Source organism: Lepisma saccharinum, chromosome 2 (genome assembly GCF_977018435.1).
Source record: "Lepisma saccharinum chromosome 2, izLepSacc3.1, whole genome shotgun sequence".
Taxonomy (NCBI): Eukaryota; Metazoa; Arthropoda; class Insecta; order Zygentoma; family Lepismatidae; genus Lepisma; species Lepisma saccharinum.
This window is the reverse complement of record NC_139230.1, coordinates 117,677,957-117,822,135: the sequence shown is the minus strand read 5'-3', so window position 1 is coordinate 117,822,135 and position 144,179 is coordinate 117,677,957. Positions and strand designations below refer to the sequence as shown.

The following is a 144,179-nucleotide window of genomic DNA, read 5'->3' as shown; positions in this document are numbered from 1 at the left end:
ACCGCCCGAGGGGACAAGATGGACGAAGAAACAGCAGGGATCCTCCACTCGGGTACCAGTCCGGGCGCAACTATGAAATGAATAACAGAGAAGAGAGAAACGAAGGACCTTTTGTCAACGCTGTTGTTACAAGTGCAGGTTCCGAGGGTTCGAACCGAGGACCTCTGAATGCCTGACTTCAAGCCGGTGTACCCGTTCCGAACGAGAGCCTAGGGGGGACGCCTGACATGACCACGCATGCTGTTGATGTGTTACAGATAAATAACGTCGTTAATGACATCGAAGATGATACTTTCTTGAGGGATTCTCATGAGCACGGTTATTCAGATACCTGCGAAACCGAAGTAAAGCAAATTGAAGCGAGCTATTTAAATGAAATGCAAGGGAAAGAAAAGCAAGTTTGTTCTATTTTTGATAAAATGCTGCAAGAACCAACGAATGAAGTGAAAGGGAAAATGAATGTGACACCTATCGTTTCGGTTAAGATCGAGGGTGAGAAAATAGACGCCTTGGTGGATAGTGGTGCGTCTGTATCATGCATTAGCGAGGAGCTATGGTTGAAATTACTCGCAGCGAATACCAACTTGCCTTGTTTAAATGTAGGAGGACTCAAGATTGTTTCGGCTTTTGGCACAAAAGCGGCGAAAATTATCACTCAGGCATATTTAAGCGTGGAATTCGATCAAGTAAACGTGCATGTCAGCTGTTTGGTTATTCGAAATCTGGTTAAACCATTCCTTTTGGGCAGTGATTTCATGGAAGAGAATCAGGTGTTGCTAAATTATGAGGATCACACATTAAGCTTAAAAACCGAGAAGGGGTACACGGAAATGAAGTTTCTAGCAGGAGAGGATGCAACGGTATCCACTCAAATACAGCATATAATTGTTGAGAATGAATGTACGGAGCCTATATGTCACTGTGCAAATAACGCGGGAAATATCATCCCGATATCAGGGAATAGAGAGGATTTACAATGTGATGGTAACAGCGACGATGGGATCTTGCGTGATATTGAACAAAGAGGTCACGATAATATTATAGCTTATATCGCTGAATCCCAAGGGGGGAAGCAGATAACGGTGACGTCACCTGGTGATCGCGGAGAGAGAGATAGTCACACGTTACAGTCAGGGGAGTGCACAAAGGCTACGGAGAAGGAAATTCGTGACCGTGTTGGAGATGCGCCTGGGTTAACGCAGGAACAAAAGGGACAACTGATGGATTTGCTCTTACAGTACAGAGAGTTGTTTGATGAAAAGCCCGGATTAGTGAAGGGTTATGAGCATGCGTTGGAAATAGAAGATGACCGCCCGTATTCGCAGAAAGTATATCCTGTACCATATGCTTACAGATCTCAAGTGGACAAGCAGATTAAACAGTGGTTAGAATGGGGAGTGATAAGAAAGCAGAGCACGTCATACGTGAGCCCCTTGACATGCGTGCGAAAGAAGGATGGAAAAGAGTTACGCCTGTGCTACGATTCTCGTTCGGCGAACATGCGTATAAAACCCCAGTTTGACAAGCCGCCGCCGATACTTGAAGTGTTGCAACAATTGGAAGGAAAGAGGTACATAACCTGTTTGGACACAACGTCATTTTTCCTGCAAATTCCAATTAAAAGTGAAGACCAGAAGTACTTGGGCTTCATTCACAACGGAGTTACCTACGTGTTTCGACGGTTGTGTTTTGGCATTAAAACAGCGTTGGCGAGTGCGATTAGGTGTTTGGAACGTGTTTTAACCGAAGGAACGGAATCGTTCTGCGCGGTTTTCGTCGACGACGTGGCGATAGGCAGCTCTACGTGGGAAGATCACTTGGAGCATCTGAATACTGTGTTCGGGAGAATGCGGGGTTGACACTCAGATTAAAGAAGTGTAATTTCGCGCGAGAGGAGGTATCTCTGTTGGGCTGCAGAGTGACCCAGCAAGGCATCAAGATGGATCCACAGAAGTTGGAGCCACTGAAGAACTTCCCGAGACCTACCAACGCGAAGCAACTGAAAGCGTTTCTAGGCTACATTGGATTCTACAGGGTGTTCCAAATAAAACACGCAGAGAGGATAGCACCTCTACTTGAGTTGCTCAAGAAGGGCGTTCCTTTTAAATGGGAGGAGAGACACGAAGAAGCGTTTAGAGACATTCAAAGAGCGTTTCAGTGTGATGTCGTGTTGAGACACCCGATTCCAGAAAAAAACATTTTACTTGGAGACGGATGCGAGTCAACATGCCATAAGTTCGATACTATATCAAGTGGACGAGGACAGCAATCCGAGGTTAATTACTTGTCACAGCCGCACATTAAATCCCGCCGAACGCAATTATTCCATCACTGAGAAAGAATTGGCAGCAATTCTGTTCGGAATGCAGAAGAACTTAGTTTATTTAGCCGGAAGGCATTTTGTGGTTAGGACAGATCATCTGGCACTTAAGTTCCTGTTCACTGCAAAATTGACGAACCCACGAATCTGCAGATGGGTGATATTTCTTCAATCGTTCGACTTTCGAGTTGAGTATGTGCGTGGAGAGCTGAACATGGCGGATTACTATAGTAGGTACCCGTTTGCAAGTAACACAGATGGCAACACTGCAACCAAGGAACCTTTCGAGCTTGTGGCTACGGCTATTCATTTTCGCCCGCCCGTAGCTCTGGTGCGCTGCATGAATGAGCTACCACGGTTACAAAGGGAGGACCCGATTCTGGGGGAGGTTGCAAGACAAATTGCAGATTCGAATGGCGGACGTCTCAGTGACGCAATGTCTCGTTACGAGCTGAAAGGGGATATTTTATGTAAAAAGGAGAATGGCTTATACAAGATCTGCGTTCCAAAACACGTTGGTACGCAGATAATTGAGTTTTACCACGGAAGAGGGCATTTTGGCCAGCAAAAGACGTACGCAGCCGTGTCGGAATATTTCACCTGGAGGAAGATGAGATCCGACATAAAGAGGTTCGTTAACAGCTGTGACCTTTGCCTTCGCACTAAAGCGCCACATGCAGAAATTAAAGGGCCTATGCAGCCCGTTTTGGCCAATCAAGTGGGTGAAATTGTGAGCGTGGACCTTTACGGACCTCTCGTAAGAGAAAAATATGGCCTCCAATACTGTTTGGTGCTTTGTTGTGTTTTCAGCAAGTTTGTGGTAATTTACCCTTTGAAGAAAGCGACAACACGAACCGTTCTGAACAAGGTCTTAAATAATTATTTAGTCATATGTCCGGGAGTGAAGACATTCTTGTCAGATAAGGGTACACAATTTTCGGCCAAGAAGTGGCGTGAAGAGCTCACCGAGCGCGGGATAGAAGCCCGCTTCATCAGCAGCAAGCACCCGGCGTCGAACCCAGTGGAGAGGTGCATGAAAGAACTGGGAAGGCTGTTCCGCGCGTGCATCAAAGTGAAGCACAACGAATGGCCTAATTACGTTGCGGATATCGCCAAATGCATGAACCTTAGTGTTCATTCCTCCACGGGATTCAGTCCGTACGAACTCTTCATGAACAGGAAGCCGGACAGTGAAGTAAAGCGCCTGTTCAAACTACCAGAGCTCAACGACGCTCCAAATTACGAATATAAGCTCTGCAAGGCGAGGGAGAAATTGAAGATGGCGGCCGATGCAAGGAAAAAACAGAGGGACAAAAGGAAGTCCACATGCTTCAAACCTGGAGACCTAGTTCTCAAGAGGACTCATGCAAGTTCTAATGTGGACAAAGGGATATTCCGTAAGTTTGTACACCTCTATGAGGGCCCATTCGAAGTGAAGAAGGAGGTGTATCCAAACGCATATTTATTGCGTGATTGCATGAAGGACAAAGATGCAGGGGTCCACAATGCGTCGAATCTTCGTCCATACCAAACAACGGGAGTTGAACCTGGAACTGCAAGCGGAGTTGTAAACACCCGCCAGGTATGCGCTTTTCAGAGCCCATAAAGACCCAAGAAGAACCTCCGAAAGAAAACCCCCCGTCGACGCGGTGTGAGAGGACATCGGGGAGGAGGGTGTATGTCTGGGGACGACCATTCCTGACCTGGAAAGTGAAGGGATCCCCATGACGTCAAAACAGCTGGAAGGTTTTGTCTGGCAGACCGGTTAGTCCTTTCAAAACAAGGAAAGTGAGGATTCCCGTCAAGTAACCACCAGTTTGTTTACATTTTGAATCGTTCATTTATATTGTGTTTTCTCTTTTAATCTAATTCCAGTATGTGTAATTGTACTTTGTCTAATGTGTTATTTTGTTTATGGAATGTAATTTTGATACTTATTTGTGCTTTTCTAATATGTGAGGGATAATTTTGTTAATGTGTAATTGTCAGGGGTAAGATGGGGCTACTGCCTCCGAAAATATGTCGTTTTCTCCCAGTGGTGTTGACACACACACTGTGAAAAAAACGAAGGGGGGATATGTAATGTACAGCTTTTTTCTGCAATATATAAATATAAATTTTACGTGTGTGTGTATAGGTATATTCTACATTGGCCTGCCTCGTTGCTCGTTCTCTCTGCCGGTTGAGGAACGCGTTCTTCGGCACCCTTGTTCGACTACAGGAATGCTTTTTATTGCGAAATCCACTTTTCCCAATTTCACGGGTACGGGGTGAATTCTTTCTAAATATCGGCATGCACCGTTATTCCACCCCAATCATGCGCTAGCCTCTCCCGGTCTTCAACCAAATTCTGTTTTTTGTATTAAAAAAGGAGGCTAATTCCTTCGTTACTGACGACATGTCGCAACGTAGGACCGACGCCTGATCTCTCCTCGAACCTAAGCGCCGGTGGGCATCGTTTTGCCGCTTCTCCTGTCCAGAAATGAATAGGGAAGCCTTGATTCATTGCTTTCCGCACTTGCGTCCAAGGAGGGGTCTGTTTTTTTTTGCCGAAAGGTGCCATGCCAGTGTTGCCAACCACGTTTCGCTTGCCCGCAGCAGCGATCGCAAACCCCCTTAGAAATTCACCATCTACTAGGTACATATCTAAATTATACTTCATATTCCGTATTGAAAACGTTCCTTCAATCACAATCGGCATGAGTTCAGTGTAAGAATATTAATATGGTGTTTAGGGGTAGTTCAGCTTGTAAATGAGAACCATGTATTTGTTATTAAAGGGGGGACTTTGATATTGTATTAAGATGTGTGTATTATTTTATTGATAAAGGGTGAACGTTTATGTTCAATGAAACAGTACATTTGGGGGTTAATTAATATAACTGCCCAAGACATGCAAATGGAATAGTGGGGATGAAGATTTTGTTCATCGGTGTGTGCGTGTTTGCGTGGAGGAGTCCCTAGAAGGCAGCACCGGACGGTAAGGACATCTTTGGGGCCCCGACGAGCAACAGCCCCAGGGCCGCTTTCAGCAGTACCACGGGTCCAAGTGTGTCTATTGGTTCCCATTTCGATTCGGTGGTCATTCCTAAGGAGGGGATGACGCCAAAATATGTGGCAACCCTGGAATCGAAGGGGGCCGGAGGAGGACAATTTTTGAGAGAGAGGAGACAGTTGACTTAGAACCGCGGTGAGATAGAGAAGGGAGTTTCTAGACACTTAATGTACTACCGTTAAGTTATACTCAAGTAGTTCCGGGTGATATCACTTGGGTGATATAAAGAAGTACGTTTGAACTGTCGGTCACGTATGTGTTCGAGTGCCCGTGGACTGTGACACCGTACGGAAGTGTAACCTCGCGCACTGACCGCAGTCGTAGTGTCGTTGCCCGAGCTTCCTTCCCCATGCTGTCGGGACTCGACCCGAGGACCCCACCGTGACCCTGCACACGGACCAGCGCTGGACGGAGGACGACGTAGATACATCGGCCGGACAAGGTAGGATTGTGGCCACCATCCCCACAACAGTGATTTTGTGAGTGACAGTGCGCAACACTATAAAAGGGCCCAGGGGGGAATGTGTTGGGGTACGTTGGCCAACGTAGATGGTTGCTTTATGTTTGTATATATATCTTGTGTAATAGGATCTGTAGAGTATTTTCGTGTGTCTATATAATATATGTATAAAGTCGACTATTTGCTTTTCTCCAATGCATCACCCTCTTCTAGTGCAGAGCTCGTGGGCATTGGCTGGCGACTTGGTGAGGTAGACGAGCATATCAAAATTCATTTCAACTCCAGCGACTTTTCGCTTAGTATCCATGCTCTACCGGCGCGTCTACCGAGCTACAGCCGCAGCTGTGCATCACACTTGGAAGAAGCATGAAAAACAATATATTCTCTACATTTCGCAAAGCAAATAATATACGAATTTTCGTAATAAGTAAAATGCAATAAATAATTTTTCGGTTTAATAAGAAATAAAAATCGCAGAGTTAACCGAACGGTGAATCGAACACAGAATTTTACAACCCATAAAATGCCTTGTAGCCTTTGCCATGAAGTGATGTAGATTCAAGTAATACAATTTCATGCAAAATCGCACGTTATAAGATTGTTCAAATATATTAAATCAATGTGTCCATGAGTTATTATACTGTCAGCCATTTGGCACATCTCGCTACAAAATCTCAGCACATCACCATTCACTAGTTAATCGAATTGAATATTGATTCACTTCACAGTTCAATGTGCAACAATAGTTTCGACTCATATCACGTGAGATGTAAACTCAATTCAATTCTCTCATTGTATGTAACTTGTATGTTGAGCTCATGTAGAAATATCAATTGTCAGCTCTAAGCTAAATTTGACGCTACAATCACTTGATCAACTCTTGCGTCTCGCTGCCAGACATTCTACGTTCCTGTTTGCTCCAGGACGCTTTTGCATTTCATTATCATTTTTTTTTCCTCTGTTTCATTCTCATCGTCGTTATAAACCTACGTAATTTCTACTGTTTACAGTAGATAGAGTCTACTGTTATCAATTGTAGTACTCTACTTTGTCTCTCGGAAATCTACTCAAAATCAATGATTCCCTACTGAACACTTTCAGTAGGCCTAATGTGTAATTACAGTTGAGGAACTACAAGTGAAATATTCTCTTCAGTACTACATGTAATATTGCATGTAGTGTGTTTGAATTTGAATTCAAAATTTTGGGTGCGTCAGCACTTAGGCTATTTTGCACCTGTCACTTTATACGGGGTCCAGCCCCTTAGCAGAACTAAAATAACATAACTGTAACGTCGTGTTGTAACTAACATATTAAAATATTCTGAATTCGGTTAAAGGCTGAGGTTGTAAAGAGGCACTCAGCACCCACAAGGACCAAACACAGAAAAACACAGAAAATTATACTGACCATGGGACCAGTCGCCAGAACCTCGTTCGTCTGCAAACTGAAGTCCAGGGTGTACTACGTGGAAGCAACAACTGGGTGTACATACTTCGTGGAAGGTCATTCCTTACACCCTTGCAGTGTGTTTAGCTCAGCATGTTAGCTGTAAATATAACTTTTTATTCCTCCTCACTAACAATTTGTTTTTATATCTATTTAAAATTTAAACCAACATCACTTCCATGTAGTACACAGTGAACTCCATTTTGCAAACTAACGAGGCTCTGGTGACAGGACCTACTGTCAGTATAATCTTTGTAGGACTGCGTGTGTGTTGTCCTTGTTTGTGCTGACTGTCTGTCGCTTTACAGGCTCAGCTTTTAACCCAGGTAAGGATATTTTAGTTTTCAGACACGCTTTTATTTTTGTCATGATAAGGGGCTGGACCCCGTATAGCTTGACGGGTGTAAAATACCCTAAGTTTTCAGGTACACAAATTGTAATTCAAATTTTAAAAAATCTTAACATAGATGTTTCAAAACACCTATTGATCTACTGAAACCAGTACAGTAGAGAAACTGCAAGTGAAATTCATTTATTTAGTATAGTGTATAATATGTTAAGTTTAATATTTTGGCTGTAAATATTGATTTCATACCCCCTTATTATTGTTTGTATTTATATCTTTTTGAAAATCTGAACACAATAGATGTTTCAAAACACCTATTGATCTACTGAAAACAGTAGACAAAAGTTTCATTGGAGTAAGTAGAAAAGAGTCATGAAATAATACCCAAAGAAGTCAACCATTATGAATTAATGTTACATACTTTTTTTATTTCACTTTCCAAAACCTAGGAGCTCGAAGTAATACATGGCATGTGATTTACTAGACAGTCTGCTTTTCTGTGATTGAATCGTCGTGCCCCGTCGGGGATTACTACCGTTCAAGGTAAAAGGGGAAGGGGAAGAAATCCACCACAGTACCATGACGTATGAAGTAACATGTTCACAGGCATCCAATACAACTGATATGGGTTCACCTGACCTTGGAAGTGTGGGAAACACGTTTCACGCTGGTTTCCAGAATGCTGTGGCTAAATCTGGAACTAACGGTGGAATAAGAAATAGTTTGTAACATTTAACAATGACATTTCGCATTTACAAAATATGAGATATGTAGACTTTGATTTATTTATTATAGTAGACGGTAGAGAATTACTTACCACGAAAGTCAAGTTCTAAATTGCAGACATCAAAATTTACTCCAGGTTGTAAAATACATTTGTGATAGACAGCAGATAGGTTAATAAGGTTTACAAGATTGCTAACGACTCTTAAGACAAACGTTCAACGAAGGTTATTGAGTGAGAAAATGGGAAATTGTTAAAAATAGCGGCCTAGTTGAGTGAAGATCGAAGGTTCGAATCTCTTATAGAACCGGCTATTTTTTGACACTAATTTTTGGTGCATAATATATTTAATGTATTGTCGACATTTATCAGAAAGAAAATATGAAAACTCTCCTCCTCCGTAACGGTTCGGTCTAAGACTCTGTGCTTTGGACTCCGACTGCAGCGGGACGGCATGGATTCGAGTCGTTCTGGGTTCTCGGCCTGTTATCTGTATAGGACCGGTGGCAACCCACCATCGTGAGGAAATTGGGGAGCTACGAGTGACTGGTGTAATATGGTTTCAGATATCTTCTATAACGGCTGAGGGTTCGACGTGCTGACCAACGTCACATCGTTGCCAGTTGAAGATAACTCTAGGTAGGATTGTGGAAGGGAGACTGACAGTCGGGAGATAGCCCATGCCCTTCAAGGTTTTAAAATATGAAAAATATTCCTTCCGTAAATCTAATTTCTCGTCATTGTCACGTGAGATTTCTTTTCAGTATGACTCCTGCAATACTAATTAGTTCCTAAGTAGGATAATGAGATGGACAGAGAGATATAAAATTATGAGTTCACTGTTTAAAAAATAAGCATTAACACATTTCTATATTCACATAACTCTTTACAAATTCCAAACCACAACCTCAATTCTCGAAGCTGTAGCCTCTCCATGTAAAACGATTGTGTCGTAAATATAGTAGATTTTGCTTAAATGTTTTGTGACATTCATACCACCTTTATTTCATTTGCTACAAAGGAGCGTTTGGGTGTGTATTTTATAAAGAGGCGCGTGGGGATTATATTTATAATGCACATTGAACGAATTGGTCTTAACTCATAATAATGCCGTAACAAGGAACGAACTCGTGGGGTAGTGGCTATCGCACTGGGTTGTCACTCTAACGGTCGTAGGTTCAAATCCCCACGGTGGCAAAAACTTTTCGTAAGCTTTGTTCGTTCCCATTGTTACTATTTGAATTAGTCTTCTTTGAAAGTAACAACGAAAGATTATACAATTAACTCTCTCTCTTTCAAAATGGTAATATGTGGACAGGTTTCTTATTGTAAGAAATGGAAATTTTAGTGGTCTCAACGCATCTAAAATCCAAAATACTAGATCGACGTTATTTTCTACTAACTAACTCCCTAGCCTCCTTAAACCCGAAGGCTGCAGCAACACAGGCCTTCCATCTTTCCCTATTTTGAGCAAGTTCTATATACTCTTTTCCATCCCTACCGATTTCCCTTAGGTCCATCTCAACGTTGTCCCTCCATCTTCGTCTTGGTTTTCCTACAGGTCTCTTACCATCAGGTTTCCCAACAAGAATCCTGTAAACTCCTCTTTCCTCTCCCATTCGTGCCACATGGCCTGCCCACCTAAGTCTTCTTGATTTAATTATTCTACTAATATCTGGACATGAATACAAATTATGTAGTTCTAAATTATGTAACCTTCTCCATTCACCTGTCTCCTCATCCCTTTTAGGTCCAAATATTTTCCTAAGGATCTTATTTTCAAATACTCTCAATTTATGTTCCTCTTTCAATGTAAGGGACCAAGTTTCACACCCATATAATACTACAGGCAAAATTACTGTTTTATATATTTTAACTTTTAGATTCTTAGATATTAAACGAGAAGACAAAAGTTTATGAAGAGAGAAGTAACATGAATTTCCTGAATTAAGCCTACTTTTTATTTCCTCTTTAATATAATTTTCATTTGTTAATATTACTCCTAAGTATTTGAATTTGGAAACTGGTTCAAACGAGTTGTTATCAATAATTAGATTTTTATTATTACCTAACACTTGGTTTCGGCCTGTAAGCATATATTTAGTTTTCTCTTTGTTAACTTCCAAATCTCTTTAGCACTTTCGAAAAATATTTTAGCATTATAACTAACTAACTAACTCTCTAGCCTTCTTAAACCCGAAGGTTCATGGCTGCAGCAACACAGGCCTTCCATCTGTCCCTATCTTGAGCAAGATCTATATACTCTTTTCCATCCTACCGATTTCCTTTAGGTCCATCTCAACGTTGTCCCTCCATCTTCGTCTTGGCCTTCCTACAGGTCTCTTACCATCTGGTTTCCCAACAAGAATCCTGTAAACTCCTCTTTCCTCTCCCATTCGTGCCACATGGCCTGCCCACCTAAGTCTTCTTGATTTAATTATTCTAATAATATCTGGACATGAGTACAAATTATGTAGTTCTAAATTATGTAACCTTCTCCACTCACCTGTCTCCTCATCCCTTTTAGGTCCAAAGATTTTCCTAAGGATCTTATTTTCAAATACTCTCAATTTATGTTCCTCTTTCAATGTAAGGGACCATGTTTCACACCCATATAATACTACAGGCAAAATTACTGTTTTGTATATTTTAACTTTTAGTTTCTTAGATATTAAACGAGAAGACAAAAGTTTATGAAGAGAGAAGTAACATGCATTTCCTGAATTAAGCCTACTTTTTATTTCTTCTTTAATATAATTTTCACTTGTTAATATTACTCCTAAGTATTTGAATTTGGAAACTGGTTCAAACGAGTTGTTATCAATAATTAGATTTTGATTATTACCTAACACTTGGTTTCGGCCTGTAAACATATATTTAGTTTTCTCTTTGTTAACTTCCAAACCTATCTCTTTAGCAGTTTTGAAAAATATTTTAGCATTATTCTTAATTGTATTCACATCATCCCCCAGTAAGTCTACATCATCTGCATATGCTAACAACTGAGTCACACCATCTAATTTTAGTCCTTCTTTAGTTTCTTTTACTTTCCTAACAGCATATTCCAACGCAAAATTAAAGAGCAAGGGAGATAATGAATCTCCTTGTTTTAACCCATCATGAATTATAAATTTGTCAGACATATTATTACCCACACGAATTTTACTTTCTGTTTCACTGGTGCATATATTTATCATACTAACAAGCTTCTTAGGTATTCCAAACTCTACTAATATATTATATAATTTATCTCTTTTGACCGAATCATATGCTTTTTTGAAATCAATGAATAGCTGATGGACATTTTGATTATATTCCCACTTTTTTCAAGTGTCTGTCTGATGTGAAAAATTTGATCTGTAGTTGATCTGTTACGTTTAAATCCACATTGATAATCACCTATAATTTCATTAGCATATGGGGTTAGTCTTGTTAAAAGAATGTTAGACAATATTTTGTATGTTGTTGAGAGTAGAGAAATTCCACGGTAATTATTGCAGTTCATTTTATCACCTTTTTTAAACACAGGAACAATTATGGATTCTTTCCACTGTTCAGGGATTTCTTTTTTATTCCATATTAAACAAATTAATTTATGAATTTGACATATTAATGAATTTCCACCATATTTAATTAACTCAGCTGGTATTAAATCAATGCCAGGTGCTTTGTTATTCTTAAGCCTTTTAATAGCATCTTTAACTTCAGTCAAGTTAGGTTCTGGAACTAAAGGTTCTGCTGTGTGTACTTCATTCACTTCTGATTTATCTCCTACATGGACATCTAAAAGGTCATTAAAGTAGTTCTTCCATCTATTTAGAATATCGCTTGGGTCAGCTAGAAAATCCCCGTCTTTATCTTTTATCAAGTTTACTTTAGGTTGCCACCCCTTTCTAAATTCATTTACACCTTTATATAAATCTCTGATATTTTTATTTTTGCTGTTTGTTTCAATTTCGTTAATTTTGCTTTTCAAGTAATCTCTTTTTTTACTTCTAAACGTGCGGTTAACTTCTCGCTTTATTCTATTATAATTGCTTAGATTTGTATCATCCGAGTTATTTAACCACCTAAGTCTAGCCTGATTTCTTATTTCTATTAGATTATGACATTCATTATCAAACCATGGCTTACTTTTTCTCGGTTTATGGTATCCTATACTTTCCTTAGCTGCTGATTCTATTGCATTACGTATGTGCTCCCAATTCTTGTTTACGTCTGTTTCATTTATATTTTCATCATCATTTAAATCCTGCAAAACCTCAAATCTATTTGACAGTTTAATTTGGTAATCTTTCTTAATTCTTTCATCAGTAAACTTTCCTGTATCAAATTTTAGAACTTTTAGATTTTGTTGCTTATGATTTATCACTGAGAGTCTTTCTCTTAATTTAGCAATTACTAAATAATGGTCACTGGCACAGTCAGCACCTCTATGTGTACGAACGTCAATTATACTAGTATGCCTTCTCTTATCAATGAGAATATGATCTATCTGATTATGAGTTTTACCATCTGGAGAAGACCAGGTATATTTATGGATATCTTTATGTTTAAAAGTGGTACTTTTCACAATTAAATTCTTTGAGGTTGCAAAAGTAATCAATCTTATACCATTATCATTACTTAATTCATGAAGACTTTCTTTACCAATCGTGGGTTTAAATGTCTCTTCTTTGCCAATCTGTGCATTACAGTCACCTAACAGAATTTTCATATCATACTGAGAAAATTTATCAAAGACCTGTTCTAACTCTGTATAAAAATCATCTTTAGTATTATCATCTTTATCTTCCGTTGGTGCATGTATGTTTATTAAAATAATTTTACACCACCTACCCTTTAAAACTGCATATGATATCCTATCATTAATAAATTCTACTGTTTTAAGAGCCGAGATAATTCTATTATTTATGAAAAAGCCTGTTCCAAAATTATGATTTTCAGTACCACCATAGAAAAAAGTATAATTTTTAGTTTTACAATTCCCTTCTCCTGGCCACCTAACTTCCTGGACAGCTACTACATCTAATTTATACTTCCCTATCTCATTAACTGTACACTGAAATGCCCCAGGCCGGTAAAGGCTCAGAACATTCCAGGTGCCTAATTTAATATCCTTATTCCTAATGTAGATCTTATCCTTAGTCCAGGGACCTCCCAAAGTAGTCCCCACCCGGAGATCCGAACGGGGGACTATTTTACCTCCGGAATATTTTACCTTGGGAACATCCATGGCCTTATATTGCTGTTTCTTGACATGTCTTTTTACAGTGCAGAGTTGTCAGCTCTACGCCTAACCCCCAATATGAATGGAGGAACTACTACACAAGACAAACACAAACATATTAGACAGCACAATTACTACACAAGACGAACACAAACACATTAGACAGCATAACTACTACACAAGACACACACAAACACATCACAACTATAACACAATATAAACACACAAACACCACAACTACTACACAATATAAAAAAAACAAAAACACACACACACACACACACACACACAAGAAAAAAAAAGAATCTCTTGCATTACAATTTGTTATTCCTTCTCTTTTCTAATTTTTCATTAGTGATCTTTTACCACTTTATTTGAGTAGGTTACTCGGAAAACAATTTTTTTTTCATCACAAAAAAAATATAATTTTTTTACAAATTTGAAATACCGCGGCGAATTTTTCGTCGATCACAAAAAGAGCGATGCTATTGGATATATAGATAATTTAACATACGATAACATAACAAAATCACTATAAACATTAATCTTTTAATGGAATCCAAAATATTAACCTTATATATTGAGTTGTCTTCAATTTTTAACATTTTTCATAAAATTGCTCCGTTTTGGATTTCGGAGATAACTTAGCTAGCATAGCAAATACGTTCCATGTATATGTAGGATTTCTATCGTATACATACAATGAGTACACACACACATGTAGTAAATGTTTGTTTATTGAAGTACTTGGGACTTACCCTGGGTGGAGTATAGTTGTAGCATTGACAGCTACGAAAGAAACACGTGCACGGCCATGTAAACAACACGAACATCCATCATCCACCATTAAAAGCCCTCCCACAGGGCTTTTTCCATCCCCGTGTTTAGCTTTTAACTTCTCAGCCACAAAACTTCTTTCCCTTACGCTTAAGTGCGTCCTCCGGATTCGACTTCTAAAAGATTACTTGCTTCTTTAAATATTTAATACTGTGTTCCTCGGACGAACGTTCGAAGGGAACTTTTTCGGGGGGGGAGCAATTGAGGGGGAGAAAGAGGAAAGTCACTGGGGTTCCCGCAAGGAAATTGGAATTGATGGCGGGCGTCCGGTGATTGCGACAGTGTTGCAACATGATGAGGTTTTTCTGTGCAGAGGGAGAAAAGGGGAAATTTTTATGGGTAAGTGCAGTAAAGTTCATTTTCGTTTTGCTAAGCTACTAAATAAGTAACCACCTGTTCTTCTTCCCAAATATGATATACAGGATTTGAGCACATTTCAAGGATGAATAAAAAAAAAGAAGAAAGTAGAGTGCCAATGTTTTGTTTGTTGTCTTTTATAGACATGTCCAAGTCGAACAGTTTCATTTACAACACATGCGACGAATAGATTTATCCGGGCTTATCGTAAAAGCGCCTCTCACTCGATTCATGAAAATTCGGAGACCAGGAACCTGCCAGATGATTTCCTATGTTCGACACTTCTTGTATCATTAATTTGCTGATACGAACGTTTTATGGAGTTCTTTCCAGTACGATTACGCTTATACTATGAGCCAAAATGCCTTTGCATAGCTAGTTATTGCAGATTTGGTTTCATGAAATCAAAGAACGCTCTTGTACGCAGTGATGTGCCGTAGACTATAAGTTTACGTCTACATGCGTCGTCTACACGTAATCTACGCGTAGATTACATTGGGTTGTAGCTTACATAGACTACGTAGACAATCTAAAGTGCATTAAAAATAATTTGCAAGAGTTTCATGAAAGGAAAGTGACATTTTCAACTATATTGGTTCCTAACGAACTGACAAGAAAGAATTCTATTCACAACAAAATTTATCTTCTCATCTATCATCAACTATGGAAAAAGATAAATAGTATACAAAAAAGACAACAGATGGCAGTCGTGAGGCAAAATTAATCTTTTTCCTATAAAACACTAGAATATTTCCTATATTAGGTTTTTTCCTAGGTGAGAATTTTTTCGAATTTGGAAGAAAGAGTATGAAAACTTCTTACACATCAGTAACTGATACGCAGTGTAATTTTCTTCTAATTCCACGGCGTCCTTTACTAAGTTATCACCTTTCGCCATGTTGTTTACATAGATCACGTCATCTACGTGTATAAAATAGTCTACGTGCAGAATGCAGACTATCGTTGTTCACGCGTAGACGCACATCACTGCTTGTACGGTAACCATTTTGGTACTGAGGTTCCTTACCTTGCCACCGTGGCGCCACGTACAAAGTCATATAGCTGCTTTATCATTTGCAACTAAAGAAAGTTTGCTTCAATAGTGTGTTGTTTTTTAATTCATATATCAAATACGCTCAATAATTTATAATTATCCTGTACGTTTGGCATCTGATACCCTCACTGCTCTCCAGAGGAAAAAAGTCACTGTAATTAAATCTCATTGTGTGTGATATGTAGGAGTGGCACGGAAAAAACTACTTCATTTGAATTAGAAAAGCATGTTTGGTTAAGATTTTTTTAACCACAAACGAAATATTTGGTATTCTATACTGAACAAGATAGTCGATGTTTAGTATCCTATTATTTTTAAAATACAAGTATCAATTTAAGTCCAAAAACACTCGTAAGAAACCAACTACTTGTCACTGAACTGCAAAATACTGAATATTTGATGAAAGGGGCACTTTCGGTCATGGACTGGCAACATTGGACCACGCAGGTTTCGTCAAGAACGCTTAGGAAGCTGCCAGAGGGCGCTACAAGTTTGGTGCAACTTTACGAGATTCGTAAACGTCCTTCGAGGTTAAATTGCGAGTGCTTCCTTTCGTTCTCAAACGGGATTGTTACGGAGGACAAAGTGCAGTGAAATAATTCGTGAAGAGACCCCACTCGTGACGATTTTAGTTCCGCTTCGGTTTCCTCACTCAAGGGAGAAAGTGATAAACTGTTTGTTCAAGCACCAGTTCCCGTTCAGGAGGTTGCTATTTACGTCATTCTGTGTGTCCTAAATGTCATGCTAAACGTGAAAAGTGAAGTTTCTAAGTTCTTGCCCAGACCAGTAAACGGGCACCAGTTTGGAAACATTTCCCCGCAGTTTACAAACATTCTCCCCGCAGACATTATTCCTGCAGTTTTGAAACATTCTCCCCGCAGTTTTGAAACATAATTCCTGCAGTTTTGAAGCATTATTTGTTCAGTTTTGAAGTATCATTCCTCCAGTTTTCAAGCATTTGCAGTTTTCAAGCATTATTCCTGCAGTTTTAAAGCGCTTTTCCTGCAGTTTTGAAACATTATTCCTTCAGTTTTTTTAAAACATTTTCTAATTTTGGATTTGGATTCAGGGCAAATGGACAATGAAAGAAATCGCAATTTCTAATGTGTAGTTAGTTTCTTACTGAGCCACAAATTCAACTTCCTACATAAATAAATATTATCTCCATGTTACTTTGTATATCTATCACTCATAGATTGACATTGTCACCATTTACAAAAAGCTATTTGTTTTAGCTTACTTAACATCGCGTCATCAAAATTGTCAGACCATGAACGGTGAAATAATGGACTCCTTTACACATGAATAAACTTAATACTCTGATAAATATATAAATTTTCCATAACAAGTGAAATGTTAATTCTGTGTAATAAATATAGTTCTAAAATCAAATTTAGATTTATATTCACCTTTTTAACACTCAAATGCCATTTTATATATTGCGTTACGTATCAGATAATTTAATCATGAATGGTGTTTAAATAATATAGTTTCAAAGTTCAGCTCTAATTGTTATTGTAAGGCAGCTATCATCCACTCCCCTGGTACATGTGTGTGTATTATTTCTCCTAGGACTTCAGAGCTCACTGAAAGGCACAGTTGATGTTGGATTTGGATACATTGGGAGTAGAGGCAGTTTCTGCAGTCCTTCCCACATTGGACAATGGCGAGACCTATCAGACTGCCGCCAGTTTTATGTATGTGACTTCAATCCAGATGCACTTTCCACTTGTAAAGAACTGACAAAGAATGAATCTTCAGCCAAGGGGAAGGAGAAAACTAACAAGAAGGATGCATCTACCTTGGTCAAACAGCATCGAAGTGAACGGGAGGATGATATGGATGGCTTGGAGACTGAAACGTTTCTCAGTCCCTGCATGGCAATGACAATTTTCCGATGTCCTGAGGATTACATTTACCATCCAGAAGAAAAGCATTGTGTAGAAGATGATTTGGAGCATTCAGAAGCATGTACAAGATATTCCAAAGTTGTAATTTAACAATAAAATTATTGCTGATTGACATTATCAATACCTCTATAAATGTACCCTTCACACTAGCCTCAGATGAAAGAAAGCAAAGACTCTCTTGCATTACGAGATTCAACCATTTTGCCACAATGCATTTTCCAAGCTTACAGTTTTTCTTCCCCTAAAAACTGTAGGGAAAAAGATTACTACCCTTGAAAAATTAATTTGAACAGGAACACCATTCTTCACTAATTTTGTGTAAAAGGTTTCACCTGACCACTCTTTCACTTTCAAAAGGATGCTTAGCTTGGTAGACAGAACAGGCAAATTGCTCAACGTGACTAGCCCTTGTGAAGCTGAGATATTATTTAATGTCCCCAGTAACTTCTTTCAATCATCGCCACAAAAATATTATTCACTCACTGCACTATACCCAAGACTTGACGAGATTTCGGCCACTAGTGAGAGAGAAGTCCTGGCCTTCGTTGGTTTTCTTTGAATTGAATTGAATTGTTGCTTTAAGTCCACTTTAAGCACAGAAGGGCTAATCGGGACTGGACCTACAGTTTAAAGTGGGATCCAAACGACCACTATGTGCCTCCACCAAGTACCGAACCCGGCACCCCTCGACCACAAGGCGACGACATCACCACTGTGCCATCAGGGTTTTCTTATTTTTTAGCTGAAGTCATAAATCATCCACGATCATTCAACTCCCCAACTTCAAAAACAAAATTTTCTTCTCACCATGGTTACACATTCACCCTATGGCAACACTATTAAGCAGGGTTTCGGAGCGAAGCAGATCAACGCTCCGGCTGTTGCCCACGCTCCAGAGCAAGGAGCGAGATTCTAAGAAATGGTTAGCTCTGCTCCGGCTAAGACATCGCTCCGCTCTGGAGCGAGGAGCGTAATTTTAGAAAATGGTTCATTCCACTCCGGAGAGAGTGCTACCTTGACACGCTCTACTCCGAAAAAAAATTTCTCACTCCGCTCCGGAGCGAGACCTTGTGATGCTCTGCTCCGGAGCGAGGAGCGATATTCTAAGAACTTGCCCTCTCCACTTCAGAGCACTCCAAGGTTGGATAATACGAGTGTATACAGAAAACTAATGATCAAAGGTTCCGAGTACATTAGTAATTTTGTTTGAGGAATTTGTAAGGCATTTGAACATCGCCCGTTATTGTTGTTATAAAACTGATTATTACTAAAGCTAACGGCACGGAAACAGTCCAATCAAGATCACGTCACTTACCTACAGTGTTGCCAATAAGCAAGGAATAATCTTTACACAATACACCAGGGAAGGAACAATCAACCGCATACGTACAACATGCCATGTGTCAACTGTGAAGCGTAGAAAAAGTGTGGCAAACTTGGAGGGCCAGGGGTGTGGAGGAGGCAAGGGGAAGCTTCGATCTTCACTGGACTGTTTTCGTGAAGAGCGATATTATTATTATTATTACTATTTTCATTATCACTTTTACTACTCTACTACTACTTCTGGGGACAATAATATATTTCAATAGCAGGTGTGCCATCTGTGGTTTTATAAGTTGAGAGAATGGAACCTCTCTCTCATTTCCTGCCACCAGGGATCATGACTGAAACTCATTTCGGTTCAACTTTTCAACTTCTGGTTCGGGCTAAGCACTTCAGCATATCGGCCCGACGTTACAGTCTACGCCACGGTAGAAGTGAGTTATTCCGGAATATTGGTTCCAGTATTACTGGCGAAACTACTGCAGAGAATCCATTCGGTCTTCTAAAGGCCAGGAGTGCACATAGGAAAGGCGAAGCAACTTGTACAGAGCAAGATAAAAGGCAGACAGGTGTTCATGCACAACACTCACTGGTGCATGATTGCCATATCTTTCTTTTAAGCTTGTTATGTATGATACTTTGAATGTAGTGAAAGGGAAAAGTTTAAAGTAATTGGAAATTCAGGTTGCTAATTTTAACTTTTCGATTTTTGAATGTATGAAGTTGAAAATCGGAATCATGCTTATTAATGTTACCGTAAACACGGCCAATTAGGAAACGTTTTAGCATTATTCTTAATTGTATTCAAATCATCCCCCAGTAAGTCTACATCATCTGCATATGCTAACAACTGAGTCACACTATTTAATTTTAGTCCTTCTTTAGTTTCGTTTACCTTCCTAACAGCATATTCTAAGGCAAAATTGCATAATGCATCTCCTTGTTTTAACCCATCATGAATTGTAAATTTGTCAGACATATTAATACCCACACGAATTTTACTTACGTTATTTTCTACAGAATTCTAAATCCACGTTATAAACAGATAGACTAATGGGGCCTGGACCTACAGTTTAAAGTGAGATACGAACCACTATGTGTCTCCACTTGTTATCCTGCACTGAACGTAAAACAAACATCTCCCCGCCCCCATTTTTAAAACAAATTTACATTAAATATGGTATTTATAAGATAATCATCATTGATTTGATTGTTTTTATTACTGAACGTCAAATAAAACATTTTCCACAATCACCTCTTCGTCCCATCTCTCCCAATATCTTTCTGTCCCTCTCTTTTCCCCCTTCCCCACCCCCACACACATGTATCAAAATAAATATTTTCTTAGGTTTGTATGTGTATAAATATAACATTAAATACCCCCAAAAATACTATTTATTTTCTACTTTCCGTCACCCCTCTCCCACTCCCACAACCCCTCATTATTATTGGCCTTCGCCAGACCAAGTGGTAATGTATCGATGTCTTGTAATCAGTGTGTCCTTTGCCAAGTTCCAGTCAGGTCTCATAAGGTTCCCTCTTTTCGCGAGAAATAACGAATTAACCTAATCATTAACTCAACAAATAAAAATGCATCTCTAAATTAATTAATGAAAACTGTTATTACACCCAAACCACTATTTTATCCTAAATGTAAATGAAATGTCATCTCACGTAGTGAAAACAATGTGAAAATTGTTCTAATGAGTGATATATGATTATCAAACACATACATGAATACATTATATTAAGCTCGTAAACTATAATTGGGACAACGTAATACTAATTTGAAACGATTAAAGGCAATTAAAACGACAAAGTAAACTTTTGCGAAATCTTTCTGCCGAATCGCATTATTGAAACAATATTTAACCAATGGGGACGTTATCTCATATTTGAAAATGCTGCATTGGTTGAACTTCCTGTGGACAAGACCGTGAGTCACGCCTCCTGCTTATCCGAATCGAGCTTCACTCTGATTGGAGGATCGTATATTTCACAACACATCCTTGTTTCAGAGCTACCAACATAATTTCGTAAGACGTTGGACTTAGAAAAAGTCCATGCGACAGAATTTTTGAACATGACTGTACGTACGTCACACATGCGCACATGCATTCTGGCAGAGTTGCCAATTCAAATTGGTAGATACAATATGCGCCACCCTATATAATGGAACGAATGAGAGAACCCTGCTAACACTCATGCCATTGCCGGTACTTGAATGAGGAAATAACAAACAGAAAAAAAAAGTTAAGGTTCTTTAGATGTTGAATGTCCTCATACTTATAAAAATTAATTTTTAACACCTGTAAGACCTATTCCTAAAAATAGTTATTCAATAATTACATACATTTAGCTATATACGTATATATATATATATATATATATATATATATATATATATATATATGTATAGGTTGATTGGTAATTCGACCTATTCCTGGAAAGGGGTAATACTAGAACCCATTTGCAACAAATTTGACCCTATGCACAGGGGGTTGGAAATCAATGAGTTTCGAGTTATTGCAGTTTGTAGATTCTAGTGACATATTCCGACTTGCGACCAAAAAACTACTAATTGTGAAAAACTACTACACCCTGGACACTTAATCGAAACGTTGCTAACAGCTGACGAACGAGTGACTACTGGGGAAAAAAATCATGTCCAGAATTCCCAATCCCACAGAAAGAAACAGTCATTGGAGCACACGTCATGAAGAAATGTGGAAATTATCGTTTGAATTGAAGAGGATTACTAAAAAAAATGGTAACACACTTAGCGTAAAAATTACGGAAAAAACTTCCTTGTTTCACAAGCTCTCTAATAAGACACAAATGTTGTCAACTGGCACACGGGTTGAGGGAAAAATCTGAATAAAAAGCGGAGAAGGCGCGTTGTAGACCTCTTTGTAAAGTGAAAAGAAGTTGTCGGTTGTGAGAAATAAAGGAACGAAAATGAGTGAAATAATAATGTTATTTACCATTCTCATGATTCCAGGTTGTCAGAATTAACTGTCACAAAAACTACAAATCCTGTTCAAATTGCCTCCCCCGGTTACGTATGCAAGCACGTAGCCTGCGGCGTACTTCAGACACAGTCACTCGCCTTGACACTCAGTCTCTTATGTATTGGATGGCTGTCACAATTCTCTCTCTCAACTCTTCTTGGGAATCCACTTGTGTACTGTAGACTAACTCTTTCATGTGACCCCAAATGTAAAACTCGCATGGCGTCAAATCCGGACTCCTCGCCGGCCAGGGAGTCGGGCCGCCTTGATCAATCCATCGCATGGGATAATTGTCGTGCAGCCACTGTCGCACACCCCGGAAATAGTGGGCTGGGCAGCCATCATGTTGGTAAATCATGCCCCTTCTTGTGGCAAGCGGCACATCCTCTAGCAGGGTCGTCAATTCTTCCCTTAGGAAGTTTCCGTAGGGAATGCCGTTTAGGTATTGTTGCAGAAAGAATGGCACGATCACATTATTGTGGATGATTCCCATCCACACATTTAGTGAGAATTTTCTCTGGTGAGCCTTTTCTTTAGAGTTTTTGGATTATGACCCTTAGGAGCCCAAAAATGCGCACAATGAAAATTTGTAATACCATCGCCGTCGAATTTGGATTCGTCCACCCACAGAATTCTTGTCAGATGATGGGCGTCTTCAGTGTCAGTATGTAGTAAAAATCGACAAAATTCCATCCTTCTGACAGGATCTCTCTCCTCAATAGAATGCACTGGCGTGTAATGGTATGGATACAGTGGTGCTGTATGCACAGTGAACCAAACTTTCCATTGAGTCAAGCCAAGTCGCCTCGCCACAGTTCCTGTTGAACTATGCCGTCTGCTCGAAAACATTGCACGATTACCTCCTCTTCGACAGGATCATGAACTCGGGGTCTGCCAGCATCCCCTTGGCGTCGTTGAACCGATCCCGTTTCTTGAATGCTCCGATATGTCGTACCAAACACGCTCACGTCAGGTAAAGGGTGGTTAGGGAAACGCCTGTGGTAGTCTCTTCGTGCTGCAGCGGCGTCACCATCACAAAACCCGTAACAATACACGATATCCGCTTATTCTGAATTTTCGAAAGCAGCCATTTGACACGGAAGCTTGTTACGTACCTTTCACTAAATTCAGGAATTTACCCTTCGCTCCGCATGTCGTTGTCACAAGACTCTTATCAATTACAAGGCGTGGAAAACAAAACTTACTGTTTCACCTTTATACAAGGTTTATTCTTGGAAACACACACTTAACAGCAATTAAATAAACTTTAAATCACATATTGCAAATTTTCAAGACATCTTTACACTATCTTTCCTAGTTGGTATGGTAAGTCTTGCTTGTTGATAAATCTATCAGTTTCTTAAATGTTGCCAGGTCCTGGAACATCAAGGTTAGTTTATTTTCTATCTGACACTAGTTGTCTATGACATCATAAATAATTGCCAACTTCTTTTCACTTTACAAAGAGATCTACAACGCGCCTTCTCCGCTTTTTATTCAGATTTTTCCCCCAACCCGTGTACCAGTTGCAGGGGTGTCGCCAGAATGTTTCGACCGGGTGGGAAGAAACTGTATATTGATAAAAGGGTTTTCTTTTATGGCATTAGCTGAGTTTGACAAACAAGTATGTCCACCCACCCCCTCTCTCTCACACTCGAGATTTCCCTCTTACCTTGTGTAGAAAGCGATTTGGACACAAGGAATTCATCAAACCTAATCATCGTATCCAGAAATTCGTATCTTTTTACAAATCATTTGGGCTGTAAGTGTGACCTTTTCGAACACACTCATATTTCAACCTTCCTCCTGAATAGTACACCCTGGAAACTGTATTCTGTAGACAAATGAGTCTCTGGCGCCTGTAACCGCAGTCAAGATAATCCTCTTGGTGTGTGGCTAATTGCGTGTTTGCGTTCATCTAATTACCATTCAACCTTACTGTCACCATTGATCAAAACTAGCATAAAATGGACTTGAAATATGACAATGAGTCAATCAGTATTGATTACTTTCCGCAAATAGAATATTAATAGTTCATAGCACTTCCAAAGTTGAGGTAGTGATTTCAACTCCACAATGCTTCATTTTTTATCAAAACAGATAACTCCACGTACAACGACATGGATTTATCTAAATCTCAATTTTTTTTGTCCGTACGTGAAAGAAGTAGTTTAAATCTGAGGCCAATCCATGGGTGCCCAGAAGGAGGGGGTGTAAGGGTGCACGCCCCCTTTAAAATGGGTCTTACCATAAACTTATATACATTGGACACATATATTTTATTTCAATCACAGTAATTTATGATAAATATTGGAAGAGTGCTGCAGGAACATGATGGCTTCAATTTTAATAAGTGTTTTTTTAGGGGTAGCACTATTATCGGGGGGAATATGTCTCGTTTGCCTCCCCTTGAACAAATTAGCATGCTTGCCCCTACCTGGGAAAAATGCTGTGGACCTCCATGGGCCAATCATAATAATAGTGTAATCCACCTCTTAAATGGACGCATCTCATATTATGATAAAATGATATGATTGATGTAGTTATTTCTGTATATCGTCTCTCTGATCGCATAACGCTCTCGTCTTATAATTCAGGGGTCCTGGGTTCAATCCCCAGTGGAAGCCCAATGCACACTCGTTAGGACTACAGCTTAACATGAAGATATAGTGACAATTAGCCTATTTGAGCATGTAGACCTTCTATCTTTTTTTTTAAAAAAAAAAAACTCGCTCCTTGATTATTTTCCCGAATATTTGTTATTTTTTTTAAATTTGGCTGCCTCATTATAGGTCACTGACACCCTTAAGTCGAGGTTTCTTTCCATCCCTTCTTTCATCTTCTTTGAAATTCATGTAATCATAAGAACTGCATAACTAATAGTGAAAATTTATATGTTGGAAGAGAACTTGTAAATAGTGCTAGCCACTAATGATATCAGATCAGTAACTCTATAGATTTTTCCAAACCTACAAAACTGTTACATCAATATTTGGTCATCTCGGTAGGGTAGTGATTGTGCTTACTCGTTATTAATTAGAACAAATTAAAATTGTAATATTAGAAACATTGCATTATTTGAAGATGACAGTTAAGTAAAAAAAACTGTGATAAAATGAAGAAAGTGACACATCAAATTAACCGCGGAGTAGTTATCGCAGTGCGTTATGATGCCAGAGGTCACGGATTCGAATCCCGGTCTGAGAATGGGTGTTTTTGTGAGTGTCCCTTCATCACTTTCATCACCATCATTTATACTCATCATTGCTATTATGGCAAAGAAGATGTTTTTATTTGTTTATTACTTTGATCATACCCAGGCCGAGATTTATGTGGAGGTCCGGTGCTGACAACATCAAGAACTCACTCCCATGTATGCACAATTTCAGTTAGTCTTTAACCTTTAGCCCAAGTCATGCCAAATGGATAGTCATACTTTTAATACTTCCACTTTCCTAATATCTTTCTTTCTTCAATATATGGCTGATTTCAAGGCAATTTTTCTTCATTGAAGCCTGGGAGCTGCAACCTCCAAATCCTTCTAAATCCTGATTAACTCTTGATCATATAGCAATACCTCATAATTGTGAATATCCAATAAAACTTACTAAGCCTGTTGATTGCTTCTAATCATAGCAGTGTTCATTAGATTACATTTAAAAAGAAAGAGTTCTGATAGTGCCTCTAGCTTTCCAATGACAAAATTAAGGAAGTAGAAAGAAAAGCTAAAATTAATTTCATTCAAGAAGAGATTTGCTCTAATCTTGCAAACTTACTTATTAGACAAAAGTTTCCCCAAATGACAGCAAAGCATGTTATAGGATGAAACTCGTGAACTTTCTAGTATCTACAATATTCACAAGGAGGACCAGCCTATACTTACAGAACCATTTACATTTCCCTAATGCTACATATTTATTTTGATTGGGTGGGCAATCGGGTGGTACAGGAAATTTTGAGTGGGCGCTTGCCCACCCCTGTCGCCGTCCCTGGCCAGTTGACAACATTTGTATCTTTTTGGAGAGCTTATGAAACGAGGAAGTTTTTTTCCGTAATTTTTACGCTAAGTGTGTTACCATTTTTTTTTAGTAATCCTCTTCGATTTAAACGATAATTTCCAAATTTCTTCATGACGTGTGCTCCAATGACTGTTTCTTTCTGTGGGATTGGGAATTTTGGGCATGATTTTTTTCCCCAGTAGTCACTCATTCGTCAACTGTTAGCAACGTGTCGATTAAGTGTCCAGGGTGTAGTAGTTTTTTTCACAATTAGGCCTAGTAGTTTTTTGGTCGCAAGTCGGAATATGTCACTAGAATCTACAAACTGCAATAACTCGAAACCCATTGATTTCCAACCCCCTGTGCAGAGGGTCAAATTTGTTGCAAATGTGCTCTAGTATTACCCCTTTCCAGGAATAGGTCGAATTAAAAATCACCCTGTATATTCTTTTCGTTACCGTTTGAACCTCCAACAACCACGAACAATCTCACATGCACTGATTACATCCACTTGCCATTCAGCAGAGCATTCATAACAAGTAGCAAGTTGGGCGACTCATCGACTCATGATTGGCAGTGGCCGTTTTTGATCTAGTCAGATGTGCGGGTACCCCTCTCCCCTTACGATTATAGAACACACCGTAATAAAGTAATCTTGCGATCTTGCTAAAGAAGGACATTTACCTGAACATTGAACTTCCCCAATGGACTATGAAAAATATGTTTTAAGGAAACTTCTTTTTCATATTTTCGGTCGACATGCGCCTACCTTATTATAAAATCCTGGGGGGCACTACAAGGAGGACTAAGGTCTGTATTGTTGACTTTAAGCCATAGCTCCACTGTCCCGTAGTTTCTGTAATGTTACATAAATATTTATTTATCTATATTTTTCTGAGTAAATGCTCGTCGTCACACACACACACACACATTAATTTAATTTTAAGTGTTTCACTAAACCAGCTGTAGTTCCGAACCAAAAGCCGCCACTGCCAATATGTGATAATAATTGTGAAAATTGTGAATGACCTAAATAATGTAAGAAGTGTCAAACACAAATAAATGTAAACACAAAATAGGAAAAGATGCCTCATTCTAGGAAATATATTCACGGGCCGCCATTGATCTTTTTGCACGAAAATTAGTCATTTTTAGCGTAAATAATACTAATAATTGTAATGCAGACCTTTTGCACTGTTCCAAACTACGGCTTTACACAACTTTTCCTTTCTACGTTGCACGTGGTTGAGCATTCTACGAAATTCAGTCATTACATTTGCGCCTGGCATTTGAAATTGACGAGAAAGTCCTTCCGGAAGCGATAGAGCCGCTCCCCTCTCTCCTCCTAAAGCAGGACTAGGTATTTGACAACAAATGAGTCATTGAATACGTGTGCCGCTCTGACCCTTCGCCTTCTCTAAGCAGCTGCAGAGAACCTGCATTGCCGCCTTATTCACAAAGTGTTGTTTTTGTTTTTGCGCGCGGAATGCAAACATGGATCTTAGGAGTAGTTGAGTGTGGGAACGTGGTAGCGAGTCGCAACTTGCGACACTCCTTTCCAGTATGAGCCTGACGCCCGAAGTGTGTGTTCTTGCGTTGTTACCTCCCGGCTGGAAATTCTCCACATCAAGGTAAAGTTCCAATAACTTGTTGCATGGATATTTAACCTAGTTTCATACAGTTAAAATTGCACAGAAAATATACGTCAATTTTCATTTGGAATCTTTAGTACTGTTACATGCGCTGCAGTCAGTACTGATGATGACACAAGAAAGTGAGTGGAGACACTAGCGTACTCAGGATTTTTTTCGCGGGGAGGGGGGACTTGTAAAAGTGGATAATGCGTAGCCGCGTTCCAGGGGAGATACACAATAAAATATTTCGTATGTTTGGAATTTTTCACTGTATTAATATTCCATTTCTGTACTGGAATAATGTAACTATTAAGCAAAATCTTTTTTTTTCACGAATTATATTTCCACTAACTCCCTTTCTGGACAGCATGTCAACGTAACTTAACTACTCGTTAAAAGTGACATAATATCTGTACGGCGTTTTTTAACGATGGTTTACAATGCTTCGCTTTCCTTAACGAATTCAGTTATCTGTTAATCACCCATTTTACATTAACGTTCTTAACATTTGATTGATTGATTTGCTTTATTTTACTTCGCTTTTCGTGCCACTTTTTTTGTAATTTGCGAAAATGGGGATGAGTGATGATATGATGAAATTGATGAATGGACACTCACAAATATTCATGCCTAGGCCAGGATTTGAACCCGGGATCCCTGGCGTCGTAGCGCGATGTGCTAACTACTCCACCACGAGGGCCGGCTAACGTTCTTAAGAAACTCATTGTTAAAATGTACATAATTCTAATGCTAATGTAGGAATGCAATAGTAGCTACAAAAACAACAGTTATCAACCAAATACTTTTAATTGTTAATTTAGTCCTTTCACAACAAGTTGCAAACGGTGTTCATTCTCAGATCAAGCAAAATGATCGATGACTTCATCGTTGGTGATTTCTAATGCCAAGTCTCTATAAATAAGGAGTAAAACAAGTCCATTGGAGACCTGACTAGCAAGATACCGCGATACATTCATAAACTGACATGTAGTATCGGTTTTCTTGAACCACCTTTGAATGTCATTCACTAATCAGCGTTGCCACTGACGATACACTACTAGCATAATTTGCTTGTGTTACAGACGATATTTTGTGGTCCTCAGAATGTTCATGATGTTTTAAGTCAGTTCAAAATTAATGCTTTTTTCGAGTAGTTAAAACTGATTAAAACTTGGGACGATTACACGACATGAAAGAAACAGAAATCCCCTATGTTCAGATCGGACCTGGAAGCTTGAACGTGTCACACACAATATGTACTGAAGCAAATTTAATTGAGTCAATTTGGTATTATAAGCAGGAATGGCAATAACATACAGAATGCATCACTTAGAAAATATGTAAATAGTCATACTCTCAGAAGTGAAAACCCCAGTTGGGAAGCTGAAGGGGGGAGGGGCGGAGAACGTGACTGATGCACCCGTCCCCTGCCCCCCTGGCGACGTCACTGATGCTACTGCCGTTTGGCAATACTGTTAGCCTTTACTTCTTTGTACTTTCCTGGAACAGTACAGGAACTCTATTCGTTCAGCATTTATTTCAGAAAGATCCAGTGTTGACTTGTTATAGAGCTCACATCTCAATGAAGCACAATAGTGAAGGCCGGATCCTGGCGGATCCGAAATCCGGATCCTAAAATTTTTCGGATCCGCTGATCCGGAATTTTCAGATCCGGATCCGGCACTTTTGAATCCGGATCCGTTTTGCCATCCAACATTCGCTTCTTTGGAAAGTAAGAATGTGCTTAAAACATATTGTTACCTGCTAATATATATATATATATATATATATATATATATACACACATACATACATACACACATAGTGTGTGTGTGCGCGTTCGCGATTTGTAATTAATTAATACTCTTACAAGGTAGGTGTAAGTTTCTCCCTCCGAATTACCATGAAACTTGGCAGGTGTATAGAGCCCCCCCCCCCAAATGTCAAGATGAGAAATTGAAGTGGGGATCTGACCCCGAAACCACGTAAATATGGCATAGGAAGAAACAGGGGGCATAGGGCCTCTCTATACACCTGACAAATTTCATGGAAATCGGAGGGGGACACAGGGGTCAGATGATCCCCACGTCAATTTGTCCTCATCTTGACATCTGAGGTGGGTTTTGCCCCCTAAAACAGTTTTTTTAGCCGAAACAAAAAAAAAACACGTATTTCTTCCTTTGGGCCCCTCTATACACCTGTCACGTTTCATGGAAATCGGAGAGGAACACAGAGGTCAGATCCCCACTTCAATTTGTCCTCATCTTGACATTTGAGGGGAGGTTGCCCCCTAGAACAGATTTTTAGCCGAAACAAAAAAAAAAACAAGTATTTCTTCATTTGGGCCCGTTTTACACACATCTGCCAAGTATCATGGAAATCGGAGGGGGACACAGGGGTCAGATCCTCACTTCAATTTGTCTTCATCTTGACATTTGAGGGGTTTTTCCCCCCTAAAACCGTTTTTTAGCTGAAACAAAAAAACACGTATTTCTTCCATTGGGCCCCACTATACACCTGCCAAGTTTCATGGAAATCGGAGGGACACTGGAGTCAGATCCTCACTTCAATTTGTCCTCATCTTGACATTTGAGGGGGTTTTACCCCCTAAAACAGTTTTTTAGCTGAAACAAAAAACACGTATTTCTTCCTTTGGGCTCCACTATACGCCTGCCAAGTATCATGGAAATCGGAGGGGAACACTTAGATAACCTCCCTTGTTAGTCTTACACTTTGTAATTATATAACACTGCATATATTATAATGTTTTATTTTAATTTGTAAAACTGTAACTGTAGAACAATTGTATAATTTTTGTATAACATTTCTATCTTGTTATATGTGTTAAAGGTTTAATCCTGGAATGGAATGTCTCACATTTATGTGTGTTTCCATTTCCAATACATTCGAATAAATACATATTCGTTTCAATGGCATTTACAAAATCATCTCTGACATTTTATGTTAAACAAGTAATATTATTTTTGTGCACGAGTGTGTTAGCCGATGCCTAGCAACGTATTTTAGGATCAACACTTGAAAAAAAATTCTTGTAGGACTAACTAATGAAAAATTTCTTTGTAATCGAAGATCATAATACCTTTTAAGATGTGGTAATATTATAATGGGATTGAGATACGAAACTCTCGGATCCTGATCCGGATCCAGATCCGAAACTTTCGAACTCGGATCCAAATCCGGAATTTTCGGACCGGATCCGGATCCGAAACTTTCAGACCCGGATCCGGATCCGTTTGGCCATCCCTAATCCGCGCGACCATTGACGGAAGCGTTCTCGGACACCTAGCATTTTCACAAGTAGCCGGCACACGTTTCTAAAAACAATATTATAAATGTATGAAGTGGGTTTGTCTGGAGCATGAGACAAACCTGTTTGTGAATCTTGTGTGAAAGAGAATAATGAAAGTAAGAATCTAAAATGTGTGTTTTTCTTTCGTTTCACTACATTCAAATGTAATTCACTAGATTTAGTATTTCTTCCCTCCTGTAATGTGTTAAGTGAAATAACTTATACTTTGAAAAGGACATTGCCGCCATAACATCAGATAAATTTGTGCATGTAATGGGTAAAAACAATAATATTCTATGGATCATAATAATGATACGCGCGACCAATGACGAGCATTTTTTCCGCGCGGTGTTAAAATGAGCTACAATTAACATTTTAAACCCTCGATTAAAAAATATAATTGGTTGTTGGGAATCATTTGAAGGGGGGATTGCACTTTTGGTTTCCCCGACTTCTTTACTGCTATCGTTGGCAGTACATTTGCTGTAGCCCCATCAGCCACCCCCCCCCCCCTTGCGTACAGTACTGACTGGAGAGACAGTGGAAACATTTTCCGCGGTTGCAGTCAAATTTCGTTACCCGTTGAAACCAGATGAATCATACGTGCTTGAGCTGTATGCATCACTTTTATCTAGTTTTAGATCTACCTTGTCCAGCCGGTAAGCCGACTAATTGCCATGCGGGTTTAATTCCCGCGGTGGTTGATTTCAGGTAAGAAACATAGTGGGTCTGGGGTTCACGCAGCTTCTAATAAATAGGTACTTGGAAGTGGGAGGGGGAGAGGTAGTCGGGAAATGGTACTGATCACATCACCTCTACAAATGGCATAAATTGTGAATATGTGCGGCCCTAGCTTCATATCCCCATATGCTTGCATGGCATATTGCAATGTGTAGGGGCCACTCTACATCTCATCTAGATGTGCCTGTATTTTCGTGTATTTATTACTTACTTTGTCTTTCTGCCACTTTCGGCTAATCACAACGATGGACATGAAGAGATGATTAAGTGAAATTCATGAAGGGATTGTCACATGCCAGAGTAGGAATTCGAGCCTGGATATCTCGGAAACGAGACCACGAGTCGACCACTTTACATGCTAGCCCATTGAGGCGGCATCTATTTTTTCCTGTTTGATAGCTGTACTATGGCGCCAGACTGGTTGGCCTAGAGGGTGGTCTGCCCACTTCCCTCCTGATTACGTCACTGACTCCATTTCTTTTAATGCACTGTGTGTAAATATTTTTACTAATTTGTTAAAGTTTAGCTTGTATTCACATTTGTATTGAATTTTGATTATTTTACGTAATTTCACCCATTCTTTAGATTAATCATAATAAAAGTTGTAATGTACTCTGTATTTTAAACGGTGGTTATGAGCATGCGTCATGTCGTTTCCTACATTTTCGAGAACTCTTAACTTGCTGGAACCGGTTAAATGTAAATTTAAAAATTCATATTTATTTTTTTCTGGAAAATTAACGAAAAATTATGCATCAAGAGAGATAGCCATATTTAATGCCGTATTCACTGTATTCGAGGGCCCTCTAATAAATGAAGCTGCCAGTGGAAGTATGACACACCTGGCTTGAGTTGTTCAATGTGGCAGAGAAGTATGGGTGTCAACGTGAAGCGTGTAAACTTTATATTTTGTTCATAGGCATCCACTGGAGTGGGGCAAGAACTCAAAAGTGTTAGGGCAAAAACAGTTTTCTTTCTCTTAGTAGACAAGGTTAGCATTAAGAGACCATAGTGGGTGGCAAAAAGTTGGAGGTGGGGGCAACAGCCATTGGCGGGAACGATTTTGGATGTGTAGTTTTTTCATGTAGGGTCATTCCATGTGAAATCAACCAATGAAGAGGCAGATTTCAACCTCGCATATTTTGATTAATTTGAAATTAGGATACTGAAAAAGACAACTCTTGTAGGTTCCGAAATTACAGGGGTGTAAGATGTGCGATTTTGACCATTTTCCCAACATCTTGTTAACTATATATTGCAATGTTTCGGGAGGGAAGGCACCTACAGTAGTGATTCAGACGGCGTTGGAAAAGTCTAGATGGGCTCTTTCGTGCGACACTTAGCATGCTTAGTTCAGGGTAAAAAAAAATTGAAGGAGGTGTAAAGAAAACTTTAACAGACGTTTTCTCAAAAGCTGGCCTTTATTTTTCTCCACAAGTATAGTATTTCGTACATACACTATTATACTTACTGTACAAAATTTGTAAGCGGGACGGCAATGGGATCCAAAGTTATGTTAGATTTTGGTTAGGCTAGTGTAGGATAGGGTAGTTTAGATAATGCATGATAACACGCCTTGATAGACAAATGCCTAGAATATAAACCGTAAAAGTCTAACAGAAATTATATATAATATTGTTTGAATTAAAGTTCATGGAGTTTATGTTTACATTCCCAGTTATTAGAAATATAGGGTAATTCAAGAGTCCGGTCCCATAGGCAACTCCGTTATTAGTGGACATAGCGAAAAATATAAATGGGGAAATTGTTGGAAAATAGGCGCGTTTCAATCTAAAGTATTTTAATTTTTAACCGTTGAGGTTGTACACTGGTACGAGTCTCATTGGTAGACGAAAATGCCACATGCTTGTCCCGTTATACTGTGTGCAACCGCACTGTACTGGTAAATGAAGAATTCATGACGATAAATGCAGGCAATGTAAAAAAGTAAAAGACTTGAACATTTAACGCGCATACCCTCCCTTTCAAAGACGACTAGAAAAGGTCAAGAGGCACAAATGAGAATCAGGTTACAATGCGTATTTCACACTGTGCCACTGAGCGTGTCACACATGCACATTTTTCTTAATCACGTCTGAATAACTTTTGTAGGTGGCCTTATTCTCGGAATATTGCAATTTGAAAATATGGATCTACAAGTTTGAATATTTCCTACCTCAGGTGACTTTCTCAGTATGCCAAATTTCAAACGAATCAAAAAATGTAAGATTGAGGACCTCGTGGAATGACCCTATAAATAAGTACTTGTTTCTAAAAACCTGTTATAAATGTATAAAGCTGTACACGAAACCTGTTTGTGAATCTTGTGTGGAAAAAGAATGATGAATGTAAGATTCTAAGATACCCTGTATGCATTTCTGTTTGGTTTCATCACTTTCAAAAGTAATTCACTAAATTTAGTATTTCCTCCCTCCTGTAATATTTTGAGTGAAATGGACTTTCTTGCTATAAAATCAGATAAATGTTGACAAATAATGGGTTAAAGCAATAATATTCGATGGACCCCTCGCAACCACTGAAGTGTTAAATCTTTCAGGTTGCAAAATAAGATGGGGGTTGTTGTGAGACAACCCACAGTTGTGAGACACCCACTCACCAACTATGTTCATGAGTTTATTGCTAAAGACTCCTTGAAGTGAAAACCACTTAGTTTTTGACTTCTCACGGGAAATGTCGGTCACCATATACATTTACGTTACTTAACGACTACTGATAGTTTCAAACAAATAAGGAAGATACAGCCGATCTCTTAATCTCACCTGGTTAATTTCCTCTCGACAAATCTCCCCTATTCTCCTACTGCTCTCTTCTAGATTAGTGTTGTCCACGGGACGAGACGGGACAGGCTTTTAAAAATTCGAGACAAGACGAGATTGACCATGTGTCATGAGACAAACGAATATTTTCGAGACGAGACAGGCCAAAGTCTCGTCTCGTGGGCAACACTATTCTAGATTCGTCTCTCATCTTCACCCTACCCTTCACCACCCCTTCCCATCTGTACATTTCCCCCTCCTCTGCTACTATCTCCTATATACTCCTGTTCCCTCCCCTCTTATCTTCGTTTCTCGTCTGTCTCGCTCCTCCCCTTCACTTTTCACCACTTCTCTTTTCTCCTCTCCTGTACTCTCCTATTCTCGACTTCTTACTTCACTCTGCTCTTCTCTACTATCCTCTCCTTTCCTCTATTCACGTCTCTGCTCTCATCTTCCCCTTTTTGTCTCGTTCTTTTTCCTCTCCACCCCTTTCCTCTCCTGTCATCTTAAATTTTCCTCCTCTCCACCCCTTTCCTCTCCTGTCATCTTAAATTTTCCTCCTCTCCACCCCTTTCCTCTCCTGTCATCTTAAATTTTCCTCCTCTCCACGTTCCATCACTTTTCCATTCCTCGCCCTTCTTCTGCTCTCCTTCCCTCCTCTCCCCTCATCTCCTCCCCTCTCATATCTTTTCACCCTTTCCTTTCCTTACCTACACCTTTCTTACCTTCTATCTTCTTCTCACCTCTTTTTCATTTCCTATAATACTGCGTTAATTTAATTTTAAATAATTTAGCTATCAAACTAACGTGTTCTTCTCTTTGATTTTTTAAAGATAATAATGACAATTCCATTGGATTCCGAGAGCTTTAACTATTCATTTATTGTTGTCTGCCACAAAATCAGGTTTTCCCTTTCTCGCTCCCCTCTCTCTCCCTCTATCTCTTTCTTCTATTAACGTTTATGCCTCCTTTTTTATTCTCTCTCTATTTCTCTTCTCTTCCGCGTCCTTTCTATTTCTTTCTCTTCCGTCACTCCATTTGCGGTCTTTCTTTTTCTTCTCTCTTGCTAGAGAGAAGGAGAGAGGAACAATACAAAGGAGAATGATGGAAGAGAAGAGAGAAAGAGAGAGATGGAAGAAGAGCAAGGGGAGAAAAGAAAAAGAGAATCGGAAGTAAGAAAGCGACAAACACTCAGATAGGAAGAATGATAGAAATAGAAAGACAGAGAGAGTGAAAGAGAAATAGCAAGGGAGAGAAGAAGAGGAGGAAGCCTTTATATCTCTCGCTTTCACTTTCATGAGAGATATTAGTAATATCTTGTTCAGTTCTCTCCCTCATTCCTCTCTTCTTCATCTCAATATTTTCAGAGGGAAGGAGAAAAGGAAAAGAAAAATAGAGGAGAAAAAGTAAATCAAAGAAATGGAGTGTGAAAAAGCGAAAGGGAGAAAGACAGACAGAGAGATTTCTGTTTTCCTTTTATCCTTTCTTTCTCTCTCTCCCCTTCTCTCAGTTTCAATTTCTCTTTCTCTTCTTCTTCCCTTCTCTATTTTTATTTTTCTCTCTTACCTTCCTCTCACTTTCTATAGGATATATAAAGGAGTAAGAAGAAGAAGGGGAGGAAAATCTCTGACAACTTCAGAGAGAAAGAGATAGAAGATGAAAGAGAAGGAAGAAATAAATTAAACAAAAAAGAAAAGACAGAAACCTATGTCTCTGCATGTCCCTCTCTGTGTTCTCTCTCTGTCTCTATCCCTCTTTCTATGCTTCTCTCTGTCATTTTCTTTCCTTTTCTGTTACCTTTCCTTTCTTTTAGTCTCCGTCTTTCACTTTTCCCTTCTGCTTTGGTCTGTAGTGATAAATTTTTCCTTGTCTTTCTCCCTCTCTCTCAAGAGAGTTCCAACACTGTAACGATGTAGGATTTAAGGTAAGAACTTATTTTTGCTTCTCACTCTGCAATCATTCCTCGTAGTTAGTTAGCACTTTTCTTGTCGATATTTCGTTCTTAATGAATGCTGATTCTTTCGTTGGGATATAGAGAAGGCAGAGCAACGGAATTGGCGCTCTGCTGCGCTTTGATGTGAAATAGCAAATGTATGCTCAGTTGTTTACCATATTTTTTTGCTTTTCGAAGCAAGTTAAAAATAGCATTCTGTGGATCATACTCTTTTGTTTTGAGTAGAAATACACGGGAAACGTCAGTAACGTACGATTCAGTGGAGAGAAAATCATTCGGTTAGAAAACTTCATAAGACTCACATTGTCACATTGCACGTCGTTGCCCACACTTTGGAAATACTGATCATGGTGCGAGGAGAACGGCTGGTGAGTTGAATCCTCATGTAACCTTTGTACACAAGAACTGGTAACCCTGAGGGCTAGTGCTAGTCAGTGTGGGCTAACAAGTGCTTGTAAATAGTTAATTACAAATGTAAATTTTAATACCTATAACTAATCATACTAAATTTTTGTTGGAATTTGTTGATTGATTGATTTGTTCTATTTTACTTCGCTTTTCTTGCCACTTTTGGCTAATTTGCGAAGATGGGAATGAATGATGATAGGATGAAATTGATGAATGGACACTCACAAACATCCATTCCCAAGCCAGGATTCGAACCCGGGAACCCTGGCGTCGTAGCGCGATGTGCTAAACACTCCGCCACGGGGACCAGCTGTTGGAGTTAGTACGATTCTTGCTAATTTATAATCTTTAGTATGGTTTGAATGCGTAAATTGATTGTAGTTATCATGTTCGAATTACGTTTGAGACGTGACTATCCAGATTAAACTCTCTTTACCACAGAAGCTAAATTATCCCGGAACGCTACTGGTTAGAATATTCTGTAAACACCTCAATGCTTACTTCTGATGAGGTGAAAACGTTACGTAAATATGCTAAAGTCTCTTAAATTATTGAGTTGGTAGCTGATAAAATTTCTGTACCCTGCATTATTATAATTGTAAATTATACAGTTTGCACTAATGCACGGAGTGAAAATATAAAGCAAATTCTTCATATTCGTTGGCAAGCAGCATTAAATAAATAAACAAACTGTGGAACCGAAAATTACTCCATCCATGTCCAGAACACGAGACATTAAAGCTATGTCCATCTCGTTTCTCTTTGGCATAACTGCTCATATGAATGGTATATAATAGCCTTAGGATTGAAATGCTAGTTGAGGTGTCTGTGCGCAAGGCAATTGACGGTCAGACATCAAGGGCTTACTTCAAAGCCTTTTTATTTATTTCAGTAGGGTAGAAGTTTCGAAGTGTGTACGTACATATTTTTTTTAAAAAATGTTCTAGTAGCTGCACATTTTGCTAGCTACTGCGTGCAACATAACTTTGAAACTTCTGCGGTGCAAATGTTGCATTAGCAGAGGAAATCATTTGTTTCCAGAATACCACGTTTGTTACAATGGCAACTATAAGTGCACATATGCCTGTTGTGTTATCAATATTCGAATAAATAAATGAAGTTCCCAATATTTTCATTCACATTTGTCTTGAATATACTGTTAATGCGTATCTCTTTCCAAGTTTATTTGAAGGGCTCAGGTGTTTTGCTAATTCACTGGGTTGAGATATGAATGTTATAATTGCAAAATAACCTAAGCACCCTAATATACACTAATCGTAAACTGTGCAAAATTTTGACTGTGTTAAGTGCTTCTCTTTGACTGTTATTATAATGGATACTTTTATTACTGTTAGGAAACACATCAAAATGGCAGAAAAAGCTGAGGGCAACTCTATTGTGCAGTATCTCGGCGAGGTTCTGGACAAGGTATGTAATGGAAAATGTTTGTAAGCAAATATATTTTACAATAGTGAAGAAATTCAGCATAAATGTACAACATTTCTGGTCTGTGAATGCTTCTCTTCTATTAGTTTATAACAAGAACCTGTCGGGAAGTGAAGGAGTTACGAATTCAAACCACCCTAAATCGTTCGTTTGAAATAGTAATAAAAATAAAAATACATGAAGCATTCTTTCCCTACTTTGAACCAATATTTTGAAATATTTTTTTTCTGGTAATGCATTGATTCTTATAAATGGAATTTCCCTTATTGAAGACACGTCCCTCAATCAGCAGATAATGGCATTACTTCGTTTAATCTGTTCATCTTACAATTTGAGACATAGGGTGGTATGGACTAGTGCTGTGCGATATCGGTTTTTCGATATCGAAGTTCGATATACAGTAGGTTGAATATCGATATCGACGATATAGAAAATATCGATATCGACGATATAGAAAATATCGATATCTACGATATTGAAAATATCAATATCGACGGTGCCGACAATATCAATATCAGAATAACAGAATCATGATGTTTTTTTGAAAAATGAAAAAAAGGTGTTCCAACTCACAATGAGTGGGTTCACTCTGTAGTTGGTCGTTGTCAACAAAGTCTCTTATCGAGGCACTCAAAATAAATTAGATTGAATGGATGGTGTTGTCGCATTCATCACGTACATGGTTGTTAACGAGATCCTGTAGCAGCCGTCGCGGGGCCATAACTTGGGATGTAAAGTTGAGGGATATTGCTTCTGATTACGTGGAATGCAAATAAATGCAATAACCAAAATGAAAGTATTGCCTGCTTTTGTTTTATGAAACAGTGGCTTTTTCAAGGGTGCTGATCATAACCCCCTTCCCCTTGGCTAGCAGAAAAGTAGGTCTGTGCCATTTAGTTTTTGTATCGATATCGTTAAAATATCGTAAGGGAATGGTTCGTTCCGTGATTGGTTGTTCTGAATCAGTGGTATGATGGTACAGTAACGGACACTTCTGGGTTTTAACCTTCTCGTTGATTTTCAACCAGAAGTATCCTTGACTATATCTGTTACTAAATTTAGGGTAGATTCTATGCATTTCCCAATTGGTGTCCTTTATTTCTTTTGCATCTCCATCTCTTTTAGCCAAGTGCTACAGCGAAGACAATTAAATCAACTAGTAAACATTCGTCTGAAGATACCGGAAAACCAGGAAAAACTTGTCATAATTGGCGACAATGGGCGTGCACAGACACTCTGGTTTGGGAAGGGGGGAGGCAAAAGGCAAGATGACAGTTTAATCGGAGATAGAAAAACCTCATTTCATCTCACTGTTTTATTGTATTGATGGGTATGGAAAAGGGGCGAACATAGAGTGTGTCCGGACGCACTGTATTAGAAGAATTCAATCATCCGTGGCATCAATGTTATTTTCCCCTTCTTTATTTTCCCTCTGTAGTTCAGAGACTATGCATCTTACAGAATATTAAAAACAATGACACGTAACATTTTCATTTTCAACAGTGACGGCGATAAGGTGCGCGTGGGGGCACTTTGCCCCCCATAGTTTTTAACACTTCCCCCCGTACTATGGCTACTAAATGCTAAGCTTGTCTACGAAGAAAAAGTTACCTGTCCTTGCCCTTCCTCCCGCACTTTTGTCACGCAATCGCGGTTACTGATTTCCAATAGATGGGTAATTTATTCTGAAAACATATAGAGGTAACACAAATTACGAATAATGTGTGCTGGAGTGTTAATAACAAGCATTTTTCTAGAGAACGAATTGGGATAGTCCAATTTCATGGGGCCGGCTCCCGTGGCAGAGTGGTTAGCACGTCGCGCTACGACGCCAGAGGCCAGCGTACAAAACTCTCTTATATATATTGTTGTAATCCCGTCTTACCTGGGATCTGAGGTCACGGGGTGCTCCGATTAAGAGGGAAGAGATATGGAAAGTTGAATGTAAAGGTTATTTACGCTTGTTCATACCTGGTAGGTGTGTGATGTTCTTGTCCAGATGCTTCTTGCAGACCGAATTGTGACTGGTGCAAAGGTTCTATCCTGCGACCCTTGGCTCACCAAACCGAGCGATCCCTCGCGACTCGTAGCATACTAGGCAGCCGTAACTCCGTGTTCCGTCGTCGTAGTTCTGTAGTTGTAATGTGTCGTAGAGTGTCCAATGAGAGCCAAAATCAAATGAGAGCGAGCTCCGGGAGTGAGCTCCCTTTTATAATCTTAGGCTTCGAAAGGTTGTTAAACATTTCGAACACGCTAGATCTTGTTTAGATCCACGCGTTTGCCTTTCAGTCATTGTTTTCACGGAAGTTACAAAGTTAGCGCATTCTTGGGATCGCCCGCTGGTCGGACAATTCCAGGAAATAAACAAGCGTGAATATTACCATGACGAGGTTTTCTCGGTTTAATAATCTCCATATCTCTACAATATATTTCAGATGAGAATTTCAGTATTTTAATTAAAGAGGATCCTGTCTTTTTTATGTGGGGTGTTATTTCTTATGTAATTCCTTGTATATATTTAATCAACGAAATAAATAGTCTTGTTACATATTTCTAAACTGAACGTCTGGGCTATCATTCAAAGATAAAGGAACTGAGTTTTCCCCTAATATCCATGGTAGAGAATATGGTAGTTATTTAATGTAATTTAAATCGATTGAACCGTTTTTGTTAAATATTGAAAGTGTAATGCAACTATTTGCCTGAGGAAGTAACGCAAACACATAACAGGTCGAGCCAAGGCAGGTTACTCTCCACCAGAAGCAAGTAAAGCATAACACTTTGGATAAAAATAAAATATTGTCACGTGACCTGGACTTTTACCTTGGAAATTTAAAGACATGTCACCGCCATGAATCGTTGAAAATTCTTTTGCACACCATGCTATACTGTAAACCATATGAAAATATCAAACTGGGACTGCAATGAGATCAGAAGATACAAAATAATAAGTATAACTATGTGACTGATAAAAGCATCATTACAATATACTAGGGTGAATCTATAAAATGTAAATGTATTCTGGGTCATGTTAGGAACATGTTAGGCCCAGACGAAACCATAGTTGTGTGTGTCAAGCGGAGGTCGCCATATTGTTGGCCGCCATATTGTTGGCTGCCATATTAAATTCAAATCAATCAGTTTGAATGTAAAGGGGGTGAGTGATATGACACATCAAATGAGCCTAGAATTTCACTAGAAATGCTGTGGTGAAGGTATTTCTAACGTATCTTTAACCAGAAAAAAATTATAAGATATCTGCTCATTACGGTGTCCAAATTCCTGTATGCACACTTGTTAACGTCTCTCACACTCAGCAACAGCATTATAAGCAGCAACTGTAAGCAACAACTACTTTCCTGTGGTCAATATCACTGATTTTTAGTGTATAGACCATTGTCTTCAAATGTTTCTGAAGGTAAAAAAGTCCTAAGGTCCAGGCCCGTAGCCAGGAATTCTTTGTAGGGGGGGGGGGCGAAGTCAATCCTAGAGGGAGCAAATTTTTAATATACGGTGTCACATTTGCAGATATAGCAGGGTACACAGAGGCAGTTGCTCCCTCCCCCAAAAGAGATAAGTAACAGAAAAGAGATATCTTGAAACTCCAACGAACAAAACAAACTTCGAGCAACATCAAATAGCAATATTTCGATAATGACCTTTCCAGATTTCCAAAGAATATAAAGTTTAACATAAATAGGCTAATAGGGACTGTATCTACTTGATATTTACAGGTCGATAATGTTAATGGACGATTAATATGTGCCAATAGCTTTAGGCCTGCCTCTCTGCAGAACTGATTCAGGGAGCCCTTAAAAATCATGCTTCATAATGATTCCCTCTAGTATGCAAGATTTTTACGCACAAAGGAATCTAACGAGAATCCAACAACACCATTGTGGTGTGTTATGGAAGAAAAATTGAATTAATTAAATAGTAATGGTTACATATTATCTACACTTTGATGAATTGTGTAAAAGTTTGTAATACATTTTTTTGTACTTGCTTAAACATTAAAACATGGGTTCCTTAGTCCACCACGGACTAAATTTCCTTCAAAGGAGAGACACTTCAATCACTACAGACAATGTTTGCCTACTGGTTATATTAACCATTTTGCAAAATATTGTGTGAATTATAGGTGAAATACATGTGTTTGACACCTGACAAACAAATAGGAATCCCTTGATTGATCAACGACTTCTTGGATTACAGTGTCATCATTAATATTTGATATTAAGTTTCATAGAAATAAATTGTTTTAATAGAGCGCCATGGCATTCTCTTTAACAATTTTTTTTTTATTTAGATCGTTTTGGCTCCCAAGGCTGACTTCCGCCGTCCCCTAGCTATGGCTCTGTACTTGGACCATAAGAATAGCAGATATTTTGCTTGCTAGCGGAGCGAGCAAGAAAGTTTTACGAAATGTACTTTTACTTGTATAAAATTTGTAATCGAGGAGGGGGACAATTGCCCCTCTGTGCCCCTTGCAAGTGCCCTTGGCCGTCTGGAAGAAAAATGCAAGGAACACGTGAAAACTAATTCCATCACGAGTATCCAATTGTCCTGCTATTCTTAGATTCTCCTAGTCTTGTTTTTTACTTCAATGTTTGCTTCCCCTAGAATAGACTGCCGTTCAAAGTGGGGGGACAATGCCCCCTGTCCCTCCGTGGTTGCACCACTGTTTACGAGTGCCTCTTCATCAATTTCACGTCATCATTCATTGTTGCGATTAGCTAGAAGTGACAGAAAATCAACGCTAAGTAACAAAAATCAAATATCCATTCCCTCTCTCTACCACATGAATCATTATTACCAAAAGGTAGACTTGGGAAACAAACATTTAAGCAGTGCCAAGTAACACTGTCACAACTGTTCTAGATACTGAAAATTGCGAAATCATTTCCCGAAGTCTGAATCTGGAAGGGATTTTTTTCTCCCAATTCTGGTACGACATTATACGGAATCCTACACACGTTAATAAATCACAAAATCAATAAGTGTCTTTGTTATGTTGCTACAGTAACACAGGATATAATTGTAAAGATTAGTGAGAATTCCAGATAGGAATGTGTTCTGAAATTTTTCACAGATGGGGGGGGGGGGCAAAGCAGGCTCTCATGGGAGCAGTTGCCCCCCTGCCCCCCTCTAGCTACGGAACTGCTAAGGTGTTAGATCTGGAGAAAGTACAGGCCTTTCAACAGGCTACCAATCCATCTACCGGGAAATATACCATGAAGAAACTACCACAATACTCCCATCATGTGGTCGCGCTCTGCTCTGTTGAAAATGTCTGGAAAAAGAACCGAATTCCGTAAGCAAGCATGAAGAACCGGTTCACATAACAAATCCAAGTAGCCCTCATCTCTTAAGATTCCGTCGTTGCAAATGAACCAACCAATCCAATTCTCCATGCATCATGATTCAGGTTTTACTCACTCATTCACTCACTCACTCCTTAGCTGTCTAATGTAGATTACCAGATCACAGGTATTGCATATTATTTTAATTTATTTCACCGTGAACATAAAATCAATCTCGTCACTGTAAAGGACTTTTCATTCCAAAGGGGCCGTCACATTGTAATTGTTTGAGACACCATTCAGAATATTCAACTCTTTCTTCCGATAATATAGGTTGGCCGCGGTGGCTCAGTCGGTAACGCGTCTGACTACCATGCTAAAGGTCCCGGGTTCGATACCCGGCCGGTTCAAATTCGGGAACTTTTCTAACGATGGAAGCGGACCCGGCGCCCACCCAGCGTCGAATAACGTGGGTACCTGGGGGAAACCCTGGGGGGTAAAGGCGGTCAGGGGCGTGATGTTGATCACATCACCCCCACTCACGACCGGATCAAGAAAGTGTGGGGCGTTACCCCCACACCCTCTATACGCTTTCATGGCGTGGTGCTAAGCACAGGGGAGCACTTTACCTTTTTACCTTTATCCGATAATATCGCTGAATGAAATCATGTGCAATGGTGGGTAAACTTTTATCCTGAGATGTCAGTGTAATATCGATGCATTCCTAACACGTTAGAGGCATTCTAATGTTTTTCTTCTAACAAATCAAAAAGGAGAGAATCTTTAAAAGCATATAATCATAACTTTTTCTGATTAAATATGCGTTGAGAAAACCTTCGTCACTGCATTTCTAGTGAAATTGTAGCCTCATTTAATATGTCACATCACCCCAGGGGCGGCCGCTCATAAGGACAATACGGACGCCGGACTGCCGTGTGTAACCACAAGTGAACAAACATTACATTAACATTTATATATTAGCTTTTACATTATCTGAATTGCAAATATTCCATTGGTTATAGATCGTTGGTTAGTTGGTTCTGTATTCATTCTTCCGCGACAGTTGTGAAGTTTGCACGCCACCATGCGGGGGAATACGAAAGTTCAAGAGAAATCAGGCGGGGCGCAGTCCTCCCACTTTACGAGACATAGAGCATTCTCAGGAGCACCCGCGAGGTTAAAGAGGGGAGCGAACTAAGGGAATAACACGCACAGGTCCAGTGCATGGGAGGACGGAGGGTTTTGTCGTCCGAAACCCACCCTCTAGGCGAAACTAGCCTTCTCTCCGGAGAACGGTAAACAATGAAGAGTTGCCAGAAGGAATGAAGTTAACATAAGAGAAAATTACCAACCGTTGAAAAAAATCATTCTGCATTCCATAAGTTTATTCACTTATGACATAAGAGTAGAGCAATAAATTACGCAATATCCAATGAGGAATGAAAATATCGGTAACTGAAAAAGTACAGACTCTTGCTTGATTTTTGTTATTTACCATCGCTTCCTGCTACTTTTCGATAATCATGCGGAGTACATCATGTAGAGTTAATTAAATGTTTTGATCAGCACGTTTGAAAAAAATTCCTGATAATGTGACAATGTTGTCCAATTTCTTTTCAACCCGGCTGTTAAATAAATTAGAAACTCGTCATTTAACTCACCAAGAACCGCTACAGGAACCTGTCAACTACAAATTTCTGAAAATTTGGCAAGATTGTCCGGCAACCCCCAAGCAAAAAAACGACCTAATCGGAAGACGATACTTAGTATTGACACTTGTTGTTTCTTCCTTTTACATGGAAAAGTGAAGCTTTTCGGTAGTTGTGTGCTGTAGTTGTGCATTTGTTGCGATGAACAGTGTGGAGAAATTGTTGGTGCGAAGTTTTTCTACCAGAACTCTGGATGAAAAACAAAACAAAACAAAAAAAAACTAATCCGTATTTGATTCTAGAACAAGTGTGCAAGAAGGGAGGTCGTGAGTTCACTCGCAAATTTCGCGTTGGAGGACAGAAGGATGAATTTCATTTACAAGCATGTCTAAAGAAAATTTCTGGTAAGTTTGAAGTTTTTACCGAGGAGTTTCTGGTAACGCAGATATCACCTCTCCAGTGAGATATTTATTTTGGTGCCCTATTTCACATATAAATTAGTCATGTTGGACAGAAAACTTTTCCTGTGTAACTTTTTTACTAGAAATTTTCACGATCAATGCACGTAAATATTCGTCATTGTGCTTATCAAGTTGTGTAAAACTTAATATCCCTTCTTCTGAATTTTCTCCTCTGTTAAGTTAAGATATGCTACGACGAAATCTGTTAGAATTCTATTTCTTCTTCGCATTACTGTTAAATAATTATTAATTTATTATAATATATGCAAACGTGCAAAATATGATATTCGGTAAACACGAACATATAAATTTTTTATTACGTAGGCTGTTACACGAAAATCATCATATAAACTCACATTACTAGTAAAGCAAATTTGTGAGCTATCGCCTCTCCACTTTGGTTCACCATGAGCCGCCGCTGCATCACTCCCTTTCCATTGAAAGTGATTGAGTTGAATTAAATATGGCGGACCTCCGCTTGACACACACAATTATGGTTCCCCTTGGGTTTAACATGTTTCTACCATGACCAATTGTACCCAGGATAACTTCTTTACATTTTATAGGAGGTGTTAATGGACTCTTGACTCACCCTAGTACATTGTAATGACGCATTTATCAGTTACATAGTTATGCGTATTATTTTGTATCTTCTGATCCCATTGCAGTCCCAGTTTTATTTCATTTTGTCATATGTTTTACAGTATAGCATGGTTTGCCAAATATATATTTTTCACGATTTTTGGCGATGACATGTTTTGAAATTTTCAAGGTCAAAAGTCAAGGTCAGGTGACTATATTTTATTTTTATCCAAGTAGGCTTGTTACATATCAGTGGAAAGATTGTCCAATTCCCTACACAATAAACTTTATTTCAGCTTTATAGGCCAAATAAGAGCAGAGTTACAGCACATTCATTATAGCTATACGAGCTCAAAGAGAGCAATTTCTTTCAATCTTGACCTTGAATCATTTTACAATTACAAGACAAACCAGACTTAAAATTTTCACGGCTACTAAGTTGCATGTATACTTTCAACTCCCCAGTCTCATGAAAATTGAAGATGGTCAGGTTGTGGGCTGTGTTTATTTCGTATGGAATGATTCGAAAGAAAACCTTGGGATGATTAGGGGGAGGCAAGGATAGGGAAAGAGGGAGGGAGAAAAGACTCGTGTACCTCTGTAGTACAGACAAATAAATGTTTTCAACTCCGTGCACGTAGCGTAACTTCCAGGGTAACTAACAACTCTTCTATGATTAACGTTGTTGCCCAATCATATATAATCCTACACACAATTAAGGAGGACATGTGCCAGTTACCTGACCAAAACGTCCAGCTCTCTGCAAATAAACCCTTGTGTTTACTCCACCGTTAGTGTCATACAATTCACAAGTCCACACACGCATTTTTGGTCTTTGGATAATTGCTCCTGTTGGAAAATAGTCACCTCGTAAATAAGTTATACAGTTGTTATGGGTTGTGTTAATTAACATTTTATTTTTAATAACTCGTCGCAATGTACCTCTCAAAGAATAAAGTTTTTCCTGTGAAACTGGTAAGGATGAGTCGTGCATAGTAGTACCGTGCGTCCATTTCGATCTTCAGCCGAGAGATCGGGAGAAGCGTGGCGGGCGGCGCTGACGGAGATGCCGACATTTGCGGCCTGTAATGCCCGCTTATTTTTATGGACATATGCAGACATTTATATAAATATTGCAAAACGAGCACTAACCTGTGTTATAAGAGTTGTTCAAAGTAATGTCCACCTACATTCACACATTCCTGGCATCGTTCGATTAAATTTTGATACACACGCAAAAGTTCTTCTTCCGTAATTCTTCCAAGTTCTGCCCTTATATTGTCTTTCAGTTCGTTGATGCTATGGGGGGGGGGGGGGTATTTCGGTAGACTCTATTTTTTAAGGTTCCCCACAAATAAAAGTCACATAAGGTAAGATGTGGCGAACGTGAAGGCCATAAACCTGTAGAAATTATTCTGTCATTAAACACCTCCCTTATAGCGTCCAAAGAATCAGTGGCGGTATGGGCTGTGGCCGAATCTTCTTGAAAATATCCATATTGTCTCTCATTATCTGAAAACAACTGAAAAAACGGCGCGAGTATTTGCGTGCGGTACCTCTCTGAATTTATTGCGTCTTCAAAAAATATAGGCCCTATTATTCTTTTTGCACTTACAGCACACCACACACCAGCACACCACACACATCATGTAACTGAACTTCGTGTATTATTTGGAGATGTTCAGTGCTCCAGTATCTATTGTTCTGTGAACAAACATGACCACGCAAGTAAAACCATGTCCCATCCGAAAAAAAATGTTAACTGTGAATCAACAATACCATCTACAATATTCTGCAAAACCCAATTACAGAAATTTACTCTAGCCTGAAACTTTCGTGCCTGTAGCTAAAGTCCTTCTGGGTCGGGCCGAGAACTAACCCCCCCCCCCCTTCGTAACGTTAACCTTGCGGCTGGCATTCCAATCGTCTCACTGACACAACACACATACACACTGCAATAACACAAACAAGTAACGGCAAGTAACCAAGAATAACACTTGCGTCTAGTCGCGAAGGAACAAAATACTCGAGCTCGGAGATTTCGGATCACAAGGAAACTCACGAAAACCATTGACTTTTAACGGTTTTGTCTGCAGCGTAATCTTGATACAGTGTTGCACATTCGAAACCTCCAAACGATCCCCATCGACACAAAACTCTTTCAAGGATATAAACTTAAGCAGGACGTTACTGGTCAAAACTGTGATTAAAATGTTTATTATCTGTGGTTCTTAACATCGTTTCTAAAGCGTATTTTTGTGTGTATATAAGGGCAGAACTCGGATGAATTACAGATGATGAATTATAATACAGGTTAGTGCTCGTTTTGCAATATTTATATAAATGTCTGGATATGTCCATAAAAATAAGCTGGCATTACAGGCCCCAAATGTCGGCATCTCCGTCAGCGCCGCCCGCCACGCTTCTCCCGATCTCTCGGCTGAAGATCGAAATGGACGCACTGTAGTAATACATATTAACAAGTTCTTATTTTCTTTTTAAATATTGTGTTATGTCATGATAATGTGGCTAAAATGTAAGAACTTTCGAAACGTGCAATTTCAAAGTCTTTATGAAAAGTATAGCTAAATTTCAACTCTTCCCATTTATCGCAGAGCTCTTTAAATGAACGGTAACAGTTTCGTATATCGGAAACACATTTCTTTATTTTACAGAAGAAACTACTTACGGAAATGAGTTTGTCTAAGGTTTACAACGTTCGTCGAGGTATTTTCTTTCATCGTGGAATATATTTGACTGGGAAATCATGTATTTTTCAAGAGAAATATCTCACCGACGCACAATTGCCATTGTTTTCATTTGCCTCCCGTACCTAAACCGGATGCAGCGTACGTTTCATGACGTAACCCCCTGTCAGTGTTTCTAACCCCTTTTTTTCACTATGCTTGCCTAACCTAACCAAATCTAACCTAACCTTATCGGAAATTGTTCGTGGGGCTATCCGTCAGGTATCCGGGCTATCCGTCAGCTACCAGTGCATAATGTACAATTTCCACCGGTGACGAACACGACAGTAGGTATTTCTTGGTGAAGAAGGTTGGAAACACTGCATACCCACAACTTGAGTCAAGATGTGGCCGCCATACTGTGTGTTACGGAAGCGAGCAAAGGAATCAAAGAAATCACTCTGTATGTGAAAAATTGTGTTTGTTTTCGTGTAAAGAGCATAATGGCACCTTGAACTATGTTCCGCAATACACAATTGGTAAGTACGAACCATGCGAAACAAAAAATATCCCATTTTAATGTGTTTCCGATTTACTAAACTGTTACCAAATGAACATACGAAGTTCAATAGAACATTTCTTTGGGCATCACTCTGTGCACGTGAAACTTTCATACATACTAGATCACGCCACTGCACTCATTAGCGATAACACCCAAGAGAGCTGTTACAATCCTTTCTTAGAGACTGCACCAAGTTGATTATCAACGATAAGAAGCTAACGCGGGGAAACCACGTCAGATTCCCGGCTTCTTGATTTGTCCAACAATGCTCGAAAACAGCTCTTCAATTAACCCCTGGAAGAGGTCTCCGGGGGTTGGGTAAATGCTGTCGGGGCGTGGTGCTGATCACATCACCTCCAACAGTTCACGGGATCGAGAACGTGTGTAGCCCAACTTCTGTACTCCCTATATGCCTTCATAAGGGATACGATACAAAGCACAGAAAGTGCTATCACGAGAGGCACGTGCCCGTCTGCAAAGGGATGACTAAATTCCATGGGAAGTAATGATCTCGTTATATCCCAACGTGGCGGAGTGTTTAGCACAGCGAGCTACAACGCCAGGGGTTCTGGGTTCGAGTCCATGGTAAGGCATGGGTATTTGTGTTTGTCTGTCCTGAGAAAAATCGAGAAAAAAATCAAATTGATATGAGTGAAAGTCGTGTGAATGATGTGGAATATTTCCGCATAGGGGCATTCCTTGAAAAAGAAAAGAAAAAAAGAGATCAGTGTTACGGCTTGACGGTCTGAAGGATGCATGTTCGATCAAAGAAGCATTTTTTTTATTTTGTAGTTACCAATGAAGCTCCAACATGTGTGTGTTCGAATCCGCATTTTGACGTTGTAACTTTTTTTTAAACTTGTGTAACTATGCATATTCTCGGACATGGAATGTGGGAAGTGCATACGACATGCATTTTCAATCCATAATTTGACCCCCTAATTTCTAAAAACGTCTTACATATTTTTTTCTTCACAAAATCATTTTACACTTGGAAACCAAACATGGAGCTGTTAGACCATACCTACTTTCACAGTGACTGTAAATTAGATGCCTCTACATTTTAAACTAAAGGTGATTTTGAGTTTGTTTACACAAGTTGGCATTATTACCTATTGATATGTTTAATTTAATCCGTATCTGAGGAGATATTGCTCTAGAATCCTAGAATAAGAATGAAACAGACGTTTATACTTTTACACAACGTATGTATACTACAAATGTAAATCGGGACAATACTGATTGGCCGAAAAAATATGTGCTAAAGGTGGTCGTAAGAACATTCGTCTTGCTATTCTTATACATAGCCACATATTTTAAAACAAAGTTATAATGACGTGGTTGTTAAGGATTTTCACATTTTAGTTTCCACACAAAGCAAGAACTATAGTGAATTCAATTCCATACACAACAATATGCTCGTATCAACTCTTTACGTCTTTTTTTGTATTTATGGCTCGTCCACATGCCTTTCCACACTTTCTAAAAGATTTAATGTCAATTATTTACTCTCAAAACCATTACATCTTTATTAAAAATAGCAGACGTTTCTAAATGTGCAATTAGTTCCATTCGAGGCATACACTAGTTTGCAGTGCACTGTAAAAAAGTCTACCATTGGTGAGAACCGAACCAGAGACCATTTAGCATGTTGGCAACTTATCATACCGACTTGACTATAAAGTTATATTTTAACAACATTTTATTGCACACTTTGACTTCTGTAGATAAAAAATATTATTAAATAGGGCTGGGGGAGATGACGTTCTTTCAATTTTTAACGAATGTTTGTGCGTAGTTAGGGACTGATAAATGTAGTATTGCAAAGTCGATATTTTCTTCTCTCACTAGGCATGTACACAGTGCTTACAATTACACGATTATATTCAAATGATAGACTACACTTAGAGTTTATTTTATTTACGTCTCATTTCATGGCTTCAAATTTATTAAAGTAATTTGGTATTCAGCAGTCTCAAAAACGTTTGCGATTCAACAGCGCCGATGATAAAACAGACCGTGACGGATTGGCTGTCTGACCTGGCGGCATATTTCTTTGATGAGGGTCTACAAAAGCTCATCTACCGCTACGACAAGTGTCTCAACAACTGTGGGAACTACGTTGAGAAGTAGCTGAATGTATACCTTCTGTCAAAAAAGTACCGGGAATTTGTAATTTGAAAGACCCGCGCTAATGATTTTTTTAAAACAAAATTTCAATAATTTGGTAGCACTGTACTTAATTACTATGCCAAACATGAGTGCGATCTGTCAACCAGTTTGTTTACAGCAGCTGGTTGAACCAGTCCACTTCAGTAGTGTATATCGATTTTTACAATGAACGAAATGATTTAACAAATAGTTTGCTTAAATTTTGTGTTGCGAACGGAATTTCGTGTGCTGACTCGCTAAAAATGTTAGAAAAGACTTGTGGTGAATCAGTTTTATCAAAAACACGAGCTTACGAGTTGTACAAAGTGTTCAAGGAGGGCCAAGAGATCGTCGAAGACATGCCTCGTTCTGGACGACCTTCGACCTCTTCAACCGATGAAAACATCGGAAAAGTGAAGGAAATTGTGCTCCATAATCGCCATTCCAGCTTAAGAGATATAGCTAGTGACCTTAACATCTCACGAGTCTGTTTGTTCGCATTTGGTGGATATTTTGGGCATGAGATGCGTCGCCGCACGGCTTGTACCAAAAGAGCTGAATTTTCTTCAAAAACAGTACCGTGAAGAGGTCTCTTTAGACATGCTGGTGTATGCTACGCCCTCCCTTGCCCGGGAAAACAAATGCTACCACTACCTAGATAGAGGCGGCAAAATCTCCCTCGGACAAGCGAAATAGCGTTACGGTCCAGGTTAAGTAAGTGTGTAGGAACCGGTGACCGACAGTGCATAGTGATAAGCCATATCGAATTAAAACAAAGACACATGTACTTTCAAATAACCACCTCTTTACCTGTAGCCGGGAAGCGGCTAGCTGCATACCTGAAAATCACGGGTAGCGACATGCATACGAAAATGATATAGCCCAAAATTAACATGAAAATAAAAAGTATATTCTATTCATAACCAACAAAAATGGAATTATTACAGGTCCCCACACTTGCACTCTCACATTCTCTCTCAGATTCAATCCTCATGGGGTCATCGACACAAGAAATTATACATGACATGTACAGGTTTTATGACGACAAGCCCAAATTATTGCATTCTCAATTAATTTTATCTTACTTTTTGTCTAATCAGGTCATTTGTGATTTTGCTCCAGTGCTACTTAAATCCTAGCCAGCCCTTACTTAAGTTCACCTTTTGTTTTAAAAAAAGAAACTAGTCGGCGCGGTGACCATACATTACTTGACCAGTATAAACAAAGGCGTCTCAACGGCAATTACATTCACGTGGGCGGACGTTTTCCTTTTACAAGACCTCACGTGGTTCCAAACATAACAAATAACCTCCGTTGAGTGGCGCAAACATATACTCTCTAGCAGGCGGGACTTAAACACTTCGCCGCGACGAGCAATTCACATTACCAGGCAAATACTTTAACAAATAATCACATATGCGACCGGACATAGCTAGCAGCGACACAGCGCTGACACATAAAAATGAACAAACCTCAAGTAGAATATGCAATTAAGCGGGCGGCGCTTTACTCTAATAGTACGCACTTTAAACAAATACAAAGGAGCACAAACAACAATGAATTTAAGATCATAAAAAAAATATCACAAGGAATAAGGAAAATTGACCTGAGACGAATAGATTACAAATGACAAGCGCGACGGGAGTTTGGTATGAAGTTCGAGTTGAGTGGGCGTTTTCAAAATGTCGACGAATTTCAAGGGCGTTCTCTAAATCAATCGGGCCGTCACGTGTTAAGGTTCACACAGATGAATACATTACCATCTCTCAGCTTCCGGGGTGCATCCTGGCGTCTTTATGGGCGATTGAAAACACATAGTATCCACGCGAAAGGTTTCCTTGGTCGTGACGATGAAGATGCAAAAAGGGTTCAAACACCGAGTTCCCCGGCTCCTCTTCCTCTCGGGATCGGTGGATCTCCGTGGTATGGCGCGGTTCGGACGTCGCATCTGAGCGGTCGTTGTAGGCGTCGTCGGCGTCGTCGGGGCGTCAACATCTCTCTCTACATCTCTCTGTCGCGGCTGGTAGGCGTCGTCGGCGTTGTCGGGGCGTCAACATCTCTCTCTACGTCTCTCTGTCGCGGCTGGTAGGCGTCGTCGGGGCGTCAACGTGGCGGATGGTAGGCGTCGTCGGCGTATCAATAGGGCGGCGTTCGACGTTCTCTCTCTCTCTCCATGGCGGCGGATAGGCATCATCGGCGTAGCTTCTTCTGACATCGGGCGAATCGACGTAACGCCCCCATCTCTCTTCTTCCTCTAGCCCGCCATAGTTTCCGGTTTTCCTCGTTTCTCAAAAATTATAAATGGCGTAAGGTAATCACGGAAACACGGTTTCGCTTCAACTTCCCCCAGCGGTTGAGGTAGGCGCACTCGTGTAGACTTACTGCCTAACACACACACTGGTGTTCGCACAACACAACAAAGTCCACTGTACACGAAAGGTAGCACGAAGGTGATCTCGTTCCAAGAATCGCGGCAAAACTGTATATGGAGAGGTAGCACGGAGCTGTTCTCGCTACAAGGATCGCGGTAAGACTGTGTGTCGAAAAACCATGTCCTTCGTTTTATTTAGATTTTGAAAAACGACGCTAGGCGATCGTTGAAGCGACGCTTCCGAAGAGGTCAGTCCACTTTGCTCTATTGTCTCCACACTAGGACGTACCGTGTCCGAAGTTGACTTGTGCGGATTAAGCTTCCGCCTGGCTGTCGCCCATAGCTCAATTGCAATCGCTGTCCACAAACTGATCAATTAGAACCGATTTGATCTGGCGTCCGTAATTGTCGCTTGATCGTGACGAAACTCCACACATCTGTCCTTGCACATATGCCGCTGCGCTGGTATAAGTTTCACATGAATCGGACCGTTGGAAACCGAGATATTTAAATGTTTGTCATTACGGTCGAATTTCCTAAGCTTTAGACGCATAGCGTGACCCTTCAGGTGCTCACCCTTAACACAAGCGAATGTCTCGTTCCTCCCGTCGGCTTGGCAAAAATCAAATATGTAATCTTACAAATTAAAACACTTAACACTTTGAATCAACACGTCTTTTTACCGCTACATACATGAATAATAATGATAATAATAATGACGGTAAATCTGACTGTCACACTGGATCGCGCCAATTCTGATCCCACATTCATGGAACGTATCATAACTAGTGACGAGACATGGGTCTACGAGTTTGACATGCAAACAAGTCAACAGTCATCAGAATGGAGAGCAAAAACCGAAATAAACACGTCAAAGTCGTTCAAAAGTCAAGATGATTCTCATTGTTTTCTTCAATATTCGTGGTTTGGTGCATCAAGAATTCATTCCAGAGGGACAGGCGGTCAATAAAGAATACTATTTGACCATATTGAAGCGTTTGCGTGAGAAAATCCATCAGAAACGACCAGATTTGTGGTAGAACAATTCGTGGATTTTACACGACTATAATGCGCCATCGCATAGAGCCACAGTTGTGACCAAATTTAGGGCCAAAAACACAATAAATACCATCGATCAACCACCGTATTCACCCGATCTGGCCCTGCGTGACTTCTTTATGTTCCCAAAACTAAAATTGCCACTCCAGGGTACCGTTTTGACTCGATTGAAGCCATAAAGCAAAATTCGTGGAAGAAGCTGAAGGCCATACCGGAAAGCGCCTATAAAAAGTGTTTCCAAGACAGGAATAAAAGCTGGCATATGCGTGTTGCATCAAATGGGGCCTACTTTGAAGGCGACAAAACAAATATTGATGAATAAATGAAAATTGTGCGTTTCATTTAACAATTCCCAGTACTATTTTGACAGAATATATATGAACAGCCACAGAGGTAATTAAATTTATTCCTTTGCATGTTTTCGTTTTATTTCAAAACGGCCCCTAATTAAAAAATAATCATTGTACAATTACATAACATTCAGATATTTACGAAAAATATTGTGACAATGTGACATTACCACTGGACCACACCATCTTTCTTGATCAAGTCCTTTGATGTCCCTATCCAATCAAGCACTCGCACTGATCAAGGAAAAATGAGCGAAATCACGCCAACAGCTTTGGCTAAAATCTCCACCTCGGAGTGTATTGCGACGAAACGCCCCTTCAAAATTCTTAATGATAACCACTACTTTCCGAAGCAACGAAATGTTTTCATTTTTTCACAAAGTATTTCAGATACTTGCGGGAAGAGCCTGCAGTCGTTGTTTCACCACGAAATCTTACTTACTAGTCATAAAAGAAAAAAATGCACGGGTATTGACAAAACTACCACTTCAGCGCCATCTGTACGCAGAAGTTTGAACATGACGGAGATCTTATATTTTCTTTTATTTACTTAAATACCTTCAATCGTAACAAAATTATAAGTTTCACAGGTTCTAGTGAATAAAACAATCTTTTATATCGGAAAATTTCTTCCTTACCGAATCTATATTAGTTGTACGGTTATCCATTGAAATTCGAGCCTATGCTTTAGCATGGCTTTAGAACCCCGTTAAGACTATGCTATTGGGGACGCATTTTAAGGATAAAGTATGGAGAGACGCAAATTTACAATAAGATATTTGTGAAATTCAAACATATACAGATGTAGGCTTTTCCGATGATTGTGACAGGTTTGTTTTAGAAAGTGAATTCTCAACTAACATTCTTTCTTTTTATTCTACTGTATTGTAGAACTGCTTGTGCTTCACATAAACGGCTAACGCTGTCGGTTTGTAATTAAGGGGTCCCGGCCAGTGGCGCAGGAACGTTTTTCATTTCGGGACTACAAAATTCAACATGGGGGCATGGGAATTTCCAATTTATAACAACACGGATGAGTTTCCAGTTATTTAATGGAAAACTTACATAAATATTTTTTATTTCTATATTTTATAGAATCTATGGTTATTTTAAAAACAGGCGTTAAGAAAATATAACAATTCCGAAACATATAAAACTCTGGATCTCTTTTCTGAAGTCATTTTGAATGTAATGGAACGGAAAATCAGAAGTTTGTAACATGAAAATTGTGAACAAAGGTACATCTATTCATTTTAATGATGTAGGGTGCGATTTGATGGAGGGTGACGAGGATTTCCCCTTCCCCTCACTTGGCACATCTGCCGCATTTGGGTAATCGCGAAGATGAAGGTGAGTGATGATATGGTGAAATTGATGAGGAGATACTTACAACTTACAAAGAACACCCATGCTCATGCGGGGATTCGAACCCGGGATCCCTGGCGTCCTAGGGCGCTGAGCTAACTACTTCGCCACGAAGGCCAGCATCATAGAAGTAACAAATGGTAAGTGACAATCTCGTGACATACATTTCTTTAAGGCTGTACTAAAGGCAATTTTGTGGTAATTTTTCGATAAGAGATGGCAGCGCCGTTTGCCATGGCAACCGAGGGCCATGTTGCCACATCTACGCGTAAATATAACCAAGGTAGATACATACAGGTTGGTCGATTAGGGTACTCGATGTGAGATGACGCGATATTGGTTAGAGGTGAGTTAGTGGATTAAAAATAAATAGTCGTAAATCAAGGAAATTGATAATCATGAGATTTTAGTTATATGTTCTTTTTACAGAAATAAGCAGATGAAGGTAGTAATAGTCGAAATATTAATATAAAATCAGTTGTTTTATATTAAGTATTTATTTTAATATTTAGAACGCAGAGAAGAAAATGCAATAATAAGTGTAGTTAAATATTAATATAAAATCCTTTGTTTTATATTCAGTATTTTTTTTAATATTTAGAACGCAGAGAAGAAAATACAATAATAAATGTAGTTAATTCAAACACGAAACGGGCCAAGTGAGGACAGTAATTGAAATAATTGAAAGCATTTTGTGAATTCGTTTGAAGCAAATGCTGCGTTGACTCAGGCACGTATCTAAAGGGGGGCTCAGGGGGCTCGAGCTCCCCCGAAAGTTTTCGGTTTACACTAGATAAAATGAGGCTTTTTGGTTTCTTGTGTGTGTGAAATAAAATAATGTGACGAAAATTTAAGGAGAGAAATAATCATCGAGGCAAGGTAATTTTTTTCTATAACCCCATAATTGATAATAGCACGTATCCAAGGTGGGGATAAGGGGGTCGAGCCCCCCCTCAGGAAATGTTTCAGTTTACACTAGATAAATTAGGATTTTGGTTTCTTGAAAAATGCGACGATAATTTAAGGAGAGAAATAATTATCGAGGCAAGATAGAGAATGGTCCATAACCATTTTATTGATAATAGCACGTATCCAAGCTGGAGATCAGGGAGGTCAAGCCTCCCCAGGAAATCTATCAGTTAACACTGTATAAATTAGTTTTTTGGTTTCTTGAATAATGTGACGATAATTTAAGGAGAGTAATTATCGAGGCAAGACGGAGAATGTTCTTAACCCTATTTTTGACAATATTGCACGTAAACATTTCTTGCGCTTTCATTGTTGTTGTCGCAGTGAACGCGATCATTGTGTAAAGATTTGTCATCATTTGGAAGCTGCACAACAAAGCCTGCCACGAATAGGACGATTCTTAGTATTATTTATTCTTTGGAAAGCGGGAAAGGAAACGTTCTAAAATAAGAGATTGAGTCGAACTACTGGTAATATTAACGAAACGTTTTATCTGCGGAACAGTCTAGAATATAACTAAGACATAAAAACCTGACGTCACTTTCCCGGTTGATCAGTACAACAGAATCGGTTAGGAATTTGAAAATGAAGAGGACTAGTGACACAATTTCCCTTAAACTAGCGAAGTCTACTTCTAGTTCCAGTTCGTGTCCAAAGTTGAAGATATTGACGTCTGTGGAACTCTAGGAGCCCCAGTGTAGTGCTAGTTCGGGGCATGAGCCGAAGAGATCGAAGGTCTCTAAAGTGAATATTTCAGGAGTAGGCACCGGATATTGGGACGGTTTATTAAGACATAAAAAAGTTACACAGATCAACTGTAATTTTATTTGTGCCCGGGCCAAATTTCGTGTATGCAGTCCGAGACTTTCATGGGATAAAAAGGACTTTAATTTAAGACAACTGGGTTCGACACACGTTTAAACACTTAACTACTGCAAAGGGACAGCCCAAAAGTATATGAATATCGAGAAGAGAAAGCAGGAAGATGTTGCATATGTATATATTTTAGCGCAATTTTCAGGCTCTGGCAGGACCCGAACCAGGGTATCTGGCATATTGTGCCGTTGCTCTACTGGCATACCCAGGACTTTCGAAGGGGAATGGGGTGTACGTATACTTTTTTGGTGGTCAGTCCTCATTTTGCCATCTTTCTCTGCCTTTGACGTTCATTTTTTTTAGAAATACTGGGCCAAAGGAGGGTTATGACCTCACCAACACTCACTCCGTTGGGCACGTCACTGGAGATAAATGAGTGAGCATTTTATCATATTGGAAGACGAAACATTAGATGTGTTGGGAACGGAAGAGTTTTCACTGGGCATTAATTGTTTCTCGATTTAATGTGTTCGAGAAGACTTCCTTTGTTTCGTGCCGATATATGACAAGAATGCGGAAGCTGTGACGGACAATTTTCAACACTTGCGAGCAGAGATGGCCATTTGACTTCGGCCTCGCAAGGGCCGGCCTCCGGAGGCTGGACATGTCTGCTTGCGAGTGCTTAGGCCTGAATATGAACAATTTGGTGGGTTTCAGCTTATATAAGAGCTAGTATAAAACGTGGGAAGACAAGACACATTATTGGTGTTTACGGTCGAATCAGTGAGAAATATTTGAGAACTCTCGCATTGTCGAGTAGATTGTCCATCCATTGTGTAACAGCTTCGTGAAAACACTCAAAGACACCAAAGATGTTTTGATGCCTGATGAGAAGAAACGGACAACATGTTGTGATAAAAATGGCAGCCTTAAACGGTGGTACTATTTAGTGGACAGTTGCTCCCCATTTTTTTTTGCCTCCGCACTATCGCCTCTTAATGCTAGGCCTTGTCTACCAAGAGAAATTAAACTTTCCTTGCCCCCTCCCTCCCCGTTTTGCCATCAAAAGGGCACCACTGGCCTTAAACATACACTTGTGAGGTTCTATCTATACCCCTTAAAAATATATTTTTAACCCCCCCCCCCCACAGAAAGGAATTTCTGGATATGTGCCTGCGTTGACTGTACGCATAATTTTGTATGACAGAACGTTCTACCTTTCACTGGAGAATTTATACTCTGCCCCGACTATGTCTGGTGCAGCAAGGCTGCACATAGCGGCAGATACAGAGGGGTGGGGGTCGAGTGGGCAGAGCGAAGCAGTACAGGATGCTGCGAAAGCTCGTAACTACAGCCGCTTTCCCCCGTACTACGCAATTTTTTTTATATACTATAACAGTTTTCCTTGGTCAGCATTTTAATGTTTTATTAACATGGAAACAAGGCTAAACAGTGTTACAATGGAAACTAAAGCTCAAATTACTATACTATAAGAAAATTACTTATTTGAAAACCTTGAATTGAGTCCATTTTTTTGTACAGATAGGTTATCCGGACTGGACCTACAGTTTAAAGTGGGATCCGAACCACTGTGCAATGCGCCTCCACCATGTATCGAACCTCTTGAGTACAAGGCGACGACGTTACCACACCGCCATCGGGAGGCCTTTTTTGAAAACTGGAATAAAGGTATACGAACAGCAGAGTGATTATTTGTTCCTTTCAAGTACAATTTTACACAAGTTGCCTCCGCACAAAGTCCAATGTCCTGTTTAACAGTTCATCACAAATTACACTGGTTTGTTCTGCAGCTGTCTTTGTAAGTAACAGTAAAATTTTCGAGTAACAGTAACTGTAAACTACTTACGTTATGAAGTTAGTACCTGAAATTCAGTTATTTTCCCACGTAACTAGTAACTAAATTGAAAGTTGGTTGTACTCTTCGCAACATCTTATTTGACCTCCCCGAAAAAATCTAAGTTCCGAATTCGTAAACTTAGCAACATTGATTGCACTTCGGCTCCAGGTAAGAGTAGCCAACTTTGAGTTGGTCTTTCCACTAGACGAAAAACGCTGCGGTGAAAGGGTTTCAATTTCGTACTTTCCATGAACTAAGACACAATAAACCGCTATTATAATACACAATCAAACAGAAATAATACATTGGAAAAATAACCTTGAGGAATTTTTACGATTCTGCTTGCTCGGCTTGAAATTGGAAGGGTTTGAAACACTGAATAGAGTTTTTCTCCACCTGGAGGAAATCGCCATCAAGTTTGTGCAGAAAGAAGCAAATTTGTGAGGAGGTTATGCGACATTTTATTTACAATACCTTGCATAATATCGAACAGTTCTCAAAAAATAATATTTTTCACGACTTGTCGAGAAAATGTGCTTGGAACAAAGAAGGTGGGAGTCTTCATAAACGTCAAAATGTTTTTAAGGGCATAACGTCTTCAAGTTTACGTAGAGCAGTTGGTTAGACGCTGCTATCCTTACTTTTCGTCAAGCGTGAAAGGTCGCGTATTCAAATCCCACCCTCTCCCCTTTATTTTTTTTGTTTGCTGTACAGAAACAGTTGATATTAGAATATTTAAAAAATGAATCCGATTCACACTTGGGGGACGTTCCTTCTGCATATTTTTCCCCTTAGAAGTTGCAGATTTCCAGGATTTAAAGTTATAACTTTTTTTTTAGTTATTGTTCATATGTTGTGTTAACACACACATTATGATTAATTCACAAATAACATATATGTATTCAGCATTCAAAATGGAATGTTATTTTATTTATTATATTGTTTATATTCTTTACTGACACCTAAAATATTGATTATTTTGATATACTAAAAAAAACATATACAGTTATGTTAGGTAGTGATGTAGTGCATTACTGTAACGAAGGAGAGAGTTTAATGAGTTCAAATTGCTAAGATTGGTAATGTTATGTCCGTTCGTTCGTAATGACTGTTGTCAATCCCCTAACCACCATCTTACCATGCGTCTAAAACTAAGGGTAAATCGCCAATTAACATAAGTAAATGGTTATTGCGACGGAGGCCGATGCGATAAGAAACTACTAATAGGTATTTATATAGTGAGTGACAAACAAAACATTCAAAACCTCATAATGATCGTTAATTCGTCACTGTTTTGTGTCTAAGATGTTTGTCTTATTTCAGCAGAAAGTACCAGTATCAGATCTAACAAACTTTCCCCACTAACTTTGTGCAATATTCGAAACCACCATTACAGACTTAGCTCTACGTAACTTAATTCTGTGCATTCCACGTAGCATGTGACTTCCTCCTATCATCGAAATAACTTCCTCTTACTATTTCCTTTCACCTCGTGAAATACAGAGACCAATATTGACTTCTTAGCACGGTGGATAAACTTTACACCCGACGATATTTTCCTGAAAATTTTTTTGCCTAGGTGGAGAATCGAACCTACAACCTCCCTTATGAGAATCAAGCACGCTACCTCTTCTCCAGGTAGCTCATGTTAACATTTGCTACCAGTTTGAAGATGCCAGTTCACACATAATGTCATGTCTATAATTTCCTCATGGCAATTTTTATGAGGAAACGAATTCAGAAAAAATCGAGAAACGCTGAAATAGAAAAATGACGAACATATTTATTGGTGTTTTGTCATATTTTGTAAATTTTGTGTAAAATCCGTATTTTGAACAAGCAATCGTTTAGTTAAGAAGTATTTTGTTGTTTGTTTAAATTAATAATAATAATAATAATAATAACCCATAGCTCTACAGCCCGATGAGGGCCTTGGCTTACCTACCGACTGCTGGTCTCCCTCCCACACTGTTCCTCCGTCACCTGTGGTAGCGTGGAGATCTTAGACCAGTATTGGAGTGTCGGGGGATCAGCCCGACGAGCCCCCAGCCGTTGCAGGTCTTCTTGATCGGGTTACGCTCACTCACTCACTCGGAGCTTCCCAATTTCCTCACGATGGTGGGTTGCCACCGGCCCTATACGTAGGCCGAATAAATTCCGACCAGAGCCGGATTCGAACCTACGCCGTCCCGCAGCGAACGATCTCAAGACGAGTGAACGCCTTAACCCGCTTGACTACGGAGGAGGACGTTTGTTTAAATTAGGAACAGGAAAACAAGAAAGAGTCATTTCAACCAGACCACGTGGTCCCGGGTTCGATACCCGGTAGAGGCACATAGTGGTTTGGATCCCACTTTAAACTTTAAGTCCAGTCCAGATTAGCCTTACTGTGCATAAAGTGAACTTAAAACACCAAATCAATCAATCAAATGAACCAGACCCCAAGAAACTTCAGCTTTTTTTCCAAAAACTGAAGGAAAAGAGAGAGGAAAGGGATATTCAACTTATGAAATATAAAATATGTGTGAAATTAAAACAATGGAATACCTTGCAAGTGCATCCTAACGAACTTCAAACTATGAAAAACATATTTTCGTGGTTGAAAACTGCAAGTCATTTTCGAAATATGAACCTGATTTTTTTCAGTATTTTAAAGTGGAGATATGGGACAATACTATCCCTTAGCAAGAAAAATTTAAGTAAGCCGCCTCCTTCCCTCCGACTTTTTCAATGGTCATAATTAGTAATTAAATTTGGGTCCGGATGTTGGTAAAAACTCAACTTTTTTCTGACCCTTAAACACAATTTTACACCTGATATCATATCAGTTTCCCTTCAGTTAGAGCCTGAAAATATTTCCTATTTTACATTTTTATTTGCATTTTTAGGCCTTTTTTGGATTTTAGTTTATTTGTCAGTATTTTTAACTGCTTTGGTTGCATTCTTATTTATTTTTTAGGTTTATTTTTCTCCTCCACTGTTTATTCGTGCATTTTAAATGCATTTACTAGTAAAAGTTACATATTTAAATTTCTTGACATGGTCCTTTTAGCAAATTCATCATGAATCAAAAATACGATCAATGGAAAAGCACAATATTATTCTTAACTGAAATGTTTGGCAGTGGATTAAAATACTTTCTGTGAAGCCTACTTTGAGGTTCTTTTGCTGGACACTATTATCTTTAATCTGTGGTTTTAAAGAAAAATTAGTCACAATATTAAATGAAATTATACTCTGGTATACGCCAAGCAGAACTGTATTTTCGGATGCTGGCCGACTTCAATATCGTAGAAGGCCCACTTTGAAAGGAGATGAATTGGTTCATTTTGTGTTTTATTTCCACTTTATGCAGAGTAAGGCTAATCGGGACTGGACCTACAGTTTAAAGTAGGATCCGAACCACTATGTGCCTCCACCGGAAAAGAGATGAATGATTTATAAAGAAAAACCTTGAAGTATATTTTATGTAACCTTGAAGTAAACAATAGGCGGCGGTTGCGGGACGGCATAGGTTTGATCCCGGGTTCAGCCTTCGGGAATTTTCACCATGTGTATAGGGCCGGTGGCAACCCACCATCGTGAGGAAATTGGGGAGCTCCGAGTGAGTGAGTGCAATCCGGTCGCGAAGTCCCACAACGGCTGGGGGTCGGTCGGGCCCACCACCCATCCCCCTAGTCTGGCTGCAGATCTCCACGCTCCCTTGGTGGCCCGAGTGGGAGAGAGGCCAGCAGTCGGTAGGTAAGCCAGGGCCCAATATTTAGCTGTAGCGGTTTTTTTTTTAAAGTAAACAAAGAAAACTACATTATCACTTAGTTGCTCTCTTCCCCTTTGCTTCAGTGGTTTCAACCAACAAACAACTGGCTTCATCGACTTATTAGACTACTTATATCCACCGGCCCTATACACAGGCCGAAAATTCCCGGAGACTTAACCCGGGATCGAACCTATGCCGTCCCGCAACCGCCGCCTAAAGCATAAAGGATGATACTCAGACCGCATGGCCACGGAGGAGGACTATTAGACTACTTAAAAATCAAGCTTTCATTTTTACGGTGAAAACTATTTTATAATATTTTGTTACAATTTTTAGGTCATTTTATATGTCATCTTTTGAATTTCTTTTTAGGACACCAACTTCCGAGCTTAAGTCATCATATTTAATCCTATAAGCATTCCTCAGCTATCCTAAAGACTGCAGCAAATACCTAAAACTTTCCACCTCACACTGAACTACACCACAAAAGAACTGTGTATGTCTTCATCCCTCGCACCGAGTGCATAAAATATATTGAACCGTGTGGTGTAGGGGGATCGCGTTTGCTTGCGGAAGGTCGTGGGCTCAAACCTACTTCTATGCAAAATCTTTTTCGGAAAGTAAACGGCTCTGGACAAGAATGCTTATCTACGTTTCTTGGATATTTCCGTTGATATTTATGCGATTTACGTCTAGCATTTCCGGATGCAGAAACATGCGATGTAAAGTCTGAGGTGGGTAGTTTCAAATGTTGAATATATCATAATATCTGTGGTTGTATCATTTAGAAAACCAACGCATATTGTAGGTCCGCCGTGAAGACAACAAACAAAGAGCATCGTATTTGTGTGTATGTGTGTATGATGGTGTGTGTGATGGTATGTTTGTGCATGTGTGTGTCGTTGTTGTTTTAAGTTTCCTTTATACACAAATAGGCTAATCGGTACTGGACCTACAGTCCTACAGGAATCCGAACCACTGTGCAATGAGCCTCCACCTGTTATAAAACCCGGGACACATTGATTACTACATCCTGTTTAAGAACATATACTTATGACATGTAAATATTTAATGTGTTAACATAACTTTTGGCAGCTGAATGAATAGAAAGGTCTTGCCAAAAATACTGCCAATCACTGAAAAATCAAGAAGTTGTGTAGAAACAATCCCGAGGTATGCATCGCATGAATATTTACAGTGATTTAATGTAATCTTAAACTACATTATTACAACACTTCGTACTCGGTAAATAACAATAAAAAAAATAATTTGGAGTGGGTGAGATTTGAACCTACAACGTTCTTGACGAAAAAGTATAAGAAGACGACCGTCTAACCAACTGCTCCAGGAGAGTACTAACTTGAAGCTCTGTAAAGCAAGTCTATCTTGTTGAAAGAATCTCAGTTGAAAGAACATTTTGCCGGATTTCCGATTTCCGAATTCGCCACAGATCAAAGAAAAGACGCACTTTGTAGAATCGTTCGGTATTGTGCAATTTTCTTTACTGTAATTTTTCCTAAAATCAAGAGAAATTTGCTTCATTGCATTGAAATGTGATGTCAATTATCTCCAGGTGGTGGAGAACCAGATAGTGTTTCCAACTGCACATAAATTCCCCCTTTTTGAATTTCAGAACGAATACTCTTACAAAAATATCAATATTCGTATTTCCAATTTCCAATTTTTGTTTAATTACGTATTATATTACTGGTAATTAAGTGAAAGAATGAAATAAATTCACAAGTGCGTTTTGGTTTAGAAAGAAAAACTGTTGCTAAGTTGGATACTATTTATGGACTCTGAAGCGCTATGTTACCAAATTTACGAATTCAGGACTTTGAATTTTTTCAGGGCGATCAATGAAGATGTTGCGAAGAGTACGTACACTCCTTATCGCATAAAGTGTCACCCTCTATAGGGTCGAACAGTTGAAGTATGTACTAATAGATCTGAACAGAAGTGTACAATTACAATTTTTTCTCATAGAAAGGAATTTTCTACTGTTCCATTTTTACAATTTCATATTTACAATTTGTTGAATCATATCCTCGCCTGAAATAATGGATGAATTTTTGATTATTGAAATCATGAGACCATGAGAACAATATTATTTATTGCCAAGAACCAGAATGTATCTATTCCAAACGCATTTTAATTAGAATAATTTCGACATAGGCTATATAATATCCAACAGTCCTCATTGGTATGCCACAGTTTAACAGTAATTATGAAAATATATTGTTTGCTCAACAAAAATACAATAAAATATTATTTTTTCATCTTTAAGTAAAAGATGTGGATTTTATTGCCTCTGTATTTACATATAAACTATACTAACTTAGTTATAATTATATGGTTGATTCATTTAGTTTATTTTACTACGCTTTTCTGTCATTTTTGTCTAATCGCAAAGATGAGAATGAGTGATAATATGATGAATCTTATGAAGGATCATATACAAAGAACACCCTTGCCGGGATTCGAACCAGAGACTCCTAGCGCCGTAACGTGCTGTGCTAACCACTCCAACATGGAGATCAACAGTTATAATTATATATGAAACTTAATGGTAAGTTGTTGGTGGTCATCTGTGATGAAATGAATAGTACGCTTGAATTTCATGTTCTGAACCATGTCTTACAAGATATAACTAATGTACAATAAAGTAATTGTAATTGTAACTAAATTAGATACGTTTTAAAGCTACAGTAATTATAACTGAATTAATTTCTCAAGGGATTAACTTTAAATTACAAGTAACTTTCCAAACACTCTTGATATCTTAGAGTTCAGCATTACTCACATAAGAATTGTGAGAGAAGTTTTCTAAGATACAATATGGTAATAATTACCATTAGAATAAAATTCAAATCATTCAAAAATCATTGCACGAAGGGACTACTAAAACTATATATTCGGGATATACGTATACATTCACATTAGCATTTTTGTTTCAATGTAACTTTATTCTCCTTCTTTCTCATCCTGCAAAACATTATGTCGTTCTCTCATAGATACGTATGTTTCTTCCTGTCTTGGAATCATCATCCCATTCAGAAAGCAATGAATATTCTAAGATTTTGGGCAAAAATTGCTGACTACTTGCAACCTGATAAGTCTTGCAACATCATTTCTTGAGCATATTTTGGACTCTTCATTTCTTAAACCATCACCATTCAACCATGTATCTGCAAATTGTGTACAGTTCAAACAATCCATACAGACGATTTTGATTCCATATAAGCATATCCACAAACTTCCACGCTATTGGGTTGCCATTGTTAGTCAAATCTGTTGTCCTTTTTACAAATTTCAAGGTATTCTTAGAAGACGCGTCAAATAGGTTCTCAAATGTTCATCTGCAAAAGGAACAAATAAAAATTTTGTTAATATGTTGTATGAGACTATGAACTGAACAAAGATGAAAAAAAATACATTACATTCTTACAACCTCAGACAAGTTGAGTTAATAATAAAATAAAAACAACTTACAGATGTTGTGTAATTGGATGTGGATATAATTGATCTAAACTGTTCCATAATGGTTAACGAAGTGGTCCTGTTATAACAGAATTATTAAAGGTTTGATTCACGGTATTAGCTCACTTCAATGACTCAGATCTATCTTTACAGTGCATGTGAAATATGACTTTGACTTCAGTAGGTTATTGAATAACATATTCGGAACATAATCAGGACAAATTATGATTTCTCTGAAAATCAATCAATCTTACCCACAAATAAATGATTGGCCTTACACTTGTAAAATATGTGAACTAGTAATCTTTTCTAATCTATATTAATTTGTAAATTCTCAGTAAACAGACAAACTATTGTTTCGTAGACGGTTAGAACTTTACCCTTTTAGCTGTTAGGGTGTACTTTTACACTTTAAATACATAAAGCATGAACTTATTGGAAATGCTGCACTACCATTACAAGGCGTTCAAAATTATGAAAGAACGAGAAAACCGAAGAGTTTTATACAGCTTACAAAACAGGTTTTCTGACCTGAGTCTGTGAAATAAGATAACAGAACGTTGTCCACAATTTGCAAAAAATTCGGGGATCTCACATTAAATCTATTCCAATCCAACCTAAATTAGCTTAACCTACTTAATGCATTTAACATTTGCGAGATTTATAAACTGTGTTCAAGTTTCAAAAACAAAAAGGAGAAAAATCTTGTTCAAAACAGGTCAGAAACGACTCGTTCCAACCATGTACAAGGACAAAGTGAAACTATAATGAACGACCGATTTGTAATACAAATTCCGATCTACGTACATATGAATAGCATTAGAAAAAATACAAAAATAATCTCACAGGAACGATAGTAGAGCAGTTTGTGCAATATCGATTTAATTCCAGAATATAATGTAATCTATGCTCTATTAATATTCACAAAACTGTAATATCTGCATTATGCCTAATTTAAATAACATTATCTTATGATTTTACAATTGCAAAGAATTATCAACTTCGTTTGTAAGGAGAAATGCGTGCTTCGTTGAAAAGGTAGACACGTTGAAGCTATATTCTCACAGAAACTATATCGGAAGGTATTTCCTCAACATATAAATAAATCATACATTCTGCATCACTCTTGCATATTGCAAATGTTTTGCTTTTGATGGATTAAGCAACAAGCATTTAAATATAAGACTTACCTTTGAGTTTTGTCCGATGTTTCCTTCTTCCAACATTTACTTTATACGTTATTCTTTGGTAACTTAGTTTAACTTTCACGATTTCGACGCACTCGCATTGACTGCATCACGGAGTATATTACGACGAAACGCCACTTCAAAAATTTTAATGATAAGCACTACTCTCTCAAGGTACGAAATATTTTCATTTTTTCACATAATATTTCAGATGCTTGCGGGAAGAGCATGTGATCTTTGTTTCACCACGTAATCTGCCATACTAGTCATTAAAGAAAAAATGCACCGGTATTGACAAAACTACCACTTCAGCGCCATCTGAACGCAGAAGTTTGAACATGACGGAGACCTTATTTTTTCTCTAATTTACTTAAATATCTTCAATCGTATCAAAATTATAAGGCTAACAAGTTCTAGTGAATAAAACAATATTTTATATTGGAAAATGTCTTCCTTACCGAATCTATATTAGTTGTACGCTTGTCAATTGAAATTTGGGCCTATGCTTTAACATGGCTTTAGAACTCCCTTAATGTGAGAAACATTTACGAGAGTGTTATTGAAGTAACAAACAATTTTGACAAGAGGCTTTAATAATAACAGTAATAACATTTCTAAAATATCGAGACTTACCCCTTGCAGTCTCTAAATGTACTTGTGGGGCTACACATAACCTTTACTGAAAATCGCTAGTGTAAATTAATTAAAAATAAACTGCAAGATGCAACAACTCTACGACTGCCAGGAACTGCCAAAGCGCCTTTTCATTGGGTGACGCGTGGTCAGCGTATCGAGTCTCATCGCCACTGTTTTCTGGCTTTCGAGACGGAAGCCCGCTATTACTTTTCAAGTAGCTCTCCAATTGTCGTCACGACTGTGTGGCAACCCCGAAATTTTGCAGGTTCCCACCAAGAATCGAACTCGTGACATGTCGCCCCAAATGCGAGAGCTCTAACTATTGGGCAACGCAGGAGCCCCGTGTTAATTAATAATCTATTGAAATATAAAAAGTATCCCTGTTCGAAAAAAAGAACTGCGATGTCAAATCAATCTTTCATATATTATCTTTTAAGACGTCATGTCCGGATTTGGTTTTGGGGGTGGGGGTTTTCCCGATTTCCTCCAGCCTTGCAAACTTTTGAAAAGGATAATACCGAATGCACATGGCAAACGGACCGTATTTTTGTCTCCAGGTCCGTACGATTGGTTTAAAAACTTCTTAGGGAAATATTAGGGATAAAACTGCAGGAGCAAATGTTGACAAGCCGTGCATTTAGCGTACGGACCAACGTCTGGACCGTACGTCCGTACATGTATGGTCAGGACCGTACGGTTGGCAACGCTTTCCTTTCACCACTCGATTTTCCTGTTTCTCCTCTGCCGATATGCGCGGCCCTGCTCTACAGTTAGCTGGTATGGACTATAGTTGAATAATTAATAATGATGATAATAATATCCAATTTGTGTAATAATAACGTCGATAATAATAATAATAATAATTAATATTAGTCCTAATAATCAGCGGAAATGAGCTGCGCTGACTTAACGTTGAACAAAATTAAATACCAATGATAATGAGGATATATTATATATATACAATCATAAATCATAGTCATCTGTAAGATATCGTAAATGTATATTGTATATACCGCGTGAGGCACCTAAAAGTACCACCTGAAATAGCGAAGAAACCAGAAACAGTAGCGATGTGAGGTTTGCGGGAAACAATAATATCAAATGGGGCTCGTAAATCGGAGGTATGGGATGGGTCGAAAAATATCGACAAATGGGGCATCTGGAGCAAAGTCATATTTTTTTTAATGGAACGATATACAATAACATGCATAATATAAAAGAGCACATGCAGATAAACACAACGCCGTTGGTCTCATGCATCTACTGCACATAGGAACGAAGATATGGCCATGTGAAAATATGTAAACAAACTGACAAGTGGCCCACTTGACCGTCAGTACCACGGCATGTAAGACTTCTCAGATGCCTGACAGAACTGCCTTTACGCAGAGCAAGTTTTGATAGCAGGTCCACGAGATCGTGTTAGTTCATAGCAAGCAGTCGCAATGGTAAGAGCGAAGATTATGGTGTTCACGAACATAGAAAAAGCGGACATGATCCTGATTTATGGGGAATGCCGAAAGAATGCCTCAGAAGCCTACCGTGTGTACGCAGAGAGATATCCGGACAGACGACAGCCATCTCGACGTCTGTTTGGTAAGTTATTTATTAAATTAAGAGACACCGGAAGTGTAACACCACGAGCACGTGTGCGGAACAAATGTTCTCGTCGCTGTTGCTGTGAATCCGCACGTTAGCTCCCGTGAAATTGCCAGGGATGCTGGGATGAGTCAGCGAAGTGTATTGCACATTCTGCACACACACAAGTTTCACCCATATCATATCTCCCTCCATCAGGAACTTCACGGGAATGATTTTGTGGACCGTGTTCGGTTTTGCACATGGATGTTACGACACACCCGATTTGTCACGTATCCTCTTCACTGACGAGGCAACTTTTACCAATCATGGAAATGTCAACCTAAGGAACATGCACTATTGGTCGGTGACAAATCCACATTGGCTTCGCCAAGTGGAACGCCAGTGCCCATGGAGTGTGAACATGTGGTGTGGTATAGTGGGTGAACATCTCATTGGCCCTTTTTTTATACAAGGGACACTGAATGCTGACCGATACATACATGAACTGCCTGTACTATTGGAGGACATACCACTTCAGACAAGGAGGGAAATGTGGTACCAACATGACGGGTGCCCAGCTCACAGTGCAAGACGCGCTACAGCATGTGTGGAAAATACATTTCCAAATCGTTGGATTGGACGTGGAGGCCCTGTCAAATGGCCGGCTCGTTCCCCAGATTTGAACACACACTTTGACAGGTTTTCGCTTCTTACGCAGTGGTTCTTCGACATACTGTCATGGTCATTTTCATTATGCTGTAACACTGTCAAATATATGACAATCAGTTTTTGTCACCTACTTTTTTTTTATCCTAGGTTTTCGTTATTTTATATTTTTCTGTAACTTCGTATCCTCGTGAAGCTTCGGTAGAAAAACACCACGTTTCTAAACCTTTTGTGTTTCTCTGCTTTTGTTAACTTTTCCCCCTTTCGGTCGTAGGAGCTCGGACCAACAATGTGCTGTGATAAATCTTTCACTATTTTTGAGCGACTTTTGTGCATTTGGCGACGGAAAGTCAACTTGGGAGGCCAATTACTGAAGGAACATGTTACGTACCGGATGAGGGTAGAACTATTCTTTTCACCCCATTTTAAGGCAACACGTGTGCTTGAAGAAGCTGGACCAGGCAAAAAATGGACGCTTGACCACCAACGTCGTAACTTCAGATTCCCGCGCCTAAAAGTCAGTCCGTTGTATTCGAAGTTTCAAGCTGTCTTTATATAGTGGCAGAACGAACAAACACGTACAGTCTACCGCCAGTTTTTGAACCGACAACACCTCTGCGACAGTCGGAGTAAAGATTCGGGACTTTGTCTTTTTTTCTACCGCGCCGTGTATTTTATCCTGCGTGAGTGAGTGACAGTGACTAGTTGTACGAATACGCAGTGTTAATTAGTGACTTGTGCACTGGATTCGCGTTATTCGTTTTGTGACGAGGAACATTAATACCACTATGGCGGGCTAATCACGAGAGAAGGAGGGCCTTGGGTCTTCCTAGCCTGCACGAAGCCGACAACGCAGCAGATCATCGCTCAGCGTCGCGACGCCACACCACTAAAACGCCGTCACAAACACCACATCGCCACAAACGACGCTCACAGCCCGATTAGAAGCCATGAAATGATACCGCCGAAAGCCGCCAGTCCAGACGCCGACGCCCGACGAGAATTCTACGGAGAGAGAAAAAGAGAGAGAGAGAGAGAAATTGGAAGATGAAGCGACACCAGCCCACACTTAGATCTACCGTCTAGAAGAGAAGATTGAGATAATGAAGCGACACCTACTGCGTCTTGAGACGACGCCGACGTCCCGCGTGAGATTAGCAGCGAGAATCCACGAGTACCCCCGGTAAAGGAACTTCGCCCGTTTATTTCGCCGTCCCCCGAGTAGAGAGAGAGACGATGCGAATCAATTAATCGCTCCATTACGAGGCCGACAAGATGACAGAGAGGTTGTTTTCCCTCGTCTATGATCGCCGTGATGTAGAAGGAAAGTGTGTCAAAGAAGATTGCGAAGTGCCGCTACAAAGAAGTAGCGTGGGGAAGTGTTAGTGTCGCAAAGAGGACCGCGCATTGACGTCACGCAGCCGTTTAGAGGACTACGGTAAACGTCGCTGGAACGTCTAGAACGTCGAGATGGTATAGTATCCTACTGTTAATTTTCTATATGTGTGAGTGATCATCTACCCAAGCCTCCAAAGATCGGCCGTCGGACGAAAGGATGCCAGTATTTAAAGTTAAAAGTCGCGAAGGTATTGATTATAATTATTTCTTGCCAACATAATCTAAATTTCAAAACAATTGCTAATTAGGAAGATCGATTCACAGCATACTGTTGTTTTTCCACGCTCTGCGCCGAACTGTTGAGTAATATTTTTGTTTGTCACCTTATATGCTTTACTCGGTAATATTTGATTAAAACTGCATAAATCGTGTATCTATTGCAGAAATCATCCCTCAAGTTTGCTAAGTGAGGAAGTAAATTAACTGCGTGCTATTTTTAATATATATTCATACATAAGTGTCTTCATTTATTCTGTAAACATGTATGCCTTGCAGTTGATATCTATGTTGCACGAGTTGCGTGCCCTGCCTAATGTTACTGAAGTTCCAAGGCGCATTAGTAATAATTTAAACAATAATTATTTAAATGTTTTGGTAAATTGCAAGAATAAAAAGTTTACGTGTCATGCCCGTTGGCAGAATGTAATGAGCACGCGCAGATGAAAGTTTAGTATCTTTAATTCTAAGCACATTAACGTCTTCGGGCGCAGTTTAATATTCCTATGAAGAACTAAATATTGCATGGTATCTAAAAAGGGCCAATGTACTTATCTTAATGTAATTATTCCCCTGCGGTATGAGAGAGTGTGTGAATGCTTGAATGATAGTGAGGGGTTGTGTAATCTGTCTATTTTTGTGTGTTACATAATATACATTTTTGTTATCTATGTTTGACTATGATTTGTGTTTAAACATATAGTATACTTATCCTCATAACTGGTGGTATTTATATTTTAGTTCAACGTTAAGTCAGCAAAGCATTTCTGCTGGCTAACATCAATTATTATTATTATTGATTACTATTATTATTATTCAACGTCACTTTATGCACGAGTCGGCTATTCGTCGGGGGTAAAAACCGATCCGGTCACACGTACCCTGGAATCAAAACCGTTAGCTGGGCCCGACACCTAGGAAGGGGACTTCGGTCTCCGGACTAAGTGTCAACCTTAGGTCACTGTACCAAAAGCTCCCGGGGTGAGAATTTGGCGCCCGAACAGGGACCGGTCTATCTTTTACCCTCGTCGAGGGAAGTACATTTTCATTTTTTTTAATTGATAGATAGCGTGAGGATTTTTTTCATTGCTTTGGAAAAACTTTTATTGGGTATTTTGTGTTTACGTGTATTCTTGTGGCGTTTTTATTATTTTTTTGTGTCATTTAGTATTTTGAGTTTGCGTTATTCATTCTTGACGCGAATTTGATTAACGTAAAGGGCAATTAAGTAGGCGAATATCGGCAAGGGCGAATTTTCTAGGAATTATTTCATGCAAATTTAGTGGCGACTTTCTTTTGTGTGTGTGCGCGTAGGCTTTTATGTAGGTAGCAGAAAGGGGACCCGTCGTGCCCTCCTCTCTGCATTTTTGATAGGTTATTGTTGGTATTGTTTTTCTGTAGTGCGTTATATATTTTGAAGTGCAGATTTATCTTCTGACGACCTCAGGTCATAGTGAGTGTTTTTAAATATCTAATGAAATTGAGAAGTGAGAAAATTATTTATGGAAAGATGAGCGAAGCACGGAAGTGTGTAGTTTGCGGGATTGAAATCCCATTAAGTGAAATGGACCCATCGAACGAAGCGCAGCCGCGCTGTAGTACTTGTGTTATTTCGTCAGGAACGTCAGGACACGGGGGCTTAGTTGTAAATACTGAATCCACGCCACCTTCTGAAGATCCGAATCAGCTGACCGTTTCCCCCCCGGAAGATGTCGCTCCGATGGAAAAAACAGATGATGCATTGAATAATGGCGCCGGCACCAACGACAGGATGTTCGAGATGATAAGACAGCTGATCCGGGCGGAGCACGCAGACACACAAAAGCGAATCGAACAACTTGAGACCCGATTCCAGGAAGTGGTGCGTATTTCGGTGGAACAAATAACTGATCGTCTTTCCACGCGCTTGCAAGACAATGAAAAGAAACTCAACGCAGAAGTCGATCGCTTGGATTCCCGTGTTGATGACCAGGACCAGCAGCTGGCAACACTGTCGCGACGGACAGACCAGACGGACGAGGAACTGGCACTACTTGAGGCGAGCTGTCACGAGGACTCGCAAGGTTTGAGAGAGCGCGTGGCGAAAACAATAGGCGAGGTTGATGACCATTCCCAAAAGATACAGGCCTTGGAAAAAAGAATGGACAGTTTGGACCTTTCTCACCCTCAGCGACGAGAAACGCCCACGGCTACGAGGACGAACCCAGGTACTTCGACCACCAGCAATAACGAGGACCCTTTGCCTGAATTGAAAAGTATCAATGAGCTAGCGGTAAATGAGACTTTCCCCGGTTTACCCACTCGACTAGCGACCACCAGCAGCGAAGGTCATTATTCGGTACCCACAATTGCGAGAAGAGCTATTTTTCCTCTTGAATATAAAACCCATTTCAAAAGATTCAACGGGACTGATCGGGTTTTACCGTCTGCATTTTTGGAGAGATTTGAAACTACCTCAGAGGAGCTGTCCTTAGGGGATAATGAAAGGATCCTGGTTTTGCGAGGCTTAATGGAAGACCGAGGGCCACAGTTCACCAGCAGTGTCTGGAAAGATATCCTTCAAGCTTACGGTGTGAAACCCCTCTGGACACCGTCTTACAGGCCGCAGGCGAACCAGGTGGAGCAGATGCACTGCGAGATGAACCGACTGCTGCGAGTGTTCTGCCACGGTAACCACCAGGAATGGAGCAAGCATGTCACTTCTGTTGCACTTTTACTCAATAGCACGGAGTCCGACAGGTTAGGATTTACACCCGCGGAGCTTCACTTCGGAAGTGTCCAACGAAGAGATGTGATACGTCACTTCGGGTTACAGGAGGATGACCGCGACCCAAAACTCAGTGAGAAAATCTTGATGGCCGTAGAGCGTACCAAGAGCGCCAGGAGAAAGGCGAATGAAAAGGCGACGCGAGCCGGCGCTGAGATCAAGCAAGGAGATCTCGTGTTCGTAAAGAACCACGGCCTGAGCTCGCAGGTGGAAGGAAAAATAAAGAAATTATTTTTCATGTACGATGGACCATATTTCTGTAAGGGCAAACCTGCAACGAACATCTTGGATCTTGATGATTGCGTAACAGGAAAACAACTCGCGCCGCAGCACGTGGAGAATTGCAAACGATGGAACTGCTCTGAAGAGAAACGGGAAGATTGGATGAAAAGGTATCGCGAAATCTGCAATTTGCCATTGGGCACTTAAGAGACATTGTGAAGAGAAGCTACAATTTGATTTGTTTTGTGTTTTATTTATATGTCACTTATTTCTATATTGTTAATATCATTGCTATTTTTCAACATTATGTATTTTGGTATTATGTATTATTTGAGCCCTGTTTACTTGTGTATTATTATTGTGAATCATCAAGGTATTTTTGTGTGAAATTTTATATACAGGGTGCTCACATAAAAAGTATTTTTCATGTATAGGTTCACATACAGGGTGTTTCAAAAAAGTATTCATATATAGGGTGTTTTAAAAAAATATGTAACCTTCAAAAATCTCCCCAGCCGAGAGCGATTTTTCAAGCCTACAATTTTTTTTCAAGTTAGGGGGGGCGAGATATGACAATCAGTTTTTGTCACCTACTTTTTTTTTATCCTAGGTTTTCGTTATTTTATATTTTTCTGTAACTTCGTATCCTCGTGAAGCTTCGGTAGAAAAACACCACGTTTCTAAACCTTTTGTGTTTCTCTGCTTTTGTTAACTTTTCCCCCTTTCGGTCGTAGGAGCTCGGACCAACAATGTGCTGTGATAAATCTTTCACTATTTTTGAGCGACTTTTGTGCATTTGGCGACGGAAAGTCAACTTGGGAGGCCAATTACTGAAGGAACATGTTACGTACCGGATGAGGGTAGAACTATTCTTTTCACCCCATTTTAAGGCAACACGTGTGCTTGAAGAAGCTGGACCAGGCAAAAAATGGACGCTTGACCACCAACGTCGTAACTTCAGATTCCCGCGCCTAAAAGTCAGTCCGTTGTATTCGAAGTTTCAAGCTGTCTTTATATAGTGGCAGAACGAACAAACACGTACAGTCTACCGCCAGTTTTTGAACCGACAACACCTCTGCGACAGTCGGAGTAAAGATTCGGGACTTTGTCTTTTTTTCTACCGCGCCGTGTATTTTATCCTGCGTGAGTGAGTGACAGTGACTAGTTGTACGAATACGCAGTGTTAATTAGTGACTTGTGCACTGGATTCGCGTTATTCGTTTTGTGACGAGGAACATTAATACCACTATGGCGGGCTAATCACGAGAGAAGGAGGGCCTTGGGTCTTCCTAGCCTGCACGAAGCCGACAACGCAGCAGATCATCGCTCAGCGTCGCGACGCCACACCACTAAAACGCCGTCACAAACACCACATCGCCACAAACGACGCTCACAGCCCGATTAGAAGCCATGAAATGATACCGCCGAAAGCCGCCAGTCCAGACGCCGACGCCCGACGAGAATTCTACGGAGAGAGAAAAAGAGAGAGAGAGAGAGAAATTGGAAGATGAAGCGACACCAGCCCACACTTAGATCTACCGTCTAGAAGAGAAGATTGAGATAATGAAGCGACACCTACTGCGTCTTGAGACGACGCCGACGTCCCGCGTGAGATTAGCAGCGAGAATCCACGAGTACCCCCGGTAAAGGAACTTCGCCCGTTTATTTCGCCGTCCCCCGAGTAGAGAGAGAGACGATGCGAATCAATTAATCGCTCCATTACGAGGCCGACAAGATGACAGAGAGGTTGTTTTCCCTCGTCTATGATCGCCGTGATGTAGAAGGAAAGTGTGTCAAAGAAGATTGCGAAGTGCCGCTACAAAGAAGTAGCGTGGGGAAGTGTTAGTGTCGCAAAGAGGACCGCGCATTGACGTCACGCAGCCGTTTAGAGGACTACGGTAAACGTCGCTGGAACGTCTAGAACGTCGAGATGGTATAGTATCCTACTGTTAATTTTCTATATGTGTGAGTGATCATCTACCCAAGCCTCCAAAGATCGGCCGTCGGACGAAAGGATGCCAGTATTTAAAGTTAAAAGTCGCGAAGGTATTGATTATAATTATTTCTTGCCAACATAATCTAAATTTCAAAACAATTGCTAATTAGGAAGATCGATTCACAGCATACTGTTGTTTTTCCACGCTCTGCGCCGAACTGTTGAGTAATATTTTTGTTTGTCACCTTATATGCTTTACTCGGTAATATTTGATTAAAACTGCATAAATCGTGTATCTATTGCAGAAATCATCCCTCAAGTTTGCTAAGTGAGGAAGTAAATTAACTGCGTGCTATTTTTAATATATATTCATACATAAGTGTCTTCATTTATTCTGTAAACATGTATGCCTTGCAGTTGATATCTATGTTGCACGAGTTGCGTGCCCTGCCTAATGTTACTGAAGTTCCAAGGCGCATTAGTAATAATTTAAACAATAATTATTTAAATGTTTTGGTAAATTGCAAGAATAAAAAGTTTACGTGTCATGCCCGTTGGCAGAATGTAATGAGCACGCGCAGATGAAAGTTTAGTATCTTTAATTCTAAGCACATTAACGTCTTCGGGCGCAGTTTAATATTCCTATGAAGAACTAAATATTGCATGGTATCTAAAAAGGGCCAATGTACTTATCTTAATGTAATTATTCCCCTGCGGTATGAGAGAGTGTGTGAATGCTTGAATGATAGTGAGGGGTTGTGTAATCTGTCTATTTTTGTGTGTTACATAATATACATTTTTGTTATCTATGTTTGACTATGATTTGTGTTTAAACATATAGTATACTTATCCTCATAACTGGTGGTATTTATATTTTAGTTCAACGTTAAGTCAGCAAAGCATTTCTGCTGGCTAACATCAATTATTATTATTATTGATTACTATTATTATTATTCAACGTCACTTTATGCACGAGTCGGCTATTCGTCGGGGGTAAAAACCGATCCGGTCACACGTACCCTGGAATCAAAACCGTTAGCTGGGCCCGACACCTAGGAAGGGGACTTCGGTCTCCGGACTAAGTGTCAACCTTAGGTCACTGTACCAAAAGCTCCCGGGGTGAGAAATACATGGTGCTGACGATGTCTACTGTATGTTTTCTTCCTTTAACACGTTCTGTCTTCATCTTGTCCAAATGGCTTCCGACATCTCATACTTGTACATGCCGTGGTACTGACGGTCAAGTAGGCCACTTGTTAGTTTGTTTACATATTTTCACATGGCCATATCTTCGTTCCTATGTGCAGTAGATGCATGAGACCAACGGCGTTGTGTTTCTCTGCGTGTGCTCTTTTATATTATGCATGTTATTGTATATCGTTCCATTTAAAAAAAATATGACTTTGCTCCAGATGCCCCATTTGTCGATATTTTTCGACCCATCCCATACCTCCGATTTACGAGCCCCATTTGATATTATTGTTTCCCGCAAACCTCACATCGCTACTGTTTCTGGTTTCTTCGCTATTTCAGGTGGTACTTTTAGGTGCCTCACGCGGTATATACAATATACATTTACGATATCTTACAGATGACTATGATTTATGATTGTATATATATAATATATCCTCATTATCATTGGTATTTAATTTTGTTCAACGCGGTATAACACACATGCAAATAGACACATTACACAACCCCTCACTATCATTCAAGCATTCACACTCATACATACTTACTTACCTACTTTTCCGGCACTACTGTTCTGGATAAACCTTGGCCTCTCCAATAAAAGCTCTCCATTCTTCTCTATCCTTCCAATTTCTATCTCCTAGTGTCTTGAGATCACTCGCCACTTCATCTAGCCAGCGGGTTCGTGGTGTTTCTTTTTTCTTCTGTATTCCATTTTGGCACGCTGAATAGCTCTTGATATCCTTCCTTCCTGCAATCTCTCAACATGTCCAATTCATCTTAATAGATTTGATTTTACAAATCTCACAATATCTTCATATTCTAATATATTGTATATTGCCATGTTATTGTGTATTTTTCAGATATTTCCATTTTTGACAAGTCCATAAATTGTTCGTATTATATTTCTTTCAAATACACGTAGTTTGTTGGCATCTTCGGCACTAATATTCCAACTTTCTAAGTTATATACAATCACTGGTTTTATTTTTTTTATATATTTTTTCATTCTTGTTGATCTTGATATTAGATGTGATTTTAATAGTGTGAGATTTGCAAAGTATGCTCGATTTCCTACCAATATTATATTTTGTATTTCTTCACTGAGTTTATTATTATTATTAGCTGTTGATCCAGGATAAACAAAACTTTCAATCCCTTCAAAGTTATACTTGTCAACTTTTAGGTCTTGTATAAGATGTTCCTTTACTTATTGTTATTTTCAGATATTTGGTTTACTTTCAATAATTTTCAAACCCATTTTATTTTCTTATTGAATCGAATTCGTAACAATTTATTTTAGGCTATTCACATTTCGTGCTATTAGAGCTATGTCATCAGCGTATGCACAAACCTGTTTAGTTTTGCAGACAATACAAATCTCTTCAAAGGGTTCAAAAACTCCCTGCAGAGCAATATTAAATAACCATGGCACAATATGAAAATATCGTGGAACACGCATAAAATGTCGGTGCATGGTAGTTGGGGGAGAGGATGAGGGGAAGTGGCAAACCACAATCCTGCGTACGGCGTCAAAATATCTAGCTGAGGGGCTGAAGGTACCATGAAGGACAGCATATTAAGTGATCTCTCTTTTATTTGTATGCATTGTGAAAAGTGCAGAAAAACATAGAACTGTGTGTTCATCAAGAAAGTGATAGTTGTTTATGGAAAAGAAGCAAGGCGAATCCAGTTTCTATCTAAATAGTAAATTCGAGCCTGAACTTATATACAACACCAAAGTATCTTCTATTCAATTTGAATTCTATGGCTGAAGGGCAAGGTATGAAATCTTACTCTCTACCCCCCCCCCCCGGAGAAAAAATCCTGCGAACGCCCGCCCTTGGGTGCAAGAAACCCGGGAACAACTATTGGTTATTTGTCCAAAGAAAGACGCAAACTTGTCTCCAGACATTCTGTCGCCAAAGGATGTCGAGTTGCGCCATAAACAGGCACCTCTTTGTTCTGTGTTATGGGAAAGGGGAGAAGTAGGTCAGCAGTAATGAATTGCAGTCAGGGTCACCTTTTCAAAAGGATCAGCTCCTTGAGTGACGGTGTTAGGTTGAATTCTCTAAGAAAAGTTGCTCTTGAATTTAATAAATTCTTACTCTATTAAGATATCCAATTTGTTTGTATTTGCAGATCGGCAACCTCACAGAAAGATGTCATGCTCTGTCTGAAGAACCTAATCTGACTGCTTCCCAGGTAATGAAAAGAGTTGGAGAGATCGTATACAAGAAAACTAGATTTGAATAACACGTACATTCTTATCTCCTTGTTTTACACCATAGCAGAATTCACTAAGGTTATAAATATGTAGTCAATGAAATTATTTATAGGCCTACTCGAATTTTGCATGGGCCTCCCCGATGGCGCAGTGCTAGAGTCGTCGCCTTGTAATCAAGGGGTCCAGTCCCGGGTTCGAGACCTGGTGGAGGCACATGGTTGGGATCCATTTTTAAACAGTAGGTCCAGTCCTGATTAGCGTTACTGTGCAAAAAGTGGACTTAAAAGAACAAATCAATCTAATTTTGCATAATTGAGGCCGTCTTATTTGTAGGAGGAGATGGCGAATTTTTACTTATATATTTATAATTATCCACGTTTTGATCTTCTTTTCACATTTTCAAAGATCTTAATGGATATAAATGACTGTATGAGTTTTAGGTTATAAATTATCTAAGCTGAAAAGCACACCCTTATGCGTCGGTCATGCTAATATATCCGTCTGTCCGTGTCAACATTTGGCATCTTGGAATCACCTTCATCTTCAAAGACAAATTTTGATGATAATACAGACCTATCAAATAATTGCTTAAAGATTATATCGTTGGGATTCTACACTTGGTTCTGTAAGTTTTAAGAAATAATTTGCATATAATTTTAAACGCAACAGCTCGATGGGTCCCAGGTTCGAATCCTGGCCTGGACATGCGTGTTCTTTGTGAGTATCCCTCAAATCAATTTCATTATATCGTCATACATCCTTATCGTCGCGATTAGCCAGAAGTGCAAGAAAGGCGACCCTAATTAACAAAATCAGATCACCAAAAATGGCAAAAGTGTGGAAATATGGTGTGTATTTTCACATTTTTTGTGTTGGGATAAAATCAAGTGGAACATGCCCAAAATTAAGAATGTCAACATTTAGGTTTCAGCTTAGCTTTTGAGTTATTAATGGGTTTGAAATACATTCAAGATGTTAATACAGTAAGAGTAGGCCTTAACAATAAAGGCCATAGAAAAAAAAGTCTTATTTAATGTAGCCTTAGTCGTCATTTCTGTCAAGGAACCCGGAGGAAGATCCTTTTTTAACACCTCTTTGAATCGTTTTCCCTTGAAAATGACGGGAAAATGCCGAAAATCTGGGAAAATGACCTAAAACCTGAAAACTGGCAAGAATTACAATTAATGCACTTTAAAATTACCTTTTTTGTGATCTAGACGAAGTGTAATATTGTGTTAATTTAATGTTCATTGTGTCCGAGATGTCAGATAAATAATGAAATTTCATCAACTTCCGCTCTCTACTCATAATAATGTGGCTTGTACAGCTTACGTTCTAAAGCTTATCTGTTTAACTATGCGAAAATGCACATGCAGAGTACATATCTTGTTTCCAAAACCATTTTTTTTAAAGGCACATCAATTTACAAACAGCAGCAGTGTCGTGCGCGTCTCAACCGTGTAGGTTCTCCTGCTCCACTGACGCCATGCAGTTTGCCAACCCAAGTATTAACAATGAGCTAGGATCGTATATTCTTTCGTCGAAAGATATAGCCCAGTGTCGATATGGCCCCGGCCTACCCTAAGGCTAATCGGAACTGGACCTCCAGTTTGAAGTGGGATCTTAACCATTATGTGCCTCCACCGGGTATCAAACACGGGACCTCCTGATTGCAAGGCGACGACGCTATCACTGCGCCATCGGGAGGCCCCTGATGGAAAAAGTAGTTCACATTTTCACCGCCAGATGTAAATGTGGCGCCGAAGTAATAACAAACAGTAATTAGAGTTTATGTCGGTACAGCAGTGTTCAGCATGCGCCCTCTCTGTGCACCAGATTTCAGGAAAAAGTATTGTTAATCCGGTCCCTGGCCATAAGCCCCGCAAATATTTTGAGGTGGATGAGATTTCTCTTTTGATCCTGTTACGGAATGCCTGAAGAGAGGAAACAATCTTGGGTAGGCATCTGGCATACTGGACCCAAGTTATGTCCCACACATCTCGGTTTTGGCCTGCACTTGGCTGTCCACAATATGTACCTTGTGAATGGATGTCGGTAGGACGAGCTTCCCGCTGGTAATTGACTTCGTTTATTTAAAGTTACAAAATAGCAGAGAGATTTGAATTGTTATCGTTAATAACATAAGTAAATTTTAGTTAGTTTGTATTCGAAGGTAATAACCGAAGTAAAAACTGTCTTAGATTGAAAAAATGATTGTAAAATACAAGAATCAAGTTACGTTTTCACCATATTCTACCATTTAAAGTTAATCCATTGTCCATAGAATAAATGGTTTTATAGTTTCAAAATTCAAAATTAAAGTATGGAAGACGTCAAACTACTTAAACTTTGAGACTAAAATTCCTCTTAACTCTTAAGCTTTTTCTTGAACGAGGTATGTAAAAGTGAATTTAAAAAAAACGTTATAACTATGGAATTCAGTACACTAACTGTGTGAAATGCAAAGGGTTGTGCTCATCTTGAGAAGCAAGTTTGAAAGTCTCTCTAAGGATATAATAATAATAATAATGATAATAATAATAATAAAATAATAATAAAATAATAATAATAAAATAATAATAATAAATTTAGGACACTTATGCACATATACGTACTTGTTTCTTTACATTCCTTATATTTACAAAGAAAAGTCTTTGAAAAATATACGCTTTTACTTTACAGATGCATGAACTTCAAGACCTAATGAAGAAACTTGGGGAAATGCTTTCCCTGCACAAGGAATATGTCAGCTTGCTCAAGAAATCCTGTAAGTTTCTTATGTTATTATGTTTAAGTGTATATTTATTTATAGTTGAATTCAAGAGTTAAAATTTGTTTATTTTTATCGAATTTTACATCGTGCCAATTTTGCATTACCGATATTGATTTAACATAATATTTTTGTACTAAATAATCAATTCGTTGCTCACCTAGAGACTTCTTTTATTGCCATTTCAAACTTAATTTCTGGTAAACTTCTTTCATTGTTGAAGACTTTTAGAAATCATTTCATCTGAACTTGTGTTCAATAAGCATATTGGACAGAGTTGGTTTGGATTCTAATATTTTTGACCTTTTGTTATGCTGTTTTAAACGGGGGATCGGGTGAGACCAACAGTACTTATTCAGTAGGATCTATGGAAGACAAAAATAGGCGACATGCATCTTAATAGAACAGTTTCGAAATTTGATGGCCGTTTAAAATTGCAACGGAGATTGAATGATTTTACTCCACCTATCTTGGCTACTCTTTATCGGATATTGATTACATTTTAATTTTAATGATTCTACTCATTTTTGATAAATCGTAAAAAGTTTAATGAAATGTCGAAGTAATAGAAGTTTTGTTTATTACAATTTGGTTACTACTGTTTGCTGAAATAGGGTTTTCTGTGGTATTACATACTACCGAACAAATTATTCGAGTTCCAAATTCTTTATATTATTTTCCGCATAGGCTATATGAATCACATAAACCCTAGTACATAAGTGTATTTTAACTATAGTTTTCACTATTATTATTTTTATTAATATTATTATTATAATCATCCTTATTATCGTCATTATCAATAGTATTATTATTATTATTATTATTATTATTTATCTATTTCTGGGAATGCATTTCAGTCCTCAAGTGCCTTCCGTTACAACCAAGTGTTTTTTTGAGGTCGGCCATAAAATATAACTTTTATGTAAAAATTTAAATTAAAATTTCATACCAATTATGTAAACCCAAAATATCATTTTCTCCTAAAATTGCTTATCTTACACATTTGCATTAATTTAGGAGTTCAATAGCGAGTTCCAGTATTTTTTCCGATTTTTTCGGCATCTTAGATCACTGTGCATTGTTATGGACGTGGACATAGTGAGCGCAGATGTTACATATTTTCATTTAAATTTGCGTATTGTTTAGTCAACTGTCTACGCTGTTTCTAGTACTTTCGTACTAATATGTTTTTGTCGTGTCAATAGAAAATACGAAAACTATTTAAGTTATTTTATACTATATGAGATTTGTGAAGCACAGATGGAACTGCCCCAGATTCTTCAGGGCAGCTTTGAAGAACATGTGCTTTTTGTCAGCGCTGAGAGTTGTTCGCTTCGACGATGTATTCCGTTGTTTGAAAACAAGTAAACATTTTGAAACAGAAATGTAATAAATAAAATGGGATATAATTCACAGATCACTAGAAATACAAGAAATAAATTTAAAGAAGTAAACTGGGGTGAAAGATGCCTGAAAAACAAGGGAGGGCGCCGCTCTCATCGACGTTGTGGCTCAAGCGAGCGCGAGCGCTTGATTGATTGCATATTATTTAAGCGAAAGTTCTAACCTAAAGAAGTGACAAGGAAAAAGAGTAGTGACATAATGCGATGGAGAAGTCAAGCACATATTCTCTCTTGTAAACTGGTGTGTATTTCCTTTGCTTTTGTGACAGGTATTTCAAAGTGATCCACGTGCAGTTCCTGTTTTGTGTTCATAATATCTCGTATGAAAAACTCAATATGCTGACCAAGGCAAAAATTTATTTTATTATAAAATATAAACCAAACGTAACGTTTCAACCTTCTAGCAAGGTCTTCTTCAGACTCTGCACCAAGTACAAATGTAACAAGGTACAAAACAGAACGATATATATACACAAAGTTACTCCCCTCCAGACTATTAGAAAGTTGTTCTGGAGCATTCTAGCAGGTGGCTTTCCCTTGTCAACTGTACTTTCACCTGAAAGGCGATTTAGCTAAACATTTTATTTCATCTGGAATGTGGTTCGACTTTTTATCTCACCCTCTTTTTCCTTCATTCTTCTTCCATCTTCTCTCCTCTTTCTCTCTTGTCCTTTGTACTCTTTCTAACACCTTCTTCCAATCTTTGTTTATCTTCAGTCCCTCATTCCAGTTCATTGTGTCTTCTTCACCTTTCCTTTCTATTTTCTTGGCCTCATATTGAGTTTTTCATATAATGGAAACAAGGCTTAATGGTGTTTATAATGTTAGGGACTGTATCGGGACGAGACGAGAGGAGACTTCTTAGTGTCTTGGTCTCGAGTTACAAATCCCTGTCTCGTTCTTTTCTCGTCTAAGTTGTAAATTCCTCTGTCGGTGTCTATCTCGTCTCGATTTATAAACATCCAACTCGTTCTTGTCTCGAGTCTCTAAAGAAGCAGGGTACAGAATGTCACCGTGAAAATTTACACAGTGTATACATAGGGTCATTAAAACAAACAACTTTCCTGAATATCGTTTTCTAGTTGACGTTTAATTTGAGTAAACACTCCCTGCACAAATGTAATTTTATTCTAAATATTTATAAAAACATTGGACGTTCTATGGATCATATTTCGACATGTCTTGGGCATTCCATGGATAGCTTTTTGATATTTTTCGGACATAAGTGCGACTTGGTTCACGTGAACGGGACGTTATCTGGATGTTTTTATTTGATTGTGCGTTATCCTGATATTTTTTACTGTGTGCGAGAGAGAGAGGAGTATCCTGTTATAGACACATGTGTGTACGAGAGCTTTGGTACGATTAAATCTAGTTCAGGAATGTTCTATTCGTATCCAACATATGTGTGGAAAATATCAAGATAATGTCCAGATTAGGTCCAAGTTTAGTCCAGAATATATCCTTGTGCAAAATTAAATAAAAACACCAAGATAACGTCCCGTTCACGTGAACTAAGTTCTCACTCATGTCCGAAAAATATTCAAAAGTGATCCATGGAATATCCAGAACATGTCCAAAAATGATCAACAGAATATCCAAAACATATGCAAAAAAAATCCACAAAGTCTCCAAAACGTATCCAAAAATGTTCCACAGAATGTGTAAAAAATGTTCAAAAAATATCCAGAGTATGTCTATATCATATCCTTCCTATGGATGTCCTCTCGACGGACATATTAATATCCAGGGAATATCCAATGGATTTCTACTGAACATTCTCTGGATATCCAGGACGGGATATCCCATGGACGTCCTATTGATATCCAGAACTGGATATTCAGGACGGGGTATCCTATGGACTCTAATGGATACCCATAATATCCATGGATCTGATCTGGACATTTGTGGATATCCTATAGACACCCCTTTGAGATTTCTGCTGTATGGAATGTAGCTCTATGCTTTTCTTCATGCATAACCGGTGGCAGTTCGTTCCGGAGTGCTGGATTTTTATAACGGGTCCAAACCATGTTCTCCATAACCCACCAAAGGTGTTCTGTGATATTGAAATCTAGAGACAATGGCCACCAGGAAAGGCGCAAACCTCGTCTCCGTGTCAAGGAGCAGCTTCAGAGGAAATAATTTTGGTAAAAGGTGCATCAAACAGCGCACAATGGCTGTACAGTGGGATGAACCAGGTCGCTCAAAATTACACATGGTCTTCCATTGTCGTATAATCTTTCAAAGTGGTAATGGGGGCCTACAGAATACCATTGTATGATGGTCCACACCATGAACGAAACTCTACCAAGCTTCACCGTTGTCATAAGACAATATTTTCGTACGTTCGGGCTCATGTTCTCTACACGTAAACTCGCCCTGTGATTGGAACTAGGGATGGCCAAACGGATCGGGATCCGAAAATTCCGGATCCGGATCCTGGTCTGAAAATTTCGGATCTGGATCCGGATCCGAAAGTTCTGGATCTGGATTCGGATCCGAAAGTTCCGGATCTGGATCCGGGTCCGAAAGTTCCCGATCCGGATCCGAGAGTTTCGTATCTCAATCCCATTATAATATTACCACACCTTAAACGGTATTATGATCTTCGATTAAAAAGAAATTTTTCATTAGTTAGTCCTACAAGAATTTTTTTCGAGTGTTGTTCCTAAAATACTTTGCTACGCATCGGCTAACACACTCGTGCAAAAAATAATCTTGCTTGTTTAACATAAAATGTCAGATGTGGTTTTGTAAATGCCACTGAACGAATATGTATTCATTCGAATGTATTGGGAATAAAAACACACATAAATGTGAGACATTCCATTCCAGGATGAAACCTTTAACACATATAACAAGATAGAAATGTTATACAAAAATTATACAATTGTTCTACAGTTACAGTTTTACAAATTAAAATAAAACACTATAATATATGTAGTGTTATATAATTACAAAGTGTAAGACTAACAAGGGAGGTTATCTAAGTGTCCCCCTCCGATTTCCATGAAACTTGGCAGGTGTATAGTGGGGCCCAAAGGAAGAAATACGTGTTTTTTTGTTTCAGCCCAAAAAAAACGGTTTTAGGCGGCAAAACCCCCTCAAATGTCAAGATGATGACAAATTTAAGTGGGCATTTGACCTCTGTGTCCCCCTCCGATTTCCATGAAACTTGGCAATTGTATAGTGGGGCCCAAAGGAAGAAGTACGTGTTTTTTTTTGTCTCAACTAAAATACGGTTTTACGGGGCAAAACCCACTCAAATGTCAAGATGAGGACAAATTGAAGTGGGGATCTGACCCCTGTGTCCCCCTCCGATTTCCATGAAACTTGGCAGGTGTGTGTATAAACGGGCCCAAATGAAGAAATGCGTATTTTTTTGTTTCGGCTAAAAAACTGTTTTAGGGGCAACCCCCCTCAAATGTCAAGATGAGGACAAATTTAAGTGGGCATTTGACCCCTGTGTCCCCCTCCGATTTGCATGAAACTTGGCAGATTTATAGAGGGGCCGAAAGGAAGAAATACGTGTTCTTTTTTCTTTCGGCTAGAAATCTGTTCTAGGGTGCAACCTCCCCTCAAATGTCAAGATGAGTACAAAGTGAAGTGGGGACCTGACCCCTGTGTTCCCCTTCGATTTCCATAAAACGTGGCAGGTGTATAGAGGGGCCCAAAGGAAGAAATACGTGTTTTTTGTTTCAGCTAAAAGCTGTTTTAGGGGGCAAAATCCCCTCAAACGTCAAGATGAGGACAAATTGAAGTAAGGATCTGACCCCTGTGTCCCCTCCGATTTTCATGAAACTTCGCAGGTGTATAGAGGGGCCCAAAGGAAGAAATATGTTTTTTTTTGTTTCGGCTAAAAAACTGTTCTAGGGGGGAAAACCCGCCTCAAATGTCAAGATGAGGGCAAATTGACGTGGGGATCATCTGACCCCTGTGTCCCCCTCCGATTTCCATGAAATTTGGCAGGTGTATAGAGAGGGCCTATGCCCCCTGTTTCTTCCTATGCCATATTTCCGTGATTTCGTGGTCAGATCCCCACTTCAATTTCTCCTCATCTTGACATTTGGGGGGGTCCTCTATACACCTGCCAAGTTTCATGGAAATCGGAGGGGGAGACTTAGACCTCCCTTGTAAGTGTATTAATTAATTACAAATCGCGCACGCGCGCACACACACACTATATATATATATATATATATATATATATATATATATATATATATATGTGTGTGTGTGTGTGTGTGTGTGTATGTATGTATATTATATATATATATATATATATATATATGTGTGTGTGTGTGTGTGTGTGTGTGTGTGTGTGTGTGTGTGTGTGTGTATATTAGCAGGTAACAATATATTATAAACACATTCTTACTTTTCAAAGAAGCGCATGTGAAATGGCAAAACGGATCCGGATCCGAAAATTCCGGATCCGAAAAAATTTTGGATCCGAATCCTTAGGATCCGAAAAAATTTTGTATCCAAATCCTTAGGATCCGGAACCAACCGTCAGGATCCGGATCTGGCCATCCCTAATTGGAACTAGCGTGAATGACGATTCATCGGAACATAACGGTCTCCCATTGCTCAGCAGTCCATAATTTGTTTGTGCTCCATCACTCCTTCCTCGCCTTGGCATTCACTCGGCAAAAATGGAAATTTTGACTCTTTTCTTTAAGGGGTTAAAACATGAACACTACTCCACACAACTAAATGGGGCATGAAACTTTCCACAGAAAATTTACTCTAAATTGATTCGCTACACAACACGAAATTTGTCCTGTAGATGAAAATGTGTGATTATAATGTATATGTGCATGACAAAAACGAATCTGCAGTTTGTTTCCGTGTATTACTTGTCATTTACCGAAAAATACAAAATTTGAAAGTTACATAAGAAACATATGGTACAAACTCCGAAAGTGTGTTTCTCTTTTGTTACAAAGAATGAATGCTCGAAATTATACATTAGTGCGACAGGATAAGATGTATGCAAGAAGGTTACATGAAATACTGTTGCATCCTCTGTGAGTGGGACAGTCGGGACAGAGGAAATCATTATGTCCGTTAACACTGACCGCCAAGACAGGCATCAAGAACATGTCACGTGATCCAATTGACAAGCTCCAAAATGTGGGCTGCGGCAGCGAGGAAGAAGCTTCACGCGATTAAGCCCTCCATAGTTGCATGGCGTTCCTCCCTCTCTCTCTAGTTAAGAAGAAGTTCTTATTCGACTGTGTATTGGACACAGCCGTCTAACCCATGGTCACTTGCAGCATGTGCTGTATTTGTAGTGTCGTTTTAAGTATTCTACATATTCTTGTTGAATGTTCCGATTTTGCTTTCCTCCAGCAGACTTCTAATCTCGCCAGCTGTTTGTCATCCCTGTTGGGAGATGATGACAGTGTTTTATCAAATGATTTTAGCTCTAGCTGGTCTGTGAGGAAGATTTTAGTTAATACGACTTTTTAATGTGTTGTTTTTGTCTTGTCTACAACCTTGCGCTTTTTACAACCCTTGTTTTAACATTTTAAGTATGAATCTTAGATCAGGAGATATTTCCCTGCATATACAGGGTTTCTCATAAGTAATAGCGCAAACTAACCCTTGTTTTAACATTTTAAGTATGAATCTTAGATCAGGAGATATTTCCCTGCATATACAGGGTTTCTCATAAGTAATAGCGCAAACTGACTCAGATGAAAATACACGATAATAGAAGGAAACAGGTCTCATTAAACATGGGTCTGCAAAAGAGCCGTTTCGAGATAATCACGAATGTGTGATTACAAGCCGCCACTGACTTCATTGTTTGTAAACGTCGTCCTGCTTCAAGTCTGAATGTCTCCCGCGACAGGGGTTTTGCTGGCTCGCTACCTGATCCCCATAACGGGAGAGGTGCAGAGGGGAAATTCTTACGTTAGCAAAATTCTTTGTCTGGTCGTAGATTCGAGCGCGCAAGATATGTAAAGCCGTGTAACTGAACTCTGGCCGCTGCTGTGTTTCTCGGATGCCGTCGAAATGTACCCTTTGCGTCAATAAAGTATTGCATGCATCTACATCAATGCCTATGTCCTTAACATGCTTCTGCGTTTAACTGTACAATGACAATGAGGAAATAGATTAGTTTTCGTATGTACGCCCAGTTTGTTTATCGATTACTTCTAAAATACATGACGATTTGCTGTGAAATACTGGTTGCTAGTAACTTTGCTTGAATGTATTGCTTCTTCTACTTTACTTTTGATGAAACAACCAGTCTTGTGCATTTAAAATGAAAATACCATATTACTATAAGGACATATGAAAACGTATTTAAAGCTAAACGAGTAATAATGTTATTTTCGCCTTGCGCTTCTTTTCCTAACTGGTTACATTTACTTGTAGAAGCTTGTTTTAACTTTGCTGTGTAAAAGAAAATCTTATTTTAGTCTCTTATGTTACTCATAGTGTGCAAGTGGTCGTTAAAAATGTACTTATACAAAATTACACGTGAAACGATGGTTATCTAAAGTCGACCATCCAAAAAATAAAATAATTAATCTATAAATATGCGATACTTGCCTTTATTATGCTAACATCACTAAAAATGAAGAATCTATCATTCTCTCTATCCATTCTAAAATATGCTTAGCATATTATTGTAGCAAAGCTTAAAACTAAAACCGTTGTGGTTTAACCATAATTATTCTGCGATAGCAAACTGGATTTCCAGGACTTTGGTCGCGATCCAATATCCTAGGAAAATACTTGTTATTTGGGCGCACGACGTATTCATATTCATATGAAATAAATATTCTCAATAACTTGCGCTTGATACAAAACTTTGTTAATATAAATGTTTACCTTCGTTTGAAGTATAACTATAATTTTAGTGATGTACTACTAAGCTAGTATATCATAAAAAAATACATCGTAGCCGTTTACGCTGAGGGCCCCACCTACAAAAAAAAAGGCCCCTCCAAATACATCGTAGGCGTTTACGTTGAGGGCCCCACCTACAAAAATAAGATTGAGCAAAAAATAGAGCTAGAACATCGTCAAATGCTATAAAATCAACAAAAAATACATCGTAGCCGTTTACGCTGAGGGCCCACCTACAAGGATAACATAGAAGCAACCATTTTTACACTTTGTAGGTTATTTTAACCCGTAAAAGACTATAAAAAAGTGAATAGGTTAAGTTATATGACGTGAGATCATGGCATACCTACAAAGATGAGGCTCCAAAAATGAGATTGAGCAAAAAAATAGGGCTAGAACATCGTCGAACGCAATAAAATCCATAAAAAAATCATCAAAATCATCAAAATATGTCACAACTGAGGTTAAATCCTAGGCATACCTACAAGGATTACTTAGAAACAATACGTTTCCACTACTTATATATGTGTACGGACTCTTTCACGTCACTACTGCTTATTTGTGTACGGACATTTTACGTCACTACAGCCTATTTATACATCTATTACTTGAAACTGGAACTTTTAATTAATCGGGCTGTTTATACCCTAAATCACGGTACGCCACTCTAACTATATACGCTTGGCGTAATAGCGGACATAATTGTACAGCGTGTCGAGGAATATACATTTCTTTACATATTAACATGAATTTAGAAATGAGGCAATGTATTCCTAAGTTAAGGTAACATAAGGCAAGTGACTATCTCGTATAAACTTGACTATTTAGTCATTAAGAATATAAATGAGTGGTCCTCGGGGCCTTATTCGTTCCCAAAACTATATATGTATTAAAATGTAATATCCTCGTTGCAATAATCTTAGCAGTTATAGTTCAAGCATTCTAAATCTTTTACAAGTTACGGTCAGTTTTAAACAAAATTTTAAATTAAACTTTTAAGGAATTTCAGTTAATAATAATAACAAAAACAAAATATTGACTCAAACAAGTACACTCTCTGCTATGACTCGTTAAAATGCACTGAGTCAGAGTCATTACACTAATTTATTTTCCTCGTTCATAATATAACTTCAATATTCACTTTTAATCCACGTTTTTAATTAATTAATATGTTAAGGGTAAACCTAATCAAATGTGAGCAAAATGCACAGGAACGTTAGATATATTAAAAAAATCGTTTAAAATTACTGTAGCTTACTGCATTTTTTTTAACTCTCATAAACAACGCTGTGATAATTTTCGTATCCAAGATCATGTAAATAAAATTCTCCTACCTTTGCGTTCTAAAACCACTGTAAATTCAAGAAACCATCGAATCTAAATGCCTCTTTGTTCTACCTTAGCTAAAATCCCAAATATTACGTTCTGGGACCACTGCACATTCAAGGACCATCGAATCTAAATGCCACTGCTCAAAATTAAATTAAATTCTGGAAATTTTCCAGATGGTAGATCTGTCATAGCCAAGGTACCGGGTTCGCGAGCGAATCACAGCGCTACCAGGAGCGGAATGGTAGGGAAACGTCCACGGACGTTCCGGGGCCGGCCATATTTTTGACGAAATGGACCTCCCTGAAGTGCGACATCGAACCTTCCGAGACGCGGAATGACGGACGCTCTTCATACCAAATCGCCAGCCCGACGCGGATAACCGCGTCGGAGCTATGGCGCATGTACCTCCGCATCTTTTCATTTTGCGGCTGACCGACCCTGACTTGAGGTCGATAGGTTTCATCTGATTCATGCTCGTGTTGGAACTCGACATCTATCATGGCATATATAAATTATTCCTCCCATTAATGTTAACAAAACACCTTTAAGCCCTATGTATTTTCAAAATTAATTGTGGCAATAACATACTAAAACAAAACTAGACCAATTAGCAAAATTTTTGGGGTGGGGTTTATTTAAAACTGGTTATTGAAACTATCCTTTCAATTTTCATTTACATCCTAGTGAAATAAATGAAAATCCCAGCACCTCTACTACGTAACATTCTATTTTCTCATCGCATTTTTGAAGAAATGGATGAGAAGCCCAAGCGCTCCACCACGTAAGGAACTGTGAGGTTCGTGGGATCTTACCAAGAATGTTAACCATTGAGGTGGGTGTTGTAGCTACCACCCCCACAATAAATGATTGGGTGATGTAACTTATTCATAATTCATCTTCAATGATGTGAGCACTCGTCATTGAAATGACAAGTCAAATGCTTGGCAGTGCGAAAGGCACAACTTAAACTAAATAGCTTAACAACTAGAAAAGACAATGGTCACTCATTGCGTTTTATGAGCCTTCGAACCTGAATCATGGCTGGGTTAGGATAATTACCTGTCTATCTAAAGAGTGATGATTCATTCAAAGTAACGTCGAATAGAATAAAACTCTCTAGGCTACGTTGCTCGTTGACCAGAACTCGCCTCACTTTCCCTCAAGTCCTTTCTCCAAGCTCCTCTCTCTCCTCAATCCAAAACCAAAGTCATTCCCCTCTCAGTCTGTCTCACCTCTATATCACCCAAGCCATGGAGACCTTCATCCATGAAGAATTGTGATTTTTACTACCTCTATTGCAAACAGCTGACTCCATAAACCTGATGGAACTTCCTATATTCTGAATATATCAGGAAGTTTGCATAGCACAACACTGTGCATTATTCACATACCACAGAGGTTGAGACAACTGAAGTAAACAAGTGAATGCCCTGGTCAACATGTAGCATCCAGAGAGAGTTTAAAGAAAATATAATGTTATAGATTAATACGACATCATCAAAGATGTATTGTTGAGGCGGGCATGTACCGTTGCCTCCAAAGTCACCGGATCTAAATCCTTTGGATTTTTGTGTCTGGGGTCACCTCAAAAGCGTAGTGTACAACACTCCCGTTGACATGGTTGAAGAACTGGAACAGAGAATTGTACATGCTTGTGACCAATTCCGAAATGATCCGGGAGTTTTCGAAAGAATTCGAAACTCATTGCGGAATCGCGTACAGTATTGCATCCACATGGAAGGACGACACTTTGAACACCTCCTTTAACAGGTACGAGAGTACAGTAATTGTAACGTAGAACATACTAAAGTAGTACTGTATTCCTTGTTAAAGTAAGTAGAGTGTTCAATAAAAGCAACGGATCTCCTGATTTTTCATACTGTATTATTGGTATTTTACCAACTAGGACGACCTTTATAAACACTGAAGTCAGTGGCGGCTTGTAACACGTTAACTGCCGTGCCGGTCCCATGGGCCCGACATCAAGAATTTTCGTAAGAGGCCGCATTGGTCCCATGGGACCGACGTTGTAACGTCTAATTCGAATCACTCTGGCAGGCCAACGGTCCTTCGCGTAAGCATATTTCATATTGGAAAGACCCGGCCCGGCGCCCTAGAATCCAACGGCACATGCATTTCTGGCAAATTACAAACAGCAAAGCCATTATTGTTGATATGAAGCATGTATATTCCTTAGAACGTCTTATGGGTAAGTAACCTGATTTTTCTCATTATTTAAATACAGCATTTTAATATATTTAATTATTTTTAATTTACTTGTGGTATTTGTATATATAATTAGACAGTGGTATTGGTGCATCAACACTGAGGCTATTTGCACCTATGTAACTCTATGGCGAGGCGTCCCTATAAGAATGGTCATAATATTTGCATTTGTTGCATTTACGCTATTTTCACCAATTACGTAAAATATGTTTCATTTTATTTTTTTAATATTTTTTTTATATTTTTGTATTATTTTATATTTTTTATAATATGCACCAACTTACAGGATAATCTTTAGCATACATTTTAAATATGTATTCATACAATGGCATATATTTTGGGAACATAGGAAAATAAATATAATACAGCACATACAGTACATAATATTCATATTTTTGTAAAAGAAATGAGTTACGCTACTGCATTGCAAATGTTTTGACAAAACTTTTGAAAAGTTCCAGTCACTTGAAAACTGTGAACACTCCACGTGAACTTTATTGAAGCGAGGAATACACATATGTGGTTTACATTCACACCCTTCACAAAAAGTAAGAACCTTCTTCACTTTATTCGCTGCTGTTTTTCGGCCTTCTTTTTCAGAGACCAATTTATAGCAGTACTTGCAATATTTGCGCACTTTGTGAACTGGCCCTTCCTTAGTTTGTATTGTGTGATGGGATCGTTTTTCAGGGGTCTTCCTTCACCAGGTGAACCTGTTGTAGTTCCTTCCTCTTTTTGTCAGCCAAAGGACCACTTTCCCTCTGGAAGACACAATGTTTATGGAGTCACCCGTAACATCTTTGTACAAAATAAAAGCATTTACCATTGCGGTGTTCAGGAGAAGTTCCTTATCTACTTTGCGACACCATTTCACAGTTTTTGGCAGTGGGGACGAGTACGCAGCCATCTGATCAGACAGATCAACTGGAGATTTACCTTTATTATAATCACACACAATTTCAGGCTTTTGTGTTGTGCCACCCCTTGTTTGAATTTCCATCATGTTATGAGAATGTACGAGTATTGTAGAGATCATAAGCACGTTCCTCTTGTCTTTCCACTTCGATATGTTGGTTCCTAGCTCATTTGTAGTAGTCATCACCTCGCCTTTCTTCAGTTTTTTCAACATTATCCTTGGGACCTCTATTTGCACGCAGTGTTCCTAAGAGATATGTAGGAACGTTTATTTGCCAAATCTACACTTGTGTACCAGTTTTCGGTATAGACAGTACGACCTGAATTTAGTAGTTTGTCACACAGTGACAATACATTATCAGCTGGTTTAGTTGATGTTCCGTCAATTTTTTTCCCACAATATATTTTCACATTGTAAGTGTAGCCGTTGCCAGTACTTACTTTGAATAATTTAATGCCGTACTTGTGTCTCTTCTGTTTCAGGTATTGACGCATAATTACTCTTCCACGGCAGGGTACAAGAGTTTCATCAACACAGACAAACTCACCGGGTTCATATACTTCCTGAAACTTATCATTGAGAAGATCAACCAAAAACTTAGAACTTTGTGTAATCTATCTCTAGGGGCATATTTTTCATTATCAGAAAAATGTAGCATTCGCAAAATTAGCTCAAATCTATTTCTTCCCATAACCGATGCTGCGAAAGTGTTCTTGTATAAACAATTTTGACTCCAGTAGTCAGACTCTACCCATCCAAGCTACTAATCCAAAAACTTCTTCATCTCATTCGCAGTCACTGGAACCCATTCATGTAGTCTAGAAGATGGTAGGACGTCACTTTCGGCACTCATTAGACACTGTGTTGCGTACAAATTTGTTTCTTCTGCAATAATACTGAAAATATTGTCATCAACTATCAGCGAGTAAAATCTTCTGGCTTTCCAAGGACAAGCATCCCTGCGACGTTACAGTCAATTCCACATGAAATCACAAACTGTCTGATGTTTGGTGGATTTCCATTTGCACACTGGCTGGAAGAAACATCATGTGGCTGAATATCAGATCATCTTCTGTATTGTTTGCAGAAAATATCGGATCATCTTCCGAGTCCTCAAACTCTTCTTCTGACATATCAAAATATTGGCATATTTCCCTTTCATCCAAGCGTCTGGACGCCATTGTAGCTATCAGTCAAGTGGCAAAGTAAAGTCGACAGCAAAACATTCCAAACAAACACACTGAACCGAAAATCAAAATAAATCTTTCCTTATTTGTTGTCGGAAAGAGAAACATTCCCATAAAGAAAAGCTGAAAGTGGCCGATTATTGAAAATTCTTTTATGTTTATAGTGCATTGTTTTGCGCAGTATTGTTTATAATACTACTAACTAAGCAGGTCAAATATAAAGCTCAAAGTAAAGAATGCATTTTCGTGAAATTGATTGTTGCTTTTCAATCGCCGGTGGAGTACTGAATGAATGTTTTCCTGTTGGCGCCGCGTTGGTCCCATGGGACGGACACACTATCATCTCGATTAATCGATATAATAAAAACCAAATTCCAAATTTGATAACATGAAGTTATTTTACAACAGTAACACTACCCAATGGCATTAACGGCGCTGTCAGTGAATATTGAAAATTTCATCCGGCAGTTAACGTGGAAATGACACTTTCGCGATTATCTCGAAAACGGCTCGTTTGCAGACCCATGCTTACTCAGACTTTTTTGCTTCTATTATCGTGTACTTTCACCTGTGTCAGTTTGCGAAAAATGACCACACGTGCTGACGGAACCAAAAATTTGAATACAATCAATCAATCAATCAGAATGTTTTTCTGCCCCATGAAAGTCTTCGTCAAATCACTACGCCAGGAAGGCCAAGCTTTCGGGTACCTCTGTACGAAATTCCCACGCTTAACCGTGGCAAAGGTTATGGAAGGTGTGTTTATTAACACACAAATTAGAACCGTTCTTCATGGTGGTGCGTTTGATTCTTCACTGTCTAACCCAGCAAAGCAGCATGACAGGAATTCAAGTTGGTGTGCTCTAATTTTCTGGGTAATTTGAAAGCACAATTTTATGAAGCCATTGTTCGTGCCATCGTTCACTGATTTCATGTCATGGGGTGCCACATGTTACTCAAATTGCACTTTCTAGACTCACCTGTGGGCTTTTTCCCGCAAAACCTGGGAAGAGTCAGTGATGATATGAGGAAATGTTCCACCAGGATATTGCTGTGTTTGAAAAGCGCTTCAGGAGACGTTGGAACGGCAGTACGCTTGCTGACTATTGTTGGTCTATCACCAGGGAGACCCCTACAGATATGTACAAGCATAAATGCTCCACAACGTCATGTTCGTAGGTATTGTTACTGTGTTTTCTTACTGTACAGTGTATTGTAATATGCCTGTCACACATTCTTGTAGCAATTAATAAGGTGGCTGTCAAATGAAAACGATTCGTGATAGAAACATTCGGTTTTCACACTTCAATTCTGTATCCTTTGTTTAGTCCAAATCACATGATTTCATCTAAAGAACAGAAAATGTCTTCAAATTTGTTGTGCGGTGTTATTTGTTCTTGTTTTCGGGACTCAAAATGTCGGTTCGTGATAAAGGAATTTTCGGACTAAATTTTGTATTTATTTTTAAGACTTGCTGTAGCAATTTTTTTTTCGCCGGACAATATAATTGTTCTAGGAAGACTCACAACTTCTCAGTAATGCACAAAAAAACAACACAAATTTGAATTATAGTAAAATATATTTTTTTAACTTGTACAAAATTTATCTTTAGTTAACATAGCTTTTGCAGATATTTCTGGCGATTTCTAAAGCAACGGATGATTTAAAGTATTGTGAAAAAGATACGGGAGAAAAGTTGTGCTACTCTTTGCTACTTTTGACAAATTTAGCTTAATTGTGAACGTGTTAATGGGTCATCTGGCAACCTTGAAACAAACGTGGTCACTTGTGTGCGCTCTGGAAAATAGGAGGTCTCCGATTTCGCTATCAGCTGATGCTGAATGCATATAGTATAACTAGTGCAGTGTAACAGTGATTTATCCAAACGCCCCCAACAACCCCTAACACCCCCAAAACTTTCATCACCACTCTCCCTAAATTTTTTACCACAGGCTCGCGCTCTGCAAATATTACCCAGAAGTAAAATTACTTCGTAAGTCCGAATTATAATTACATTAAAGCATTTGATTAACAACACATTTATTGGTTGAACTAATTGAATTAATTTTGGACATCTTTATTGTATTTCACAATTGACAAAAATGAAAGAAAATAACATGTTTAAATACCAAGCTGAAACACAGAAGCTCAGGTGTGGGTGAAATTTACACAGGCGATGTTTCTACGGCCCTGTGAGGGAAACTGAGGAATCCTCATAGCTCATTCAAGGTCATGACATTCGAAAGGCTACGTCCACAGTGTTGTCCTGTAATAGAAACATTCGTTGTTCTGGTAACTCTGGCTCGTCGTTTTCGGGCAAATTTTCACTCTGTCTTGAAAGCGGATCCGCTATATTTTGAATGGATCTACAGTGTGATAGAGTATAGTTGTACTCTTCAAGAACTGAGCTCCATCTTAAAAATTTAGCAGGAAGATGACGTGACGTGCGAATATAGGTAATAGCTCGATTAGGCCCATGTAACAATACCGGATCAAACTCATTAAGAATGGCTATACTCCCTACCTTATCTAAAAATTTGGTGATATCTTCGCCTGCCGTTCCTTGGAATTGTAAGCCTTCTAACAAGAACGGGTTAGCAAAACCGGCGTATGCCATTTTTCTGGGCGGGGTTTGAACTAAAGTACTAAAATGGTAACAATTTATCTCTGCTACGAGAAAATACAGGGCTACGCCGTATGGGCGTGGACGACGCAGTGGGATTAGTATTCTCGAAACTATTGTCTCTGCAAACTACATTCTATACCAATTCTATCAAACGATCTAAAGTTGCATCTAATTCGTCACTGTAACCTAAACTGAACATCCCACATAATTAACAATCCCTTTATCTCTGTTAATAGTGAAATAAAAGTTCAAGTTCACCAATATAAATTTGTAATAACATTATTTGGCGTTAATAGTGCACAAACACTAAGAAATGAAATGTTAAAGAAAAATGAAGTTCCTGATATTAAAGAGGGTCGCTGCTGTTGTTCATTTCTATTTTGACACATTTTCATCATTCCCTTTTGCCAAAATGAAAAGCCAGATTGTGAAAAAAATTTACACTAAATTTCATGAATTGAGTACAAAATTTTAAGAAAAGTGCCAAACGTCGCAACGTTCATTCATTTAAACGCACCATGTAAAGATACAAGTTCTGGCTATATTCATTTACTTCGAAGGGAAATAAATGAAGTCTTGTACCACCATTTCGTAAAAGATTAACTGTCTATTCTCATCTCATTTCCGAAAAAATGGATGAGAGGCCCAAGCACTCCACCACGTAAAACAACCACCGTAGCACGGTGTGTTGTGAACCATGATAGGTTCTGTGATCGAACCTGAAGCCCTTACCATTGAGGGTTAGCGGTAGCTCGTAAGCTCTCGCTTGGCTGCCTTTTCTATCTGCGGAGGTACCTAAATAAACTTAACCTACACACCCTTTAAATTAATGGCGACTCTCATATTTTGAGTTAAAACGACCTAAAGACTGCAAAGGCAAAATTGGCTTGAGAGAATAGCATATTTCCTGTCTCATTCTCGAAGAGAAGATGAAGACAGTTTCCAAGTTAAACTCTCACTCAGTCGCTTATGTTAATCTCTTCAAGTGTCTCTTAACTTCTCAGCAATTCACTCCCAAACAACTTTCAAACTGACGGTCGCTTTCCATAACAAAGATTGACTTTCTTTCAAAATCAATCTCCCTGACGTCTCCCGTATCCAAACTTAACTCTCGTCTCTTCTCTCCCCAAAACTCAAACTTCCCGCTTTACTATTCCCGACCAACTATCTCGACTTACCCCTTTTAAAACTAAACTTCGACTGTCCTGTCCAAAGATTCAACTTGAATCCTGTCCATGTACGCTCCGCCTCCTTTTTTCTCTCTTTCTCCCCCACTTTGCCTCTGTAATAACTGCAAAATGCTTTGTCTTAAAGCTGTGCTGAAGTTAACACATTCCTTGGAGTTTCCTTCCTGTTACACAGCTAAGCTAAACTCGAACATGGAAATAAGGGGTACATTAAGCTATTTCGTTTGCCAAGGTTAAATTTTTTATCTTTATCTTAAGTTGTGTCACAATTTGTGCTAAATTCTCAAATTGTGAGTTTTATAAACCCACTCACAAGCACTATTTATATGCATATTTACATAATTTAATTTACTACATTTAACTAACCAATGTGCTAGCATTAAGTTTTTTTTCGAAAATCGAAAAATTAAAAATTATGGACAGTTTAATATGGTATTTTATTCAAATATACATTAATTATTACGTATACATCGAAACTATTTTGGGAGGATTATGATGAACGAATTTAGGGGCGGTCTTGAGTGATAGGCACCCCTGTTTAGGGAGGAGGGACAGATCAGATATAGTGTTCAGAATATAATTTTGGGGTACGTGACATGATTTTGGGGGAATGTGTCATTGGCCTTGGGGGGAAGGACACCCCTGAATAGTAGCCAACACAAGTCGCTCCTCCGGTAGGGAAAATTTGACACCTTAGCGTAAGTTATAAAAGCATACCTATTCACCCAGTTAAAATTGTTTCATCCAACAACATCATAATGAAAACAGTTTCTTGCAAAGAGGATATCTCAATATCTACGTAAATGCATAATTTTAAGTTCATTATTTTGGGTACACTATGTGGTAATATGAACGTACGCCTATTTGCTATTAGTGTAAGTTCACAAGAAAGTACCGTTATGACTTGTTTTTCTATGATCAGTTATGTTGACTGTTGCATTTGTTATGCATAACATTTCCAATATTATATGCTTTTTTTTCAGAAAGCTACCCTGGATCCGTTGGAGTTTCCGTGTGCATTAACTTCCCGGGAATGGATAAAACATTTGTAATGTTTTGATACTAACAGTAATAAAAATATAAAATGTAACAATTGTTATAATTTTTATGTGATTTTAGACTAAGGTGGACACATCTAATTGACACATGTTATTGTCTTATTCCGGTTGAATTTATTCCTGAAGGTTCGTTTTCAAGTGACACATGTCGGTTATAACCTGTGGCGTGCCACTTCATATTATTATCTGTCTAAAATTTGAAAATTCTATAATTTCGAAAGTTGGTCTATTATTTCGCAAGATAAAACATTCCATCTTTTCGGAATATATCAATATATCCGGGCCCCCAATTCCCTTCCTTTATCCGTCCCTCTGGATCACTTCCCTTCTTTAATCCTTTCTGTCTCTCTCCTTCGACACTTCTCTCTGGGTGTTTCGCGAGCAGCTTATACGTAGTAACGTCATAAGTACGAAAGGGGAGTTATACATAACATTTATATTTCAGTCCTTAGGTTCGTTTACAATGCAACAAGTACAGAAGAAGTGGCAAAAAAGGCAGTACTATATCTCAGGGAGTTTCAGAAATAGCCAAGTGGTTCCCCCTCTGGGTTAGTTTCCTATCTGAAGTGTCCGCTTCAGTTTTACCAACTTCAGAAAATGATAACTCAGTTTCACTAGTGAGTGGCATAAAGTAAAACCGTTCTGAATTTAACCTTCCCTGTACAGTTGCGGCTTCTGATTCGAAGTCTTTCAGTGAGTAAAATTTCATTCCATACAAATCGAAAACTAGGGTGAACATGGAACAAAATATGCTCAAAAATGTCATGTTCTTGCTTTTCCTTCTGTCTCAAGAAAAATAGCTCCCTCATACGACGAATATATATAAACTCAAGGCTACTCCCTCATCTGGAATCTATTCTGGATCAGTCTCTCTATCTCGTTCTTGTAATCAACAGAATAATATTCTTCTAAAAACGCATTTTCAAAGCTTTTGAAAGCTTCAAACGGGCATAAAAATGTAAGCCATCCACCTGCAGATTGCCTGAAAGAAAACGGAAGTATCTTCTCAATCAAAAACTTCTTCGAAATTTCCATGACATGCTTATAATTTTGCAATTCCTGCAAATAATCATGCGGTGAAATCTTGTCACCGCCCCTGTGAAATGTGGAATCGGTAAATTAGGTTTATCCAGAATTTTCTGTATTTTTCTCTCTCCTCCTCTTTAGCACTTTGCTGTTCAGTGCGAGATAACGAGAGATTACTTAACTCCCTAAATAATCTTCCTGAGACTTGTTGCCTATATCTTGACTCTCCAATATCTTTCCAAGGAAATCACTATCAATTTCCATTGCCATTTTTCCTACAATATTTTTTTTCCACTTCTTAATAACCTTCACTTCAGTACAATCTTCGTCGTAAAAATAAAAGATCTATCCGTCCGTCTATCGTTCCACCTATAGACCTGTATTGTATTGTATTGTAGCTAATTTATATTCAGCACGATCAGTTATTACATATTTACTACATAAGAACTACAATTTAAGATACGAGACAAAATCACTTCAAAATTTTGCATTGAACTTCTACGCCTGTATTTATATATTTCTATGATTTACACTTCCTACATAACATATTCAACAACATTTAACATAAATACTGTTACACTTACCAGCAAATGTACGTATCAGTGTTTCAAATCTCCACGACTTTAAAGTACTCGAAGATTACGGGTTCTCAGATCCGCCATGTTTGCTCTTGTGACACTTGCCAATACGAGTATCACGTTGTTTTTGTTCACGGAACAAAATATTTCTTTCGATGTAATGGACAATGTTTCTATGGACAAAAGTAACGTCAAACTAATATATTTGTTAAGAGAACTCAACGAAATGGTTTATGTAAACAGTCACTCTGTAGGTGGAACGAAACCTTGTTTGACCGTAAGAAATTTTATGGAACAAAATATATTTTGCATCTGGAACTAATCCTTTCATTCAGTGTACAATATATAATAGCTCAAGCTCAAACCGATATATTAATTATCCACGATATCCATGGATCTGATCTGAACATTGTGGATATCCAATGGATATCCCTTGCAGATTTGTGCTATATGGGTAGCTTCACTTAATATTTCTCTAATATTTGAAACATCTGATTGATTGTCACTTAAAAAAAGGAAAAGTCGAGATGCATCGTTGCATCACTGCATCGTTTGATGGGTTAATTTATTCAAAGCCCCTCGTCAGAAATGCATACGTATAAAATGAAATAATAAGAATTACACAGATACATACATATAATTTATATATCCAGGGGGGTTATTTCAGTCGTTTACCGTCAGACCGTCGGCCACCGAGCGCCCCCTTCATGCAACAGTTCCCGGCCAAATGACTTGCAGGAAGTCCGTAACAGAAACCGCTTGCTTTGTAATGTTTCCACTTTTCACAATTACAGTTACAATTACAATTGAAATAAGCACGTACCTTGTCGCAAGGATGCTGGAAAAGGTGTCCTCCAAAATACAAATATTTCTGACACCTTATTTCTGACATCTAATCTTAGATTAGACATCGCTACTTTATCCTCAGTTGTCGCGACAGCGCCGGCAGCTTATCGGGTGTCGGGTGAGTTGTCAGCCGCGAGAGGGCGCTTCATTCTGAACGAACGCGACACCTGTCGCCAGTGATGCCAACCGTAGGGACATCTCCCTACGCATAGGGACTTTTCACTATATTTCGCCCGCGTAGGGACAGATTTTACCAAATATGGGAAAACGTAAGGACTTTCTTCAATCTTGTAAAACAACATTTTATTGTGCAAAGGTGCGAAGCTTACTCTCCAGTCAGTTGCACTTTCTTCGTGCTCGGTTTGGAATGAATGGATTAGTTTATCTGGATACTTTAGCGAGGAGGAGAAAAAAGAACTAACCAACAAATCTCCATCAAAATTTTGGAACATGTTACTGGTTACCAAGAACTTTAAAGGCAAGTTCTTTTTTTAAAACATTTCCACTCTCGCGAAAATAGTGCTATAGTGCGCGTCAAATCTCCTGCATATGGCGATAGCCAATAGCAGCGCACTGCAGCGGTGCCATGTCGAAATCTCACACGGAAAAGAGACAGCGTGGTTGAGCGAAACGCCTTGTCACGGAGAGCACGGAACATTAGATAATATAACATATAATAAACTTAATGGGAGAAAAGAACATACCTGATTATGCCAGAGGGACTGCATAATTGTTTCAATATTCTCAAGGTGGAAGTTGTACAGCCTTTGTAAGATATTTTGTCCCGTGAAGAGTACGTTATCTTTTTGGCAGTAGAAAATTCGCAGCAATCGTAAATTTCAAAGACGGTTCTACGAACTACGTCTTTTTCAAAGTCATCTAAGTTTGTCGTTCTTTTTTGGTACGTTAATGTGCTTTCTAGGTGATTGAAACATTGGAGCAGGCCCCGATCCACATTGTTTTGCCCCCGAACATATCCGAGAAACGGTAGCTTGATTCACACCACACGCTTGAGCTGTTAGAGCCTGGCAGTTCTTAAAGTCGATTTTACTGCTCTCTTCTTCACTCGAACATTTTTTTTTTAAAAAAATTGTACACCTAAAAAATCACCTGTCGTGCCTGGCTTCGTACAACACTGCATTGTTCTCTCTTCTCTCGCTATCACTACCACTTGGTTTATTCAACGACATGCTGCACACACACACACACACACTAAAGACGTGGGAAAAACGAACAGTGACGGTATCCTCTTCGTCAATTTCTCCTTCTACCATCACTGGGAACGAACCTGCTCTGTTCCCTTCGCTAATCGGAAAGTTTCGGAATGCGACAGGAACGAAGTGAGAACAAAAACGATACAATGCAAATACGTTTATAATAACATTGCTTCTACAGAGGGAACGGTATAAGCTACAATCACGCTTGTTTTTCGTACATACTCGCAAAATCATTATCTTTCCATCTGTTGAACTACTGACACTTGAAATAATATATTTATATCCGAGCGCCAGGTACACGATTTAGTGGCGAGGTGGAACAGGTTCTGAACTAGGCAACGCCGCACGTCTGTGATTCGCTGGTGCTGTTCAGAAGTTCAAGGCCATATGCAGGAGATTTGACGCGCACTCTAACATTGCCACATTCTAACGCGGAAACGGAAAGAATATTTTCAATGTTAAGTGATACAAAAAAAAAAGGGATATAAAATGGGACCAGAATTGTTCAAGACTGCAGGAAATACAGCATCACCAACCAACATCTATCTCTTCACAGGAGCGGCATGTATGACTTCAAATAACATAATCAACAGTAAACGACTCAACGTTATTCATGAGGGGTGTGCGTTATCCCGAAAAGTCAGAACCGGGATCGGTAAAAAAAATTCCCGTCCCGATCCCGACTTCGGGAAATGACTTCCCGACTTTTCCTGATCCCAAGTAGTCGGGAAATACCGAATGGTCACTTTAAAAAGTCGTTAATTCTCGACGTTTTCTGCATTGTAAGTTCCTGGAACTTATCGGAAATTGTAAGTTTTTATTCTAGAAATGCAAAAACAGTCACTTAAAGTGAAAAGCAAATTTTTTCGTCCCGATTGTCGGGATTTACAAAAATTCCCGTCCCGACCCAAAAAATTCTGTCCCGCACACCCCTATTATTCATTAAGGCAAGAATTTACAATACCGGACCATTCTGTAATTTCTATGCTACGTCTACTATACTCACGAAATAATTAGCCGTGATGATTTATCTCAAGTCAACATGTTGGCGTGAGGTGAAAAAATTGTTCATTAACGTGTAGAAGTTATAAAATAAGCTTTTCAATTCTCGCAATGATTCTCAGTATACAAGTATGGTAGCCATATTTGTTGATATGAACAATTGACGACGTTCGCAATTAGTTACGCTGTCTACAGCGATGCCACACTGTTGATTTCATACTTGGAGAGCACGGATCGTGTAAGAATTGCGGAAGAGAACAGTAAAAATGTTGTTAATGTTGTACAGATTGTTAGGTGGAGTGTGCAGGAGGATGGCCGTGGGGTAATTAATAAACTTATATTGCCCAATGAATGGGGCAATTATCCTCAGTTATCGCGACAGCGCCGGCAGCTTATCGGGTTCGGGTGAGTTGTCAGCCGCGAGAGGGCGTATTATATGTTACAGTGACAATCACGATGTAGAAGAACATGTGGAGTGTGGACTGATTTGATTACAGATAAGTTTGGCAATAGTGCATCGATCGTAAAATTGCAGGATACAAAAATGGCGTCTTCGATGATGAACGTTTGCCGTTAAATTGCTACGAAAATAAGATTTTTTTATTGGTTCGTAATCACAATTAAGGCAAAACTATTCACGGATAGCCCCACTGACTATTCTAGGTAAGGTTAGGTTAAGTTAGGTTAGGCAAGGCAAACATAGTTAAAATTTGGGGTCGAAAAACCATGCACGGGTAGCCCCACAAACCATTGACGAATAGCCCCACGAACCATTCAGGTAAGGTAAGGTTAGGTTAGGATAGGCAAACATAGTTAAAATTTGGGGTCGTAGTAATATCAGGAATATATATTTCGTTTCTCAAGTATTGGAAACACAAATTCTTCCAGTAAATAATGAGCAATCGTGCCGATCGCGGACCACTCAATTTAACTTATTTTGCGATTTCTACGCGTGATCCCCAAATTTTAACTTCAAATTCGTGATTAGGAGGCCTCAATTAGTGAGTATGCGAAATATTACAAAGATCGGGGAGGGGTCCTGTATTGTAAATACGCTCCTTCATTAATTGTGGAAGCACCGAGCAGAAAGATTTGGTAAGTAAATGTGTATATTTTATCTTCTGTTTTGCATGCTCATGAGGTGGTGTTTTTTTAGTCGCTTTACTTGACGTAGGGACATTTGGTTAGTTGTAGGGACATTGTCGAAAAATGGTTGGCAACACTGTCGGCTACCAGACGTAGTGAGTGTACCGTACTCTCATGCACACTTCTGTTTGCGTTTATCAGTACGCTTGTTTTTTATACTGCGTTATTGATTTAGTGCTATTCAGTGCTAGTGCTTTATAGTGTGTTAATTGTTATTCATTCATTAGTTATGCCGCTAAACGAATATAGTCTTGAACAAAGAGTTTTTATGTACGATAATTACGTGAAAACGAACTCTTGCAGAAAAGTGGTCAGGCAATTACGAGAGACAGGATCTCTTGAACCTAAGAAACGTGTTGTATTGCTGTTGAAGGAGGCCATTTTCAACATCTCTTATAACACAGGAGGTTAGTGATCATCATTATTATTCCCTTTAAATATCATTTTACGCTTTCGGTTTGCTTTATGCGCCGGGATGCTGTCTTCCATTTCTGTCAAATGAGGATAAAGTAGCGATGTCTAATTTAAGATTAAATGTCAGGAATAAGGTGCCAGAAATATTTGTATTTGGGAGGACACCTTTTCCAGCATCCTTGCGACAAGGTACGTTCTTATTTCAATTGTAATTGTAACTGTAATTGTGAAAAGTGGAAAAATTACAAAGTAAGCTGTTTCTGTTACGGACTTCCTGCAAGTCAATTTGCCGGGAACTGTTGCATGAAGGGGGCGCTCGGCGGCCGACGGTAAACGACTGAAATAACCTCCCTGTATATATATACAGGGTGAGTCATAAGTCTACATACAAATTGTGAAAACGGTGACTAATGTTTATTTTTCCTTTTCAGGCAGGTGAACTAATGAAAAAGAGATGCCACTAACGAAGGAAGAACGGATTGACATCATTCTGTTGGCTGGGAGTGGTACCACCCGTCACGTAGCACGTACATTCAATGCAACCCACAGAACGCAGATAACGCATGACACCGTGGCCAAACTTATCAAGAAATTCAGAAGGACAAGTTCCGTCGCCGACCAAAGCAGGCCTGGAGGACGAACGAAAGCAACAGATGAAAGGATGGTAACGCAGGTGCCACGGTGTCATGGGTCATCTGCGTTTTGTGTTACGTTGAATGTAGGTGCTATATGACTGGTGGTACCGTTCTTTCTTCGTTAGTGGCATCTCTTTTTCATTAGTTCACCTGCCTGAAAAGGAAAAATAAACATTAGTCACCGTTTGCACCATTAAATGGAGACTTATGACAAACCCTATATATATATATATATAGATATATATATATATATATATAAATAAATATATAATGTATGTCGATGTGTATATATTGTAGCGATATGTGGGGCCTCCCCCATGGCGCAGTGGTAGCGTCATTGCCTTGTAATCAAGGGGTCCCGGGTTCGATACCCAGTGGAGGCACAAGTGGTTCGGATTCCACTTTAAACTGTAGGTCCAGTCCCGATTAGCCTTACTGCGCATAAAGTGGACTTAAAACACCAAATCAAACCAATTGTAGAGATATGTGAAATTGATTGTAAAGCAATCGGGTCACTGATACAAGGTTTCTTTAATCGTTTTTGGGGTGTTGTGACACGTGATTTGGGGGAACAACAGCACAATATAATTAATAATACCAATAAAATAAGTATGCCGAGAAGAGCTATCACGCTGGATGCGATAATAGCATAATGAGCGGGAGACATCTTGTGGTAGGAGTCTGAAATGAGAAAAGAAAGGGGAGTTCAGCGATAATAGAACGAACTAAGTGATTACGAGACATTTCCGTCTCTAATATATGTGTAAATGTCGTATAGAAAATAATCGCAAGAATTTTAAGTGTATTGTGGGCAAAGGATTAAGCGCCTTCGATTCGCTGTTAACCAAAAAAAAAATTGAAAAATAAGTGAAAAAGAGTAAGTAATAGATTTATATAAAAGTTCATGGAAAAAGAGAGTAGGTTTTAATTTCATGGGATATGAGCTATACCTTGTTTTATGCTATGAATAATTTAAACATCCCTGTGACCTCAGATCCCAGGTAAGACGGGATTACAACATGGTGGAGGTACTTCAGGCCCTTTTTGCAATTGAGTACCCTTCTGTACAAATTGCTTTAAATTAAATTAGTCTTCCCCCCTCCCACTGTGGGAGCATTTTTTTAAAGTAAATTTTTAGTAGTTACAATTCATACTCCCACAGTACGCTTAAGATGCGTCAGAACCAGTGACAATTTTGTATATTACCCTATGGAATACAACCCTTCTTTTATTTTTGTGCCGAGTCCCCCCTCCCCCACAAAATCTAGTTCTTCTGCATAATCTTCATTCAGTACGTATTTAAGCATCATTCGCACAGGAATTAGAACAATTGCTTATATTTATTTGACATATGCAGTATGCAGTATGCAGTTATTTATTAATGAAATAAATAACTGCATACCCTTACTTTCATTTGTTCTTTGGTCAGCACGACGAACTTTAGTCTATGAATACGTCACAGATAGCATTGCACGAACACCTAGATTCCTCCCTCGACCAAATCATAGAGTTAGCTACTGCAATTACGGCGAACCCAAAAAATTCACGACCTTTATCCCCAGTCCCCTACCCTCCACTAACACGGTTAAGATCTGCTAACAGAAACTACCCTCAATTTGTACTAGGACTAGAAACACTTAACAGAAACCGACACCAACCCTTAGCAAGCACTCCAAATAACGTCCCTACTACGTCTAACAATACTAATAGCCCTGATAACGTTACTGTAGAAATTCCCACCACTAACATGGCCACTCCAATCCCAACTGCGTTATATCCGGCGCCTTTTAGCGGGAACGACCCCAAGGAAGTTGACCCCTTTTTCCTCAAGTTTCAAAATGTAGCACACGCCGCGGGATAGTCGGAAGTTAAGCGTAAAGAGATGTTGCCTTTATTTTTGACTGACACCGCTTTGGCTTATTTTCATGATATACAGAAACGACCTAACTTTGTAGACCTGACATATACACACATCAAAAATGAACTAAGTACTTTGTTTAGAAGCTCGTATTTATCAGCGGAGCCGGTGCAAATCGTTCTAGCAAGGAAGCAACTAGTTACAGAGCCAATTCACACCTATGTTATTGCTAAGAAGGCATTAGTCCAGCAATACTTATCGAACGCCACTGAAGAACAGACTCTATCCTATATAATCACGGGACTGCGAGCCAAATACATTGGCTGTTTAACTAATAAGCACTTTGCCAAAACAGAGGAATTAATAGCCCACCTACAAAATTTCGAACGCCAGCAGTTATTGATTAATTCCCGTATGATGGAAGAGAAGTTTTAAATTGACCAAGCAATAGCGCAAGCAAGCTTGCATCAGCCATTGACCCAGACGCCACTTCACAGCATTTCTCATGCACAGGTCTACTCCCCACTCCCAAGTAATCCGCAGAACCCGCCTCAGCAGTTTGTAGCATATAACCAGAGTCCATCCTTTTTCCCCCACCACCCGCTCATCAAGTCCAAAGTCTGCAATCAACTCCCGCTCCCGTCATTCCCTCCCGGACAATGTATCAAGGACACAGGTTCCCTTTTCAGTTTTCCGCTTCAGAGCCTGTCCTGGTTTCCCGACCAAGTTCTGAAATTGCACACAGCATGGCGCCACCAGCTGTGTCCAACATGAAACACGCTCAAAGTACTGCCTCTAGTGACGAGGTAAATAAGCTTTTGTCACAGATGGCGAACATAGCCCTGCATTCACGGGAAGAATCATTACATTCGAATTCCCTCCTTGCATTCTGCTCAAATGTTCTGGAATTCGCGAAAAATGCTAATCAGAGCGCACATGATAGACGTAATAGAGTTCAAAACAATTGGGAATAATAACTCCCCTTCTTACAGAGGTAATTATAGGGCTAATCAAAGAGGAAACTATAGGTCGAACTCTCTCGAGACCAATTTAGGGGTAATAATAATAATAGGTTTCAACGTCGAGATCAGACTCGAAATATGGGTAATCGCGACGATACAAATCCATCGGCCTGTAGGTACTGTGGTCGCTATAATCATTTGAGCGATAACTGCTATTACAAACCACAAGGAGATAATAGTTTATACTAAAATCATCTTCGACTTGCAGGAACGAAATCGAAGATAATGGTAGACTAGACAAAGTTACTATCATTGAGATAAATGGTTTATATTATATGAATAGTAGCATACAAGGGAAAGAAGTAGATTTACTTATTGACGTGGGTTCCCAAATACCAATTTACCCCTCCCACCTGCTTCCTTCTGAAAGAAAAACCTACAAGGTAAAGTCCACAATCCAAGGAGTGTCCGGATCAAAACTGAGTGTGTCTGAAATTGTAGTTCTTCCTATCATAATTGGAAAGTATAAATATTCGCATCCGTTTAGAATTATAGATTCAACATATGTCCCTCCCCTTTTTTGAAATGAATTTTTGCGAACGCAGAGGTGCGAGATGTCGTTAAAAGAAAGTACAATAACTCTTCATCATTTAGGACGTACTCCAAATTACAGTATTTTGAGGTCAAAGTACAAAACTCACCAGGTGTCGCATGACATATTCAACCAAATTGAAAATGCAAATGTGTATACGGGAAAAGCTACCCTTTCAAACACAATTCAGTTAAGTCCACGATCAAAAACTTATATCAATTTGAAACTTACCACTACGACACCTAACACCCCTAAGCCTGTACTTTTTACCCCATCTGCTTCCCTTATGACCCAGCATGCAGTAGTCCTTCCCAATGCTACAGTAAACCATCAGTCACCTGTCATTCACATACACAACCCTACGGAAAGCACAATCACTTTGGAAGCTGACACGATATTAGGCGAGATATCGACGTGTGAAATTTTAAATGACGTCACTTCCATTTGGGAAAATAAAAGCGAAGATGTCGCATTTTTATTCGCTTGTAATGAAAATAGCACAGTAAAACAACATATCAGTGAAAGTCAACAGAAATTTGACCCCTCCCTCCTCACAGTTAACCATGATATTCCCCGAGATGAAAGAGAAAAAATCCTAAAGCTCGCATACACGTATGCAGATATTTTTCTCTGGCCAGGGGATAAATTAACTAAAACTAATGTTTTGGAATATGACATCAAGCTGACAGATAACACCCCAGTGTATGCCAAAACCTACCCTATACCCTTTCATTACAGAGAACCAATGAAACAGGAAATTCAGAAATTATTATACCAAGGTGTTATAGAACGCTGTGAAGGGAGTCCCTATCGACACCCAGTCCTATTAATCAAGAAACCCAATGGGACTTACCGTTTTATTTCCGACATGAGGGCACTTAATGAAGTAATAGCTCCGATTTCATTGCAGTCCCCAGATATACAAACCATCATGGCAGAGATGGCTGGTAAGAAATACTACTCTATTTTGGACATGTCTAGTGCATTTTTTCAAGTTTCATTAACATAGCGTTCTAAGGACATTACCGCCTTCTCCATTAACAATCTTGGTAGTTTTAGATATGCTCGGTTATGCCAGGGATTGAAAACATCCCCCGGTGTAATGAACCGCGTAAGCGAACTTGCCCTTAGCGGAATAGACAGTTCAGAACTTTCTGTTTATACTAATGATATTATTATTTACAGCTCAAATCTCCCATACATGATTAACATACTGGACAGAGTATTTCAAAAGTTAAGAAAAGCATCCCTTAAATTGTCACCCTCTAAGTAGGCTAGCTTTTACTGAAGTAAAAGTCCTCGGTAACCTGGTATCTCAAAAGGAAATTAAGATTTCAGAACATATTCTTAAAACTATTTTGGAATATCCCACCCCTAACACCAAACGCAAGCTTCGTAGTTTTCTAGGGCTTGTAAATTTCATTCGACGATGTGTGCAAGGATTTGCAGGACCGACAGAATGTTTATTCAAGCTTCTCAAAAAGAATGTCAACTTTGAATGGACTGATGAACACCAGAAAAGTTTCGAAACATTGAAACAAATGATTACTTCCGCCCCTATCCTCCGCCATTATGACCCTAAGCGCCCCTCATATATATTCATTGATGCCAGCGGAGAAGGGATTGGCGGAGCGCTGTTACAGTCCGACGAAGAAGGAAATTTACATCCATGTGCTTATTGTTCACGAGCCTTAACAGAAACAGAGAAAAAAGCTGACACATTTTTCCCAAAAATTGCAGGTGCATATTATGTTTTGAAAACTTTCAATTTTTTTTTATGAATCAACGATTTGTGGTTCTCACAGACAACAAAGGATTATCCTATCTTCGTTCAACTAAACACCATAGTTCTATTTTGGGAAGAAGAGCACTTTATTTTCAAAATTTTGATTTCGAAATAAGGCATGTCAACGCCAGTAAAAATGAACTTGCGGATGCACTTTCCCGTGCAACCTTACCGCTTGAAAAGACTAATCCTGACAAGAAAAATGGTGATGATGATGATTCCCTGTTCTTTCATCAAGTATTCCATGCACAAGCAGAAGATTTTGATATTAGCTCAGAACAACGTAAAGACCCCTATTTAAGAGACATTATTGACATTTTCGAAAACAAAGATCAAGCTAGTAATCCTAAGCTAGAAAAACTTTCCTATTCGTATGTACTCAAAAATGGCGTCTTATACAGGACTAATAAGATCAAAACTGGTTATCGGGATAGACTTTGTATTCCCCATGCATTAAGAAATCAAGTTTTCGATCTTTTTCAAACACATAAAATGAATGGAAGTCACCAAGGCGCACAGAAATCATATAATTTAATCCTTATGCGCTATTTTTCCCTAATATGAAGAAATTTCTGTACGATAAGGTTCGACATTGCATCCCTTGCCAGATCTCAAAGAAACCACAAGGTTCTAAACCAGATACCCTACAAACATTTCAACCTGCCCAAATTCCTTTCCAACGAATTCATATTGACGTTTGTGGACCTTTTGTCTCTTTTAAAACACACAAATACAAATATTTTCTATCAATAGTTGATAGTTGTACTAGATACGTCATTACAGCTCCTTTGGCTGTAATGCACATGATGCACAAAACATAGCAAAAGCTCTAGTTGAGAAAGTCTTTCTAGTCCATGGCCTCCCGGAAACTATTTATTTAGATCGCTCAACACCCAATTCAAGTTTACTTTTACGGGAGTTAGCTAATATTACAGGCGTACAACTAAAATATGTAGATACTTGTTCACATTTCACGAATGTACTAGTTGAGAGTTCATTTAGCTACTTAAAGAAAGTCATGAGAGTTTTTGTGTTGGAGAAGAAGGTTTCGTGGTGTGACTATTTAGCTAGTGCGACGTTCAGCCACAACATTACAATCCATTCTGGATCCCTCCAGAGCCCGTATTTTACTTTGTTTGGCTACAAACCAATTATCCTAGCAGACGCAGTCCTTCCTTTGAACCCTGACAATATCTCCGAGACGAACGCACAAAGACTTGAACTCCTGACATCCATACGTAAGGCCGCTCATGACAACTTACACAAACGTTTCGAACAGCAGAAACAGTACATAGACCGCACTTCTAGGCCAATACTGTACTCACCAGGCCAACATGTGTGGATTCTAGATGCCACTCCGATTCCCGGCGTGTCAAAAGCTTTTGGGTCCTCTTATAAGTACAAAGGAACTATTCTTCGAAAAGTTAACAAGAATTCCTATGAAGTTACTTTCATCGACGGAAGAAGCAAACAAAAAACCGATACTATTACGGTTTCTAGGCTCAAAGCCCGCTACGACTAGTGCCATGAAAACCCCACTACCATTCATTAACACTCCACTCCGTTATCACTCTCTTTAGCCTCCTCGCTACGTACATTGCACATGCTAGCATCCCATGATCCAGCATTTTACCACGCTTACCCCCCCCCCCTTCTTCACTTCCCGTGCTCGCACTGCACTTCTGCATCAGAACGAACTCATTTTTATTTTAACATGCCCAGGATTACAGAATGCTATCTCAATCGTCGGAACATTTATAATAAATCCCTTGCCTAATAATTAATTTCTCCTGATATTTTAATGTTATTTTATAATTTGCGATTATACGCATAGTAATAGTCAGAACATATCACTTAGCTGATTTGGCTAATAAGTACTTAGCGTGTTTATGGTTCTAACTAGCAAACATTTTTTTCCCATTTGCTGGTACATATACGCTCAAATGAAAAAAAGTACAAAGAAATAAAGAAAGAAAGAACTAATATAGAACAAGATGAACGATTTAAAAAACAAATGAACTGCGTAGAACTTGCTGAACTTTTGGCTTTTGGCCATAGCAAATTTTTTATTTACGCTCAGGTGTAACGCGAACTGCTTCTTTGAAAGCTGCAATGCACTAAATATGTTAACAAGACATATAATAAATATAGGCAAATGTTCCCACTCTCTCCTTTAATTTTATAGTTCAATTGTTCATAGCATACAACAAGGTATAGCTCATATCCCATGAAATTAAAACCTACTCTCTTTTTCCATGAACTTTTATATAAATCTATTACTTACTCTTTTTCACTTATTTTTCAATTTTTTTTTTGGTTAGCAGCGAATCGAAGGCGCTTAATCCTTTGCCCACAATACACTTAAAATTCTTGCGATTATTTTCTATACATCATTTACACATATTACAGACGGAAATGTCTCGTAATCACTTAGTTCGTTCTATTATCGCTGAACTCCCCTTTCTTTTCTCATTTCAGACTCCTACCACAAGATGTCTCCCGCTCATTATGCTATTATCGCATCCAGCGTGATAGCTCTTCTCGGCATACTTATTTTATTGGTATTATTAATTATATCGTGCTGTTGTTCCCCCAAATCACGTGTCACAACACCCTAAAACGATTAAAGAAACCTTCTATCAGTGCCCCGATTGCTTTACAATCAATTTCACATGCCCCGGAGACAACAGTTATTCCCCCAACACCCCCTCTTCCCCCGCCCCCTTTCTCCTCTGGTACGAAACAACAAACAAATACTCCAAATCAATGTACCACCACTTTTCCGAAAGGACGTCGACTTCCGGCACCTCAAGTGAAGCCACCGCCGGCCTCGGCCCTTATCCCGGCTAGTCCGGCTATTCCACCTATTCCCCCCCCCCCGTTGCCTCCCGGCGAACTTTCCTCATGTAAACCTGTCATTAATAAACAGGGCCTCTTACAAACTCTGCGTTATATAAGTAACCCCAACCCTTCGCCATCACTACGATCAGATATTACCTCCCCTTCCCCAGTTTCATTTGAAAGTCCTTTTTCTGTCGACTTTACCACCCGCCATCATTTATTATAACTCTGCTCCACTACCTTTTATATTTTCCTAATTTTTCCCTTTTTGCGCTTGTTTCATTCTCATCGCCACGATTGCTGCCGGATGTTCACCATGACGACCTCCTGCCTGTGCTTCCGAGAGAGAGATCTAGGCTCATCGAAGTGAACGGATGACGATCTTGTGGACTTCCAGCATCGACGGACCCAATCCTGTCTGGACCGATTGGCTGATTTTCCCTTCTTCCCGGCCGCGCTGCAGAACTGGAGCGTTTTACCCAGGAAGTATCCCGCTGCAACGACATCGTACGCTTGAGATTCCTACTGCCATTCAAATGACGTCACGGCGACCTACATCGCCAAAGCCCCTCCCACTCAGTGCGTGTTGACATTGTTTACCTGCCATCACGTGGCATGATTCCTTTCTTCGGCCGCAAGTGTGTTCCAGTGTTCGGCCTCCATCAAATAACGTCAGGCTCACCTATTTAGTAAACAAATATGTCGTATACAGCGCCAGGGTTGTGACCACGGGTGCTGACCCATATTTTAGTGGATTTACATTTTCACGCCCTGTGTGAGATAAGAGTCTTTGTTTTGTGTTTTATCGTCTGCTGCAGAGTACGTTCCGCCTATAGCGACGTGCAGTCTACGGCGTTGCCATGGTGACGTTAGCTCCATGCTCCGCCCAACCTTGTGTGTGTTATTCAGTGTGTACTTTGAACTCCGCAAACAGTCAACAAACCCACGTGTGTTGTGCGACGTTCTTTCACTGTGTGCTGACCTGTGTTTTTCCAGCTGTTATCGTGTTGTCATGTTTAATTCAAAACTAGTTAAGTGTCAAACCTATACGATTATTTTTTATATTTGCCTCAAGACTTCGTTTATTGGTGCTCCTACTCTTTGAGTACACAAGAGGCTGTGACCTACAATTTTATCTTTTTTCTCTCTACGTGTTTTATTTTTTTTCTCAACGGTGTTTGGTGCTATGAATCTTTTGATGATATGAATATTTTGGTGATCTCAATATTTTTTTTGGGTGGTTATGTGAATCTTATGGCGAATAGTTTTGTGTATTGGTATTCTACGGTTTTGGAATTTTTAATAAATGATAATTTTTTAATATAACCTCCTCCGGAGATGGTCGACCATCACAGAGTGGATCGATTAACTTAACTAAGGGAATGTAGAGATATGGAGATTACGAATACGAGAAAACCTCGTCAAGAGAATATTTACGCTTGTTTATTTCCTGGAATTGTCCGACCAGCGGGCGATCCCAAGAATGCGCTAACTTTGTAACTTCCGTGAAAACAATGACTGAAAGGCAAACGCGTGGATCTAAACAAGATCTAGCGTGTTCGAAAAGTTTAACAACCTTTCGAAGCCTAAGATTGTAAAAGGGAGCTCACTCCCCGAGCTCGCTCTCATTGGATTTTGACTCTCATTCGACGCTCATTTGGATCATTAGTCTCTGATTACACTTTACTCTATAACACATTACAACTACAGAACTACGACGACGGGACACGAAGTTACGGCTGCATAAGGATGCAGCGAGTCGCGCGGGATCGCTCGGTTTGGTGAGCCAAGAGTCGCAGGATAGAACCTTGGCATCAGTCACAATTCGGTCTGCAAGAAGCATCTGGACAAGAACATCACTCGCCTACCAGGTATGAACAAGCGTAAATAACCTTTAAATTCAACTTTCCATATCTCCTCCCTCTTAATCGGAGCAGGTTCAGCTAACAGATACAATTAAGCTCTACCTAAAATGTATAATTGAAACATCCCTGTGACCTCAGATCCCAGGTAAGACGGGATTACAACAATATATAACGTTTGTTATTTTTAATTTGGAATTATACAAGTATCGGTATTTGCATAGGTGGGTATCGGTGAGAGTATGGGCATCGGTATCGGTTCAGCTCTAATATATATATGCGTTGGTATACCCGTCATTAGGAGGAACAAGATCAGAAAAATTACCAGCATTAAGAGGGACTTTTTCATTGCGAGGTAATTTTGGTGGTTCCTCGGAACGAGAAAGCACATTATTTAATATTATGGCCGAACCGGCAAAGGAAAATTTAATGTCGTGGAATTAATCGACGAAGGGGACCAAGATCTATATTTTGATAAAAGGTAGAACATTGTCCGACAATTGTACTCGGAGTTATGCTACAAAACAGTGCATTTTTCTGGTTCCTCTTTTCGGGGCATTGTGCCTGTACGTGTGTATCAGGTGTTTATCGGTTCCTCTCAACGGGGCTCTGTGCTTATCACCTACACACAACGTGTGTGTCGTTTGTGCGACGCCAGAGACATCTGGAGTGTGTGAAAAATTGCGGAACTACATCAGCGGTGACGTCAAGGCGGAGCGAGGAAGATCGTAAGGGGTGGGGCCTGCGGTTGCAGAGAACAGCGTTGTCGGATCTCCCCCTCAACTTACATGACTCAGCATTTTTCACTGACGGCTCTGAACGTTGCATTGTTCGCAGTGCTGCATAAGTTGCAACGCTGGAGAATGCAGCGTTGCTACATCATTGCCTACATGGGAAATGTTAACGGCGCTTCACGATTGCGTTCTGAGAGGGTTCGTTGTGTGATAGTAGCCGTATTTAATATAACGGTTTGAGCTTGGGCAATTATGTCTCGTATTTCTCGGAAAATATATATATCAAGGAAGAATTGTAGCAATATGCCGGAGGGCGCGTGTGAGCGAGCAAAGAATATTGTAGGAAATGCTTGTGTATTTCCTCATCAAGAAAGCAAACTAGTAGGATTTCTTCTTGTATTAATTAACAAAATATTCAACCAGAGTTCCTATGCTAGAATACTGGAAATGATTGCGCTTACTCTAACTAAAGCATAAAAGCCAGATACAGGACAATATAGTACAAAAACAACATACATATTTACGTTCTTAATTGTGGTCTAACTATTCGTTTTCTCCGTCTACTCCACTCGTTAAAAATTTGCTCCTCCTTTATGGTGACAGTGGCGTATTTAAGAGTACGACTTCAATCTCCTTCCCGAAATACCTTCCACCCTTAAAATGTTTCTTTCGTCACTAGAATGCAGATGCATATGTTCAAAAATGGCAAAATACGTAGTTAAACATTAATAAGAATAGGTTCTTCACTAACATTTCAATATTTTTCGTAATACATGTCTCTAAAGTAAGGTAGAATTCACACCGAACTTACAGGCGACACGTGTTGCTTGAGGATTTCACCAATCCAACGTAAGTTTCTGAGACCTATTATGCCTGCCGCTACGTTATGAAACGTTGCTGCGGATTGACGCGTTTCCAATCGACATATGTCATTTGCACTTGCTGTTTGGAGTGAAATCCACGTGTTACTTGACGTTTCGGTCTGAAAGTTACAGGCGACAAGCAACACGGAGATGCCAAGCAGCTTTCAGACCAAAGCGACACACAATACATGTCGCTTCGGAACTAGTCAATCAATATCAACGTTTCACACCTTACCGGTAGCCCCAGAAGACTGAGTTCGACTGGTGAGATTCTCAAGCACCACATGTCTCTTCACTGTGAAATCTCTCAATGAGAGAAGAGCCCAGTTCGAGCGACATGCAAAAGCTCACTAAAGCAACACATACACCGCGCACAATTGAACAGACCAAGTCGATTTGATGCACGGCCCGAGCGACATGGTGATTTCACACCCAAGCGACAAGCGACACGAGACCCTTCAATCTAATGCAAAAGATTCATTGCGTATGCGGGAACAACAGAAACAGGTGGCACGATGCACCGTATTGAGAACATAGTCCAGTCCAAGCTACAAATGCAGCTTGTGTCGCTTCAGTTCAAAATTTTTGTTTTCAAGAAGCACGTTACATGGGGATTTCACACTGAAACGACACGACACGCATGATTTTGTGCGAGCAATAAAGGTTTCGATTTCCTATGGGGCATAGCACCTTGCACTGGCGTACGCAGGGGGCGCTGATGGGGCTACTACTGCCCTCCAGAAATTTTAAGAAAATCCAAATTTTAAAAGAAAATTTGTAAGAACTCACAGAAAGGAAAGATGTAAACGCAAACCTCCCTTAAAGTTAAAATGACACCCGATAACCATATCTGTCTTCGAGTGCAGTTTTAATAGTGAAAAGCTGAAAATATACAATAGCCTATATATTTTATTCGGTATTCCACAATTCTAGAAGAAAGCTATATACTATACACCTTTACAATTTCAGGCCCTCCAGAACAAAAATCCTGCTTACACCAGTGGCACCGTGAGAACAATTGGAGCAGACTATGATATCGAAAACCAGAAAACTACGGCGACTCAATTGTATTTAACTTAGTATATGGCACGTGTTTTCCCTCTTCTCGAGTGGCAGCAACGAATCGTCCCCTACGTATGGTCAGTGCATCGCCCACTGGCATATACATGAGGGACGGATGAGAGATAGGCCTGCGGCAAGGAGTAGCAAGTCTCCATTTCCACTTCACAGCCTAACAAAGACAACTAAAGGTGGCCAATTAGGAAAATTTCCTTTGGGCTCAGGATGGTGGTGTGTGTTGCAAGGCGTGCTGTCGACAGTGGCGGCGATTGGGTTCCAAAACTGGAGTGGGCAAAGGAACTTTACTTTTCCTTTATAGATAAGCTTTAGCATAGTGTCGGAGCAAAAGTGGCTAAAAGTGAGGGACACTGCCGCCCTACGCTCCCTCAGTCAGTAATGATTATTCGACTGTAAAATCAGTTGAAATATTGGAATCAGATTCTTTCCTCATTCATCCATAAACATTCTATTTCATTTCGCTTTGTAATAAAAATAAGCACTTTATAAATTTAAAAAATATATATTTTTAAAATTATTCTTATAATCAACGTAATTAAACAGAATTATGGCTGACAGATTTTAAGAAAGAAGTTACAGTCCGTGAATTACTTTTTCACAGTGTTCAATAATTTTATTAGGAGACGCTTTTCTGCCATTTTATTTAACCACGACGGTGCGGATGTGTGGTGATTAGAAGAAATTTAGGAAGGGACACTCATGCCCAGGCTGGGATTCAAACCCGGAAACCCTGGCGTCGTATTACACTGAACTAACTTCTCCCCCAGATTTTGGAGGACAGAAAGTAAGTTATTCATATAATATATAATATAATATTCGAACCAGTGTATAGTGCACCTCCACTGCATATCGCCAGTTTACAAGGCGATTTTCATATTCTGTATACTCTGTACTATTCACAGTTACAATACTAGTGTTTACCCATTGAGAAACCTAAGTTTGCCATTTTAGAATCTCTCTCTCCAGGACGTAGTGTAATCAAGAGGTCCAGACTTCGTTACCCGGTTGAGGCACTTTGTGGTTCCGATCCCACTTTAAACTCTAAGTTCAATCCCGATTACCTTTTCTAGGAATAAAGTGTACTTAAAAAGAATCTTACGTTGAACTTGATTGAAATTACGTTTTTGCTTGCAAGTTTGAATATGTACATTAATATTAATAATAATAATATTAACTACTTTAATTAATAGAGTATGAGATTTGATCAAATTGTCCTTTGCTTGTAGAGATGTTACTGACGCAAGTATTGATGGAATGAACTGCAATGAGTATTTTGCTACCCTTGAAAAAAAACGAACCAAAGGAAAACGCCGCCCGCCTTCCCCCTCCCTGTCCTGTTTAAGTGGGGGGAGAGTGGTCAGACGTTCAGACCAGACGCTTGGCAATTCTGAACTACCCTTTCTTTGTCAGTGCCAAGGGGTAGGTGCGAAGAAGTGTTTGCGCACCCTTTAATTTTCTTCCTCGCCCATTTTTCAACGAATAACACCAACTCTTATAGAGTGCCATACCCGGTGGAGGCACATAGTGCTTCGGATCCCACTTTAAACTGTAGGTCCAGTCCCGATTAGCGTTACTGTGCATAAAGTGGACTTGAAACACCAACTCAACAACAACAACTCTTAGAGTGCCATGCTGTCTCATGTCATATTCACCGCCGAATGTTACGTTCTAAAGTGAGACCGCTGTTATTGTTTACATCAGGCAAACACTGATCCCCAATTTCTTTCCTGTACTGTCTGCAGTTTAAAAAGGCAAGCCGCCATTGTCTTTCTTTCGTCAGCATTGTTGTTAAGAATTGTTTCTTCTTATGTTTCAAGTAGTCTGTGTTTGTCGATAAATGCCTATAGCTCAGTGTCAGGTGCTTTGTGTTATCCTTTGCATTGTTGATACACCGTTTTTGTTGTCTGCCTACTATCGGATCAAAAGCTATGTATACTCGAGTTTTGGACTCCAATTAAAAATTAATCAGTAGACCTAAATAAAAACGAGTTACATCAAAATTTGACTGTTTCAATTCTGTGTTAAGCTATAGTAACCAATTATTTTCGATTTTTAGTCGTCTTGAGAATAAAAAACTGCCGGTTTTTTTGCTTTTTCCAAACAAGAAATCAAAAAAATTTTAAAAAATCGTCCGATCGTGATCAAATTTAAATATGCAGGTAGAAAGGTTGTAAATATAATTCTTAATTTTCAATTTTTTTATGGGCTTAAAAGTCAAATGTGTCTTATCAATTTTCTGAAACATATTCCCTCACATTTAAACCCACGATTGGTAAAGAAAGTCTTCATGAATTAAGTAATGATAATGGTATAAGATTGATTACTTTTGCAACCTCAAAGAATTTAATTGTGAAAAGTACCACTTTTAAACATAAAGATATCCATAAATATACCTGGTGTTCTCCAGATGGTAAAACTCATAATCAGATAGATCATATTCTCATTGATAAGAGAAGACATACTAGTATAATTGACGTTCGTACACATAGAGGTGCTGACTGTGCCAGTGACCATTATTTAGTAATTGCTAAATTAAGAGAGAGACTCTCAGTGATAAATCATAAGCAACAAAATCTAAAAGTTCTAAAATTTGATACAGGAAAGTTTAGTGATGAAAGAATTAAGAAAGATTACCAAATTAAACTGTCAAATAGATTTGATGTTTTGCAGGATTTAAATGATGATGAAAATATAAATGAAACAGACGTAAATAAGAATTGGGAGCACATACGTAATGCAATAGAATCATCAGCTAAAGAAAGTATAGGATACCATAAACCGAGAAAAAGTAAGCCATGGTTTGATAATGAATGTCATAATCTAATAGAAATAAGAAATCAGGCTAGACTTAGGTGGTTAAATAACTCTGATGATATAAATCTGAACAATTATAATAGAATAAAGCGAGAAGTTAACCGCACGTTTAGAAGTAAAAAAAGAGATTACTTGAAAAGCAAAATTAACGAAATTGAAACAAACAGCAAAAATAAAAATATCAGAGATTTATATAAAGGTGTAAATGAGTTTAGAAAGGGGTGGCAACCTAAAGTAAACTTGATAAAAGATAAAGACGGTGAATTTCTAGCTGACCCAAGCGATATTCTAAATAGATGGAAGAACTACTTTAATGACCTTTTAAATGTCATTGTAGGAGATAAATCAGAAGTGAATGAAGTACACACAGCAGAACCTTTAGTTCCAAAACCTAACTTGACTGAAGTTAAAGATGCTATTAAAAGGCTAAAGAATAACAAAGCACCTGGCATTGATTTAATACCAGCTGAGTTAATTAAATATGGTGGAAATTCATTAATATGTCAAATTCATAAATTAATTTGTTTAATATGGAATAAAGAAGAAATCCCTCAACAGTGGTAAGAATCCATAATTGTTCCTGTGTTTAAGAAAGGTGATAAAATGAACTGCAATAATTACCGTGGAATTTCTCTACTCTCAACAACATATAAAATATTATCTAACATTCTTTTAACAAGACTAACCCCATATGCTAATGAAATTATAGGTGATTATCAATGTGGATTTAAACGTAACAGATCAACTACAGATCAATTTTTTCACATCAGACAGACACTTCAAAAAAAATGGGAATATAATCAAAATGTCCATCAGCTATTCATTGATTTCAAAAAAGCATATGATTCGGTCAAAAGAGATAAATTATGTAATATATTAGTAGAGTTTGGAATACCTAAGAAGCTTGTTAGTATGATAAAAATATGCACCAGTGAAACAGAAAGTAAAATTCGTGTGGGTAGTAATATGTCTGACAAATTTACAATTCGTGATGGGTTAAAACAAGGAGATGCATTATCTCCATTGCTCTTTAATTTTGCCTTAGAATATGCTGTTAGGAAGGTAAAAGAAACTAAAGAAGGACTAAAATTAAATGGTGTGACCCAGTTGTTAGCATATGCAGATGATGTAGACTTACTGGGGGATGATATGAATACAATTAAAAATAATGCTAAAATATTTTTCAAAACTGCTAAAGAGATAGGTTTGGCAGTTAACAAAGAGAAAACTAAATATATGCTTACAGGCCGAAACCAAGTGTTAGGTAATAATCAAAATCTAATTATTGATAACAACTCGTTTGAACCAGTTTCCAAATTCAAATACTTAGGAGTAATATTAACAAATGAAAATTATATTAAAGAGGAAATAAAAAGTAGACTTCATTCAGGAAATGCATGTTACTTCTCTCTTCATAAACTTTTGTCTTCTCGTTTAATATCTAAGAAACTAAAAGTTAAAATATACAAAACCGTAATTTTGCCTGTAGTATTATATGGATGTGAAACTTGGTCCCTTACATTGAAAGAGGAACATAAATTGAGAGTATTTGAAAATAAGATCCTTCGGAAAATCTTTGGACCTAAAAGGGATGAGGAGACAGGTGAGTGGAGAATTTTACATAATTTAGAACTACATAATTTGTATTCATGTCCAGATATTATTAGAATAATTAAATCAAGAAGACTTAGGTGGGCAGGCCATGTGGCACGAATGGGAGAGGAAAGAGGAGTTTACAGGATTCTTTTTGGGAAACCTGATGGTAAGAGACCTGTAGGAAGGCCAAGACGAAGATGGAGGGACAACGTTGAGATGGACCTAAGGGAAATCGGTAGGGATGGAAAAGAGTATATAGAACTTGCTCAAGATAGGGAAAGATGGAAGGCCTGTGTTGCTGCAGCCGTGAACCTTCGGGTTTAAGAAGGCTAGAGAGTTAGTTAGTTTATCCCGTGGGAAAATACCTTGCTTGCCTTTCCTTGGAAAAAATCTTCCAATTTTTCATGTGTCATTGGCCTCCCTTCAACAAGCTGTTCTTTTCAAATTTTTGGCCTCTCCGATGGCGCAGTGGTAGCATCGTCGCCTTGTAATCAAGGGGTTCCGGGTTCGATTCCCGGTGGAGGCATATTGTGGTTCGGATCCCACTTTAAACTGTAGGTCCAGTCATGATTAGCCTTCCTGTGCACAAAGTGTACTTAAACACCAACTCAATCAATCAAATTTCTAAACATGTCTTGTACTAAAACCGAGCAAGAGTGAAGCAGTTGGAGTTTTAAAGTCCGCTTTATGCACAGTAAGTCTGGACCTATAGTTTAAAGTGGGATCCAAACCACTGTGTGCCTCCATCGGGTATCGAACCCGGGACACCTTTCGCTAGTTTTATCCACTTTCATTGGCATATTATTGGAATTTCAATTAGTGGCTAAAACATTCATGCATGATTCGTGTTTTATTTATTTTCAACACCGCACCCCTTAATTTCATTCCACACCATCTCAGCACTTCTACAGAGCATTTATTCCCCGACATTCGCTACGAGACTCGGCGGCAAGCGGCCCGGCGTCAGCGCTTGTCTTTCCCAGTGAACGGGTCCGCGACAGTCGCACGCTACAGTCTGTTTTTTTCGCTCTCCCTGCCTTCGCTCTCCTTCCCTTTCTGTTGACGTTGCAGACTGACGCCAGTATAATCTTCCCTCGGAAGTTGTGTTGTGTCGTGTCCGTGCGTTGAAGATTGTGGCTTAATATGGCACAACAAAATTTACGTTGTCGAGTGTTACTTCGGAAAGAGGAATTGTGGAGAAGTGCAACGACGGTTTGCAACGAAATTTCCTGGTGTTCCCCTTCCACATAGGACCACTATATTAAACCTCGTAAAAAAGTTTAGAGTAACAGTGTCAGTTCTGAATAAAAGTGGAAAGAAAAATTGGGAAATCTAAAAAATAAAGTATACAAAGACAATCCGCACACCATCCGTGCGTTAAAAGAGAGTATTGTACGAGAAATCGGGAGAATTACAGTAGTAAACGAACTTGCACCTGTAAATGCCAATTTCTTTCGGAGATGCCAGGAATGTGTTGTAGCAGAGGGACACCTTCTGTAGTCAAGGTTAGTACACAATATGAAAACTGTAATTTTAATAGCCGACTCGAGCGACTGTCGCGGACCCCGTTCACAGGGAAAGACAAGCGCTGCTACCGGGCCGCTTGCCGCCGAGTCTCGTAGCGAATGTAAGGGAATGCTCTGTATATAATTAATTCTGGCAACGCACCAAGATTTACGATTGTGGTTTTCTCTCCGTTGGAGACAACGAGGACGTTTAAGTAAGCAAATAAATAAAATAATAATAATAATAAACAGTTGTGTTTATATACGTATGTATACGTATATAATTTATATCCCCTCCTCCACATTCACCTGAAAGTGGCAATTGTTGTGATTCGTGGGACCGTCTGCTCAGTTGATATCTATGTTTTGGCATTTTGAGTGTGTGCAGTATTCCCCAAGGCCCTCTTCTCTTGTTGTTGCTGTGCAGAAACACAATAATCCTGAAATCGCTTGTATGGCTAGGAATTAAGTACAATGTAAGTGACAGCGTTGAAGAGATTAGAGGGAAGAAATGATATGGCAATGACTGAAGTTGCCAAACGAAGAATGTGCGTATGAGAAATTACTATTGTTTTTGCATGCATAGTTCGTCATTAACTTCTTTCCTTTTGTTGCAACATATGATTTTTACTTCAAGACTTATAATAGGTCTGTGTGGGCCTCCCTGATGGTGCAGTGGCAGCGTGGTCACCTTGTAATCGCTGGTCCAGGGTTCGATACCCTGTGCAAACACATAGTTGTTCGGATTCCACTTTAAAATGTAGTTCCAGTCCCGATTAGTCTTTCTGTGCATAATGTCGACTTAAAACAACAATTCAATTCAATTATAACGAACGCTTTCATTATACTTTAATAATCCTAATTATTATGCATTGAAATATATATTGATACAATCAACTCCATAAAATTCTGAAAATTGATATTGGAAATATTAATAGATTGAAGAAACAGGTGTATATAACTTTACTCTTCTTGTTTAAAGTAATCGAATTTTGAAGGAAAATGTAACTCACTTCTCCTTTTGTTATTTAGTGTCTAGTGGAGTGACCTACTAATTCTGACAGCAAATTCAATGAGTCATGATATTCATCTTGGTCAGGGTGTGGCTGCCTTTAGATTGTGTTTCTTTTATCACATATATAATAGTTCATCCTCATCGCCGCAATTAACCAGTATACATATAATTTTGACCATAAATAGCAAAGTGCAAGTAAAAACTTCTTGATGTTTACGATTTTCTTCATTAGCTGAATATTTCAACCTCCGATTATTATACCCTAGTACTTAAACCGGACAGAAACGTCGTCGCCTTGTAATCAAGGGGTTCCGGGTTCGATACCCGGTGAAGGCACACAGTGGTTCGGATCCCACTTTAAACTGTAGGTTCAGTCCCGATTAGCCTTACTGTGCATAAAGTGGACTTAAAACACCAAATCAATCAATTAAACTGGACAGAAAAGAGAGAGATTTTGGTTATGCTACTCCTCTATTTTAGACGCTGTTTATTGTGTTGGTTGGTTTCTTGTGTTTATTAGCTGTTTACCAATAGGTTCGATAAACACTTTAATGGTGCTTGGTGTAAAGGTAAAATTAATGATTGGATAGGTTTAAGTAAAAAAAGAAATCAAAGAACACCAAACCGATATCACATGATATATTTGATGTTGCGATATTTTTGCAACTATTAGTTACAAGTACGAAATTTGGTGATTTGAATTAACTATTAATTATCAAGTTGATACAATATGATATCCTATTCTACATCAGCCTGTTTGTTTGGGTGTTTTACTCTGCCCAACAATCGAACCCAATCTGAACGTAGCGTCACGATCCACATTCCTTCATACGTAACTCAGTTCTGCGTAATTCGGTTTTATACGTCAATTACTGTAGGCCTCGGGAAAATATAATTTTAAAACGAGTTAATTAACCTTTACTTGTACGTAATGCATTTATAGGTAATTCTGTGTTAAACCTATAACATAAAATACAGTTGATTTGTACGTAACCAAGCTACAACAATGTCACACAAAAACACAAATACGCAACAGGATAGGTGGATACGGCGGCGGTCGGTCTGGAATTGCGAGAAAGGGGAGTGCGGCGCGGCGGTGTCACAGAGAAGACAACAAACAGAGGCGGCACGCGGCATGAAATCAGAGGAGATTTGACGCAGTTGTTCAGAACAAGATACCAGTCATGCTGCTTATATGTTTCCTGAAATATTACATAATTCTCTTTAATCTATTTTCCTTTTGATTTTATTTTATTTTTGTTATTTAACACCGTCTTATTGTCACTTTTGGCTAATTGGAACAATGAATATGAGTTTAAATTCATGAGAGAGGAAAAGTTACATGCTTGACCAGAAAGTAAGTTGTATACGGGAAGTGGACGCTAATCGACATAAAACTATTAAAGTGGCAAATGTAATGTACTTAAGAATCAAACTGTTAACTTTTAAATTCGTTAATTTAGCACTTTATGACAGAAATGACCTGTATTATACTGTATGTTGTAACTCAAAATATATGCACTTATTTTAATAATGGCGTGTTATGTAAATCTGATTTGAAAGTAATTCTCAGTTATACGCAGGGGCTCTAATCACTGAAAAAAATTAATGAATGACTCACTTTCTCCCTTTTTTAAGTTTTGGCCTCAGCGTTCGGAATCTCGTAAAAGCTAGGGGTGTGCGGGATTCTGAAAAGTCGGGATCCCGAGCAGTCGGGAAATACCGAATGCTCATTTTAAAATGTCGTTATTTCTCGACGTTTTCTGCATTGTCAATTTCTGGAACTTATCGTAAATTGTTAGTATTTAATCCACAAATCACTTAAAGTGAAAATGACGTGTAGAATTCGAGATTTTCAGAGCTTCCGGAAATTTCGAACATTTTCTGTCCCGATCCCGTCCCGCACACCCCTAATAAAAGCCCATGAATTCCTCAAAAATATCATTTTTTTGCAGAATATTAATATACCACGGATGGACATGTCACAAGTTTCGTCAACCATAATAGCAAAATATTCCCGACTTTTAATATCTGCTACCACGGAGCGCAAAACAGACCTCCCTAATATATCAATGACCTCGTTCAGAATGTCATGTGAGCCATTTGTAGCCCGAACGTCCCATCCACTACCCTAGTTCATGCACCTCGTCTTTTGAAACTCTTTTTAGTAAACATTTTAACAATACCCAGACTGTCTCTGGTCATAGCCTCCCCAGAGTTGATGGTTTAGCGGTCTCAGCCCCCCCAAAGTTGATGGTCTAGAAAATGTTAAATGTTTATTTAAAGTTAAGTTCATGTGGCACAATTCAGAGTAAACTTTACAAGAGAAGCAAAATAATACATTAGATCATCTTAAGCAAAATTATTTGGGGGCTCTGCCCTACATAGTTAATATTGGGGGGCTTAAAGCCCCCCCAAGCCCTATGGAGTCGGCGCCTATGGTTATAGTACGTATTATTTTCTCTTTACCTTGACATACATATAACTCAGGTTTAACTGCATAACCATTTTGTTTTTCAACTCCCGTCATTAGTGACATCATGTATCTGTTGGGATCAGATTCAATGGTAAACCATATTGCTCGAGGAGTGATGCCCAAAATAATCAATACTACCCTCTGTGAGGCAAAGGGTCATAAGATTGGGGGGGCGCTAGTTGTCGTGGTGGGTTCATTCTTGTGTAATGTTCGCTTATTTACAATTTTTAAAAAGTAACCTCAAGAAAGGTACCAAACTGGAATGTGTGATTTCACGTGGGGATAGATGGCATTTCTTGCTTACATTTAACTTTAATTTTATTATATTTTTTACACTATAAGAGAGGAAAGAGGAGTTTATTGGATTCTTGTTGGGAAACCTGATGGTAAGAGACCTGTAGGAAGGCCAAGACGAAGATGGAGGGAGAACGTTGAGATAGACCTAAAGGAAATCGGTAGGGATGGAAAAGAGTATATAGATCTTGCTCAAGATGAGGACAGATGGAAGGCCTGTGTTGCTGCAGCCATGAACCTTCGGGTTTAGGAAGGCTAGAGAGTTAGTTAGTTAGTTTACACTATAAGGCAGAAGTGTTTGAAATTTGCAACGGGAAGGTGAAGATTAGACTATGTACGTAAGTAAATAGTGGAGATGGGTCAGTGCTTCAAAGTAATTCGTTACTTCTAATGCCGCCGTTTGCAACTAATACTTACAGTCATCGAGTACTTAATTGTAACGAAGTTACCTTCCAAAGGGAATAACTGCAACTCTGTTACTTTTTAGGTACTTAAATGTAACAGGTTTATTATTTACTTCTAAAGTTGCTTTTCCCGGTAATTATATGCTAACTTTGCGAACAATAGGACGAAAGAGAAAACCATGACAACTCTCTTTTCTCTTCTCTGATTTCTATGCTCAATTTAGAAGCATAACGTACGAGTAGTATAAAGAAAATACAACAAAAAATGGGAGATGCATAATTATCTACATCTGAATTTAGAACTGTAGATTCGGATCTGGTATGAAAATAAAAATCGGGTATCCGGAACCGAAAATCAGAACCGGATATCAGGATCCAGTTGAAATTAAAAGACACAAGAAAGAAAAGGCACGGCTCACTTTCATGTTTGCTAACATAAAACGTACAAAACTGCTGAGTCTCACTGCCATTGTTAGTTTGTTTGTTTCACTAACCTTGTATTAATGAGAACAGCATTTCCCCCACCCTTCCAAACCGATTCTAAAGGCATAAGAGGGGGTGTTTAATTTCTATCCCATCGCCGTGATCACCCACAGGTAGGTAGAAAAACTGTACATAATAACAACCATAACTAAAAATCAATAACAAGTGAATCAAACGAAACTATCCCCACATTTTTGTGTGAAGATATGTATAATTGGTAGCTAAACTATAGAATCTTGTCCCCCTAAATATCCCCATGACTGAGGAACGCCATGAATCTTCCTTGTGAGCACTCCTGGGCCCCGATCAGAAAAGAATTCGGCGCCACACATCAATTTTAGGAAGAAAAATCTTCTAGTTCTGTCGGAATTAGTTTTAAGAGAAGAAACATTTGATTGATTTATTGAGTTGGTGTTTTAAGTCCACTTTATACCAGTATGGCTAATCGGGACTGGACCTACAGCTTGAAGTGGGATTCGAGCCATTTTATGCCTCCACCGCGTATCAAACCCGAGACCCTAGGCAGAAACATTTGATGATGCCTAAAATGTTTTAGAGTGCGAGCACGATTTTTTCTTTTGGCAAATATGTTTATTTGCAAACCAAAAACAACATTAGTTTGATAATGCGCCAATATTTTCAAAGTAATAGGCCTAAGTATAAACTTGGTATGATCCTTCTGGAAACATTTGTATTGCGAGTGTAGTGAGCAAAAAAAAAAAAAATATGATCTCTCAAACATTTCCCACATTTTTTTTTTTCGTTCATGGATTTAGGGATGCTGCAATACCATCAGCCCCTTGCGTCTGTCTCTGTCTCCTACAAATATGACATGCGAAATTAGGAAGTATTCCGTCATATCGCGAAATATATCAGAAAGGATGGTTTTAGTGCAGAGGCAACACAACATTCAAATTAATCTTAACTGACGCGCCACCACAGCTATAGCGCCGCCCTAAAGCCGGCCCTGCCTTGCGATCTAGCTCGAATGGTATAGCATAAGGAGAAAAAGCGTTCCAAATGCAGCAGTCTGCCAGTGACGTAACCGATAATATGGCCCATTGAGTTAGTTCGTTATTTAGCAGGATCTTAGAAACTGCCTGGATAAATTTAACCCAACGCATGCTCACACGTTTCAGTTTGGTGTTTCAACATGTTATTTTTTTCTCGTTTTTATCAATTGTGTGATTCCATTCAAATGTTCAAAATTAATAAAATTAAATTAATCAATAAAGGTATTACTAAGTACAAGCTTTAAAACAATTAAAATTACACAGCGTGCGTCCTGCCAGGTTAAAAATTGCAAGCAGAACAAATACGTCTCGATTCTCCATAGAAGCACACAGTGGTTGGGATAGCACTTTAAACTGTAACCCCGTCTCGAATAACCTATTTGAGCATATAGCGGACGCATTGACGTGGAGATCGCCCACCTTGGAAATCAAATCCGTGTGCCCCGCGTGACAGCGTAACAGCCTCCCGATTGGTCCACCACGAGTACATAAGATTAAGCTATGATTTAAATAAGCAATCATTATTTGTCCATAATTCACTCGTTTCATAACATACAAATCGTGTATAAATGGTACTGTGAATTTATTTTTATGAAGATACGTCAACCTTTCCAATAGTAGATTTACCGCTTCTGGTGGAGAAGTATTTTCAATAATCAACTCACGACCTATTACACAGGAGTCTAGTACTAATTCCGGCATGCCTCATCATAAATTCCATCCAATCATCGCTATTAAACTAAAAAAGGGAAAACAGCAACTCAGAAGAATACAAATTACAACAATCAAGCATAAACCACCCAGCAATATACGTGTTTCTGTCTGAATATAAATAACTTCACTTTGGAATCAAATGTACATGTATCTCGACCCCCAACCCCTTGCATTTTCTTTAAAGCAATTCACGGGTTTGCTTTTCAAACTTTTTCTGTACCCCATACAGTAGTATGTCAAGGATTTTCATAAGGGAGGCTGATGCCTTCATTTTAAAGGAATGCTGTGGCAAAGGGATGAGAGGTATGGATGGCCCAACCAACACCTGCTCTGGCACTCTACTGACACTAGAAGATTAAAAGCATTCTTTCTTGTAGATGGAATTAGGAAATAATGTGAAAATGAAAAGAAGAAGAGCATTGATCCGTGCAGTGCTTTTGTAATGGGTCTGTGAGAGAAGCTACCTCTGGATAGGTGACCCCAGTGTCTTTGAAGTAACTACCCGATAAATATGATATAAAAGGATAGATGAAAAAAAGTTTCTATATTTCCAGGACTTTTTACTACATTACCATGAATTTTGAGTAGCTGATTTTATTTCCTTTGAACGTACATGTACGACAATTTGTTTTGTACTGGAGTGTTGCTCGTACGTAAGAACATCAAATAGGTGAAAAATCTTCAACGGAATTGCCCAGGTACGATTTATCTCAGTGCCGCCAACTGTGGAGCTCAAGACCACTCAACAATTTGTCTCGTATTGATATTATATTTTAGAAATAAAGTCCCAGCATTTAACAAAACAAAGATTTTCATAATTACAGCATACCCTTAAAGAATTCTCACAACTTAATTACTGCTCATAATAATCTATTAGATTTTCAATTTGATACTTGTCAGTGTTCTATATTATTAACACTGCTCGTGGTCATATCGTCATTATGAAAATAAGGGAGAACAAGAGCTTAGGGCATGTGTTATGTGTAGGGTCCAGGACTTTACGTCCTATAATACTGTAAAATATGTATGTAATTATGTCATAAAAAATGTAAAATGTTAGAAAATGCAGAAATATTCCCTGTAAAACTAAATATATGCACAACTGTACTTTCAAATTTCTCATTATTCGGGGAAGATGGATTAAGGTGGGGTATTAAATAAAGACAGAATTCCTTTAACCGAAGAATGTGGTGGGAAAATATAGGAAATATCGTGAGGATCACTGCAATTATTCTAAGCAAGGGCAGAGTATACACCAGTGACGTGTACTGAGGTGTAGCTAGTCTAGCAGAGATAGATCAATCAATCTCACGTCTCTAATTATTTTCAAATCACAATATTTATTATCTTGAAGCCTCAGTTCATATGCAACACTTCTTTACACGCGCTTCTAGTCCCTCGATGTGATCAGCTGGCAAGGCTGGATACCCTAGCTGGCTCTTCTTCCGCCTTACCAGATCCAGGTATAGACAACCGGCCGAAGGGAAAGAGAAGATTTCTGCCTGTACCTCCCTTGCCGCCTCGCCGCCCTCTCCAATGGTTGAAAGTCCGTGGTTTCAGGTCCTCTAGTCTATCTCCTATAGGACAGATAGGGGATTGGTTTCTCATAGATTCCTTTGTAAATCCTGTAAAGAACTCAGGGGAAAATTTTCTGCAGTACTTATGTTCTCTGTATTTACACAACCTTTTAAACGTTGTTCAATATGTATTATTAGAGGCACATATTTTTGGTAAATAAAAAAAGCAAAATTTCGGTACAAAAACTAAGTCAATTTCAGGTTCAAAAGCGGTAAATGAAATAAAATATCGGTGTTATAGCGGTGAAAAATTGGATGAAAAGTGGTATGTAAAAAGACATTTAGGTTTTAAAATTGCGAATATAATCCTAAATTTGATTTGAAAACTACACTTATTCCACAGAATTAACATTTCACTTCTAATAGCACATTTGTGTAGTTATCAGAGTATTAAGTTTATTTCTGTGTAAAGGAGTCCATTTTTGCTTCTCCAATATTAACAGCAGAATTAATCAATTTTCCGGGAATTGCATAACTCTCAGGATAATTCAGACCTCAGAAGGTGTCGCGTCGGTGAATAAACCCTAAATTTCGTGTTTAAGAGTTAATTTCGCTTTTTGCAGTTCATTTCGCATTATTTTGTGACAAAACATGGTCACAAAATGCATCTTACACCTTTCAAAAACATGGAAAATTAACACTACAATGTGTTTTTTCAAATTTCGTTTTTTCGTCAAAAACGAAATATGCATGCCCCTATGTATTATGTATAATATGGGATGTACGTAGTTTTATTTGTATATGAATGGGAACGTACTTGTATTATGTGAAGACAAAAGTGTTATGGTTTCTTTTCTTTTTTTCAAATATGGAATATAGAATGATTAATATTTGCTCACGCTCTCACTCGCTCTCCTTTTAGTAGAGTTTTATTTAAATATACAAATAATTTGGCCTACAATAAAAAATGGGTAAGCTAAACAATCATAAATACGAATGTATTAATTTGGGCAAGTAAACTCGCGTTCTAATTGTTGTTGTTAGTTTGGATTATTTTACTTCACCTTTCTGCCACATTTCGTTATCGCGAAAATGAGGATGAGTGATGATATAATGAAATTGATGAAGGGACCTAACAAAGAACAATTCAGGCCGGGATTCGAACCCGTGACGAGCGCGCATTCTTGTTCGTAGGTGTTGTACTCTGCAGTGAATACTGAAATAATTTGGAATGAAAAATGTATCCCAGAACTAAAAAAGACAAATGAATATTTTTGAAGAAACTACAAAAAAGTATGTTTTGTTAACTGTTCATCCCCTCTAATATATTTATTTTTTGCCACCTTCCATAATTTTTTCTAGCTGTATAGATTTAATGGCGATTAGTAGCTAACGAGCTTATGGAAGTGATTGCACGAGGGACAATCATAAACAGAGAACTCTGGACTCCTGATTTCACAGTGCCCTGCAGATGCACTGGGAGGAAATTATTTGTATTTTCTTTTCCTTTCTTTAGCGTTGCTTTTCCATCACTTTACCTAACTTATACCATGAAGATGAACGTTGATTAAATTAAACGGATGAGAAGTGGTTACAAAGGAACACTCATGCACAGGCCAGGGCTCGAGCCCGGATCCTTCAGTGACGAGATCGTGAGATGGAGAAATTAGGGAAATCAAACAATGCAATTTTTTTTGGAAAAACGTTAATCATATACAAATACGGTGTTTCAAAAATCCAATTGAAATTTACGTACCACTGAGTAAATATACAGTTTGCTTTACCGATACACAAGTATCCGAATAGTTAGAGAGATTTCCACTCATCCTTGTTGTCGGCGGACCTCCGTGGAGGAGTGCAAGTGCCCCGGATCGGTACCAGGTGGAGGAACATAGTAGTTCGGATCCCACTTTAAACTGTGGGTCCAGTCCCGATTAGCTTTTATGTACATAAAGTGGACTTAAACACCAAATCAACCAACCGCGGGGGAGTGATTATCACTGCACGCTATGACACCAGGAGTGGCGGGTTCGAACCCCTACATCGGCATGTGTGTTTTCTGTGTTTGTCTCTTCATTAATTGTATTGTACCATCTTCGCGATTAACCAAATGTGACAGCCACGCTAAGTAGCATAAATCAAATCATTGATTGATTGTTTAATTTGGTTTGTTTTACTTCGCTTTTCCTACACTTTTGGCTAATCGTCAAGATTGTACGATAAAATTGATGAAGGAACAAACACAAATAATACCCATGGCAAAGTAAGGGTTCGAACCCGGGATCTCTGGCTTAATAGTCAAATCAACATGTTGTGGATTTTCGAAAGTGGGTGGGATTAACACGCGCTTCTTTTCAATAGTCCTTCCTCATTTTGCAATCCTTTCCTTTCTTTGACGTTCTCTATTTTTAGGAATACTGGGCCCTAAAGGGGGGAGGGGGATTATGACCCACAACAACCTCCCTGGGCACGCCACTGATTGCTACCCCAAGTGTCGATATCACCGAAGGACACTGGTATACACACTGGCTCCAACGAAAAATATCTTGAAACTTCTGTATTCGATTGCCGATAGAGAAGGGGCTGTAATGTACAGAATGCTATTTTCGCTTTTGACTGATTGTTGTGAGAAGCGAGAAAAAGGTAAACAAACGAGAACAATTGACACTTGTTTACTGTGAGTCTTGTGCATGCACAACAATGACAGAGTACATTCTTTCCTCAATAATGTTCGCACGGCTATCGACTGCCGCGGGATAAAAAAAATCGGGGGTGGGGGTATTATTGTTCTGTATTAGTTGGAAAGAAAAAACCGCATCTTCTTTTAATTTCTTTGTCCTTAATTTAATTATACTTCCATCGATAATATAAACTATCCGTTGCGTTAAAGGTACGAAGAATAAATTATAAAATAACCGATTATGTGCAAGACAATTACGAAATTATACAGAAATATGTCTTCTTATGAGAAAATTGAAGAAATACGTTGTAAAGACGCGAAATTGGTAAAATATGTTAAAATATGCCTTGTCAAGTTTGTCTATTTCGGCTGATTTTCATCAGATAAGCGTAGATGAGTATTCCATTCGATGCCAAATAAAAAATATGTTATAACTAGAGGGCGGATTTTGCATATTTGCATATTTTATTCCGGTCCTCTAATTAATATGCAACCCGGTTCTAAAGTTCTTTCAGAGCATTCCGAACCGAAGTAGGGGGTTTTTAAAGTGCATATAAATGCATATTTAAGGTGTTCGTGCATATTTACTGCGTAAGCGCATATAAATGCATATTACGTGAAAAAATCATTAAATTGATAGTTTTTTTTTTTTAATATATTTGTTTACTTGGTTAATGTTTCGTCTGTGGAGTGTTTCTGAGAGTAAAATTTTCAAGCACAGGTGTTCGAAAACCCCTGTTTATGGGCTGCAGGGCAGACGGTCCCCCCTCCCTCGCGCATACCTGGCAAATGACGCAGAGAACACGTGCATTTCCTCCCCCGGCCTTCTTCAATGGCCTATATAAGGCAACAGAGATTTTTGCTTGTAAACAGTCTGTACTACCTTGAATTAGTGTAGTTTGCATTGTGTGAAGATGCGGAAGGAAAAATCATTCAAGATTGTTTTACTACAACAGTGGATTATAGGAGAGTGAAAGTTCTGCTACAAGGTGAATTAACAGAACTATTACAAGATCTCACGCCAGAGGACATAGCTGCATTGAAATATTGTCCAGTGACAAGTTGTAGTGTGGAGCGCACCTTTTCTTCATACAAGGATATACTAACTGATAAACGGAAAAAAAATCACTAAAATTTAGAGATATGTTGTAGTGCACTGCAATTTACATAAATTCAAAACTACTTAACGATTTTCGTTATATTGTGTTTAACAACTGGAAATAGTAAATTCAATTCAATACAAGATTTTGCAACCTTAATTGACATGGAAGCTGTTGTTAATTCGTCTTTACCTTCAATGGTCACTACGTGTGTGGTACTTTAAAAAATAAATGTATTTCGAGGAATTTTTTTGTGCCTAATTTTTCCTTTAGTGCATAATTTGCATACTTGAGTGCATATTTTACTTGTTTTTAGTGCATAGATGCATGCATATTTTCCACTTTTTTAGTGCATATTGATCCGCACACTAGTTATAACAATAAAGTCACGGGCCCTAGTTATGTGTTGTATAAATTTTGTAAAACAAATATCAAGAATACAGCCCACCATAGGAGTGGGCAAAAGGGGGGGGGGGCAGTTGTCCCTTAATACTGCCGATTATAAATTTAGTGTAGAGGAATCTTATCGACAATATTATACTACTAAAGAAAAATGAAATATCTTCATGTCAATGAGAGTTCCAAGCAATTACGTTATTTACTATGTAATTGGACTTTCCCACTTTATCCTCTAACAAATTTATTGTCATTAACATTCCGGAAAATTTCTTGTTTTTAGCACTCCTTCATACTTAGGTGGTTGAATGATTCTGATACTACGTCAAATGCGACATGTACATTTTTTTTTCTAAAATTCTGCAGATCAGTGGCAACGATTAGTAGACAAGGGGGCAGTTGCCCCTCTACTTTTTGCACCCGGAACATTGCCTCTTGGAGCTAAGCCTTGTCTACTAAGAAAAAGTAAACTTTCCTTGCACCCCCAAGTTTTGGCATCCAATCACCGGCACCATTGACGTCCGGAAGGAGGAGCAAGGCAGGCCAACGCCCCACTGTAAAATGAATGTCCACCTTAAATATGTATTTCACACATAATTTCATTCAGACACACTAATTTTTGTTAATAGTGTGTTATGGTTTTTGTTATAGTTAATAAGGGCATTGAAGAATCATTGCTAATGCGCATAAATATATTATTATCAAAACCTAGAATTATCATGGTTGTTCAATGGTGCTGATGTAAGAAAATTAATGGAAAATTGAAAACACAGTTTGCGGAGGAACGTACTATATGAATACTTCTGAGAATTGAGTGCAAAAATAATCACTCAGTTGTACGCTGTGTGACAGACTTTGAATGTGAGCGACTGTGCTGTTTATTCTCAGGTTAGGAGAGGGGGTGTCTATCGATGACGTAATTTTTTCCCGTTACTTTGGATCATAATTGCAACTCTACAATTATATATCTCCTTGCAATACCACCATAGCATTGCTGGTCACATCTAATACTCCAACAGCTTTTCGCCTACCACCGTGGCAGAGTGGCTAGCGTATCACGCTCTGACGCCAGGTTCGAATCCCGGTCTGGACATGAGTGTTCTTTGTAAGTGTTTTTCATCAATCATCCGCATCGTCACGATTACATGATTAGCCAAAAGTGGCTGAAAAGTGACGTAAAATAATCGAACTGCATTTTCGGCCCTTCTCTTTGTTCCACATTTTAGGATCTCCCCCAGCCCTAAAAAAACCTGGGTATGGGCCCTTGATATAGAATGAGGTTTTAATTTCCCCGACTGGATGTTCATCAAGGCTTTTGCCCCCCCCCCCTCCCCCTTAATCGGAGTGTCTGCGCACTCCTATGCAGCCCACAGACGAAGTACACGTAACGAAAAACAAACACCGCTTCAAATGCCCTGGCTGTACCTTGATCAGATAAAACAAGGGAGGGGGACTTTCAGGCGGCAAGGCTTTGATCAAAGGTGAGAAGCCGCGATGGAAACAACCAGCCAAACTCTTCAATAACAGTATAGGTGGGGCGTTATGTTACGATTGTTGTGTGGCAGCTTATGTCTCCGAGAAATCTAGTTACAAAGGAAGCCTGCCGATTTACTTTGTCAGTAATCCATGAATCATTGTCACTGTAGTGCGGTGCAAATGTTTGCGTCTTTCTATTTCATGCAATATCTCAAAACCCAGAGTATTTGAGTAGTGCAAAAGGTGTGACGAAGTTTAGCATTAATATGGCAGTTAATTAAGGAGAGGACATTTCACGAAAAAACACCTTGCGACGCCAAGGAGTTCACATTTAAGCTGATTTTATGCATCTGTTGGGAAGGCGGGGGGGGGGGGGTGGCTAGTGCTGCATTCATAACTCTTACGAGTTTAACTCCATGAGTACATATAATTTGTCCACTTAATTTTTCCTGGAAATTGTTTCTTTGTTTAAGTGTGATTTTAAGCCCACTTTAAGTAAAAACTATTGAAATTAAGAAATTAATGTATTTTCACCAAAAGTGATTCTGATATCCACAAATTACTTATGTGCATTATTGTATATTTCTTTTATTTTAAAACTGACATGAAACACTGATTTTTGTCAATCACTCAATTTAAATAAATCAAACTGATTTATACAACCTTGAAATTTTGTAAGCATATCATGCAATTAGTCATGTAAAGGCGTTCTCAAAATTGTAAATGACTATTTTCGTTAATGGTTTTTATATTTTTCTTCACGAGTAGCTTGGAGAGATAAAAGGAAACATTGGGAACTTCTCTGTACTTGCATTTAAATTGCGCACATAGGCATGGACATGAAAACTTGAAAGAGAGAATGCTTCCTTTACCAAGGAATCTTTCGAATTTTAAGCCAAGACCTCTCCCCGATGGCGCAGTGGTAATCGTCACCTTGTAATCAGGGGGTTCTGAGTTCGATACATGCTGTTTCGGATACCACTTTAAACTGTAAGACTAGACCTGATTAGACTTTCTGTGCATAAAGTGGACTGAAAACAAAAACTCAAACTCATTTTAAGCTGATAACCGCGATGATGGGAACACGAGCAATCGGATTTCATTACATTATTAATCACGGAACTCCGTAAATTGTTACTTAGAAAACAAACAAATGTTTGAAAAAGTGGAAAGTATAATTTCCCTTTGCATTATGAAAAATTTCCATTTATCCAAGGACAAACTAAAACACGATCACAAAACTTTATCAAGAAAATACGGTTTTACCAAGTAAGAAGTTTGAAATATGTAATTATGAAAAACTGATAATTCATGCCTCCATTCAGCTTGATTTTAATATGCAACGACTGTATCTTCAAATATCTCTGCAGTTTCGATCCCTTTTCACCAACGGCGGCGCCAGAATGATTCATCTAGGGGTGCTGAAGGGTTGCAAAAATAAAGTTAGGGGGTGCGATTCTGAAAATAAGGAAAACATGAAACACGCATGCAACCTGTCAAAACTGAGGGAGCCCGGTGCCAATACTGTGGGGAGAGGGGAGGGATAAGGACAGTTTACTTTCCCTTGGTAGATAAAGGTTTAGCACAGTTCAGGGGCAAAAATAGCAAAAAGCGGAGGGCAACTGCATCCCTAATCGCCGCTACTGATTAACATAAATTACTGAGTGAAATTAAAATATATGTGTGAAGTATATAACTTAAGACTGACATTCATTTTCCAGGGATGCTACCCCCCACCCTGTGCCCTCCCCCTGGACGTCCATGATGATATGTATTAAGTCTTCTACTCCAAGAAAGTGGTCATACCATGCAGTGTAAACATTCAGATACACGTTGAACAAAGTAGTGAAATACAAAATAAATCCATCCTGCCCTTAGAAAGACAATTTTT

The 144,179-nt window shown here is 38.9% G+C and overlaps 1 long non-coding RNA gene across 1 annotated transcript; it reads left to right on the top strand.

Annotated features, from left to right (window-relative positions):
• The first annotated feature begins 27,661 nt into the window (after positions 1-27,661).
• Positions 27,662-103,370, top strand: LOC145984477 (uncharacterized). The gene is made up of 5 exons (XR_014441324.1): positions 27,662-27,705; positions 38,254-38,326; positions 81,707-81,769; positions 84,474-84,558; positions 103,292-103,370. It is a non-coding gene; the product is annotated as an uncharacterized LOC145984477 (long non-coding RNA).
• Positions 103,371-144,179: the final 40,809 nt, after the last annotated feature.